The sequence below is a fragment of the Solanum lycopersicum genome, chromosome 2 (assembly GCF_036512215.1).
Source record: "Solanum lycopersicum chromosome 2, SLM_r2.1".
NCBI lineage: Eukaryota > Viridiplantae > Streptophyta > Magnoliopsida > Solanales > Solanaceae > Solanum > Solanum lycopersicum.
The window spans coordinates 50,972,978-51,117,156 of record NC_090801.1 but is presented as its reverse complement, the minus strand read 5'-3'; the positions used below and the strand labels follow the sequence as shown (position 1 = coordinate 51,117,156).

Here is a 144,179-nt window from a genome sequence, read left to right as displayed (position 1 = left end):
AGATGGAAATATACTTACCTCTTCTCAAACTTGAAACTCAAGGAATACTCAAGAATAAGATACTCAACTAAGATATTAAATACTGAATTCAAAGGTATGATACTAGACTATGAATACTCAACTCTATATACTTAATTTTGGTACTTAACTGAACTCATTTTGATATAAAGAAATTTAAAACAAGTGCAATACAAAGAAAAGTTTTAAAACATGATATTAACTCAACATAATAATATAATAAAATATATCATGCTCCCTATCAAAGTCTAATTATGCAATGCATGAATGAAGTCTCATACCCCCATTCATACTAAGCAGAACCCCTTGAAAAACCATGTAACTAATACTGTGGGAGTTTCTCTAACCGACAACCATCAGTATGAGCCTAAGTGATGGTACAACGTCTTACCTCACGTAGCAAGAGGACCATCATACACCTTTCTATTGGTATATCAACTTAGTGAATCCACTAGATTTTCTTACGTTATCATCTAAAAAGTATGATCCGTTAATTCCCATGGTGGCTACATGGTTTACATGGAGACTTGAGTTAATATGAACTCTCATCCCCACATCGGTGCTCAATAATACTCCCAAAATGTACTTTAGTTCATTCTTTAATTGAAACTTTCTTTTCTTTGGGTTGAGATAATTTGATGAACCCTTTAGCTTTAAGAAGCTCCTATTAGAATCAATGTTCCCCTCTTCAGTTCAAAACTCTTTTGGAACTTCTTAGTTCCCTTTTAACTTAAATGTGAAAACATTTATAAACTCTTAGGGAATACTTAGTTCTCTTATAGCTTTTGAGAAACGAACTCAACTCTTGCTTTTTACTTAATTTGAAACTTTAAACTCTTAGGGAGTACTTAGTTCCCGTATAGCTTTTGAGAATTTAACTCAACTCTTTACTCTTTCTTGACTTTAACTTTAAGTCTTTAAAACAAAGTGGAAACGTTTGTGAAAGACTTTATAAAACTTTAGAAACTTTACCTGTACTTGCTCTTATCCTCTAAATTGGACTCTTAACTTCCTTAAATTGAAGTATGGATTCAAGGTTCATGATTTCATGATTTTTCAATTTGGAAGGTTCATGCGGAATTATGAGCATGAACTACTCAACTCGAGAACTCAAAGATACTTCTCAACTCAAGATTGTTCGACTTATAGGATTCATGCAAAATTATAGGGTTCATGCAGAATTAGAAATATAATCTCAAAAAGAATAAAGAACTCAATACTCAAGACTTAGAACTTGGAGATACTACTCATCTTAATGATACTCAATTTATGGAATTCATGCGGAAATTATGGGCATGAACAACTCGACTCGAAGGTCTAAGTAAATAGATGGATACACAAATCTTCTCATTCTACTGCTTACTTCCTCAAAACTTAGTTCAAATCAATGATGGATCTCAAAGAATTCAGAATTGAACTTAAAGGATTTCTTGAACTCTACTTTTTACTCTCTCTTGAATGTGAATTATGAATTCAAGAGTTATGATTCATGATATCAATGATCTAGGTGATATTGTAAACTCGTGAATACATACTCTTCACTCTTATACACACTTGATGAAGTCTTGAAACAAGTTACTAAAAATTATGGAAGACTCCTCAAAAGGACTTATGATCATTTTAGGACTGATTTTAGGTATTTAGAAGTAGCTTAGATTAGTTAGAATTGAAAAGGAGTGAAGGTGCACTTTAAACGAACTCAAATGGAGCTACCGGAGGCAAGCTGGGAAGACAACCCATGGGGAGATGGATGGTGTGGAGCCCCAACCCTTGACGTACTGAGATGGGTTCGGGTCTCTTTGGTAGGCACACCACTGCAAGCCCCAACCCAAAAATTCTGCCGAGCACTTTTGCTCGTCTTCTCACCCTAAATCGCCTAAATTCGAACGGTTTCTTTTCCAATCACTTGGATTCAATTATTTAACTTAATTAGACTCTAATCTACTGTAAAAAAATACTAAAATTACTCAATTTGATCTCAAGAAATCATCAAAACTCTAACACAACAAGATTTAGAATGAACTTCAAGTATACCTTTCAAGAACTCTAATCTTTAAACTTTAGGCATGAAATTTCGCTGAAACAAATACATGATTGGTGTGTGGGTGGACTAACCCAACACTATGGAATCTTACAGACCTCTTAGGGATTATACCCATGGAGAAAATCCGCAACGAGACTCAAGAACGTCGATGAACGCCTTCATCCTTGCCTCTTTTATCCTCTTTTCTTTCTTGCCTCTTCTGAGCTCTCAAATAAAACCCTAGGTGTATATTATGATTATGAAACTTAAACTAAAAGGATTATAAACTTAAAATATGACTAAAAACGAATTAAATCTAATTGAATAAGAAAAGGACAAAAATACCCCTCACTATTTTCAGCTAACTTTCCTTAACTGGACAGCCTAACTTCAAAAGGCCATATCTAACTCATCCAAACTCAAAATTTAGCAAACTTTGTGGCTTTGGAAATATAATTCAAAGATATTTTTAATGATATCTTGTAGCACACCTGACTCCTCCTATACTGGGATTATGGTCGTTTGAAGTTGACCTAAAACTCATACTTTGCTTAACTCTCCAATTCTCAAATTTTTTGTTATTTACAATTTAATTATTTTTGGAACTCAAGGTATTAAACCTAATGAACTGACCTTAATACTTTAAGAAAATTCTAATCCCTTGGTAAAACTCACTAACTACAATAAACGGTTCGAGTCTTAGCTCAAAATTATTTTGGAGTGTTACAAGTTCCCTATAGTTATGTAGACCATCGAGTCGAGTTGTTTCATGCCCATAATTTCACATGAACTTTGTAAGTTGAGCATCTTTGAAAGAAGTATATCTTAAAGTTTGAAGCCTTTAAGTGTTGAGTTCCTAATCCCTTTTTAGAATTATCTCTGAGCCCTTGAGTTGAATATTTCATGTCCACAATTCTGTACGAACCCTATAAGTCGAACAGTCTTGAGATGAGAAGTAGATTTGAGTCTTTGAGTTGAATAGTTCATGCTCATAATTTTGCATGAACCCTCTGAGTTGAGAACTCTTGAAATAAGTAGTATCATTGAATTTCTTGAGTTCTAAGTATTTCGTTCTATCGATGATTATTGTAAACCTTGCATTGAGTCGTTCATGTCCATGATTCGGCATGAACCATATTTTATGAAGCTTTTTACAAATATTTTAACTTTGTTTAAGACTTATATTGAGTTGAGTAAAGAGTAAAGATTGAAGTCATTTTTTCAAAAGAGTATATCATTGTACTATGTATTCTCAAAGACTAAATGTTTTCACATTTTAACAAGAAAAGAAACCAATATTGCAAAAAGAGCCTTTTTGCTAGATTTCATTAAAGAGGAAATTTTGATTTTCAAAAGAGCCTATGAGTTAGCTTTTAAGTAAAGAGGAAGTTGAGATTTCCAAGAGAGCTTGTAAGCTAAGTTTTGAGTAATTATTTCAAACCAAAGAAAGAGTTTGTTTACAAAGTAATGAGCTAAAGTATATTTTAAAAGTAGTATTGAACATCGACATGAGAGCAACTTTGAGTTCAAATTACTCACATCTTCATAAACCATGTAGTCATTATGGGTAGTAAAGGATCATACTTTTTAGATGATTTATTAATTCTTTTTAGCATAGACTACTGGATCCACTTAGTAGTTCAGGTTCTATACCGATGTCAAGGTATAAGACGATCCTTGGCAACGTGAGGTAAAACGTTATACCATCACTTAGGCTTATATTGACGATTGTCGGTTAGAGAATCTTCTACAGAAGTTATATTACTTTATTATATGAGTAAAGTTAACGAACTAAGTAGTTTACTGTTATTTTAAAAGCGTTCATATATTGCATGTGTATTGTTGCTTTATATTGAGTTTAGTATGCAGAGTTGAGTACCCAAAATTAAATATCATATCTTTGAGTTGAGTTATCTTATTTTGAGTTGAGTTGAGTTGAGTGAGCTGAGAAGAGGCAAGTATGTTTTGTTTTTACTAGTTCAAGATTATGTTTATGCTTTAGAATTCCTTTTACATGCTCGTACATTTCACATGTTGAGCCATTTGGCTTGCATCTTTTGATGATGGAGACACAGATGTTCAGGATCATCAACAGGAGCTTCGTTGATACATTCGAGAGTTTTAGTTAGCTATGGTGAGCCTTCTTACTTCCGGAGGGTTTCATTTACCTTTCAACTATATCAGTTGTTAGGATGTCATGGGTTGTATCCCGACTTCCATCTTTATCAGTTTTAGGCTTCATATATAGTCAGTATTGTTGAGAAGTTTGTTCATTTATTTTATTAAATGTTTTAAAGACTTAAGTTGCCTATTTTATGGCGAGTTGAATAACTTATTTTTATTCAAAGTTTTCATTTGAGTTAAAGTTTTGTATTTTATTTCATGAATTTTTATTCAGGTTTTAAGTTTTTGCCTGCTTAAGTTAGTCTTCTGCTTGTAGTCAGCCAGGATGAGAGTTTGTTGGAGGACCAATAATGGTTCTTGAGTGCTGGCCAGGTCCAGGAGATGATCATTTTCATAAAATGCACAATTAACAATAACACAATTGTGATACAACATCAACAATAAATCAATAATCTTTCAAATCATTCTCAACACATGCATCACTCACCAATTATTAATCAAATTGTCTTTTATTACCCGTTATTCATCATTAAAATTATTCAATATGGACATGTCAACCTATCACCAAGTCTCATTACTCCACCCTCAGAGGCGTATCCAGGATTTCAGAAGGATGGGTGCACTATTATGAAAAAATACATGTAAGATATAAATTTGATTGATTTGACCTTTACATTCTTAACACTGGACAGTTAAATTTTAAATATTACAGTTCAACATATATAATACTACTACAAGTTTTAAATTTTAATGTACACATTTGATTTAATTATATAAAATTTTATAGTGCTGTTCTTTTTTAAAAGAAATTTCAAATGCAACACATTTGAAATTTTGAAAAATTGAAGCAAAAAAAAAAAAAAGATTGAAACGTTAAAGAGTTACCGATAATCACTTGGAGGAGTATTACTAAAAAAAGAGATAGACATTAAATTTAAATTTCTACCTTTGCTTAGAGGGATGCACCCAATCATCATCATATTATTTTATGTTATTTTTAGCGTGCCCCCCCCCCCCCCCCCCCCACACACACACACACAAAGGAAATACATGATTCTATACATTTAACAAGGATCGAGAAGTTCCTTTGCCTCAAACAATCGATCGTTCACTCCGGGTCTTTTGTCTTCGCCTTTCCTTTGGCTTCCAAATTAATACAATCTATTCAAATAAATAATCACAATAAGATTTTAAAACTAACCACACCCATATTACTATATGTTTAGTCTTGATGCAAAAATCACCCAAGTCTATAATCAAGCTCCTAATTTTAATGTCAATTAATATGTCAACTCTCATATTTTTTTCAAATTTCGAACCTACGGTTAACTTTCAGTCCCTCCAATATCACAACGATATAAATAGCGGAATAAATGATCCCAAACATAACAACCCAACAACATAAAAATATTTTACCCCATTACTATTTTTTTATTCTATCATTATTATTTTTAATTTCTCATATCAACAATCCTTAATAGTAATTATATAATACGATACAACTAATAATTAATTAGATATATTAATATATCAAAACTGTAATAATTGTATAATGATATGATTATATGACTTATTTGAAAAGAAAAAGTAGAAACTGTACGTTAACATCTAATAATAATAATATATAATTTTGTTGCAAATATAATAACATCTACCAATTATTACATGATGAATGTCGGCCGCCTCTCAGCACAGATTATTTTCGGTTTCTCTTTCTATGGCCTTCATTTATTATTTTTGTTTTTTTTCTTGACATTTTTTTTTTATATCTTTCAATTATTTTTTCTTGTAAAGTTATCTTTTTAACTTATATCTCTCTGGTTATATAATTTTTAAATTAGTATTAATGATATTTATAACTTTCAAACCTTTTATATTTATAAACTTAAGTCTTTCATATTCATAACTTCTAATTATTTAATATGAAAAATTGTATTAACACTATAAAATCACACTAAAATTGTGTGTTATTTTGTAGCCAGTTTTGGTTAGAAAATTAGTAACAGACATGTTACAATATTTTTAAGCTTTGCAGTGCATTACTTTTTCATATATAGATTTCATATATTACTTTTAATTAGCAAGAAAGGCTAATATATCAACATACTTTTATTTCTTTTAAATAAATTATTTGGTTTTGTTGTCTTTGAGATTCATTTTAGGATTAACAATCAATTTGTTATTATTTTTCTTGACTCTTGTATACGGATGAAAAGAAAACACCTAGAAATGGAGATTAATGGATTTTTAACTATATTGATTATTCTTTATTTTCTTTATTAAAGTAATATTAATATGTAAAAAAAAATTAATTCTTTTCATAACCATGCGAAGTGCGGCCAAGTATACTAGTTAATTATATATTAAAGTGAAAAAAATCTTATTAATTTTTTATAATATTATTACAACCCGCTAGGTCGTTTTAAAAACTAGAACTACATTGACTTTTTCAAAAAAAATTAAAAAATATTTTAAACCATCCTATAACTATGAGTGCCTAGTTGATGAATCTTTATTAAATGAGTATTGCAATTAAATAGTTTGTGATCACATCCTAATTAATATTTTCGTTTATGTATGCATTGAATAATTAGATATTATATTTGATTTATGGAAGGAATCACCGATAGGTTAATAATTAACCGTTAATGACTATTGAGCAATGATGTAGTTTTCGGTTGGAAAAAATAGGTAGATGAAATAAATTTTTGGAGTTTAGTTTTAATGTACACGTGATGGTTGCTAATGTGGGGGTAATTAATTGTTAGCTATAGAAAATTAAATTAATTCTTGGCAAAATAAAGATAGTGTTATTTGGATTATGGGTACTTTTATAATGGAATAATTTTAATATTATTATAATGGGGTTGTGAAAGAAAATAAAAGAAATTGAATTGAAAAAAAAAATGGGAACTTCCTGTAACGTTTTGAACATGGGAATTATAGATGGTTATGGCTATTTCTAGTGATCATTAGACTAGGGATAAACTTATGGTAATAGGTATTAGGAGTTTGTGATAGATCACTAATGGATTTGGAAGTTCATTTTTTCGAGTTTTGTATTGAAATTTAATTTTTAATAATATTGGTATATATATAATTATATTAAGTAAGAGTTGTATTATATTGTATAGTTGTTATTAGATTGAAGTTAGTGGGTCACAATTAATAGTTACCACTTGATTCATGTATCGAAGTTAAGTTGGCGGGAATTTTCACTTTAATATCTAATTATATTTTTGGAAAAAGAGAAAACAAGAGGAATATTGGAAAAACTCTTCGGCAGCAACAGATAAAGAAAAAAAATAGTTACTTAGACCATCTCTAACCGTCTCTATTTTACTCTCCATTCTCTATATTTGGAGAGTAAAATAGGGAATGAGTTCTCGAATCACTCTCTATTTAACTCTCTATTCTTCAATTATAGAGAGGTGAATAGTAGTTCTCTAAATTGGAGAACTATTATTCACCTCTCTATTTTACTTTTTGGTTATTATAATATTATTTCTATTATGTTACTAATTTAATCTTTATCATTTATAATTATTTTTTAATGCAATATAACAATTAACAAGTTACTACTTACGTCAAATTAATACTACTTCAGCTAAATTAATCATTTTTAGTTTTAATTTTTAAAAGAAATTGTCACTTTAAATATGTAACTTGAAGTTATTGAAAAATATTTATATTATATAAGATTATTAATTAAGACTTTAATATTTGTAATTATATTCTAAATAATATAACATCTATAATATATTATCGATTTTTTATTTTTTTGGTCATTTTAAATATATAATTTAGATTATAATTTTTTTCATTATGAAGTATGCACAAAATTTACATGATAATTCAAATAATCTACTTTTTATGTTATAGCGATATACTACATTTTTAAATAGCATGAAAATATTTGATTCAATAGTTCAAAATTAAATATGTGAAGTAAATTATTACAAAAAATAATTGGATACAAGATGAAATTGTTGATTTATACAATTTTTAGCTACACATAGAAAATAAGGACAAAAATGCTCTTTCTGAACTCTGTCATACATTAATAGAACATTCATGAGAGTAACATGATAGTCTTGAAAGTTGCGTATTTATGTAAGATTTGAAAGAAATTTCATGATAATACACTATTTATGATGCAATTATATTACTTCAATGATTTCACTTTTATTTGAATTGTTCGTTAATATGTATTATATATAATATTTAGGGAAAATGCACAAGTACCCCCTCAACCTATGCCCGAAATCCCAGAGACACACTTATACTATACTAAGTCCTATTACCCCCCTGAACTTATTTTATATGTAATTTTCTACCCCTTTTTAGCTTACGTGGCACTAGTTTGAAAAAAAAAGTCAACCATCGTTGGGCCCACAAGATAGTGCCACGTAGGCTAAAAAGGGGTAAAAAATTATTAATAAAATAAGTTCAGGGGGGTAATAGGACCTTAGTATAGTATAAGTGTGTCTCTGAGATTTCGGGCATAGGTTGAGGTGGTACTTAGGCATTATCATAAAAAAATAACTTAAATACACAACTATAAGTTTTATATTCTCTAATTTTCCCTTCTTTTTTTAAATATTACATAATTCTCTTTTTTTTTAATTTTAGTGTAAGTTTATAGATACATTACATTCTCTCTCCTATAATACACAATTGTCTATTTTAATACTTATTTTTTCTCCATTAAAACACTCAACCTTTTAAATCAGTTTTTGGATTTTGAATTTTCTCCATTTAAACACTCAACCTTTTAAATCAGTTTTTTGATTTTGAATTATTAATTTTAATTAATTTTAAATAAAAGACCCAATTTTGAAATTTTGAATTTCAAAATTCAAAAATTTGAAATTTCAAAAATCAGGACAACTTCTCTTAACTTCTCCCGTTTTGTTCTTACTCCATCAAGTTTTAGTTCTTTTTTTCCCATAATCATCTTCCTTCTCTTAAAGATTACTTACTCCGCCATTGCAACTTCAACGTAAACCCACATGCTTAACAACTCCCAAAAATAAAAACCCTAAACCCCCAAGTTCAGTTACCGAAGAAATAAATTCCAATCAGAGGAAAGATTAAACGAACAACCAAAAAGCAGATGAATTTGGTAATCTTCTTGTTCTTGGAGGCAAGCAGATGAAAATGAACGGTCACCTTACAAAAGGTTCAAATGATGTGTGTGTGTGTGTGTGTGTGTGTGTGTGTATATATATATATATATATATATATATATATATTATTCACTTTCATAAATCAGTAAGGTATTAGTTGTTTAGTTGATGTACTGATACATGTTTTGAAAATTGTTATAATGTATCATTCACTAAGTTTAATAAATGTGTCATCCACTGTACTTGATGATACATGTAGAATCAGTGTGTATATTGTTTAGTCGATGTTTCTAATACATTGTAACGACCTGTTTAGTCGTTTTGAGCAGCAGATTTTATTTCTGGAAAAACAGGCTGAGACGACGGAACCCACGACGGACCGTCAAGGGGTCTCTTTCAAAACACTTAGAAATTCTGAAATTGGGTACTGAAAATCGACTCTCTGAACTTCGTTACGGAATGGTAGGACGGACCGTCACGGGCGTGACGGACCGTCACAGACTCTTTGGTGGAAATTGAGTCTCTGAACCTTGCGACGACCTGCAGGACGGACCGTCGCAGGCACGACGGGCCGTCACAGGTTGCGTAATCCCAATCTGGGTCGGATTTCTTTACACGTTTTAAGGGACGTTTTGGACTATTCCTACTTTAATTATAAAGTTAGTGAGTTTATGTTAATAAGTCTAATTACTTGGGGGTTAAAAGAGGTAACCTTGAGTAAATTAGTGGGTTATTATTGCCATCTTTTATTCTTAATTATATGCTAATTAGGGTAAAAGAAAGAGGGTTTGAATAAGAAAAAGAAAAGAACAGAAAGAGAGAGAAGGAGAATCGATAGAGAGAGACGAACGAAGAGGAAAAACACAAGGCTTTGGGAACTTGCTCGCTTGATTTCTAATCTTCGGTGGAGGTAGGTTATGGTTTCTCTTACGATATTCGTAGTAAACTCTTAATAGCGAATGATATGTATTGATAATATTGTAAACCCTGCTATGTGCTTAATTGTATGCTTGTATGAATATGATTACATAATTGTGATAAAGTAAGCATGATGAAGCTATTGAATCTTAATCTTGAAAGAAACTCTAATCTACCTTGATAATGAGATTGATGATGCCTTGGTATAAAAGAAGGCTTGATGAACTAAAGTGATGAGATTAGTGGATCGGGTGTCACGAACCGACACGTAGAATTAGTGGGACGGGTGTCACGAACCGACACATAGAATTAGTGGATCGGGTGTCACGAACCGACACATAGAATTAGTGGGACGGGTGTCACGAACCGACACATAGAATTAGTGGATCGGGTGTTACGAACCGACACGTAGAATTAGTGGGACGGGTGTCACGAACCGACACATAGAATTAGTGGATCGGGTGTCACGAACCGACACATAGAATTAGTAGATCAGGTGTCACGAACCGACACATAGAATTAGTGGATCGGGTGTCACGAACCGACACATAGAATTAGTGGGACGGGTGTCACGAATCGACACATAGAATTAGTGGATCGGGTGTCATGAACCGACACGTAGAATTAGTGGGACGGGTGTCACGAACCGACACATAGAATTAGTGGATCGGGTGTCACGAATCGACACATAGAATTAGTGGATTGGGTGTCACGAACCGACACATAGAATTAGTGGGACGGGTGTCACAAACCGACACATAGAATTAGTGGATCGGGTGTCACGAACCGACACATAGAATTAGTGGATCGGGTGTCACGAACCGACACATAGAATTAGTGGGACGGGTGTCACGAACCGACACATAGAATTAGTGGATCGGGTGTCACGAACCGACACGTAGATGTAGGGGATCGGAGTGTCACGTACCGACACAAGAGGACTAATGAATATGAGGGAGCGGAGTGTCACGTACCGACACAAGAGAAATAAAGATAATGAATCTTGAAAGATGTTAATATACTCAATCTAATGAACATAATTCCCAAATGAGTATGGTATTGAGGCTTGAGTCCTCATGTGTGAACTTGACGGTAATTGATTATGACATAGTACTTGTTGTTGCTACATGTTGAGTATCATAGTTGATTTTATGATATTACTTGGTATATATTGATTTCTATTTTGAGTTGGCCGATGATATCTACTCAGTACCCGTGTTTTGTACTGACCTCTACTTTTACGTTTTCTTCTTATTTAATTGTGGAGTGCAGCAAACGTGCCGTCATCTTCGACTCAACAGTAACTCTAGCCAGTCTTCATTACTCCGGATATCAGGGTGAGCTAATGCTTCTAGCTTGGACTGGATCTTCCTCTTCATGTCTTGATGCCTTGAAGTTCCGGCATGGACTAACTTTTATGTATTTTTAGCTTCTTAGAAACTCTTAGATTTAGTAATTTGAAGTAGATGTTCTTGTGATGATGACTTCCAGATTTTGGGGATAATAATAGTTATTGATTTTATTAATGAGTTTAAGTCTTCCGCATTACTTTCTGTTGATATTATATTGAAATGTTAAGGTTTAGATTGGTTGGTTCGCTCACACAGGAGGGTAAGTGTGGGTGCCAGTTGCGGCCCGATTTGGATCGTGACATACATGTATTAGATATGTATCACGTGTTATAATGTTTTAGTTAATTCACTGATACATGTAGTAGACATGTATCACATGTTTTTCATGTAGTATGAATTTCTGAAAACTGAAACCATGTATCAGTAAGTTATTAGTTGTTTTATTTAGTATTTATATTTCAATATCATTATAATTTGCTGTTTTATTTTCAAATTGCAGCCACTGAAGTACAAGATTAAAAAGATACCAACACATCCCATAAGGTTTGCTGTCAATTTTAACAACAATTTCCTAAAGGACTTTGAAAAATATATAGGGGAGAATGTTATCCAAATGTTTAATGATCTGTTACCTTATACATAGGGGAGAATGTTATCCAATTACGTGCTGATTTTATGGTGATTAATGATCTGTTACCTTAAATTATGTTGTTTTAGTAACAACATTAATTGTACCGTTTTTTCCCCATTTTTTTCTCAACAGTTTAAACTTACCATGTATCATTTACCATGTATCACTAGAGTCTAAAGTATCACGGAACAACAAATTTAAGGGATTTTTTGTAAATACTAATTTTGTCGCGACAAAATGTAATTATTGAATTACACTATGGGATTCCTTAAATTTTTACAATATTTATCGCAATTTATGTTATTTAGAATAAAATATAATTTTATATTAAATGAAAATTTGAACAAAATAAAATTTTTATATTACGCGAAGATTATAGAGGAATTATTCTAAAAAAAATTATATTATGAAATAAGAAAATAATAATATAATACTGAGGAGAAAAAAAAAGATTCTTTTTTAGAGAGTAAAATAAATAATTGAGTTAGAATTGATTGTCTGAAAAAAATAAAAAACTCTATATTTAGAGAATAAAATAGAAGATAGAGTTAGAGATACCGTTAATATTATCGTTTATATATATTGAATAATTAAATATTATATTTGATTTATGTGGTAAAAAAAATTGTTGTCAAGGAATCACCGATATGTTAATAATTAACCATTCTAATGGTATAGTTTTCGGTTGGAAAAAATAGGTAGATAAAATAAAATTTTAGAGTTTAGTGTTATTGTACGCGTGATGGTTGCTGATGTTGGGGTAATTAATTGTTAGATATAGGAAATTAAATTAACTCTTGGCAAAACATAGTGTTATTTGAATTATGGGTACTTCTATAATGGAATTATTTCAATATTATTATAATGGGGTTGTTAAAGAAAATAAAAGAAATTGAATTTTTAAAAAAAATGAAAAATGGGACCATCCTGTAACGTTTTGGACATGGGAAATTAGAGGTGGTTATGGCTATTTCTAGTGATAATTAGAGCTTGTGATGGATGACTAATGATTTGGAAGTTCGTTTTCTCGAGTTTTGTATAGAAATTTAACTTTTAATAATATTGGTATTTATATATCATTATATTAAGTATTGTATTATATTGTATAAGTATAATTAGATTAATGACACTTTGAAAAATGGTGACCTAACCTATGCTTAAAATTTATGAATATGTGACTTGACATGTATAGTTAACACTAAGTTTCATGAACTTGATTGTAAATTTTGGTGAGTTTTGAATCAGGATAAATATATAGCATATGGGTGTCTACTGATTTGTTTACTTATAAATATTACATAATTGGTAGATTGGGAATGTAGTGAAGCTTTACGAAATGAAAAGGCTAAATATTGAGGATTTGTAACACGTATTCAGCATTCAAGGTATGTTAAGACTTCAGACTTGTTAGAGGACGTTTTCCTAATTAAAGATTAAAAATGAAAGAGACAATAGGTAAGAGTGAAAGATGAAGGTCTCGTACGAGTGATGTGACGGGCATTGGTACGAGTACTAGTGTTAAGAGAAAGTTGATTACTATAGTAGGTGGATTGTAATTCGAGAATGCCAAAGCATATGGGCATTACCTGTTGTATATTAAACCCGTTTGTTTGGTTTCACAATTTTGTTATAGTTAGCAAATACATTTCAAATTTGGTATATTGAGATAGGTGTATTATATTAACTGAATATTATTAGATTTATGAAATTTGTGGAATTGAAACTTAACCCTAGACTTGAAATTTGAAAACTATGAGAATGAGTATGTAAATTGGTATCAAGATTAGGAGTATAATTATGAATTCAAGGTGAGCTTTTGGGTCTAGGCTAGACATATAATAATATGGATGTTGTTAGTTTTGAAAGTTTATTGTGATTATGTATGTGAATAGATTGCTTTGTGTTGGAAGTTTGACAAATAAGAAAGGCTCAAGTCCCGGAGTAAATTCTTATTGGATTCAGGCAAGTGGATTTCTAAACTCTTGCTAAGTGTATGGAATGCGTGTATTTTCTTGTGGTATATGTTTGGGAGTAATGGAACTTGGTGATGGATTGACTTATCCACATTGATTAATTATAATGATAAAAAGGGATTGTAAAAGACGATGTGATTATTTGTTTGTATGTGATGTGTTGAGAATGGTACAAGTACAGTGTTAAAATGGGAAGGTTTATTACTATAGAATGAGGATTGTAATCCGAGAATGCCAAAGAATATGTGCATTAACTGATATACTATTGATTTGATTTATTATGTGTGATTATGTTCTTTACGAAACCTGTATAATTGTGACAGTTGAGGTGATTATATGTCATAGAGACACTTGAATATTGAGATGTTGCATTATCTCCTTTATTTGATATCACATTGTGCACATGCATTGACATGAGATTGGGTATGAGTAAAGGTCTAACACATGGAGATCATCCTTGTTGAGATCGAGTTATGATTAATTAGGCACGTAGAGATCGTCCGTGCGATAAAAAAGTTATGATTGTGAATTGGGCACGTGTAGATCGTCCGTGCGGAATTTGTTTGATTTATGATAGTGTGTCGAGATCGTTCGCTAGACACGTAGAGATCGTCCGTGTCGGTATATGGACCTCGCGAGTCCCCATGGGTCATGAACTCTCAATGTATTTACGAGGAGTATCGTGTATATACGGTTGAGAGAGAAATTAGTATTCTGAGACATATCACTTCATAGTGTCATATTGCATAGCATCCCATGACACTCTTCATTCTTGATGATTATGTGTTTTATTGGTAGTTGAGAAGTAATTGATATTTAATTACCTTTATTTGACGAACTTGATCTTGTGTATTGCTGATATTGTGAGTGTCTTTTTGTGAAAGTTTGTGATTTTTGAATTTTGAGTTGTAGTTAAGGATGTGTAATTTGTACAATGATTTTGAAGAGTTGAATGCTATGAAATTGTGAATTGTTAGGTTGGGCTAATTTTTATGCAGGTTGTAGTGTGAGGAGTTCCCGAATTTATCTCCTTAGCTTGTGTTTAGAAGTTTACTTGCTAGGTACCGTGTGGTTTAGTACTCATCCCTTGCTACTACAATTTTTTTTTTGTAGGTTACTAGTCCAGACTTTATGATATTTCTCTTCTCCTTGTCTGAGGCTTCTTGTGAAGAATTGTGAGGTAGCTGCTTGTTATCTCACAGACCTTCTACTCTTATTTATGATCTTGTTCTATTCAAAAAACAATGTTATTGAGATTTTTTTTTTCTTTGAATTATAATACTTTAGATGTTTGTACATGTGACAACCAGATTTTAGAGATATTTGAATAAATTATGAAATTTTCGCATTTTATTTTGATGAGTTTTAAGCTAACTTATCTTAGTGAGATAAGGCAAGTATCATCACGTCCTCTTTTGGATCATGAAAAATTCTTAATATTTTTTTTATGAACTTTAACTTTTCAACTTTGTGCACTCTTTTTTTTTTTTTTAACTAATGCATGTAAATTTTAACTTTTGTTTTTATAGCACGTGAACATTTCACTTTATTTTTGTTTCAATTATAAGTTTGCTTCACGTGAATGCTGCTTGTGCAGTGAATTTTAATTAAAAATAATAATAACAAAATCGTCGGCAAACACAGGGATTTTTCAAAAAATTAACAAACTCGCTGCACAACCGACGATTAAAACAAAATTATCAATTTCGTTGTACAAACAGAATTATTTTTTTAAAAATCTTTGAACAAAATATAAATTTTTAAAAATAATTTTCACTTATCGAACAGCAATATTTTCAATGTCTTTTAACCTTAAATATGCCTTGTGAGATTTTGAGATTAAAAAATTATCAATTAGTAAAGAAACATTTCTTTTAAAATAAATTAAAAAGAAAAATAAGACAAGTTAATTAAAACAAAAGGGAAACCATTTTTCATATGCTTTCTTTTCTTTCTAGGCATTTATAATCATCAGATTCGACTCCTTTTTATTTTTTAGTTTTTCATTTTTATAAGTTTTTGCTTAAATTAAAGATATATGTCATAGATTAATATTATATGTGTTCTATCGAAGCAAGAATTCAAAAAATACGAAAAAAAGAGAAATGGAGAGGAGTCCCTAACCACCAAATAAACACACTATTTGTAGTACCCAACACTGTTTTTACTAGGAAGCTTTGATGTTTCCTACTTACCCTACAGTCCTTGCTGGAATTTAAATTATTAGGGAAAATTATTTGATTAGATATATATCCGTAGCATGTATATATTTTAAATAATTATGTATTTTATCACTAATTAAGAATCTTCTACTATATATCAATGAAGATATATCTAAATACAAATATATTTGCTATCAGACACATTAAAATAGAGAGAGAGTTAATAGGGTGGAGACTAATGACATTTATCTATGTATCTCAGATACATTTGAATTCACTTGATATACATACTAGAATGTATCTAAGACATATTATATATAATTTTGACTCATGTATCCTGACATATATATATATATATATATATATATATATATATATGACCGCAAAGTGAAGTATATTTAATTAACTTCTAATCTATTTGGATTTCCCTAAGTTTCTCAATTATTTATGATTTTCTAAACTTTGTGATTCCAATAAAGCCCATACCTAAACACTTTCACTTTGTAAAATTCATTTACATTTTTAATTTTCTCTTTTCCAACTCTAGTGTTACAAAATTCTCTTTTTTTTCCATGGATAGCACACTTCATGTTGCTATAGTGTCAAGTCCTGGCATGGGACATTTAATCCCAGTACCAGTTTTAGGCAATCGATTAGCTACTCATCATAATATCAAAATTACAATTTTTACTATCACAACCAACTCTTCATCGCCCGAAATCAAATTCCTCAAGAAATTCAACGAGAAAAAAACTATCGAAATTATTCATGTTCCATCAGTCAATATTTCCCACCTGATAGACTCCCATACTAAACTTTTCACTCAATTACGCTATATTAGTTCGCGAAGCTTTGCCTGAAATTCATTCAGGCATAGCTTCGATGAACCATCGTTTAGATGCTCTCATTGTTGACATTTTTGGCACACAAATATTACCTATAGCCGAAGAATTTAACATTCCTAAATACGTATTCCATCCTTCTAATGCATGGTCACTAGCGTTATTTAAGTACCAACAAGTTCTTGATCAAGAAATTGAGGGTGAATACGTTGATCTTAAACAACCTTTGGAAATTCCGGGTTGCAAAGCGTTACGACCCGATGATGTGATGGATCGGAGCGATCAACAATATCATGAGTATCTTAAACTAACAATGGAATATACGTGTTTTGATGGAATCTTGATCAATACTTGGGAAGATTTAGAGGGTGATACTATCAAAGTAATGAAAAATTGCAATCAGTTTCATATTGTCCAATTTACCCGATTGGTCCCTTGAGGAGAACAGTTGACATAAATGAACATGATGAGGTAATTAATATTACACTTTATTTATATAATATACACATAGTTTTTTAAGTCGTGTCTTCAAATGAATTGCTACACTGGTTGTTTTTTAGTTACTTTAATTATTTTTCTTCATCTATTTCGAAAATATTTAGGCTCGCTTGGTGTGAGGGATAAGCATAAATAGTTTTAGAATAAAATTTAGATGTCTTGTTTGGTTGACATGTTTGGGATAACTTATCCTATCATTTGTAGCATAGTGATGACATAAGTTATGGTGGAATGAGTTATCCCAGGATAACTAACCCCAAGATAATTAATCTTGGCTAGTTCACAACCAAACGACTTGTAGCTTTCAAAATTTGTACTTAAAATCATTAGTTGCTCAAATATGATAAAATGGTTAATATCTCAAAAGGTTACTCAACTTTGAGAATTTATCTAACAAAACATTGAACTTTGTTTTGTTTCATTAAAATCTCTAAACATGGACCTTTTTCTATGAATACAATCACTCAATCAAATTTATCATTAGAAAAAGTATTGGCATGACAAAATAAATTATTGTTTGGCTTAAGTAATCGACGGCCCCTTAAAGTTGTCCGCAATAATTCATTTAAACACCTCAACTAAAGTTTGTACCTATTGAACACCTATGCCCCTTAAAATTAATACCTATTTGATATTTTTTTGTTAATCAGCAAAAAAATTGAAATGTGTATAATACACTCGCTATGATATGGTGATGATATGACAGAATGATAAATTAAATGATGACACGTGGTATTTGAGTCCAAAAAATAATTTAAAAATGAAACTTTAAAAGACAACTATTTTCAACGATCAATCTATTTTCAACGGTAACATTCTTCTCCGTTTAATTTTGATACAAGGAAGATAATTAGAGTTTTATCGAAAATTTATGAATTCTTATCCACCATGGCCGAAAAAGTGGAGTTAATGAAATTTATTAAATAAGATTCAATTTTCTGCAATGCCCATTGAGTCCTAAAAATCAAGTGTGATTTAACTTGTTTTGGATCTTTTTAGTTGTTTCCTTTTGTGGGTCTTGTGTTATTGCTGGTAAAAATTTGTAATTTAGTTGGGATTGTTCCGATGAGGTGATCGATTCAAAATGGCAGATCTAATTGATAAAAGTGTTTAATAGATATTTATTTTGAACAATATAAGTATTTAATAGGTACAAACCTTGTTTGAGGTGTCTAACTGAAATATATGGACAATTTTAAGTGTTTGTGTATGACTTAAGCCTTATTATTTTTTATATTATGTAAATATAAATTCCACAATTAAATAAATTTAAAATAATCTCATTAAGGACTTTTCAGTGTCACTCACAAAACATTTTTCAAAGAATCAATTAAAATGTATATCCAAACATAATTTAAATTACAAAAACTTATTGATCAACAATTTTAAAAAATATAATTTTCAAACTTGAACAAATCTATGCCAACAATTTTAAAAAATATAATTTTCAAACTTGTTCTATTTTTGGCATTTGTTTATTGCTTTTTCTTCCTGTTTTGAATTTAATTTGTTGTTTTGCTTAAATATTCATACTCATTTATTTATTAAATCACGACATAAATTATACAATATTATCATAAAAAGATATTTGTTTCCGTGATGAAGTTTGTCCGAACTTTTTTTATTAAGTTTTTTTTTTTAATTTTATTTATTTGTGGGTCTGTGTTTATATACAAAAAAAAATAACAATTTAATTAAATGTTATGTCAATAATTTTTTAATAATAAATATGATTGAGTGATTTTATTGTCAGAAAGGTCTAAGTTTAGTGATTTTATTAATACAAAACAAAATTTAATGATTTTGCTAGATGAATTCATAAAGTTGAGTGAGCTTTTGAGATATTAAATTTTTATTAAACTAATAGTTACTCCCTCCGTTTAAAAAAGAATATTAGTTTGTTTTAAAAGAATGATTCTTTTTTTTTTTTGCAACACTTTAACTTTAACTTTCCATGCGGCCTGATTAAGACCATAAGATTAAAGGGCATTTTGGTACATTTGATATAACTTCACAAGATTAAAAAGTGTTCTTTCTTTTTTTAAATTCCGTTCCAAGTCAAACTAAGCTATTCTTTTTTAAACGGAGAAAGTACTAGTAAAAAAAAACTAATTAAGTGATTATACGAAAAATCAACATCAAAACGTTTTTTTTTAAATCGTAAGGCGCATGTCAGGCTTTACCTTACAACTTATCATTTCACACATTTGTCTCTCGTTCAAATGTTTGAACATTATTTTTTGTTGCTCTTTTGAAAATTTTGCTGAATTTTTTTATTTTTTTTATCATTTTGGCTCCGAACAAGTCCATATTATTGTCTTTCTTATTTATATTTTCAAACAGGTAATTCAATGGCTAAACAAGCAAAATCAAAAATCAGTTTTATATGTATCATTTGGAAGTGGTGGAACCCTTTCATCTGAACAAATAATTGAACTTGCATGAGGTTTGGAGTTTAAGTCAACAAAAATTTATTTGGGTAGTACGTCCACCATCCCACGGTGGTACAGATACTGCATATTTAAACTCCAATGGAAATGATACACGTGGCACGTTCGAATACTTACCGGAGGATCTTTTAACTAGGACTAAAGATATGGATGGGCCTAGTAGTTCCTATGTGGGCTCAACAAGTTGAAATTTTGAGTCGTTGGTGGATTTATTTCACACTGCGGATGGAATTCGACAATTGAAAGCCGAGTGGGATTCCTAGCCATTGCATGCCGAACAAAAAATGAACTCGACCATGCTGACGGAGGAGCTAGGGGTGGCGATTCGACCGAGGGTTTTGCCGACGAAGAAATTGGAAGAGAGAGGAGATTCAAGAAATGGTAAGGATTTTAATGAAGCGAAGAGTATAAGGGAAAATGTTAAGAAATTAAAGATAAGTGCGGAAAATGCACCAAGTGAAGGAGGCTCATCTTACAATACAATGTGTGAGTTTGTGAAGAATATTTGTACAAGTTAATTGGGGGTTTATTTTATTTTATTTTTAATTAAGAGTAAATTGCTTGTTGCCTTTTCATGCGTGTAGCTTACAATATAATGTGTGAGTTTGTAAACGTATAAAATCGCTGACTCAGTGCAGCGATTTTTTTTTATAAAAAAATGGATATCTTTTTTAAGTATTTTTAAATTTGAATAGTTTGCGGTCTTTAATTTGCTTGGGTGTAAACAAATTGCTTTGAAATGTACGCTGTCAGCACACAAATATATAGCAGGTTTTTTTTTTTATGTTACTATGATAAAATAAACAGGTAAGTAAAAACTGCCTACGTCCCTTAATTTCATGACAAAGATAATATTAAAGTTAAAATTAATGCGCATGCGATTGGGAAAGATAAACACAAATAAAAATATATAATAGGAGGTTAGCAAGAGGATATTCAAGCCTAAATTTTTCAGAATCAAGACGAAACAAACAAATTTCAGTTTGAGACAGCAAGCATATCAACTAAACGAATAAAACAAAGCAAAATAGATCAATCAAAACGAGACATCAAACATACATGAAGAACAACAGGATCAAAACTTCACTGTAATCAACAAGAGTTACAAATGTGTTCTCCAAAAAGAAGTGTCAAACAATGAGCGACAACAACTATAAAATAACACAATAAACTATAGAAGTAAAAAGGAGTAAAATCATCAAAATGCAGTTAAACTATAGAAGTAAAAGGAGTAAAATCATCAAAATGCAGTTGTTGTTCACGAGCTGAAATATGGAGCTACATGTTTCAGTATTCACCTCTGTCAAGATTAAGCTAAAAGGAATAAGTTGTCTATTAATCAGCTCAATCGAATAAGATATAAAACGGAAATCACGATTTAAAAATGGAGGTTTGGACTGATGATCTCTCTGGTAAATAATTAAAGGAAAAACTAAGTGTCTCTTAATAATTAAAATAAGACTTAAAAGATGGTTGCATCATAATTATTGAGTTTTAAGGCAAAAGTGGACTGATCCAAATTTGTTATATCCACTTGTGAAATGACAATGTATATGTCATTGTTGCACAAGCAATTACTTATCAGTAAGATAGAAACAAGATTATCCTCTGAACAATCGCTTCAATTAAAGTAAAATTTCACTTAAGGAACTAATCCTTCCTGCTTCCACTTTCTAAGGGACTCGATTTCGCAGAGTGACCAACCAAACACACCCTTGAAAAATCGCACTAAAGTAGTACAAATATAGCCAGGAAAACCAAAATAAAACCCTTTCTTTTTTTCCCAGGACCACCATCTCCAAATGCAGTAATGCGTATATATATAATAATGACAAGTATAGGTTTTTTATTGTATGAGTGCTGAATTTTACAAACTTTATTCAATAAAGGGTAAGAGCACTGAACATCTCAAGCTGCAATGGGTGCAGTAGCATTCTTCAACCATTCCATCTCAGATTGATTCAAATAAGGAGCGAGGATTTCCGAGCATTTACAGTGGTACTCGTTCAACCATTGGATCTCTTCGGGCACCAGAAGGCTAACATCAATCAACTTCCTCTGATATGGTGCCTACACCCAATAACAACAATAAAACATAAAGAGTAAAATTATTACCATCTTCACCATGAAAGACAGACAACGGAGAACAAAACGTCAACATCCTTCCTTCTTCGTAGACCATCACAGCAAAGTATATACACATGCAAAAATGCTAACGTGTGAGAAAATACACATATACAACAATAGAATGCTGAAAAACTTTACCCAAGTTATATGCTCAAATGTCAAGTAACCCTTGTCGCCAAAGTTGAACTTAGTATTGCCCTCTTTGACAATAAGCACATTCTCCAATCTTATACCAAACTTTCCATCCTCGTAGTAACCAGGTTCTGGAAAAAAACATCCCACAGTTAAGATCTTTCAAATGTTGAAGTCAGAAAATCATGACTTTTAGACTAAAAATTAGGAGAAGAGAATTAAATTTATATATGAAGTTGGCAAAATAAAATATATGCATGGATATAAATAAAAAGTTTCAAGGACATTCACAAATGGTTGGCACTAATTTCAACTACCAACAAATGATAAGAAGCAATTTGTTAGATAAGTAATACATGCAATTCTGCACATACAAAAGCCTATACAGCCTTGCTCAAACAGTAAGATACGATTAGCGATGACATCCACGTTCTCCATTGAAGTAATTTTCTAGTAAGAAAAGCAACTTGGGGATTGATTAAGACAACAATAGGGACATCTATCAGCTACATCATTTCATTCTGTAAAAATTCAAGAACAGCTTACTAAAAATTGGAGCAAAGCTCCATTTATTTATGTGATGGATCAGAAAAAATTATAAAGCAACCAGAAAAACGTAAAGCAATCAGAAAAAAATATAAAGCAAACAGAAAAAAAAAAGGAATTATAAAAAGTTAATAAAGCAAAACTTTGATTTCAGTTCGGTCAAAAACTAAATAAAATCAGACTGACCATCTGTGACTGTCATTGAAACTTGTAGTGGCACATTCTGCGCTGATGGTCTGAAACTGATCTGATGAGGTCCTGATAAAAAGTAGAAGGAAGCGAGTGAAACTAGTAACTTTAAACTAGTACCTTCCCAGAAACTAAAGCACAAGTTACCTTCATGGACATTTAAGTAAGACCCGATCCCATGACCTGTACCATGCCTATAGTCAAGCCCATACTTCCATAAAGGAGTTCGAGCAAGAACATCAAGAGCATAACCTATAATGACAGTAAGGGATAAGTAAGAAAAGTGTCCCTCTTATGTTCTGCAATTAACTTGAGTATCACGTCAGTTAAACAACATTAAACTAGAAAGCACTTAGTTCCAACAGCGTTTGTGGACGTGCACAATTGTACATCCAATCTCCCACAAACATTTGTAGACTAAGAAATCATCCCATAGACTCGTACCATTTGTTCCATTGGGAAACCGTGCATTACCCAATGAAATATGTCCTTTGAGAACCTACATAATTCAAGCAAGTTTGAGCATTAGAGCAATATGCAACAAAGCAAAGGATTAAAGATTTCTCGTCCCCCCAGAAAAGGTTCTGAATAACTCTATCAACTAGATACATAAAATTAGTATGAAAAATATTTTCTTATAAATAGAGACAAAAATGTTAACTAGATACAAAACATAGTCCACATTACAAGCATCTACACACCAGGCCACGCCCAAAAAAAATGCAGGAATAAAGCCTCTTCTACGGCATAACCTAGTCTTTCAGAAAATGATGTGGGTGGATGGGTTTGGGGAGGTAGAGGAGTAACGGTAAATTCCCTACCCAGTAGTGGCTTTTCCCACTTGATGTCTCAAACCCGACCTCATCATTTTGAAGTAAGGGCTCTTACCACTAAGTTATCTCTTCCTTTGTCTTCTAAGATTATTGTTTATTCTTCCTTAGTAAGACCACAGTTTTGAACAATCCAAACAGAAAGAAGATGTTATAAAGTTATTTCACTCAGAAGGATTACTGAAAAAAATATATATATATTTAAAAAATAGAATAAATTTTTTTAAATTTTATAACTTGCTGCAAAGATAGAAACTAACAAGTAGATGGATGATAATGCTTCCAATAGTTTTATCTTACTGAAGGATCTGTTGATGCTTTTCAGTAAACAGATAAACTTGAATTTGACATTTGACTTTCCCAATGCATAACACAATGACTTGATCAATGGTCAGGAATCACATCTATAAGACAACAGGATTTACATACCGCAGTGTAACATGTTTTCTCATGTGCAGTAGGTTTTCCAAAATGAACAGTCCGTGTAATATCAGTTGTTCCATCCAGATACTTCCGCAACAACAACATCAAACCATTAATTTTAAGGGAACACAAGTTAGGATAACAAATACAATCCCCAAAATATCTGTATCATGAACCAACTGATATTCACAAACCTGTGCTCCTGAATCACATAAGTACATTTGATCTGGGTCAAGTTCAGCACATGTTTCTGCCTCAGGGGAATAATGGATAATGGCTCCATTTGAACCAACAGATGAAATAGTTGGAAAACTCAGCCCTCTGAAATGCTGCAGATATACAAGGACAGTAAGTTAATCAGAATGTCGAGTAAAGAAGAAATAATGCTGAAAAGCTACCAACATTATTTTCAAACTAGATCAGACCCACCACAAAACAAAATCGTACATGTTAGAAAAAGACGGCAGAAAACAGCCTCCTCAGGGTGAAGCAATGGACATTTGTCACTCCATCATTATCTTAAGGCCTAGTTATTACATGCTATTAGCGCCTTAACAATACGTATGTATACTTCCTAACTGACTTTGTCCACAGACTTTTATTCCTTCACCTGTTTAGTTTCTTATTTTCAGCCACCCTCTTAAGTTCGTCCCTTGTTCTTTATCCTCCCTAGAACACAGAGCCTATAAAATATACCTTTTTGCCCCTCTAGCATAGAGAAAATTGACTATTGCAACGTAAATAGAGTTTGAGTAAAAAGTAGCATATCAAGTACATCAAAATAAACCAAGGGTATCAGCTTAAGGACCTAAGTGTTGAAAACATCAAATGCAAGATACATTAGCAACTGGATAGCTGGCTAGCTTTATATTAGATTTCTCACAGGTCTAGAGCCACTACCTCTTTAGATGCCCGGAACTCCTCTAGCTTATCACTTGCAGAAACTTCTGTAAGCCGTTTCAAATCCCTGACATAAGAAACCAATGGTGAAGTAGGTGCTACATAGGGAAAAAGTAAGACTCCACAATATGATTCAAAAAATTCCTAATTGAAACACTTGACATACTGGAAAGGAACTGCAAAAAGCAGAAGCAACAATGCCCTTCAATTAATGATGGCCAAAGTTCCTACTTTCATCAGCTGAGGAACTGAATACATTTCAGAAGCTTTCAAAGTTCAAAAACAAAGAGAAGGCTGCCACTTCCTTGAACCACAAAATCAAAAAATCACTTTCTTGATCTAATATAGCAAGAACTAAGGTAGCTAGCCCAAATAAATTCATTCTCAGAAAACACCTTGAAATTATATTCATAAAAACATCAAAGAAATGCTTTATCTCCAAATTATCATCTAAATTTAGAAACGCCACGAGAAGCCAATTCGACCAGAATATTTCTCAGTTAACTAAGTCAAATGTTATAAACGAAAGGGAGGCTTAATTTCCTACAGAAACTAACCTCAAATCAATTATGGAACATCTAGGTCAGCATGCACTACAACGCCAACTATAATAAAATCAATTTGAACTTGAACATACACAAACCAGAAAAACCCTTGAATTTATAAATGAAGTCGAACTTACTTTAGTTTGTTCGTGCTCATACTCTCAGCCTCTGAGAAGTAACCGGATGCCCCATAGATTTCCTGCATCTGTGATAAACAAAAACATTCACTACATCAGTCTTCTAATGGAACCTCATCTACAATGCTATAGCTTCTATGACAACTGAGAAGAAGTATTGACGAACAAGTCCCGACACTTGACAAGTCTTTATGCTCCTAAAACATATGAAGTCCAGAATCAATTTACCAAGTCCCAATTATTTGCAAAGGGCATGTTAAGCAGACAAGTCGAACCACATAATAGTGGCTTAAAGATTTACTATATCTATACATTACATATATAAAAACAAGAAACTAACAGGATTTGCTGAGCCAAATCCAATGCATCAGCGAAGAGCATCATCCTTTAAGTAAATTTAGAGGTTCAAATAGCTGAACCCGTGACCTTTCTTTTTTCTTAAATGAGATTTTGGGTCATTCCTAGTGATGACTGAGCTTTATGTCAGTGTGTTCATTCAAAGCAGAAACCTTCACATCTAAGAGGGTTGGTGCTGCATAGGAATCAAAATGTTATGTGCACTAATTATACATGACTTTGTTCATCACAAGAACTACTATTACGCCTAAATCCCAAAGTTGAGATCAGTTATATGAATCCTCTCAATATCCATTTCACTTCATTTGGACCTGTTTAAGTGTAATACTCGATCGTTTGGGGTTATCTAGTATAATAGCACTAGAGATTGTCCATATTTTTTCTCCTGACATAGAAGTCTAAACAAAAGTAATTTGTTCATCACAAGAACTACTATTACGCCTAAATCCCAAAGTTGAGATCAGTTATATGAATTCTCTCAATATCCATTTCACTTCATTTGGACCTGTTTAAGTGTAATACTCGATTGTTTGGGGTTATCTAGCATCATAGCACTAGAGATTGTCCATATTTTTTCTCCTGACATAGAAGTCTAAACAAAAGTTAATTTTTTTCATCACAAGAACTACTATTACGCCTAAATCCCAAAGTTGAGATCAGTTATTTGAATTCTCTCAATATCCATTTCACTTCATTTGGACCTGTTTAAGAAAAAATACTCGATTGTTTGGGGTTATCTAGCATAATAGCACTAGAGATTGTCCATATTTTTTCTCCTGACATAATGTCTGAACAAAAGTTAAAGACTCCTAACAAACGCTAGAAATAATGTATGTACACCAACATGGTAGATACTAGTTAGTATCACCTGTATGGATCTTTTACTTCCATTGCTGTACTTTCTGCTAGATCTGCATTCATTCCAGAAAATATAGATCTCTTTAGTCAGCCTCCTTCCATATGAGTTCAATTAGGTCTACCTTGTCCCTTTTTGAGAAAATAAAGTTAGGTCTATCTTATCCCTTTCTAATACTATCAATCATCGGCAATACACATGCTATTTCATGTCTATTTCAGTAATGAAAAAACAATTCAAGATGGAAAGCAAGAAACTATGGTTGTGAATTACATTGTTCACGGCCAAAACCAGTTAACCTCTTTTTTATTTCCAGTCATTACTTGCTCTGCTTCTCTTCCGGGGGGGGGGGATGTTTTTAATGGTTAATTTGTTAAATGTTGTTTTCTTTTGGTGATTATTTGTTAACTTTTTTTATCTTACATTATTTTGTTATTGTTTGTCATATTGTAATTCTTGAAGTCCTCTCAACTCCCACTAAAGAAAGACTCTACCTGTTTGTCCAGGGCCACCAAACCCACTTAACTAAAATCCTGGGTCCACTGCTATAGGTAGATCTCTTATTTTATCCACCTGGAGATGGATGGTGTCATATTCTGGAGACCGATGGTGATAAGAAAGACAAACAACACACATGTAGAAACAACACAAGAACACAATCTCATATAATATGGAGGATGATATCAAGTGCAATTGGCAGTAATTAACCATAAGGTTATTTTACCTCTGAGAAGCTTTTCAGTGAACTGTCAATGACAGCACACGCAAAGAAAACCTCAAAGGCTCTAAGAAGCTATCATTTACCTGCCTATCCAGCCAGGCGAGATATTGCACGACTGCTGCCCCATCCCGAATGTGGGCGTTCTTCAATCCTTTCATCTCAACAGGGTTCTAGAAATACAAGCCAGTCATAGAATGAACAGTAAGAATTAAGATTTAGAGAAATAACTAAATCACAAAACACACACTAATTTTCCAAAATCCTAATATATTTGGCAACATCTAAGAGACAACTACCAAATGATCTTGGTGGTCTGTTCCTCTGCACTGGATCATAAATTAAAAGAGGAGAAAGAAGACTGAGAAATTAGGGGGTGAGGAATGGGGCATTAAAACAAACAGAAACGAAGAAAAATAACACCATTATTCCCAAAAAAGAGCAGCGCAAGGAGATCACTGTTACTCCCTAAATCCATAAGGATTTGATTTTGTAATCATAAGAATCATAATCCAAGCTGGTGTAATAATCCTTAACAGAGAAATATTAAGCTGCTAAGACAAAGTAGCGATGGCCAACAAATCTAACTACAAGAAGGAAAATACGACCCAATCGAACTAAGCTTTGGTTAGTCACAATATCCAAAAGAAGAGCTTAATACATCCGAAAAGAAATATTACAAGTAGATGCATTTGTCCACATCTCTTATAGGAGGGAAATAGGGAAAAACAATCGCCATGATTGTTGTACTTCCAAAAAGAAAAAACTTGAAATTTAATTTAGATGTTTTTAACCAAATTATAACTGGAAATAAAAATGAAAATCATTTTCTCATGATAGAAGTGTCCGCGCCAACTTGCGTGTACCTTGGCTATCCCACCAGCTACCCGCACGGGAACCGGGTTAGGAAGATGGAAGGAAATAACCCTAGGCCTTTTTTGCCTGTGCTGGGATTTGAACCTGATCTCATGGTTCTCCTCCACCTCATTACCACTGATCACGCCCTTGGGTATGCCAAACAAGGAAAATCAAAAAGGTCCATGATGTGCGCAATGCTTCCATTCAAGCATCCTTAACTCAACTTCAGTATGAAATGTTGTGGCATATTGAGGTTGTACAAGAGCAAGGAATAAAGATGTTGTTTTAGCTGGAAATATAAAATAAACCAACATCTGGCAGCCTTCAACTTAATCTTAGCCTATTTACTTTTAGCTGATGTACTAAAGTTGTATTTGTTTGCCGATACATTAACAAGAGACACACTTTCCCTCTTCTTGTTTCATATTTTTTTCTCAGTGGAGTACTGACCCATTACCCAATAAGCAAGGCACTGACCTACTACCCGGTTAGCAACCAACAAAGTCTGGGGAAACACCAACCAGACTTACAATCACCAAAAAACTCGAGCCTACTTTCTTGGGGATAAGATTATTCATGGTTAGTATGAATCACCTTTAGGGCTTTCGCAAGAGCCAATGGTGACTGCTTAAGGAGGACTTTATCAGCATTCAATTTCAAGTACAAAGCAAAGCAGCATGCACCAGTGTCAACCCAAATGAGGTCATTCACAAGCTCTGCTGTCTGAATTTCACCATTTTCTGTATCCTTGCCACAATTAGTCTCCGTATTCAATCCGGACGGAGTTTTGTCAGCTGAAGAAGGAGTGAGTTGATCAGATGCAAGTAAGACTGCATCTGAGCTAACATCACCATATTCCCGTACAAAAATTCCATTTTCCTTCATGTAAGAGTTTGCCTGGGACAGTAACATGCTTACTTAAGAGCAGAAAATAGAAAGACGCAAATGAATTGAACTTAAATCAAATGATTATGCAATGCACACGCACCTCAGATGACAACTTTCTTTTATCCACATACAAGAAGGCCGAGGTCAATGTCACAATAGCAAATGCATGAACAACCGGGCTATATGATACATCTGTTCCACGGACATTATACAACCAGGCAACCTGCAAAATGCAATCATATCGGAGTAAGACAGAGAATATAAGACCAAATTCACCGAAACAGTAAAATTAATACATTTGGATTCAGGGTTTACAGATTTACTTCATCAAGTGCTGTTATTATTATGGCACGAGCTTTTTCCTTTACAAGCTTTGCTCTCAAATCTTTCAACTTATCTGCAACAGAGCGACCAGCAAATTCTAAAGGATGCACGATCAAGGGATTTGTTTCGGCAGGTGGCTGATTTTTCCAGACTTCATCTACCAAGTTTCTAGCTGTTGGAACCAACTTTTGCTGTTTCTTAGCAAAAGCACGCTCCCATTTCTGTGCAGTATCTACTGATATACACCATGGATCAACACCAATAGCTGCATCCTTTGGCAGATTCTAGTATATAGCACATAAATTACATATGTCAACGGAAATTGAATCTCAAGAAGTTCCTACTTACTAACCTGAAATTCAGAAGAAGATTCATAGCAAACACATTCATTATGTCAGCAGAGAGAGCATAACTAGAGAAAATCTGGATAGGGGAACAAAAGTTCTTGAAATGTAAGAACTGTTCCTGATTGCTAATGGTGTGAGAGAGAGCTTCCACCTTCCAGTCGTCAGGACTTAAAAGATTTCATTCATTTCTCTTATATGATCAAAGACATACCAGTTGTTTTGTTTCTTCTTGTTTTCAACAAAATTTTTCTATCTGTTTGTAAACTCGTTTAACCAGGACAAACTAACTAGGCAACTATAATCACCAGAATTAGCTCAATTGGCAAAGGTGAGAGACTTGTCCTAGATCATAAGTTCAAGCCCTTCTCCTAGCAAACTAAGTCCAGTATTTGAGTGGAGAAGGGTAGTGGACCCTCATCCCTGAGTTCTGATGTTGCAGTTGGTCCAAGGGGTTGGCTCTAGGCGGATTTCCCTGTCATCCAGAAAAAAAAAAACAAGGCAACTATACATTTGTTCATGTTTAGACCTTAGGACTTAGGAGTCACTCCCTCTGTCTCAATTGATGTGGCATACTTCCCTTTTAATCTGTCTCAAAAAGAATGCCATACTTCTTATTTGAACGTACTTGAAAGCTTTCTACTTTACCCTCATTGAGATGATTAAAAGCCCCACAAATTGTTTCAGATCACAAATTCAAAAAGTTTCTATTTCTCACCTAAACTCCGTGCCTAATCAACACAAAAGTTGGGACAACATAAATTGGGACGAGGAATAGCATTTTTCTCATCAACTCCAAAATAGGCTAATTATTTGCTAGATCTACAGTCTTCACAAAATGCAAGAAATCAAGAAGGATTACTCACATCTGCCATCCAAATATCAAGTGCAGGGTCTTCTCCCATACGCATGAGCTTCCATTGCTCACTAAGCTGCTGAGCTGCCTGCAAAAAGTAGCGACCATCGGTCCACAGAAGTGCTTCGTTCATTGATATAAGCGCTATACCTATCACAGTAAACACAATACTTTAATTAAGTTCAATCCAAATTATACAATGCAGATCAGCACTGAAAAAAAGATATATCACGGGAATCACAATTCATGAACAGAATTTGCAAAATGAATGCAGAAACACATAAAATTTTAACTAAATCAGAAAGAAAAAAGAGCGGGACAAACCAGCACTTCCGGTGAATCCAGAGACGAAATCGCGCCTCTTATCTCGTGCAGAAACATATTCGCTCTGTAAAATCACGGAAGAAGCAATAGAAATTAGACCTAGAAGACAACAGTTGAATAGATGATAGTGATAAAAGCAGAAACCTGATGATAATCTTCGGAAGGAACGATTAAAGCATTGAGAGGAGGAGAGTGAGAAGCCATCAAAGACCTCAGAGCTGCGAGAGTGTCCGCCATCGTCTGTCTCTTTCGTTAGTTCTGGGAATGGAGCAGAGAGGGGAGAATTGACTTGTTATGTGTATTTATTATCAGGAGATTGATTTGTATTTGTAACCAAAGCAAAATAGGCAAATAATTTGTTCTTCTATTTTTATTTTCTATTTATTTAAAATTGTAGAAATATAACTGTGTTCCTCTTGTTACTAATGTTACTATATCTTTTTTATTTCATTTCACAAAAAATAAAATTTTGACTTCATATTCTTATGTTTGAAATAATAATCAAAACAATAATATCATTGAAATAAGAAAGAAGAGAAATATTCGAACTTGAATCTTTGGTTTTTGAATTTAAATAATGTAAAAATGGAATGTAAGTAGGCGAGGGGGCGAATGTAGTGGATCAAGGCAGTGGGTTGTGAATCCACCATGCGCGGCTAGTCAAGGAATATCAAACCAAGATTGCACTTGCATATTTTTTAGAATAAAATGTGTTTAAAAACAATATTTAGGGACATTTTTTGACAAATTTATTAGCCATAAAAGTATTTTTATTCATTTTTGTGCATAATTGAAGGTCGTGGTGTCTGTTTGCAACAAATTGTAAAGTGACAGAAAATAAATTGCAATCATAAAAAAATATGAAGAAACATGATTTCATTGATCAAGATAGATTGAGTGTACAATTCTGTTAATCTCTTGATTCTACTCTCCTAGGATAAATGTCGTATTTCTCGAACTAGGATGATTTAGATTTGACCTCTCTATATGAATAATCCATCAATTTGCGGAGTAATCGAGATCTTGATCTCTTTATCAAATTTCTGACATGTTTTTAGAGGGAATTTTGTACCCTTTATATAAGCATAAATTAGGATTTAGGGTTAAATAGCCTCCACGAATTCTAATATGAATTGAACACAATTTGTAGAGTTCTTATTCGAATTGAATGTCTCTTCTAAAGTCCCACAAAATTTCAATGTCTACAGTGTCATTGCATGCTTTTTTGGTAAAGCCTTCACCTCTCACGGCTAACGGCAATACCATGAACCTAGAAAGGTACATACACTTATTTATTCCGTCAATGAAATTGCAATCGATTTTGATGATTATGTCAATGGAACCAATAAGGTAAAGGGTATGGGCCATTATGTCACTCCCTAGTGCACCAACGTTGATAATAATGCAGGTAAATTGATTAAGTGGAGGTCAAAAAAGCTAGAAAAAGACCAGTCCGGAAACCAAATTGAAAGATGCACCAAGGGGAGCCAAATTACAATGCTTTCATCGGTAAAACAATGGTGTTTAAAGTTTACATATAGGATTAACAGCCTAATAAGCAAAAGGTAACAAAAACTATCCTTGAGAATGGTAATATCAAGTCTATAAGTTTCTAAATCGATGAAATATTATAAATTTATAACCATATACAAACTTCAAAACAAGTAGAATAGTTAAAATGGAAATGTAGAATACCAAAAACTGATACCAGGGAATCGGGGAAAGGATAATCAACAATGTAGTATATGTAGAGAAGATAATAAGCATCTTCATATCCAAAGAAAATATATGAAGCGCAAAAATCAATGAAATGAAGATGAAATCAATTTACAAGAGGGAAATAACGATATTTGTGATTGAATATAAAGATAAACTTTTGAGACAACGTCATCAATTCTGAACCTACTTTTTGACTGTTGCAGCCATATATTTGCCTTGATATTCAACAAACGCTAGCTCCGTGTCACTAGCCTCTCTTGTTACATCACCAACAAAGACACCAGCACCATAGGGAGTACCCCATCAGATGTAGTCCATTCTGAACATACCAGCGCCAAATGTGTATCCAATGGGAACAAAAGATCATACCATGGAAGGCTAGTTGGGTGATAGCTATCCGACTACATACAAAAAAACACGTTAATTAAGTAATGAGATCAAAAAAAAAAACAAAAAGGTAAATGGTGACAAACAAGTCTTACTTATAGAAATGAGTGACTTTTATGCTACTTAAAGCAATTAAGTTTGTACCTACTTGAAACTCTTAATACAACAATTCTAATCAAGCTAAGTGATTTGACTGTACTTTTGTAGACCTAGTAGAGAGTAGAAGTGAATAAATTGCATAGTTGCACCTATTTAGGATTTTTAATTTTAACCAATCGCATAATTTAGAACTATATATGAATTCCTAAAAAAAAAATGAGAAGCCTATATTCAGGTTTTGGTGAAGATAACAGTAGAAACCAAAGAAGTTACAGTTCAATTCCCAAACGGTGGTAGGCTATATGAATCCTATATAACCCATTTGCTTGTATTAGTCTCTCTTTCTGAAGTAGATGACATTGACTAAAATTGAATTCCAACTAATTCGCCTATAAAGATCTTTTTTCTATGACTGTGCCCAATTTTGAAAAGATAACAGTATTAACAATTACACATCAATCCCAAAACTAAGGTCAACTTTAAATTCTCACCATACTGCTTCAGGTCAATCCTCCCAAATCATTATAAGAGATAAATTAATTCTTAAAAAGTTAAAACTTTGCATAGAAAATTTGATTGGTCAATAGACTCAGCACTACGAAATAAAACCTAGGAACTCAAATTATTATCTTAAAAATATAAAAAGTATGACCCATAAAAAGCAAGATATCCACAGACAGACTCAAGATTAGAAGTAGCATCCAGAAAACTTTTAACTGATCCAAAACCTGAATATCTTAAACACAAACATTCATTATGAAGCAAAATTTTATCTTTACATGATATACACCAAAACAATAAAAATGCAAGGACTCGAGGTGTTATAATATCTTTCTTGTGATTTTTCAAAAGAATAAAGGGAAAAGAAAGTGGTATCCCTCTGTTATTGTTTCATATCAAATTGCTCCCCCTATTTCCCTTGAAAGAATACCAAGCTTCTGAACTACTTAAATCTACCATTTGGTGTAATGACTGAAGCAATGCAATAACCTAACCATGACTTAGTAATTTCAAAATGACTATAAATTTAGTCTCAAACAGAAAGGTATGAAGTATGCTTTTCCATTGTCATTGGTGTTAGCATGATTGGACAGATTCTAAATATATGTACATATCTATGTTGTAACTCTAAATATTTGTGTAATGATGATATGATATAGCATATATAATATAGCTAGAGAGATATTACAATTAGGAATAACATATATTTGTTGAATGAGTTCTCTCAAATGAGAGTTTTTCCATTAAATAGAAATAATTATGTTTTACATGAATAAATATATGTTATTCCTAATTGTAATGTCTCTGAAAATATGCTACATTAACCTATACTATCTCCTATCATCATTATACAAATATTTAGAGTTATAACATAGATATGTGCAAATATTTAGAATTTGTCCAATCATACTAACAATTGGCACCAATGACACTGAACCATTCCTAGTGAACAACAACACACTGACATTCCTCGACTAATTGGGGGTGTTACTCACATCTTTCTACCATTAACTTACACGTCAATGGATGATCTATTTATGTTATTTTTAGAGTGATTCTGAGATATCTTAAGTTTTTCATCTAACCTACATCAGCAACTTCATATCTAGGATGATGACCGATTAATTTGCAATTTTGAATCTCTAAAAAAATTTTAAATGCATAAACATTGATCAAAGTATTAGGAGAAAACTTATGAAAAAATCACACAGCCCTTTCAAAATTTTATGCATAGAAACACCCACCTTACGATAGGGCTTTAAGATATTCTTTGTAACAACATACAAACTTTCAGACATAATTCAATGTTGAACAGTGTTAAGCTTCATTATATGTTTAGATGGACAATACGATTTTCTAGTAAAGGAAGAGCGTGTCATTTCTCAACAATAAAATCTCAGTTGCAATAGCAAGTTGTTATTTCTGTAACCACTAATAAGCTTCTTGGATCCCAGATGTAATCCAATAAGATGGTTTGAATTTTAGAGACTTGGAAAGACGTTTGGTATGTTGGACAAGCATAGATAGTTCTAGCATAAAAATTTAGTACTACCTTATCCACCAAACTAATATGTGGATGCCAGAATTAGTAATTAGTATATGTATAAATAATGTCTGTCATGTAGTATAATAACAGTACGAAAATTAGTTAGCCTGAAATAAAAGAATAAGAATTACAAATAGAATCCTCCTGAGCCTCTCAAGCCTTTTTTTTTCTACTAAATGAGGTGGAGCGTCTTTTTGTGATCAAACAATAACTTCTTAGAAATTATTTAATGCATGTTATTTTTTACATAACAAACCAAACAGTCAATATTCTTCCTCTTGCATAACACTATTCTCCCTCTTGTACATATTTTTAACAGAGAAACTTCCTTCTGTAGTGTGTCTCCACCTTAGCTTGTCCGGTTCTATTGTGGTTCCAACAAAAATTTCCACTTCATTTAGCAAACTAGACACCCTTTCCATTTTCCAATCATTTACATTTCTTCTGAATTTGAAATTCCAACCACGGTTAGACCAACATTCAACAACTTTTATCTTTGGATTCCTACATACCTTCATAAGATTTGGGAATCTATCCTGCAATGTAGCTTCACCTAGCCAATTATCGTTTCAAAACCTGGTTTTGTGTCCATTGTCCACCCTAATCATAGAGTTCTTCTGCAACTTTGGCCATACTACTCTGGTTGCCCTTCAAACACCTACACCATATGTAGTATTTACCTCATTTGAGCACCATGGTTGGTTTGCCCAAACTTATGGATAATTGCTTGCTTCCAAAGAGAGGACTCTTCTTCACAAAATCTCCAAAGCCACTACATCAAAAGGTTATTATCTTGTGTCTTCAGATTTCTTACTCCTAGTTCTCCTTGGCTTATGCTAGATTGAGTCTCTTCCTATTTTACTAGATTATAACCCTTTCCTTCTTTACTCTACTTCTATAAAAATCTCTACTTGATCTATTGAGTTTTTCCACCACATTGTTCGAGATGACGAACAAAGACATGACATAGATGGGTAAGGAATCCAAGACTGAATTAATCGGTGTGATCCTTTCCCTAAAGATAAGTATTGTGACTTCCATATTTTTGCTAATCTCCTTTCAAACTTTTCTATAATTCTATCCCATATCTCGGCCTCTTTAAACTTCCTGACTAAAGGCATGCCTAAGTACTCACAAGGCAGAGTATCGACACCACATCCAAGCACACTTGCAAGAGACTGAATGTTTGTGACCTCTTTGATAGGGAATATTGCTTTTTCTCCAGTTCACCTTTAGACCAGAAATGGCTTCAAAAACCACCAGCATGACTATTATATAGCTAACCTGCTCCACTACATTTTCACAAAAAATTATAGTGTCATCTGCATATAACAGATGACATATCTCTAGATCACATTCTCCAATTTCAAAGTCTCTTAACCAGTTGTTATGAATTGATACTGTAATCATGTTTCTGAATCCGTCCATTACAAATATGAACAAGAAAGGAGATAACGGATCCCCTTGTCTAAGTCCTCTTCCTGAGGGAAAGGAACCAACAGGTTCTCTATTCACTAAAATAGAGAACCTGATAGTTTTAATACAAAAATTGATCCACTTCAATAATCTTTCCCAAATCCCATATGTTTCAAGACACTTAGTAGTAGCCCCAATTCACATGGTCATAGGCCTTTTCAATATCTAATTTGCACATCAAACCAGCTACCTCACCCCTGATCCTAGTATATATACATTCATCAGCTATTAAGGCAGCATTCATAATATGTATTCCTTCCATGAAAGTCATTGATGTTTGTTGACCATTCTATCCACTACATTCTTTAGTCTTTCAATTATTACTTTTGCAATTATTTTGTACACTCTTGAAATCAGTCTAATGGGCCTAAAGTCCCTTAAGTTCACCGCTCCTGCTCTTTTAGAGATAAGGGCTATGTAAGTAGCATTCAAACTTATTTCAAAAGCTTGATGCTCATGGAAATAATGCATTGTACCCATGACGTCACCCTTAACTATGTTCGAAAGAAGTTTATATTGAAACCATCTAGGCCAGGTGCCTTATCGATTGCACATGACTTGATGTTCTCCCATATTTCTTCCTCATCAAAGATCTCTATAGCCACATCTAGTCTTCTAATGAAATGGTTGTTGCACCCTGTATGTTGAAATCGGATCTCCACTCTTTAGTTTCTTTATACAATTTTTGATAGTAGCTTTAAATGACACTCTATATTGCTTCTGTCTTAGTGATGACTTGTCCTTCTACCTCTAATGCGTCAATGAAATTGTATTTTTTGTGGAATTAGCCATCTGATGGAAAAACTTTGTGTTCTTGTCTCCACTTTTCAATCATTACACTCTCGACCTCTATCTTCAAGATATTTCTTCGTTTTTTGCCACCTCCTCAAACTCCATGGCTAAGTGTGTCTTCTGAACTAAATCATATTCACAAAGCATTTTTTGTTCCTGTATGGTTTCCAGAACACCCAACCGATACAGTATTTCTTCTTTCCTCTGCTTCCAAACACCCCTGTTGCTTCTGCTCCATTGTATTAACTCCTTTTTAAGAAGCTTAAAATTTTTAGCGAAAATGTATAAGGGTCTGCCATTGTTGAGAAAAGAGCTCCACCAATCTTTCACTTTGTGTTTAAAGCCCTCTACTTCTAGCCACCAATTTACAAATTTAAAATATGATTTCTTGAAGTTACAGTTCCCACAACTGAGGAGGATTGGATTGTAATCAGATCTCATCCTTGGGAGTGAAGTCTGACAGACTAAAAGATAAACATTTTCCAAGTCTGCTGAATACAATCAATCTTAGAAGCACTGTTATGACTTTCTCCCCCTCCTCCCAGTGAAAGATCCTCCAAATAAAGGAGGATCTACCATCGCCCCAAAGATTCTGTAACAATTTGTTCTCTATGTCACAAACCTTGTGACACTGAAATCCCCACACGCCACTCATAATCCCTCATAAATGTTTATGCTAACTTTTAAAGCACTCCAAAGTTCTCTTCTATTCACTGTGTTACAATTAGCATATACTGACTAAGATACCAAGTTAGATCCTGGTTTATCCCAGTGAATTTACATGTGCTCAGTTGGCTCGCAACTTTTATCAACCCCCCCCCCCCCCCCCCCAAATTCCCTTTTATCCCACATAAACAAGATCCCTCCACTGCTACCCCTTGCCTCCAGATGCTCTTTCCCTACCCATTTATTAGCCCATAATTCTTTTAGTAGATTCTTCATATCTCCCTCCAACTAAGTCTCTATGAGGACATAGATATTTGTTCCCCATTGATGCACAAGTTGCTTCAATAACTGCACGGGAAGATTCATTTTTTCTTAATAGCACGAGGAATATCAAGTGGAAGAAAAGATTATTGTGAAACTGAAGACTATGATTTGGAAAGCTCATAGAGAATTATGTTTATTTTATGCAATACGGTGATTTATGAATATGTTGAAAGCACTTTCGGGGACAGAGAGTTGTGCTTTGCTTTTCTATACTCATTAGTTTGTTCATTTCTAAGGCATTGGTGCATTAAGTTGCTCTCGATGCACTCATCCCACCTAGCTGCACCGGAATGGAAGGTTACATCTAATTAATGTCTTATATTTAAGCAAACAAATTAACATAACAGGATTGATGATTTCTCTCCTTTCATAAATTTGATTAGTTCCATCTATGGAATGTTTTTATAATTTTGTCTCAGATATGATCATTATATTATGAGGAAAATCAGTAGTGCTTCTCGTGTTTCAAGTTGGGCATTGCTTAAGTGTCATTAGAAATGAAAAATGCAGTTAATTACATAGTTGAAGAGCAATGGTTCTTAGGCTTTCACATGTATAAGCAACAGTGCAGGTGCACCCGTTACCTCAGTCTAAGACTCTATATGAACAACACACACATATAGTCTATCGCATACCGACCTTACTACTCCTAAAATGTTCACAAAAACTTATCATAAATATATAACTAACTCACTCCACAAGATAGAACAATTATGAAGATCAAAATATCTATTTAATTTAGCAATCTAAAATGTTTAAGGCTTACGTTTTAGTCTCTTATCCACCTCCTTGAGTCTAGAACTGATGAAAAACCCAGTGGGCTTTCCCGCAAGCTTCTGCTCATTCTATAATTGTCTAGTCGAATAAAAAAACAACTTCATTTGAGCCGTCATGCACCCATACCTCATTGGAAACCCGAACAAAAAACCATCAGCATCAGCAAGCTCATCCAGTTAGGGTATTTCCGAAACTAAATTATCCTTCACCGGGGCCTGCATTTGAACAAGAACCTCTTCAGATAGAGTTTCGGGTACCCAATAAAGAACTGCATCAATGCCTTCCACAACTTTAACTCATTTCTTCATTCTCCTCGCTAAGCTCTCCACGTGTCCATACATGGAGTAAAATATGATGAATAATTTCAGGTTCTGGGTGTATGCCGATAGTAGTGAGTCTATGGAGCATTAGGATACAAAAACAACATCGTTAGAGACGGAATCAGACTCGCCTTTGGGACGGTGATGGGTTTAAGGAAGTAGATTTGAAAATCTTCTTCTTGCTGGGAATACAACATCCTTTTTCCATTATTATATCAACTCAATTTGTTTTTTTTTTTGGGTTTTAGCAGTGAGAGATTTTTTATCGGAAAAGATGGAGTGTTGCCGGCGGGAATGGAGATGGTGATACTGATTATTTGTAGCTAGGTATACATAGATCGATTTGGTTTGGTTTTTCATTTAAAAAATTTAAATAATTTATGATTTATTAAATTCAAAATCAAATTAAACCATACAAAGTTGGATTTTTCAAAAAGAAAATTATTTTTTAGTTTATTCTATTTTTTACAACTATATGATGTTTGAAAAAGAGATGAAAAATATTTTCACTTACATGTGTGATAGAAATCTTTGAAAAGACGATAAAATTCACAGCAGTACTAATTTTTTTGTAAAATTCAGTATGTTAAATTAATAAGATCAAAGGCTACAATAAAATTGAACACAAAATGAAATATTTACAAAGTAATTAATTGTTAACTTCAAATTTGAAAAATTATAACAATATTATTGTAACTTCTGATCTTAGGATAAAATCAAATATTTACAAAATTTTACAAGCACAAATTTGAAATAATATATATAAACATTAAAAACTATAAACTAACTAAAAATATATTAACAAAGTAGATTATAAATAATATTTTTTATCTATAAATAAAATAATATTATATATTTATATTATGTTGGTTTAGTTTGGATTTGATTTGACTTTTTTTCTTTAAATATCAAATCAAACCATATTAAGAGTGGTCAGTTTTTTTTTCAACGCCAAATCAATCAAACCAAATCTCAAATCGATTTTTTTGTCGATTTGATTTGGTTCACCGGTTCGATTTGACTTTACGTTTTTACTTGTACATCCCTGGAAGGGTATGTTACATCGTCGTATTGAGTCGATTTTTGTTTTATATATAATAATAATAATAATAATAATAATAATAATAATAATAATAATAATAATATTTTTCCTAATAATGACAATATTTAATTTTATGACTGACCTAATTAATTTCGATTAGTGTTGGATTAGGCCCATTAAAAAGGCAAAGAGTTTCCTTGTGCCTACTAAAAAGTTATCAAATTTTGGGACTTAAATTCAAGAAATCCAATTATGGGTAGAGATGTCCTTATTCATGCTTCTTTAGCTCAATATTTTAAAATTGATTATAACTTAAAATACATAAATTGTGAAACTACGAGGATTTAAAGTAAAAAAAAAATACTTATGTTGAATAGCAAAATTATAGTTAACCTTGCTAACTAAAACGATGGCATTAAGGTAATGAGGACAAATTAAAAAATAAAATAAAAAGAAGATATCGCTTGATACACTAAAATAGGTATTTGTGTAAGATAAAATGTATAATAAATATCAGATTAATAGGGCAACTGAAATATGATATCTCACGACATTGTTACCGTTATACTATATAGGGAAAATGCACAAGTGCCTCCTCAACTTATGCCCGAAATTACAGAGTCACATGTATACTATATTAAGGTCCTATTACCCACCTGAACTTATTTAATGAGTAATTTTCTATCCCTTTTTGGCCTACTTGGCACTAACTTTAAAAAAAAAAGTTAACCAGCGTTGGACCCACAAAATAATGCCACGTAGGCCGAAAAGGGGTAGAAAATTATTAATAAAATAAGCTCAGGGGGTAATAGGACTTTAATATATTATAAGTGTATCTCTGAAATTTCGAACATAGGTTGAGGGGTGCTTGTGCATTATCCCTATTATATATTATATACTTTTATGATATTTTACCATTTTACTATAACACAATCAAGGATATACTTATCTATATGTATCAAACAAACATTTTACAATGAACATAGCCCACTAATTTTTCTATATCTTAAAGAGCAAAGATATGTTAACATTAAATGATTTTAATTCTTTTACCTACTTCCCGGGCTACCATAGTGGCTTCTTAATTTTTTTACTTTTTTACATCTAAAATAAAATCTATATAACATGATGTATATTAGTGTGCATACAATATACATATATATATATATATATATATATATATATATATATATATATATATATATATATATATATATATATATATATATATATATATTCTTGTACACTATTCTACATTACATATAGATCATACATATAATTTTAATAAATAATGCATCTTTGTTGTATATTCATGTATAAATCTTGTATATTTATGTATATATAATGTATTTATTTGTATAACTATATATAAATAATGTGTTTATATTTTGGAGCAGTGAATAACAAGTCATTATACATTGTTATACAATTGAATTTTTCATTTAACAGCAACAACAATATATATATATATATATATATATATATATATATATATATATATATATATATATATATATATATAGACACACACATATATATATATCAGTGATATACCTATATGATTATGAAATGTAGATTTCAGAAAATAGTAATACGAATGATTAAAAACAAATTGATATTTTTTGGATAATAATAAACCTAAAATATTATTTTAAAACAGGAATGACTTGAGATTTCAGAGATTATATATATTAGAATCGATCCAACTCACAAGAAAAAAACAAAGTCAAACATTTTTTACATGACTTTGCAATACATAAAAACAGATTTGAAAAATGAAAAGAGAACAATGTGAAAAGAAATAAGAAATTGTGTGCTTAGAAAGAGGACAAAGACGCAATTGGCCATTCGATGAAAAATATTAACAATCGAATAACCAAAGAAAATTAGTTTACGATGTTGTATCCATTTTTGACCTTTTCTTTTCTCTTCATTTTTTACTGGCCCCTTTTTTGACGGAAAATTACATTGTTAAGTAAATTTATATTACTTAATTACTTATCATATCTATAGTTTGTTATAATTATCACTCACGGCTAACATTATACGTAATTACATGGGCTGACTTCGTGTTTGTATAATTAGTCATGCTTGTATATGTATAATTCGTCATAATATACAAATACATATGTATAATATACAATTATCTAATCGATATACATATGCAATTCACCTCTCTCCCACTCTCTGCTCTCTCTCACTCGCCTCTCTCCTCTCTCTCCCAATCTCGTTGTTGAAATATATATGTATAATATACAATTATCTAACCGATATACATATACAATTCACATCTCTCTCACTCTTTGTCCTCTTGCTCGCTCTATAACATGTAACTACGAATGGTAATTATCAAACTATAACTATGGAGAATAATTAAATTATTTTTGAGTGGTTATATGTAGAGTTGTCAGTATGCGCTAGCCCACCCCATCCGGGCTAACCCATACAAGTTTTGACATTTTACAGGTCATGCCGTGTTAACCCATTTTTTGTGTGGGCCAGAAAATGGTCGGCCCAACCCACAAGTACGTGAGCTACAGTCTTGTCAGGTCAGCCCACTTTTTTAAAAAGTATACTTTTTTATAATTATTAAATTAAATTATAAATTACAATTTAAAACTATTATCATAAATATTGACAATACAATATTATTGATGTTAATTTTACTACTTGCTAATGAAATCTACAAATAAAATTATCTTTATAATATTTACTAAGTTTTTTTCAAATAAAAGTATAAATATTAGCCTAATTGTTTTGAATTTGGGGCTCTCTTTAATTTTAAATTTCAATTATATATTATATTGTTTAATTAATTTGTATTAGCCCATGTGTCGGCGACACCGATATTTCTTAAGCCGCACAAATCAGCGGGCTTATTCAGGCCGAGCTAAAAAGTACTTTTCTTAAATAGGCTCCAAAAAAATTAGCCCAACCTTATTAAATTCCGGATAAGACCAGACCGACTCAACCGGCCTAGTTCATATTAACGGCTCTAGTTATATGTGAAAGTTTTTTTTTTTTAAAAAAATACATTATATAATCACATTATATACATTCTTATCAATAGTATCATCATATACACTTTTTATTCGCCTTTTATGTGTTATATATACATATTATATCATTTTTTGAGTATATTTTCATATACACATCATATCACCCTTTCATACAATATATACACACATTATATATATATATACTTTTATCAACTACTTGTATATGCTTTTTTTATACAATTTATATTTCCCTCTGTTCACATTTCATATAAGCACTTCATGTTCACAAGGACAAAAGGGTAAGATGAAGTTAAATTCCAAACCTTCGAGTTTCATTTTCATTGAAAAAATAATTTTTGACTTCCAAATTCTTGTGAAATACACCACAGCTATGGTAGAAATTAACAGTGCTAATTAGAAAAATAGAGTTGGACAAATTAAATTTCTAATAACCACACCATGCCATTTTTCCCTTAGCAAAATCACGTAGAAAAAAATGGCACAATGTTTTTTTTAAAAATGACTTAATATATTAAAATCATTTGCATCGGACTTTAAAAGGAGAATCGTACTTAATATCAAACTTCAATTCAAATTAAATGTTATGATAATACTTTGATTTAATTGAAAATTGTATAAATGACAAACTATTAATTCAAATTAAATGTTATAGCCACACTTTAATTTAGTTGTAACCCGTAGCAAATAGTTGTTATTCGTCTCTCTCCCCAGATTTCTTGCTCGCCATTCTCCTGATCTCGCTCGACTGTTTCTTTCTCGCCTCTCTCACTTTATACAAACACAAATGTATAGATTATATTTGTATTTGTATAAAGCGGGAGAAAATTACATATATACATATCTTTTCGTTTGTCTCTCTCCCCAGAGAATCTCGCTCTCTACCCTCCTTGATCTCGCTCGCCCCTCTCCCTCACCCCTCTCACTTTATACAAATACATACCGTTTTTATACAAACGAGAGGCCTACCAGCGATTTATGTGCAATTATACAAACTACAAATATAACATACAAATATAATTTTTATGTTTTGCCCAATCTAAAATTTACTCGACTTTAAAAATCTATAAACCAAATCAAATCAATAAAAATCAAGATTTTCAACTGGATTTTTTTCGAAGTTTAGAGTTTTTTTTCTTTTTTAATAAAGCCTTCCCACAAATATACAAGTATGACCAACATAACATGTATATATCTATATATATAGACTTTGAGAAATGCTATCATTTCAGTGTGAGCTAGCTAGAGTCATTCTAATTAATTTGCATACATACTTTATATTCTAAGAAACTTCTCTCAAGATTTAATTAATTTATAAAAATATATATATTATTATTTAATCTATCAAATATTCTAACAAACACATGAGTACGTGGATTTGCATAAAACTACCACACCTTTAATTTTATTTTTTCTTTGATTTTTTTGGTGTGTGTCCAGAATTGTTAATATAAGATCGACACGTACGGTAATATATTATAAGTTTGGACCACAATTATTTAATTACAACAAGAAGAAGATGCACTGCAGCTACGTACCTAATAAAGCTTACATCCTACACCATACAACCTTTGGATCCACCTGACCAACTAAAACATACAACCTTTTTATCTTAGAAAAAAATTAATTGAAGTTACGAGAATAATAATAATATATTCAGTAGAATTTTATAAATGAGATTTGAGAAAATAAAATGTGCTATTACGATTGTCAAGGTGGAGAGAATGTCTGAAATACCTTTAATTCAAGTGCAACAAATATTCTAGGTATAAAGAAGAAGACGACAATATTGAAGAGTAATGAGAGAAGCACTTCAAAGCCTATAAGAAAAGAATATTTACAACAATCATATATTGCGGTAGTCAAAACACAATAATCGATATCAAAAGTTACAACGAAGAATACGGCTAGTACAACGACAGACACCAACAAACCTGACTACCTATTAGCATTTTACCTTAAGTGCGATCTCCACAACAAGCCTGACTACCTACTAGCATTTCAGAATTTGACCAGAATTATATTTTACTTATGTTATTTATTTTATTTTATTTTATTTTGAATATTTTACCCTTTTAACTTGAATAATTTTTAATTAAAAAATGAAAAAAAAATCAATTTATTATAAAATCTAAAATATATATATAATTTTTTAAAATTTGTGGTCAAATTCTGACCAAATTTTCTGGCTATTTAGCGAGATTCTACATTAGGTGTTTATAATGAACATCTCTACGTTAAGGTATCTAAATGATATATTGTGCCAACTTTAAGGGATCACCGATAGATTAGGTATTATAATAAAGAACAATTATGACATACATGGTGATGGCAACACATAAGGACTTATCGATCGAAACTTCCTCTAAGGAAAAAAGGCAAATTAATTGATCATGTGATTTACATACTGTATGAATCTTAATTTGATTTGTATACAACACTAAAATAACACTGAACCCACTAATTTTAAATCATAACTTTGCCTTTAATTAATTTGTAACCTTAGTTGTGGGAAAAAAAGTTTTAGGAAGGCTCCAAGGATCCTGTGGAAAAACCAAAAAGATACAAGTTTAGTGGGTGGCCATGTGCATAGTTAAAGTTAATTATCTTACTTTATGTTGTATAAGTTATTCATTGGTTTAAGACTTGCTTGTTTTTCCACCTTTAAACAATTAATTTAAGTGCCAAGGGTCTGGTTTCCCATAAAATATATACAGTAAAATCGATCATAAGTTGGTTTGAACTTTTCTTACTCTTTTAACCAGACGTTTCAGGTTGAAGTCCAAATCAGCCCAATGTCTCAATGGACGATTGATGTATTCATTGTTACATTTAATTTCAAAAGATGGTTGATTAAAAAAATCATCATAGAGACTGTGATGACTGATAAGTATATTTTTATCATGATAAAAAGTTTTGGATTTGAGTTTGTACAATAAAGTCGTCTTTGATAGCTATAGAGTTTACTTTTAAGAGAGATTTTCTGATATGATTCAAAGGTAGGTGTCAAATAATAAATATAATATATAAATACATCGGTTATATAATTCGTTCAAGTTCGAGTTGTTTAAGTAACGAAGGGGAGGAGCCAAAATGTTACTTACTAGTTTGGCTGAACTCAATAGATTTAGTTCAAACTTTTATATTTGTATTGAGAAATTCACTAACTATACATAAAAAAAAAGAAGTTAAACTTAAGAGTTAGTTATTACTCCCTCTCTCCCTATTTAGTTGTCCACTTTAGAAGTAACCCACATATTAAGACATCAATTATTATCAAAGGTTAGTTACAATTTTGCCCTTTAACTTAAAAAATTATGCAACTCCCCAAGTATAATAAATGTATTTTCTGATTCGAAAAAGCATGTATTACAACATGGTAGTACTAAAAAATTTGTAGAATTAAATAAGAGCATATTAGAAAAAACTTATTATTCTTTCTTGATTTGTTAAAATAGACAAGTAAATAAAAACAGATATAAAAAAAATATAAACAAATAGATAGAAACAGAGAATAACATCTAATATATCATCATCCTAGAATTTTTAACTCATAAAATTTAGTCCATAATCAAAATTAAGAGATAGTTTGTGGAATATGGATTATATGACATTAGCATTTGGTTAATGGATTCCTAGGGCATTATTTTTATAGTCATAATATACCAATATTATATTTTGGCACAAATTACGGCGTAAATTATGGATAGTTGAATTCCTAGGTATAGATGGTTAATAAAAGATGTATAGAAATTCGTAAAACGAAGCAAAGTTGGCTCAAACTCAAAAGACAAAATAAATATATTATATTATATTTAATGAAAATAATAAAATATAAATATTTATAATTAAAACATTTGACACCAAATGTCTCGTTTGTGTGACAATATTGATCATCCATCACAAATCTAAGGATACAATCACTGAATCACAAAAAAATCTCATATTAAAAATTAAAACTCCATAATAAAAATATTTCATATCAGATAGGACTCGAATCTGAAATCTCAAAATTCACGTGCTACTGTCATCAGAATATACATGACTCATGAGCCAGGGTATTTACTATCATCGTGTGTGTTAAATGAATGTACAGGCAAATTAGATGGAACTAAAAGCTGATTAAGGTGTGGTTAATTAGTATAACATATTAACTAATTAGGACCACTAGAGCAAATCAAAGCTTTATCTTTTAAAGGGAGAATAAAAAGGTGGACATACAGTTAAGAACATGATAAAGATAGCTTAATGACATTACACACTGTATTAAACTAATTAATTAAAATGTACATCTATCAAGAGGATGATTCTGATTAGCCAAAATTTTGGCTTTTGATCCAATGTTCTACCTATTATAAATCAATACGAATCTTTGTTATATACAGTGACAATGAAAAAATATTTATATTGATTGTGACATGATTTATAATACGATCTTTCAAGTTATCATAGTAAACTTGTAAATAAATATCACAGTATCTAAGGTCAATTTAAGATGGTATGAAATTTAATTTTATCAACCAAAAAAAAAGTTAGTAATGAATTAAATTAAGAGAAGTGCTAAAAGGTCATGAAATTTGATCAGAATTTTCTCAGCAAGTTAAAAAAAATTATAATATATTTTTTTAATTTTAAAATAAACAGATCTTTTTTTTCATATTTTGATTAAAAGGTATTAAAGTTAAAAAGATAAAAATATTTAAAATGATAATATAATATTTTTCTTACTAAAAAGTTTTTTCCTTAAATTAATGTATGTATAATATAATATTCCAAGTTGGAGGATTGGAAACATGAGCTTGACTTGTCGGGATAAACATGACACCAATTAGCTTAAGCAAAATGAAACAAAATACATTATTTTAAGAGATAATTAAAAAGTGTTTATGACAAGGAATCCTCTCCACATCATGTGCATCTTCTCTTAATTAATTAATTAAGGCTTAATTAATAAAGTTTCCTTAAAACAAGGGGCATAATTAATCAACATTTAGCAGCTGCCAGCCTAGAAGTAGGAGCTAGGAATCTCTTTTTTAAGTCTCTTTCACACATTTAATTTCATCCTTATCCACCATAATTAAATTTACTTTAATCCAATTTGTTACTAAACATAGATTAGCTAGGAGTAGTACATTACTACTAGTAAATTATCTTAACCCTTTTGTTACTCATCTTATCCTTCTTTCTTAAGATCAAATTAAATCAAGTTCCATGTAAATATAGGTAGCCTAGCTCTTTTTTATAGCTTCACTTTATATATGTGATTAGAACACTAATCTTCCAAGCATGCTTATGACTTTTATTTAAAAATAATAATATGCTATTAATTACACTTTGATAAGATTTCAAGAATAACTCAATTTAAAGTCAATTAGTGTATGCCATGACCTCTTAAAGTATAATTTGACACCACACATAATTTTAATAGCTCCTAGCTAGTTTCCTTCTCCCTCTTACTACAATACTATTAAGAATAGTTTGGCATGAGCTTTGGAGGTGATTTATATGTTGCGCCATTCATGGTGTTATCGTAGAAAATACTTTATTTGAAGACGGTAATGGTGCAAATACATTTTAATATTAAATTATGTATAATTAAAATTATGTTTGATAGTTAATTATGAGGTAAATTATTCATATATAAAATCAGAACTATATATGATTTGTTATATTTAAATTTGCATAACCAATACATGTATAAGTTATGAGAAAATCTATATATTTTTTAATACATGAATTACTAATCGTTGCATATAATTACATGCACAAAATAATACATATATTCTCTACAGTCAAATATTTTTTAATTTGATGTCCCTTTTTTACTTGTTATTCTTGAAAAATAAAAAAAAGACAATTTATTTTTCATCATATGATACTCTCAATAACTATTAACATCGTGTTAATGTATTTGAAAAATATAGTGTGTAAATATATTTGGGATCCTATCAATTAATAGGGGTAAAATAGTAAACTCACTACACTTACCAATATTTTTTCTTAATAGGTGCATCAAGTCAAAATTTGATAAGTAAAAAGAGACGGAGGGTATACCAAACGACCCGTTATCGAATGATACATAGATTCACTTGTAACTAATCCCTCCATATAATTACATAGACAAAATGACATATATATTCTCTAGTAACTAATTCTTACATTAATAATATTTGTATAACTCTTACTAGCTACTAAACAACCCCTTTTAGAACATACATAGACTCCCTTATAACTAATCTCTACATTAATAATACCAGCATAACTCTACCAGTGACCTAACGAACCCTTATCGAATAACACATAACTTCTCTCGTGATACGAGAAAAAATGCTAACATATAATTTTCGAGTATTTGATTCAAGAACCTTAAATTGATCATTTGATCTAATCAAACTTGATTTAAAATTTTTTTTAGTCAAATACTTGACTAGCTAGCCAGGTATCACATAAATTAAAACGAAGAAGCTGCTTCTGCCACTCATCAAACACATGAAGTTCCGAATTGGGTGTGAAAGTAACGTGTTGTTTTGTGACCAAATTTAATGTTTCACTTGAAAGGAAAATACGTAAATATGTTTGTGAAAATTTCATAGTGTAGGACCTTTATGTATAACTTAAAATGAAATAAAATGTGTATAGATGAATTGAATGGTGATCAAGTACAAGGCAAACATGCAGACAGGTAAGCAAACGTACAATATTATTCATGTAAAATTATATTCCATGTCTAACTGGAATTTCCACAAACAAATAAAGGTGACATTCATAATAAGATCATAGTTTGGCTAAAATATGTGGTTCAAAATTAACTGAATTTGGACTTTCTAAATCAACATTCATTACTTCTACGAGAGGTTTAATTTCTATCGATCGTAACATTATTTTTACGGTAAAAAAAACCAAAATCAAAACAAAAACCAAAAGATGAAGATTCCTCTTAAGGGGAAAATTATGTAAAGGGTTAGCGGCGTTAAAATGATTCTTTAATTTATATGACATATTTCGATCGTTCTTTTAAGAGTTAAAAAGTTAATGTTAGATTGAAATTTATTTATGAGATCTTTAAATTTTCTAAAATGGAAGTTATATATTGGTAAACTACGTGAAAAATACTATAAATTACGATAAATGATCATTCAAATATTATATATATATATATATATATATACATATATATATATATAATATTTGAAAACTTTACGATCAAAGATAGACTTGTTTGAATCTCGAAATTTAAAATGTGTCACATAAATTGAAACACAAGGAGTAATATAAAACTTATCAGTTTGAATGTATCGTATGTAAATTCTTATTTAAAATGTGTGTGACTGCTTATTTAATTTCATGTAAATTTACGTGTCTATTTGTATATATTCAAAATTGAAGTATATAGATATTAATAAAATCGAACTAAAGAAAATATTTATGTATTCTATTTTTTATATTTAAAAATAATTACTGAACGTATAACTTACAATAACCCTATACTATGAGTTTCAAGAATGTTGTAACCGCCATGATACTGTTTACAACGAAATTTTTTAAAAGACCTTCCACTGTGATATGCTAAATTAAAAAAAAAATTCTACAAAAAGGTAATTTATTTTGGACCTATTTGATCAGGATAGTTTTTCACTCTTTTTTTATATATAAAATAATTATTTGCAATTATTTTTTTATTATGAAAGTTTCAAATATAACTTCATCCAACTCCAAATATGGAGTTGTATTTCATACTTGAAGTTTTATATGGAATTCGAAATTGTATTTCATATTATTCTTTTTGAAGGAAAAGTATGTATAAGGAACCAAATATTATTTGAAAAATAAATAAATAACACACCTTCATTTTCTACTTCAAAAAGTTTTAAATTAAAAAAAAAAGATATATTTTGTGATAACATGTAATATAACAGATATACGAAATCTACAAAATAGTGTTACGTAGGCCGGAAAGAGATAGAAAATTATTTATAAAATAAGTTCAAGAGTAATAGAACCTTAGTATATTATACTAAGTATATCTCTGAAAAATTTCATGCATAGATTGAGGGGATACTTATGCATTATCCCTAAAAAAAATTCAAACATTCTTAATTTTCTTTTACCATATACAACTTCAATTATAGTTCAACTTTAAAATTTGTAAATAAACAAATAATATTTGATTTTCACAATCAAGTACCTAATTATTAGAATTTCATATCAAATCATCATATGTCAAATAATTTGAGAGTAAGTGAGAGATCTTTTTAATTATATTTTTTTTTAAAAATAGTAATAATATTTATATTATTTGAATTGAGATTGAAATATGTATAGCAGGGCAACTTTTTATTTATTTTAGTGTGAGATAAGAAAATTATGGAAGTGGCAGACCTTGTGACTTGTAAATTGGGGCGTGGTCCTGATCTCCTACTATTGGGGAGAAGACACGTGTAAAACTTTCAACCTGTCTTTTTACACTTGATAAATATTTATTTTTATTTGTCACTTATTTTTTGAAGTATAAATATTTTTTATTTATAACGCTTGTCAAATCAAACAAAAACGTTAAATACTATTCTTCATATCATTGTTCAAGACTTAAAGCTAACGTTAATTAATAAGAATAATAATCGTTCTCCTAATAGGTGAACAAGTCATATTGTGATGAGTAAAATTGAATAGAGGAAATACTTATGCATTTATTTTTAATGTTAGTTTGGTCTTCAAGCTTGTAAAAGAAAAGTTAAATCTAACATATAATTTCTCTAGTTCCATAGTGGTGACAAACTATTAATAAAAAAAATGATATAGTTAAATTTATGTGAAGTTACACTATAATAAAAATAATTATTAGTGGCATAAATTTTAAATATGTACTTTTAACAGCAATTGTCACTCTTTGTATATGTCCATAAAGCATTTAGTGACATTGGTTCTAATGGTACTTAATTAATGCCGATAAAGACTTTAACACTTTTTATTAGTGTCAATATTTAATGCCGTTAAAACTTATTTTTATTGTAGTATTAAAATATGTATCTTAATCTATATAAATTTGTCTACTAGACGTTTGAATATCAATTAACTAACGGAAAATGTGAATAATATGAAATCAAGCGCAACAAATATAAGATCACACCATAAGATGTAGAAAAATATACTTATTTTGAGATAGATCAAAAAGAAAAATAATTCACTTAGTGTTTCAATATAGATTTTGAGAAACTTTTTTAAAAAATTATCACCAAATATTTATTTAATCATTTTGGTTTTATTTTCAAATTTAGATAATCATATTTTTCAAGTTCCTATAACATGATTTGTTTCTGAAATTTCTATTTTCATTTAAATTTTAGTTATCACAATTTTAAAGACTCAAAATTTCAATTATTTATAAAAAATGAAAGCTTAAATTATGGGGAAAAAAAATAGTTATATAATATTCGCATCAAATGTTAATTTTTACATGTCATATATATATGGAAAGCATCATATTCTGAATAAAGTAATTGAATTAGTCAAAGTCATGGTGATATTATATTTTTTGTGAACATAAAAGCTTTATCCAATGACAGAAAAAAGATAGAATGAAAGACAGATAAAAAGGTGAAAATAGAAGGACAGACAAAGAGTTGGTGAATAAGCAAATTGTCCACATAATACCACCTTCAATAAGGAAAACCAATCTATGTTGTCTCTTTATAGAGATGCAATTAATATTCTCTCTTACTTCCTTTTAGCTATCACAACTTAACTAATTAAGGGGGGTGGGGGTCCAAAAATTTGGTGTTCTTCTCTATTGCAGACAAAATGAGAACATTCGAGACCTGTACGTGTCTTTCGGTGTAAGAGATAAAAATATATAATTTTGAGTAGAAAAATTAATTTTGGGATAAAAGTTTGGTGTTTTGTTTTGGTTGGCATGTTTGGAATAACTTATTCCACCATTTATATCATAGTGATGAGATAAGTTATCTCATATACAGGGTGAAATAAGTTATCACACGATGACTAATTCCAAGATAATTAATCATGATATAACTAGTTCCCAACTAAACGATCCTGTAAAGTTTTACTTCCAACTCCATAAAAATTAATTTAAGATCGAGTATTTGTTTAAATTCATATAAGCAGATCAAATCTTTTGATCGGGGCGAAGCTACCCTTGGACAATGGATGTCAAGCGATATATTTTTATCGAAAAATTACTTTATATATATATAGGTCAAACTTTAATTTAATGAATATATATAAACGTGTTGAGTCAACTTGACATAAGTTGAAGGTTTAATATAGTGATTTAGTGGTTGCATAAATTGGTTGAGGTTGTGCATTTTATCCTTCATCGTTTCAAACGCTTTTTTCGCTGTATACTCCCTTCATTCTTCGGAGATGGAAGAAAGGAAATGCTGTTAGGACAGAGAAATTGAAAAAATAGTACGAAATAACTTCTTCTACCTATATCGGAGTTGAAGAACCTAAAGAAGAATTTGATGTCATTCCCACTGTAGTAAAATAAGAGTACCTGAAACATTTAATTTTTTTACTTTGTATATATTTTGATACTTGTTAATAAAAGTTTTGACTTCGCCACTATGACTCATATGCTTGATTGATGTGGAATGCTCAACAAAAAAAAAACTCTATTTTCTTACCATATTTAACAAGAGTGACTTTAAATTATTCATGTTTATTGAACTATATTCAAATTTATTTATGTACTATCTGAAATTGTTTAGCTTGATCATTCATATTATAGTTTGGCAAGATTAATTTGAAACCCTTTGTGGTAGCGAAAATATTTTATATTTGTCTTTGTCATTAAATAATTTCAACATGAAATTCACGTATTAAAATATTTTCGCAAAAGAAAAATGTATTAGATTTATTTAACCATTATTTAAAACTACCTCAAATTAAATCTATATTAGGGAGACACTGATGAAAATGAGATCTTCCTCTCCAATCATCTATAATAATATATGTTTGATTTAATACGATTCTTACAAAATACAAGGACAATTTAGTATATCACATTTATAATTATAAATTATTTTGAATATTAAAAATAAAAAATATTTAATAGCAAGAATACGAAATAATAAATTATGGTCTAACAAAAATTAAATAACAACTTTTTATCTTTGTTACTTTGTACGACTTCTATAATAGAGAAGCAAATTAGATAACTTTCTATAGACATACGTATGGTGTTCGAGCCCCTATTGGTGTATATATTTAAGTTTGGTGAAAATATATTTATATTTATATATTTACATACAAAAGATTTTTTATCACTATAATTTCACTATCATATGATGTAATAGCTTAGGTAAGACCCCCTGGGTTCAATGAACCAATTGCAACTTGAGAAATTTCCACTGATATATTTGTTTATTTACTCATATTTAAGGGCGATAAATGAACGAATTGAGTTAAATTTAAACAGATCAAAATAAATTAATTTCTTTTTTCATTCTTATTTAAATATTTTGTATTTTACTTTTTGGTTTATCTAAAAATTAGTGTGTTTTTAAAGTTTTTTCCCACTGATAAAAAATTCAATGGCTTGTATGAAAAATTTAAGTCCACATTGTTTTAAAAGATTAGATAGATTTATAATTTAAGGTTACAAGATTTAATTGTTTTCTTTTATTTTTATTACTCAAATTAAGACACTTAAATTTGAGATAGAAAAGGCAGTAAATAAATTGATTATTGACAACTCTAAAATTATTTGCACTGAATAAACTAAAATATGGATAAAAACTTAACCCGCTTAATTCTTACTAATTTAGTTTTTATTGCTTTGGTTGTTCTTATATAAATTCTTACTTCATGCTCTCCTCGTTTATGTGGTAGAGTTGATTAATTTAATGTATTTTAAATATTTTTAATTGTTAATTATTATGATTATAATACTTTTTTCGCAATTTTTAAATAACTATTATTTTAATTTTTTTAAAAGTTTTCATGTTTGAATTTCAATAAACATTTAAAAATATAAATCTCAAAATTCTAACAACGACACATACATTAAGGTAGAGCGAATATTTTCTTTTATATATATAAGCGAATCAATAATTCAATTAAATTTAAACGAATTATAATTTCACAAACTAATTTTATTGTAAATTTATATCGACCAGCGCACGTCACCCCCCCAGGTATTACTGTAGCTAAACTAATCTTAGCTAATGGGTGGCGGCTTGACCAGTAATTAGCCATAAATAGTGGGGAAAATCTACCTAATTAGATAACAACTATAACTATAACTTCCTCCTCCAATTCCAAAGCTTTTTTTTATTATTATTTTCAACCGTTGATAATTACTCCCTCGATCTATAATTATTGTCTATTTTAAAATTATTATATGTATTAATAAATTAATAATTAACGAATTTATTGTTTTACCTCTGATGAGTATGAAGTGGATGAATTAAAAGTTTATATTTTCAAGAAGTTTTATCTTTTTCAAAATAATTAATTGAGAGTATCCTTTCTTGATTAGTCAAAATAAACAAGTAATTAGGGACAATTAATAAAGGAAATTTGAACAAATAATTAGAAACAAAAGGAGTAGACTTTATCAATTAATAAAGATAAAATAGTAAAATTATTAAATTAATTATTATTTATTTAATAAATAAACACAACTAAGAAGGAAAGCTGGAAAATGACAATTACACGATCACTCCAAATAAATCGTCAAATAAAATAAGAATTGATAAAATTGTTTGTATTTTCGACTTAAAAAAGAACCTATACTATTCCATTACATCTTTGAATACATCATTATTAATTTTCTTCTATTTCTTTCATTTACAAGAACTTTTATTTATTTTGTTTTTTTCTGTTCACCAAAATTGACCCCCCCCCCCCCCCCCCCCCCTTTGTTTCATATTTAGCCTCTGCCCTCTATCCATAGCTATTAATATATTTAAAAATACGTGTGTCCCGTGGCTATATTAATGCCACATTACCCTTCCATACACTCTAGCTCGTTACTATGTAGCTTTTCGCTTTTGTTTCGAGTAACAGATTTAAGATTTTTGTTAACGGGGTTCAAAAAAAGAATAGTATCGTCTAAGATTCAAATTTGAGACCTTTCATTCTCTAATCTTACATTTTGAAGTTTCAAAATCATTATGTAAGCATAAATTTTTTTTAAAAATATTTTAAATATACGACATAATTTTCTTATCAAGAGAGTTCGGGTAATCTCATCGGCACCCTCTAAGGTCCGCCCCTGTTGTTCCCAAATATAATTTTGTACATTGTAATTACTATATATTATAAAGTCAGTTACTCACGAGGTGACTATGTTATATTATTTACATGATAATTTCATTCATATATGGCAACGGGCCTGCTTGTGTTATCTAGGACCATATTTAGTATTTACGTGCTGCATTTTTTTTTATGATATAGCATAATATAGCATAATTGAAATATTTTTCAATACATGAACAAAATAATTACCTATATGTTTGATGCAATAAACTGAAAGTTTCATTGAAATTTCCTTACTGAAAATGTTCAGTGATTATTCTCACATATATTTTGATTGAACCACTAAAAAAAAAGTTACAATCATATTTTCATATGGAAAATCAGAAAGTTTCTCACCATGCATTTTTCAAACGAGTTGAGACTTAAGTCTGACAGAAAATAAGTGAATTATAACACAAAATTTTCACTAATTCATGATAGGAAAACAACTTTAATTTGTTTTTTTCATAGTGACATCTATCCTCTCGATGCTTGAAATTGACCTGACTTTAATCATCTTAATATGATTGTGTTGACTTTAATTTCATAAATAAAATTTTTCGATACAAATCTAAACTGATAGGTCCGATAAAATAAAAATTGTTACCCTCTCTAATTTGATGGAGTAGTACTCTTTTTTTTTGACCAACTTTATCCAGCTTACTAGGTATAATATGGTTAATGCAAGTCCTTGTCAACAAAAGCAAAAAGCCATGTAAATTTAAGCAGCAGTGGATAAAGAGATTAGATGATAGTCAGAAATTCACGTGCTTACATATACTTTCAAGATTAATTAAGGAGCAAGATATTTATATGACATTTCATCGCAATAAAAAAGAGATTTACTGATAATAAATTCTTTTTAACAGTAATATTTATTGTTACTAAAATAATTAACGACATTTATATGAAATATTGATTAGAAATATACATATTTATTATCGTCCCTATATATCTTATTGTGGCTAATATTTATTTATCCTAGTTTTCATAATCACTTGATTCTTATCCTCTCATTGACATCTTAACGGTTCCCTAGCTAATAATTGTCTGTTTAAAGATTGTTTACATGATTGATTAGTACTAAAACTTAACTTATTATTCTAAATGGAGTATTATTTTTATCAGATAATATATCACGTTATCACTATATATATATATATATATGTATTGGATACAAGTGTCTCCATTGTCTTGAATTCATCTCAAACATTGTTTTAATAAAATATTATAATATATGACGCTAAAAAAATGTTCGTTTTAAAGCAAAACTCTAAATAAATATCCTTTAATTTTTAATGTACACTTTGGGTATGTTGATTCAAGCAAAACAAGATAAGAATTAAACCTCTATACATAACTAACATAAATTAAAGCCAAAGCTAGCAAAATCTTGCTACTATAAATTAACAAGTCACATAATTAAATTTTATGAGTCTAACATTTAAATTCATGATACTTTGATGTTATATTAAATTAAAGATTGTATCTATTTCTTTTTACAATTTTTATAATTTTCGTATAGAAAATATATTTCATATTAAAAATACTGAATTTAAATAAATTATCGGTACACTGCCTCCATGTCCGAACGTATCACCAAATCAGCCAAAAAAGTCATTAATTCTTGAAAGTTCTCATATCAAATTCCCCAATTTAACAAATTTTATCTCATCGTTGGTGTTTGGATAAGTAGGATATATAGATGTTATAAGATTAGTCTATAAAAATATTATTGGTTCAGTTTATTTAAATTTGGGTTGATTATTAATTACTAATAACAAAGAAAATTGAGTATATAATTTGTCCAATTCATTTAAGTCTGGATAGATTATTGATTCTTAATTTTTAAAAAATTGAATTGATACCTAGTTTAAATTATCCACAAACTAAGCCATTACATAAAGTAATTCATCAAATAATATATATATATATATATTTAAAATTTTATAAAATTAGTATAAACGTATTTCACAGTAACATTTTAGAATATATTTTATTTTTTAAAAGTTGACGGCGTTAGATTGATATACGTTACTCACAGTAACGTTTTACTCGTGAAACGTTATTGTGAGTAACGTCTTACTCTTAAAACGTTACTCAGAGTAACGTATATCAACCTAACGCTGTTAGTTTTTAAAAATTAAAATATATCCTAAAACGTTAATGTAAAATACGTTTATACTAGTTTTATAAAATTTTATAAAAATATATTATTTTGATAAATTATTTTATATAATGACTTAATTTGATAAAAAAAATTCAGTTATATGTAATGACCCGTTTTAGCCTATTTCAATCCAAGTAATTTTTGAGTAATTTGCACTTCTTCCCCTATTTTGTGTTTATTTTTAATTTTTGTTCAAAAAATAATTTTTTTGTGAGATATAAATTTATATTTTAATATGATACATCCCACAAGTTATGCCCAAATATTACTTCCGTTTCTACTAACACTTATGCCTCACTAGGCCGCATACTATATCAAAAATGATCTTTAGCAATAATAATTTAATTATCATTAAGTATATATTTATAAAAGCAATTAATATTTTTTGTAAATATCACTAAATTATGTAGCATTATTGAATCTAATAACAATTAACCAATATCGATACAAACTTCAACATTCTTTATTAATGTGCATTAGTGCACCTATAAGTTTTATTGGAATGATAAGTTCGATTACTGGAGGAATTTTTTTTTAAATATAAGTCCATTTGAGAGAAAAGAAAATTAACAACCAATTCATTAAAAGAGCAAAACTTGTAATTTCATGTAAGTTTTGAGCAAATGATCAGTAATCTATTTATTCATTAACTCAACTTATTTTAACTCGTTTAAATTTAATCCAATTCGACCATTTAACACCTGAGATACACTTAGAAACCATTGGAAGAGATGGCAATATGGATATTTGTTAGAAGAAGTGAGGTTTATTTGAGAGAGGGTACCTTTATAAATAATGTCACATGAGGTCTATACTCTTCCAAAGTCTTAATTAGACAACAAACACCTTATTCTCTTCATCACTCCACAACTAGCTTTTATAATAACTATAATAAAAGTCCTCACCATTGTACTCTCTCTCACACATTTATCCACTTTCATTTCTTCAACATAAAGCAAAAAAGTTAACATGAATAATGATAATCAAATGTTACACATTTCTCAGTACTATTCTGGTATCTACACTCAACAAGGTTAGTACCATAACTACTTTCTCTTTAGGATTTAACTTTATAGACACTAATCTGTCTTATTTTTCATGCTATTAATTCCCTTTTGTAACGAATAGTTATATGAAAATATAATTTAGATGGTCTGATAGTATCGTCAGTACAAATTACTTATAACTCATAAAAATATTGTCATGACTTGATTTTAATTAATTTTTGTATTCTTGACAATATCTCCTAAAAGGTAACTATAGATGAAACGATAGATAAAAGTGAAATTCTTAGTTGTATACTAATATGTAGTTGAAGAGATTTTTTTTTACAGTATCAGTGTATATAAATTACAGGAGAGGGAAAAGCAAGGAGGAGAAGAAAGAAGAATAAAGGAGATGATGTAAACGGGGCGATGATGATGATGATGAGGAAGAGGAAATTAAGTGACGAACAAGTGAATTTACTTGAACAGAGTTTTGAACACGAACACAAATTGGAGTCTGAGAGGAAAGACAGACTTGCCTCGGAGCTAGGACTAGACCCGAGGCAAGTAGCCGTGTGGTTCCAGAATAGAAGGGCTCGATGGAAGAGCAAGAAACTAGAGGAAGAATACTCTAAGTTGAAGAATGAACATGAAACTAACATTGTTGACAAATGTCGTCTTGAAAATGAGGTCCGTGGATATTTCTCTCTCTTTCTTTTTCTATTTCGAGTTTAATAGCTATATATAGACAAAAAAAAAGTCATATTACTCAAAAGATAATTATTCATATTTTACCAAAAATCGAAAACCTAAGTACCAAAAGATTAATAACAAACGTTTATGTGGTCCTAAAAGTATATTCCATCTATTCTATTTTAAATATGGTATTATTTCATTGAACCCAAAATTTAAAATAGTAATTTAATTTTGATTTTATGTCATATTAGAAACGGTGAAATTAGAATATAAAAAAATAATTTTGATTAAGAAAAGAACATCACCTTTTAAAATTAAATTTCAATTTTAACAGTTTAATATATTAGTTCAAAATCGATAAATATTAAACAATGTCTAATAAATTATAACGTTCAAAAATACGAATATATTTTTTTTCTTTTTAGTGGTTAGTATTTATTTTACGATCTCACTAGTTTGATCATCCGTACACTATTCTTAGATTAGCACATGCCAATATGCTCTTTCTACACACGTGGACGTGCCATATTTTGAAATCCAATCTAATCGAATAATGTACTTTTTGTGATGAGAAATAATTTTTAAAAAAAGTTTAATTTAGCGGACGCAAATATTTTAACTACATATTCATGCTTATTAACAAAAAAATCGTTATTTTCTTAAATTATATGTCCAGTTAGATCAAAATACACTTTCATTCTTTTATCGTGATCGATCGTCACAGTATATATGTTAAATCCTAAATGAGACGATCTTTTGGTACAGGTATTGAAGCTAAAAGAACGAATGTGTGAAGCGGAGAAGGAGATACAACGGCTGTTGACGGAGCGATCCGACGGCGTTTCGATCAATAGCCCTACAACTTCATCACTCTCAATGGAAGCAGCCATGGATCCTCCTTTTCTTGGAGATTTTGGGTTTGATAATAGTTTTTATGGGCCTGGTCATGATGGAATGGAATGGGTTAATAACTTGTACAATATGCCATATCATATGTGACCTAATAATCACTAGCTAGTAGTAATATTTTATGTTTGTACATTATTTTATCCTTTGTATTATTATTAGTGTGCAATATTAATGTTAGTAAAATGACTAGCGAGATATGAAATATATATTAACTTTGCTTTTGAGTAATATTTAGTGTATATGTATGTTGCAATAATATTTAATTTCGTCATCTTCATGATTTGAGTCGATTATATGAATTCTCATTATGACTATTGTATATTTTATGTATATCACATATATTACACAATATATAATTAAGGATGTCGATGAATGGATACGACTCCCTTGGGACTTATAATTATATGAATTCTTATCAAACTGTGAAGTGCATGCACTCATAAATAATTCTTATGCTCCAGTGAACAAAATAAAAATTCTATTGAGGCTTTTTAAAAGATTAAAAATTCAATTTTCATTGAATTTTGTGATTTGTTGAATTTTTTTTACAATTTAAAGATTGAGGTTTGTTAAGGATATCATTTCGAAATTATTCAGAATTTTGAAGCTATTTAATGAAAATTTAACTCATTTTGGATGAATTCTCGATGCTGATAGTTTGTAGAAGATGAAACTCAATTTTTGTGTATGTACTAATTTTGTATGATAATGTGAAAGTGTATATAATCACATGTTATATTTTATTCTATACTTACACATATATACATACTACATAAATATGTTATTTAACTTGACCGCATTTCACATTTATGCACTTCAAATTTGAACGTGTAACTTGGTATAAAGTCGAACAAGTAGGCACATGAATCACATATGAGACATAATACACGTAAGACGCAAATTGTCACGTAGAATGTCACATAGGACGTGTGTGTTTATTTATTCAACCATATATAAGTTTATGTGTCTACTTGTACACATTAAAAGTTGAAGGATATAAATGTAAAGTGAGGCCAACTTAAAGGACATGTTAATCCATCTGTCCCTATTTAGTTGTCCATTTTATAAAAGACACACATATTAAGATAACAATAATTAACATAGCGAAGTTACAATCTTACCCTTATTAAATATGGTTTCAAAAAGTATGAGTTAAAACTATGAAATTTTCAAAAAGTTTTAAATGAGGGTATAATAGAATCTTTTTTTTTGTTCTTTCTTGATTTGTCAAAATAAACAAGTAAATAGGGACATTAAAAAAAGAAATATGGACAAGTAAATAGGGACAGAGGAAGTATTTATGTATTATACCCTTTTATATATAACTGTTACATTATCTACAAATAAACACATAGTAATATTTTGTTTAGTGTGTATATTAATACATAAATATTGTTGCGGGAAAAAGAAGAAAGAAAAATATTGTAAAACTTCACTAAATCAATATAGGTCAAATCATGAAATATATTTATTTTATAGAGTTATTTTTTAATTGATAAATTTATATTTATTAATTTCAAGAGTATTTTGAGATTCAATGAAGGTTAATTTTGATTAAATAAAAGGTATTGTATTTATTAATTTATATATAATATTTATTGAATTCACATAACAAAATAAATTTATTATAAAGTTAAAGATGATACAATATCTTTGAAATGAGTTACCTGTAAGGAAGTATCTATTGCATTTTGAGCTCATCATGCAGTTCGAAAAGACAATGTTAGAACTTTTTGATACAATAAGAAAAATTAGAGATGAACTTCAACTAAATTTAAATTTTAACTAAAAAAATGACAAAATAGAATTATATTTCACTAAATTGTCTTAGATATATTTGTACTTTTAATGAAATTAATTTATGATAATAATGGGACCATACACTTATATAGGGATTTTCGAAAAATATATTATCTTACCAAAATGAGTGATTTTTTCATTGGCCCAAGTTAGAACCGAAGAAAAATATTATCTTAGAGGGATTATTAGTTTACGAGTATTAATTAGTGAGGTTATAATGTATAACTAAGTGGAGTAATATTTTGTGTTGATTTATATATATATATATATATATATATATATTCTTTTAAAAGAAAATCCCTAATCCAAGATGTCGTTGCATTTTATTAGTCAGAGCCTGGAACCAAAAGGGCAAAAAAAATTATCAAAAATTTCAAAAGAGCATATCAATTTTTTTTAACCAAAAGAGTAAAATCGCTCCTGATGAATCAATTTTGTTCTGACAATTTTCTTTTAATATCACTGCGAATGCAACGTTTTTTTTTTAAAAAATTGAAATTGAAATCACTGCAAAGTTAATAGAGGCAGGCAACATTTTGGTCTGCCCCTACAACATTTGTTAAATTTTTTTTTTTTGACAAATTATTGCTATGGCAACAATTTAAGGAAAAAAGAATTTTTTTTGGATGACAGCGATTTCTGTGTATTTTTTAAAAAAATTAACACATTAATTTTGTCAGAAGAGTCAAGAGCGATTTTGCCCTTTTCTTTAATAAAAAAAAATTAATATATCTTATTGAAATTTTTGACAATTTTTTTTACCCTTTTAACTTCGGACTCTTATTAGTCATCTATAATTTATATGTTAGTTTAAAATTTATATGGAGGCTTTCTGAAAGATTACAAATTTCCCTAGATTTTGTGATTTGTTGAGCTTTTTTTTTTTACAAATTAATGACTGTGGTTCATTGGAGATGTCATTTTGAAGTTGTAATTAAAATTAGAAGATATTCCATGAAAATACATTTTGATGGTACTTCGTGTTCAAAGTTTGTAGATAAAATCGTTTAAACGCATGTATACATATTTCTTATACATTTTTATAAAACGATCATAGATTATCTATAACAAGTATTTAGTGTTGTATAATATATTGTATTTGATGTGCATAAACACTATTACAATTTTTTTTGTTTTTAAATTACAGGTTTAAGGTAGACATATAGCTACGTGAATGTATATGTTTGAGAGTATTTTTTTAAAGAAAATCTTATTCATAATCTCCCTTGCATCTTATGAGTTATATATAAATCTGAAGTTTCAGTAAAATATATAAATAAAAAAATAATTACTGAGCTTTTTGAAAAGCTTGACAATTTATTAAATTTCATGATTTGTTGAAATTTTGACAATTGATTTTTCAGGTATGTTGGGATGTTATTTTAAAATTATGGTTAGAAATTAAACTCAATTTTCCCATAATTTTGTATACTTGTGTTAAAGGGTGTATAAACACATTATCTTGTATACACTTTTATATATGTTTATACAAGACCGATACATTATCTATATAAGTACAATGTACTATTGTATAATATTGTATTACCATGTGTATAAACATAGTTGCATAAAACAATTAGCTACGCAGGTATAAGCTAAAAATGTTGCTACCATGAATTTTATATTTTATGAATTGTATTTTTTTTTATATATATAAAGAATAATAATATTAAATCATTTTTATTAGGCTATCTCCAATCCATCTCTATTTTACTTTTTATTCTCTATATTTGGAGAGTAAAATAGAGAATGGACACTCCAATCCACCTCCATATCACTCTCTATTCTTCAAATTTAGAGAGTTGAATAGTCGTTCTCCAAATTTGGAGAACTACTATTAATTTTTTTTAATTATTTCCATTACTTTCCAATTAACATATTAATTTACATATAGTTTCATTAATTAAATATCTAATATTCATACATCATTTTAAATGTAATATAATATTTTAAAAAGTATATTATTTAATATATACTACTTTGATTTCAAATTAATATATTTTATTATTAATTTTCATGATAAAGAATACACAAAATTAAAATGGTAAGATGAAAATTTTAATGTAAATATAAGATAACAATACGATAGATAACATAATAATTTAAATACAACATAAAATACAATAATAACATAATAATTAATTCGCGATGAAATAAGAATCATGTCAAAAAGATGTTGAACAAGAATTTGGAGTTTTGCAATTATTGCAAGTTCGTCACATTTTCGGAGAAAGAAAGTGCTACATGATATAATGACTATATATATTATACTACACAACGTGATAATTGAGGATGAACCTGATCCTAATGCAACAAGTTGTTGTAGAGGCTACAACGACAAAAATGGTGTTAGATGAAAATCTCCGATTTGAACAATTTTTAGCTAGATATAATAAAATTAAGGACAAAAATGATTATTTAGAACTCCGTAATGCAATAATAGAGTACGTATGTGAGCAACGTAATAATTTCAAAAATTGAGTGATTATGTAATGTTTATGTAATCATATTTCAATTTTATTTGAATTTGTTCATTAATTTATATTATATAATATTTTCGTGGAATTTATGGTATTTCATTTTTTGAATAAAATATAATAATTAAATATAGAAATTGAAAAAAATAAATTTTTGTATCATATGAGAATTATATGAAGTAATTATTGGGAGAATAATAAATAATTTATTTCATGAAATAAGAAAATAAGAATGAAATAGAAATAATAATATAATATTAATGAAAGAGAAAAGATTCTTTTTAGAGAGTAACATAAAGAATTGGGTTAGAGTTGGTTGTCTGAAAAAATAGAAAACTCTATATCTGGAGAGTAAAATAGAGTGTAGGGTTGGAGATGCCCTCAAAGAGAATCTCTACCGTAAACAATTTTATTTCTTGAGCTCAGTGTTTTTTATACACTATATTACTCTCTCTGTTTTAAAAGAATGATCTAGTTTGACTTGAAATAGAGTTTAAGAAAAGACAAAAGACTTTTTAATCATGTGGTTCTACATTAAAGTTATGTCAAATGTACCAAAATGCCCTTTAATCTTGTGGTCTTAAACATGCCACGTGGAAAGTCAAAGTTAAAGTGTTGCCAAAAAAAAGAAAGATGTCATTCTTTTTTAAATAGACTAAAAAGGAAATAGGGTCATTCTTTTTTAAACGGAGAAAATGATTTTTTTTTTTAAATGTGATAAACTCCTCAATTAAGCAAATATTATTATCATATTTTCTAATAATTTTATACTAGATTCCAAGTTAGATATAACTATATATACATTTTTTTTCTATCAGATTCGCTGAATAGAGAGGGAAACGAGTGCGAACAAGAGAGAGGTGATCTAGTGAGATTTGTCAATGTATTTCAAATACATACCAATCACATTAGATATATGTATTTGATGCGATTTACATGTATCGGGGATACCGTATGCACGAGTGAGATAGAAGAGTACGAGCAAAAAGGAGGGAGGCGAACAAAATTTATTAATGTAATCCAGATACATTTTTATCCACTTGAATACAATGTATTGTAATAAATTACACTTAATTTTGACCACATGTATCTCGACGCATCAAAATCTGATAAAATTATTGCAAACTAGCATATATCTAAGTAATTAAATTTTAAACTAGTGAGATTTATACAAGTTGCCCTAGAAAAAACTGTCTTGGACTGTTACAGTAAAGTTGTGGTTAAAATATTGTAATATATGAAAGAGATTATATAGCTCAAAATTGTATATACCGACATAGCTCACATTAGTGATCTGTTATATTGTGATATATTTGATGGACACCACAGAAGAGATCTTTTAGTGCATAACTAATGAATATGACATCAACTATTGGTGTAATATGGTCATTGTCCAAGTGGAAGAATGTTAAACTTTTTATTATTTTTATGTGTGACCCAATTAGTATAAAATTCATAACTAATATTCAATGAAAAACAAATCTGATCTATTGGACTAGTTACTTGATGGGCGCAACAAATTAATTCACGATTAGAGTTGTCAAAAAAGGATGGCCCGGCCCAGCCCAAGCCTTATGATCGAAGGAATTCAAAGAGCTAGGGCGGGCCTTTCCTTCATTTGGAAAAGCCTGAAAATGTTTAACCCAACCCAACCTTAAAATGATCAAGGGCTGAGGCGGTTCAGCCCTCCTTTTTTTTCATTTTTTTCTTTTCAAACTTATAGTTCTGTAACATCAAGAAAGTGATAATATTTTCAAATTAAATATGGCAAACAATGATTTTGTTTCAATAAACTGACGAAAAAATCTAGTGTAATTAGCATCTACCCGCATACCAAATATGCGAGCGAGACAAAGAGTTACAAGCAAGATGGGAGGGAGGCGAGGATGCAAGATTTGTCTATGTATCCTTGATACATGCAAATTTACTTGGATAGAGTGTATCTAGAAGAAATTAACCTAATTTGAATCCATATATTTCAAGAAATATGTAACTGGACGTATCAAAATTTAATAAGATTCATAATATTATAACATAACGTGTATTTAAGTAATTAAATCATATATAGCTGAGATTATTGTAACTTATACTTAAATAAAAAGTTTTGGGTTATGGGCCAACCCCGGCCCGACCTCGATCAAGCCTCAATGGCCAAGGGCTTATATGGGCCAGTCTTATAAGCCCTAGTTTTAAATGGTTTGAATAATTATATCCCATCCCTACCCCAATAATGGGTTGAGTTGGGCCGGTCCTACCAGCTAAGTCCGTTTTGATGGCTTTGATCATTACCTCTATAAATTGATTTTTCCTCTATCTATTAGGGTTACATCAAAATTCTCTACACTTTTTCTTCACCAACAGTCGTGGTAAGCTAAGGCAGGATTATGACAGAATTAAACAGTTCGCTCCTCTATGTGATAATTTCTTTCACAGCAGGTGTGTTTTCTATAACATTTTCTCTGTAAGATTATTATATTTAAAGTTCTAGATACACGCTAAACTTAGATTTGCAGGAATAAAATAAACATTCAATAAAAAATAATTTAACTAATTTTGTTGAAATTATGATAAATAAATGACTATAATTTGTTCTACAATTTATTGAACCAGATTTAAGTTATGAGTTTTTTTTACCGTAAAAAAAGCATGGATGATAATGATACATCAATTAAGATTATTGTCAAGTTAAGGAATTTCTTAAATATGAATAGGTATTTAGTAAGTCGAAAAATTTATAGCACCAAATTATTAATAAAAAAAATTTAATCACTCAATTAATTTTTTTTCTTCATATTTCACTAATTATAAAAATTACAAATGAAGTAATTATTTTTTCTTTTATACATAACTCTTTTCTTAAATATTGTACTATTTACTTTTAGGATGAATCTTATTTTGTCAAGACTTTCCTAAATGGAGAATTTTAAACATAATAACTAATCAACTCGTTCAAATTTTTATTTTCACTTTTTCTTTAAATTTATTGATGTCACAATTCAAATCATCATGTTTAATGTCTACACTAATTGTTCAATGGAAAAATCAAATCTTAAAAGATCAAGCATACTAAGACTATGCTCGAATAATCAAGTACTAAGACAAAATAAATAATAAATAAATAAAAAATGTAAAAACCTAAATTATTAAGAAGGCTAATATTGTTGAATGGGAGAAACAACTTCATGAACATAATCAACCAACAGAAGACAATGATAACAATATCGGAGAGAAGAATGATAGCGATCCAAAAATTTAATTTTGATTAAATATTTATTGTTGAGACAATAGTAATTTTATATTTATTATCAACAATATTTTATATTTCATATCGTTTATCTATCCTTATTATTATGTTATTTGTTTTATTGATATGTTGAAGTTATTGTGATTTCTTGAAAAAATTGTCTTATTGTTGTTCATTCAATATTGTTATGTTAGACAATTTATAAAGTTCATCTTTTTTTTTTTTGGTCATATATATCCTCCCTTCCATTTTCTCTTTAACTTGAATAACTTTAAATTAATTTTATTCTATAAAAGTATTAATGGAGACATTCTGATTATTTATAGAGTTAATGAAATTTTTTGTTGGTTAAGAACTCGCTACCATAAAAAATATCTATCATAAGTGTGCATGTCAAGTTCCGGATAGTAGAATAACTATAATTTTTTTGATTTTTAAAGTCCATATAAAAAAACTATGTCTTATTATAGTTATTCTACTATCCATGAAAAATTATGAAAAAAGAACTAGGCATACACACTTATAATATATATTTTTATTTTTTATAATGACGAGTTTTCAATCAATAAAAAAATTTCAGTAATTCTATAAATAATCAGTATGTCCCAATTAGTATTTTTATAGAATAAAATTAATTTAAAGTTATTCAAGCTAAAGAGAAAGAGGAAGGTATGATATATACGATAGAAAAAAATAAATTCAAACAACATTCTAAATTGTACACATAGCAACATTGAATGAACAACAATAAGACAATTTTTTCAAGAAACCAAAATAACTTCAACATAACAATAAAACAAACAACATGATAATAACGATAGATAAACGATATGAAATATAAAATAACGTTGAAAATAAATATAAAATTACTATTGTCTCAGCAATAAATGCTTAATCAAAATTAAATTTTGGGACTGCTATCATTCTTCTCTCTAACATTGTTATCATTGCCTTCTATTAGTTGATCACGTTCATGAAGTTTCTTCTGCCATTCAGTAACTTTAGTCTTTTTAAAAAACTTGATAATTTATTAAATTTTATGATTTGTTGAAATTTTGAAAATTTATTTTTCAGGTTTGTGGGAATGTTATTTTAAAATTATAGTCAAAATTTAAAGTTATTCAATGAAGATTTAACCCATCGGGAATTAAATTTCGTAGGAAAGTAAACTCAATTTTCCCACAATTTTGTATACTTGTGTTAAAGGGTGTATACACAATTATATATGTTTATACAAGATCGATACATTATTCCATATAAGCAAAATATACTATTGTATAGTATTGTAATACCACGTGTATAAACATAGTTGCATAAAACAATTAGCTACGCGGGTATAAGCTAAAAATCTAACTACCATGGATTTTATATTTTATGAACTGTATGTTTTTTTTTTTAAATAATAAAAAACCATGTTTATAAAAAAGAATCTCTATCATAATCATTTTTATTTCTTAAGCTCATTGTTTTTCATGCACAACATATTAAATTAAAACAAAACAACAGAAACTTCTCTATGCAAACATTCTTATCATATTTATTAATAATGTTATACTAGATTGCAAGTTAAATGTAACTAGATACATATCTTTTTCCTATCAGATACACTGAATAGAGAGGGAGACAAGTGGGAACATGAGAGAGGCGAGCTAGTGAGATTTGTTTATGTATTTCAAATACATGTGAATCACATAAGATGTATGTATTTGGTTCGATTCACATGTATATGGGATACCGAATACACAAGTGAGATAGGAGAGTGACGAGCAAAAGGGAGGGAGGCAAGCGAAATTTAATTAATGTATTCCAGATACATTTTTACCCACTTGGATGCAATGTATAGATAACAAATTACACTTAATTTTGACCATATATATCCTGACATACATGTATCTGGACGCATCAAATTTTGATAAAATTTGAAATATTGCAAACTGTAAAAGAACTAACTAAATGTGTACAAGTTCCCTAATAATACTAGCTGTAATTGTACACTATTAAAGGTGTAAATATGTTTAGGTGGTTAGTTAGTTAGTTAGAATGTGTCAGTAAATTAGTTAGAGGATATTAGTCATAGCATGTGATTATATAAAGCAATGTATGTAGCATTGGAGTATTATCAACAAAAATTTTCTCTTCTTCCTCATTACTTCTCTGTTTCTCTCAAACACTCTTCAATGGTATCAGAGCAATACGAGCTTGGATTTGAACTATTCTTACACAATCGGTAAAGAATTTCATTGTTTATTAGCCAATTGTACTTCCTCTTTGTTCGATTTCATGGATGTTCAAGGAGTTGTTTCAGGACCTTCCATATCTGCTCTTACTTTTGATCATCTTCATCCTCTGTATCTGTATCCATCAAATTCACATGATCATTGAATGTTGGGATCTTACTTACTGGAAGTGATAACTATACCTTATGGAGTAAGGCTATGGAGTTAGCTTTGCTGGGGAAGAATAATGTTGGATTTATCAATGGAACAGTGAAGAATACGCAATTCACAGGGGATTTGACTCGACTTTGGGATCGATTTAATGCAATAGTTATTTCGTGGATATTGTGCAATGTAAGTAAGATCTTCACAGTGGAGTTTTTTATTGTTCAGATTCACACTTGATTCGGGAAGATCTTAAGGAGAGGTTTAATAAGGTAATAGCTCTTGTATTTTTCAGTTACATAAGGAAATTTTTACTCTTGTTCAAGGTGTTTCATCTGTATCACTGTATTACTCTAGACTGAAGGATTCGTGGGATGAGTATGATTGTATAATGCCTCCTCCAGCTTGTACATATTCTAGATCTAAGGAATTTTTCGAGCAATCACAGCATAAGAGAATGTTGCAATTTCTTATGGGGCGTAACGACAATTATAGTCAGGCTAGAAGACAAATCTTGTTAATGCCACAACTTTCTAGCATCAATCAAGCTTATGCTATGGTTAATCAAGATGAAAGTCAAAGAATGGTAGCCGGATCAAGTAGAATAATGTCTGATATGGTTCCTACTGCAATGTTTACTTCTAAGTCTGGCCCTAGCAGTCATAAACATAGAAGACCTTATAATCCTAATGCTTTTTGTGATTTCTGCAATATAAAAGGTCACATGAGGACTAATTGTAACAAACTACTGAATGTGATTTCTGTCACAAAACTGGTCATTTAAGGGTAACTGTTATAAACAGATTGGATATCCAACTGATTACAAAGGTAAAAGAGATACAATTGTTGCTAAAAATTCTACTTATCATGCAGGGCATGTATCTCAACAGTATCAATATGATAAATCAGAGCCAATTTAATCATCTCATAATCAGATGCAATTTACATATCCTCAGATGCAGTCATTATATCATGATCAGATGCAAATGCAATTTCCATATATTCCTCCTTCACAACATAATGAATCTCAGCAGCATGTGCCTATGCCTTTATTCACACCATTGCAACATCAGAAACTACTCAAAATGCTTAATCAAACTAAACTTGATGGCATAAGTGGCACTGCTAATATGAAAGGTAATCATTTGCCTTCAGGTGCTTCTTTGAAGTGGATTATAGACACTGGTGCATCCCATCATATATTAAGAGACCATACATGTTTATATAATTCAGTTTTGATAGAGAATACAGGTCAAGTTCAGTTGCCAACTGGTACTTCTGCTAATGTTTCACATAGTGGAGATTGTCACATAGGAGGAGGTGATGTTCTTAGAAGAGTGTTATGTGTACCAGCTTTCAAATTCAATCTTATGTCAGTATCTCAAGTGACAAAAGATTTGAATTGATGTGTCACATTTTTTCAAAATTGTTGTGTTTTTCAGGACCTAGGATCTAGGAAGGTGAGAGTGATTGGTGAAGAGAAAGATGGACTTTACACTTTTTACTCTCAGCATGGTCAGTATAGTCACAAGGTATCACAATCACACCAATGCGTGACAACCATTCAGGGTATTAAGGTCAATGCAAATATTTAGGATCAAAGGCTGGGACATTTTCTCATGGGTGTCATCAGAAAAATTTCAACATTTCACAAGTTTGGTAACAAGTTTACTTTACATAAGTGTGCTATTAGTCCTTTTTCTAGGCAGACAAGATTATCTTTTCCACACAGTACTAGTAGTTCTACTTGTATTTTTCAGCTTCTACATATGGATGTTTGGGGTCCCTGTAGAGTTGAAACATATGATGGTTTGAGACATTTTTTGACTATTGTTGACGACTATTCTAGATGGACTTGGACTTTCTCAATGAGACTTAAATCTGATCTTGTTAGTTTTTTGAAATAATTTATTGTTGAAATAGAAACTCAATTTGATAAAAGGATCAAAAGGATAAGATCTAATAATGGTATTGAATTTTTCAATTCTAACTGTCATGATTTATTCAAACTTCATGGCATCATTCATGAGAGTTCTTATCCATATACACTTCAACAAAACGGGATGGTGGAAAGGAGACATACACACATTCTAGAAACTGCAAGGGCTATCAAATTTCAAGCTGGTTTTCCTGATAAATTTTGGGGTTTATGTATTCATGCTGCTACTCATGTATTAAACAGAATTTCTTGTACAACATTGGGAAATGTATCATCTTTTGAGAAACTATATTGAACATCTCCTTCTTTAGATCACATAAGAGTTATTGGATGCTTGTGTTTTGCCACCAATCTTACCACACATGATAAGTTTAGTCCAAGGGCAATAAGAGTTGTTTTGATGGGATATTGTACAACTCAAAAAGGGTACAAACTATATGATTTGGAAAACAAAAAATTCTTCATCAGCAGAGATGTGATATTTTTGGAAAAAGTTTTTCCTTTCCATGACAACACTCCTCAACAAACACAACAACTAAACTCACCTGACATGTTTGCTTATGATGCCATAGTTGCAGATTCTACATCTTCAGTTACTTGTCAAGACAATGAGTGTATATCTTCTTCTCAGAATTGTGAGAATTGTGAAATTGATTCACCTGATAATTCAATTTCATATGACACTCCTTCATCACCTGTGAGGAAATCAAGCAGAAGTTCTAGACCTCGTGTTTGGCACAAAAATTATGCAATCAAAGTTGGTTCCAAGAAGTGTAACTATTCTATTGCCTCAGTTTTAGACTATACAGGATTATCACCTACATATCAGAGTTTTGTCTCAAAATTTTTTGTTGAAACTGAACCATCAAACTATTCAGAGGCAGTACAAGATCCTAGATGGGTAGCTACTATGAAGAATGAGATCAAGGCACTAGAAGATAATGGGACATGGGAATTGGTGACATTGGCCAAGAATAAAAAGGTCATAGAGTGTAAATGAGTGTACAAGATCAAATATAATGCAGATGGAAGTGTGGAGAGGTTCAAGGCTAGACTAGTTGCTAAGGGGTACAATTAAAAGGAAGGTTTTGATTATCAAAAGACTTTTTCTCCAGTGGTGAAAATGGCAACTATGAGGTCTGTTGTTTCTATTGCAGCTGCAAATCATTGGACATTACATCAGATGGATATATATAATGCTTTTTTACAAGAAGATTTGTATGAAGAAGTATATATGACACCCCCTGATGGTCTTAATAGAAAAGTTGGCAGTGATCAAGCATGTAGATTGTTGAAATCTCTCTATGGTCTTAAACAGAATTCGAGACAGTGGAACATTTAACTAACCACTACCTTGATTGATTCAGGCTTCATATAGAGCAATAGAGACTATTCTTTGTTTACTAAGAGGAAGGAAAACAAATTGATAGCTGATTAGTTTGTGTAGATGATTTACTGATAACAGGAAGTGATTCCAATATGATTCATGAAACTAAGACAACATTGCATCATGCATTCAAGATTAAATATTTAGGAGAACTAAGGTACTTCCTTGGGTTGGAGTTTGCTTGAAGTGAAACTAAGATACTCATACATCAAAGGAAGTACACTTTGGAGTTATTAGCTGATATGGGGCTATCAGGTGCTAAGCCAGTGTCAACACCTATGGAACTGAATCTAAAACTCACCTCTACAGAGTATGATGATCACATAAATTCTACATATGTTGATACACTTCTTGAGGATCCTACAAGTTATCAATGATTGATTGGAAGGCTATTGTATCTCACAACCACTAGATCAGACATATCATATGCAGTTCAGTGTCTAAGTCAATTTATGCATGCACCAAAAGCTTCACATATGAATTAAGCACTCAGATTGGTCAGATATTTGAAGACAGAACCAAGTTTGGGAATTCTAATGTCATCAACTGAAGGAAATAATTTACAGGTGTTTTGCAATACTGATTGGTGTTCATGTATCAACAGTAAGAAGTCAATCACTGATACTTAATCAAAAATGGAGAATCTCTTATTTCATGGAAGTCGAAAAAACAGGTTATAGTCTCCAGAAGTTCAGCTAAGGCTGAGTACAGAGCCATAGCCTCAATTGTTGCAGAGGTTGTTTGGACTGTTGGTTTGTTTCAGGAATTAGGGGTTGCTATTTCTCCACCAGTACCTATTTATTCAGACAGTACTTCATCATTACAAATTGCAACCAATCCTGTGTTTCATGAAAGAACGAAATACATAAATATTGATTGCACTTTATCAGCGAAAAGATTCAAGATGGACTGCTTATCACTGCCTATCCACCATCCTCAGAACAGCCTGAGGATATCCTTACTAAAGCACTTGGGGAAGGCCTCACACGTATCTAATGTCCAAGCTAAGGATGAAGAACATCTTCATAGCTCCTAGCTTGATGGGGGCTGTAAAAGAACTAACTAAATGTGTACAAGTACCCTAATAATACTAGCTGTAATTGTACACTATTAAAGGTGTAAATATATTTACTTAGTTAGTTAGTTAGAATGTTTCAGTAAATTAGTTAGAGGATATTAGTCATAACATGTAATTATATAAAGCAATGTATGTAGCATTGGAGTACTATTCAACAAAAATTTTCTCTTCTTCCTCATTACTTCTTTGTTCCTCTCAAACACTCTTCAATGGAGTTTTTACTCTTTTAATTCATATTCTTAACACAAACTAGCGAGTAGCGTATATCCAAGTAATTAAATATTAAACTAGTGAGATTTCTGTAAGTTGTCCTAGAAAAAACTGTCTTAGACTGTCAGAGTAAAGTTATGGTTAAAATATTGTAGTGCATGAAAGAGATTATTTAGCTCAAAATTATGTATACCAACATAGATCACATTAGTGATCTGTTATATTGTGCTATATTTGATGGACACCATAGAAGAAATTTTTTAGTGCATATTTAATGAATATGTCATCAACTATTAGTGTAAATATGATCATTGGTCCAAGTTTCAGAATGTTAAATTTTTTATTCTTTTTATGTGTGACCCAATTAGTATAAAATCTATAACTAAGATTCAATGAAAAACAAATCCCATCTATTGGACTAGTTATTTGATGAGCGCATTAGACTAAATCACGATTAGAGCTGTCAAAAAGAATCGGTCTGGTCCAACCCAACTCTAGCCTCACGAGTCAAGGAATTCAAAGGGCTAGAGCGGGCCGACCCTTCATTTGAAATGTCGTGAAAAAGTTCAACCCAACCAACCTTAGAAAAAACGAGGGCTGAGGCGGTCCAATCCTTCATTTTTCATTTTTTTTTCTTTTCAAATTTTTAGTACTATAACATCAAGAAAGTGAGAATATTTTCAAATCAATTATGACAAACAATGACGTTGTTTCAATATAATAACAAAAAAATCTAGTGTAATTAATGTGTATCTCGCATACCAGATACGCGAGCCAGACAAAAGAGTGACACACAACATGGAAGGGAGGCGAGGATGCGAGATTTGTCTATGTATCCTTGATACATGCGAATCTACTTGGATAGAGTAAATATACAACAAATTAAATTAACCTAATTTGAGTCCATATATTCCTAGATACATGTATTTGGACGTATCAAAATTTAATAAGATCAATAATATTACAATGTAACGTGTATTTAAGTAATTAGATTACATACTACTGAGATTATTGTATGTTATACTTAAATAAAAGGTTTTGGACTATGGGTCGACCTCGATCAAGCCTCAAGGGCCAAGGGTTTATATGGGTTAAGCTTATAAAGCCTAGTTTAAATGGGTTGAAAAATTCTATCCCAACCCTACTTCAATAATGGGTTGAGTTGGGCTGGTCCCACGAGTTAAGCCCGTTTTGACGACTCTGATCACGACCTCTATAAATTGGTCATCCTCTACCTATTAGGGTTACATCACAATACTCTACACTTTTTCTTCACTGGCGGTCGTGGTAAGCTAAGGCAAGATTACGACAAAGAATTAAAAATCAATACGCTGCTCTATGTGATAATTTCTTTCACTTCAGGTATGTTTTCTAAACAGCTTCTCTGCAAGATTGTCATGTTCAAAGTTCTAGATATACACTAAACTTAGATTTGCAGGAATAAAATAACCATTCAATAAGAAATAATTTAACTAATTTTGTTGAAATTATGATAAATAAATAACTCTAATTTGTTTTTATAATTTATTGAACCAAGTTTAAATTATGAGTTTTTTTACTGTAAAAAAAACATGGATGATAATAATATATCAATAAAGATTATTGTCAAGTTAAGGAATTTCTTAAAGACGAATAAGTATTTAGTAAGTCGAAAAGTTTATAGCACCAAATTGTAAATTAAAAAGTTAAATCACTCAATTATTATTTTTCTTCACATTTCACTGATTATAGAAATTATTAATGATTTTTTTCTTTTATATATAAGTCTTTTCTAAATATTGTACTGTTCACTTCTAGAATGAATCTTATTTTGTCTAAGACTTTCCTAAATGGAGAATTTTAAACATAATAACTAATCAATATCAAATCGTTCAAATTTGTATTTTTACTTTTTGTTTATTAATGTCACCATTCAAATCATGTTTGATGTCTACACTAATTGTTTGATGGAAAAATCAAATCTTAGAAACTTATTGTTTAATAGAAAAATCAAATCTTAGAATAAGACTATGCTCGAATCATCAAGTACTAAGACAAAATACATAATAAATTTTAAAAATGTAAAAATCTAATTTATTAGAAAGACATTTGCATTATATATATTGATTATTAACATAGACATTTATATTTGTATATACATGTTAAAGAATCGTTAATTTTGTCTATCTAGTCATAACCCCACAAGGACCGTGGGCTTCTATGTACTATATTGACGTGGTACTCGATTCAACACAAATAACCACTCATTCGTAAGTTCAATCATATTCGAATCACTCTTCATCATATTCTCTATGTATTCTTATCAGATTATCTTAGTATGCTCTTTGCTTAGTTATATACTAGGAAACACAACAAATTCAATATAAATTATAAATGCACATCATAAAACATAAGTGATAAAGAACAGTATCAACAATTCACAACTTATTCATTCAAATATAATCATTTTCACAAATAGCAATTACATAATATGTCTAAAGACTAACCAACATGTTTTTTTAGGCTCACATCATATACAAGGAACTAATTAAAGTCTTAACTCCAAGTAAATTAATATTTACTTCAATTGAAGGACTTGAATCACACAAGCTAATATGTAAGAACTTTTTTTTTTCTTTCAAAACTCAAAATGTTCAAAGTCTAAAACAACAAATATATGAGCATTTAATCACCTACTCTTCAAATAAATGTCTAGACATTTAATCCCACTTAATTCTACCATTTATCAAGATCTATTCATTATATAAAGTTATTTCATAATTCGTGAATTTTCTACTCCATTAACTTTTTCAAAGTAATTTCTATGTCGAAGAAACTATTTTTATGAAATTATTAAATTAAAATAAACATTTAAAATCAATTTTATCCCAAGGAACATAAATAATCAATTTATAACTAAAAATACATGCTAATTACACCAACCCACGTGAATTCCACAAGAATTCACTAAATTCCAATTTATAATTTTACCATTAAGATCACCTCATTCGATTCTAGAATGAAATCGAATTACTCAATCGAAGGATCAACGGAGAAAACTAACCTCAAGGAAGAAAATAGCCCTAGTCCTTCAAAATTTGCCTACTAGGGTTTCTAGTCCAAATATTCTTTAGTTATTAGAAAATTTTTTAGAAAACTGACTTACATTTTATCTGCGCCATCCTTTACAACAATTTCATTATTTGGTCTATTTTCGCTATAACGATCTGACTGTAGGAAAGTCCTATCGCCTATAACTCGATCCCACTATAATTGTAGATCGAAACAAAAATAAAGCACATAGATATTAAAAATTTAAGGATGTAACAAATAACAAAAATAAAAGTTTAAGGACTAAAGTTTTACCTAACTCAAAACATGAAGGACCATTAGGGTAATTATGGGAGTATAAAGTTGGATGGGCGGTGGGGTAATTAAATTAAATTATCCACCTTGTTGTTTAAATTGTTGCCTTGTCATTTCTATCCACTTCCTCTTTGCCAGCTGGATTCCCCTTTCAACCTCACGTGTCAACTTCTATGGGCCCGCCCGGCCCGGCCCGGTCAAAAAATATATTATTTTTAGAATTGATGAAATTATCACATGGATTTTTATTTTTTTGGAATAGTTATTAATATGATTGAAGATAAGACAATGATTTGTACATTTTTACCGTGAGTACGTTTGTTAAATAATTGCTCATTCATATGCATACACATCCTCAAAATTTAGATTTTTTACTAAGATTTATAATTATAATCGTTTGATTAGAAATAAGTTATTTCATTATATAAATGAAATAATTAACTCCATCACTAAGATATGATAATTTAGGTCTGCTTAAGAGCCTTGTTTCGCTCAGCTTAAAAGCTGGTCAAACTGACTTAAAAGCTGTTGTTTGACTTATTTAGTTGTTTAACAATACTCAAAATAACTTATTTTAAGTTAAAAAAAATTTATTTTAAGCCAAAAGTTAAAAGCTGGGGTAGGGGTGCTTTTTTTTTTTTTAGCTTATAAGCTGTTTTAAGTTGACCACATTTTTATCTTTTTGCCCTTAATATTTTTATACAATCTCCAAATAACCCTAGCATCTCTTTCTTCCATTTTTCCCTTTTCACGTTTGGCATAGCAACTTCAGCACTTTTATCCAAACACATAACTGCTTATTTTAAAAATAAGTTTCAACATTTTTAAAAGTACTTTTCTAAAGCTGCTTTTATTAAGTCCATCCAGACGGACCCTAACAATAAAACTATCCTGCATTTTATTCATGAGATTATCATATTTTATAGTTCATGTTAAAAGACTCATTATATTATCACCAGCTTAAATAGAACTAAAAGAAATTATAATTAAAGGTCAATAAATTAATAAAAACATGAGATGATTGAGTCAATTCAGGGTCCGATAACCATTGTGGAGAAATAAATGGTGAAATTGTCCTAACCGTTGGATCTTTGGTGATAAAAGATGGGGAAAGTTGGGTTTTTTTTTTTGGCTAGTTAGATTTAAGGAGAGGCAAAGAAAGAAGAAGAAACCAAAAGAAAAATAAAAGAATTGTTTGTGTGTCTATCCGAGTTGGACTCTCGTTGTTCCACCTCACACACACAGGTTTTCCTCTTTTCTTTTTTAGCTTCTTTATTTCTAATATCAGTTTACCCACATATAAACTACTGAAAATCTATAGTTTATACTATTTTTTTTAAGATTTGCACAATTTGATTCTCTTTAATTTTACTCAACGTCCGTCTCTCTGTATTTCTGTTCTAATTTAAGCTTCATGATTGAAATTCATGTGTAATTGAACTATTTGGGGTTGGGGTGGAGGGTTTAAGGGAACTTTTCGTAACTTTCTTTCAGTTTAGATTCAAACAAGTTTATATTTGATCGTGATTTTTTTTAAAAATATTTTATTGATATTCACTTAGTTTTCAAATATATAAAAAGGATTTCATGTCCAACTTATATTGTTTTGGTATGGAAAAGCGAAAAGTATCGTATAAATTGAGACATAGATGGTAATTATTAAAGAGTGAACATTCAATAATAATAGTGATATTAAGGAAGAACAAATAATTAGTTTAGAGTAAATATTCAATTATCATATCATGTCTTGAATTTCAAGTTACTTGTGATGTTTACCAATTGTAATCATTTAGGTAACCTAGTATAGTTATTTTGACGGTGTCATTATTATTTATGCAAGATGAACTCCTTTGTTTGTGCTTTGACTTTGAGGTATTATTCATTTGTTGACAAAAGAAACTTAAAATTTTCTGAGTGAAATTATTCAATCTCAAACTGTTGTAATTCGAGTTTGCCGTGTGAGGTATTTCCTCTCTTTGTTAGGGAGTAGTCAAGAGAAGACTAGATTGGAATTAGTTTTATAGGTGAAGAGAGTGTCTTTAGTTGGAAATGGAAATTAAGAAGGATTTTTAAGCATTTAACACATCATATGATGGATCATAACCAAGTTTATGATTCCCACTGGAAGCAATATTGTTTACTGGGAAATGACACAGTTGAATTTGTAATGAGGTCAAGGACACGCATCTTGAATTAACTCGTTAAGTTTGGCTATTACCAGTTAAATATGTTCGCTAAGAATTAATTGGAAGTTGTTAGGGAAGTAATAGAGTCGTATGAAGCAATAGAGCCTCGATGAGATGGGTTTGCGCTGGATCCTGGTGAGGTTAGAGTGTTCATGATATTGGATTCAGGGACCTTTATGTATAGTAATGCTTGAGAGCTTGGACTTAGGAGAATTTGAAAGCTTGGAGCATACAATTACGTTAAAACTGATATTTATAGGTAAAAAAGGTAAGACATCATCCAATAGAAAAGCTCCACTTGAGCACTAAAGTACTATGCCCAATAGCCGATTCCACGTGGAAATACCGTTGGCTGTGCCAACTATTATCCCTCTGCAGCTGGATAATGTACAAACATATCTGGTGTATCTGTCCTTTTTCCAAGTCATCATGACACGAGTTCCCATTTTCTTTTCCAATGGTGCTCATTTTATGGTCTCGGTAACAAGTCGAGGTTTGAGCTTCACCAAACACATCTCTAGACCAACCATTCCATTAAAAAGCCTTCGTGAACATCATTTTTACATCAAATGTGTTCACTCCTCGTCCTGCGACGTGCACAAGCTATTCTTTTACCCAATACAAATATGTGTCGTGGTTAAATTATCAGGCATTAGGATCAGTTCAGAGTACCAAACTGGAAAATTTTGGTGACATATGGAGCCAAAGGCGGATTTACCTATATGGTTACAGGTTCGGCATGGCCCAGTAACTTTAACCCAGACCTTGTATTTGTGCTAAAAAGAATATAATTGATATGTTATCTGTCCATAATTCACAAGCAAAAAAGGGTGTGTTAAAAAGTGAGAATCTAAGAAAGTGTACAAGACGCATTAATCATGAGATCTTCTTCTCATATGCTTATTGTTAAGTTGCATCAATAATTAAAATGCTAATGAGCTATCAGTAGCTTTCGACAGCAGACTCCATTACAAAGCATTTACGGCTCAAAATTTCATGGGTGCACTCTATACTCCCCCTTTAAAGTTGCGGTCTGTGATTTGGACGTAATATTCATTCTCGTTATCTAGTTTTGATTATTATTATTATCATCATTATTAAACTTATTTCAACATTGAATCATGTTATTTAGCAGATAATTCTTTCAATCTTCTTTCATAATACTGAACGCGTGTATGGTAACTGATATTGTCCTGCCATTTTACTTTGTCATGTTCAGTTATGCATATTTTCATATATTAGACTAGAATAAACATCTTTTTTTTTTGAGTAAGAAGTTAACTGTTCTACTTTTTTAAGTGGACAGTGTGTTGCAGATGCTTGTGGGTTAGTAATTTTAAATTCTCCCTGAGCTGAAAACGTGTTGTTATTGCCTTGATTTGAAATCTAATATTTACTTGCAAGAACAAGAAAATAATTGATGAATTGTTGGTTGTAAGAAACGAAATACTATGGTTAGAGTGGCTTTTTATTAATATAAATAAATGGGAGAGAGTTCAAAATCCCAATCTGAAATTTGTTTTTGACTCGAGCAGTTAGCAGAAATGTTCTTTCTACTTTTGTTTCTTGATGTAGAGGATACTTGGAAATGCTGCAAATATGCGCTGTCAATATTATGTGCTGGATCAACTTTTATTTTTTGCTGTGGTTAGTGAGCCTGTGTTGCTAGACTATAATTGCCTCCTTGATATATATATAGACACACACATTCACACGCGCATCTGGTATTGTCCTTTTTCAGTCTCCTTGAAGGTTCTATTTTACGTTTTTGTGGTTTATAATCTTTGGTATATACAACAGAGAGGAATATATGACCAGCTTCTTTCATAGGTAGCAAGAAAAAGTCCTCGCCGCAACTTTATATTGAATATAATTTGTACAACGTTAATTTCCATTCATGTCATAACGATGGTTCTGTAGTCTTAAAACTGTTCAGTCATTCCGTATGACAATATCTGAAGTTCTTCTATTCCCATAATTTCTCCTACTTCAGGTACATCTTGCTTTTAAATGAGCACTTGATCTTCTGAAGTAATCAAACAAACGCTGACACTTGACTATTGATTCGACACCTAATGGGAGCTGGGGAAGAGAGCACCCCTGCAAAGCCTTCGAAAGTTACTTCGACTCAGGTCATTTTCCATTTATTTTTTTTCCATACGTCTACCCGCAATAAGTGCTTATATAAGTTTTTAGTGTTGCTCTCTTTTAAACTCTCTGTATTGTGGCTCGCTATTCACGAGTTCTCTATTTGTTTGATTTTCAGGAAACACAAGCAACACCTTCATATCCTGATTGGTCTTCTATGCAGGTTGGTGATGAATTTTATTGTGATTAATCATTGTCAGGTTCTACGTATCAATATTCTTCATAATATAAGATGATGAATGTTTTAATCTTAAGCACTAACTTTCCTGTTTAGGCTTATTATGGTGCTGGAGCTACACCTCCCTTCTTTCCCTCAACTGTTGCTTCTCCCACTCCCCACCCGTACATGTGGGGAGCCCAGGTGGTTATTTTTGCATTCACTAATTAACGTACTCCTTTTTTGCGGCACATTGCAACTTTTTTACCATATGAAGTATAAAGCTGAGAACATTTTAATGTACTAACTCTTTATTGCTTGATGTTTCAGCATCCGCTTATGCCTCCTTATGGAGCCCCAGTCCCATATCCTGCTTTATATCCTCCTGCTGGAGTTTATGCTCATCCTAATATGCCTATGGTAATTAATCCTTTTGGTTACTATCAATTTGGAAGCTGATGAAAGAGAGTCACCTGCGTATAGTTTTTCTGTAAATAAATTTCTTTAAAAGCCTCTATTTACTAATTTTTTATGCCCTTTCGGCAGACTCCAAACACACTGCAGGCAAATCCAGAATCAGATAGTAAGGCACCAGATGGTAAGGACCAGAATACAAGCAAAAAATTGAAGGGATGTTCAGGTGGCAAGGCAGGAGAAAGTGGGAAAGCGGCCTCAGGTTCTGGAAATGATGGTGGTGCCACAAGAAGGTATTTTGATGTGGATTTGGTGTTCAAATTTGTATCTAGACTCCTATTTTAATCTTACTTTCCATCAATTGATCAATTTTTGGATGTGGTCTTTTGTGCATCTGACTTACTATATTCTCTTGAATAGTGCTGAAAGCGGAAGTGAAGGTTCATCAGACGAAAATGATGAAAATGATAACCATGTATGCTTTCTGATTAACTCAAGAATGTCATAGCTTACTTGAGTATACTGCTGTTGTGTCGGTTCCCTATCAATTGCTAGCTAAGACTAACATTTCTTGTTTTATCATTATAGGAATTTTCTGCTGACAAAAATAGAAGCTTTGATCTAATGCTTGCTAATGGTAACTTGTTTCACTTGTCTGCTTCTTGATTATGCCTTATTCGTTTTATTTAATTGGTCTGTAATTTTCAATTAGGAGCCAATGCTCAGACCAATCCTGCAACAGGGAATCCAGTCGCTATGCCCGCACCTAATCTGAATATTGGGATGGATTTGTGGAACGCACCTTCTGGCGGTCCCGGAATGATCAAAATGCGATCAAATCAATCTGGTGTCTCGCCAGCTCCTGGGATGGGACGTGAATGGATTCAGGTAGTTTTGTTTTCTGCTGTTTATTGAATTTTATGAAACAAATGAATGCAGAGTTGATCATGCTACTTTGTGTGCTTTGGTGATACTGCCAATTTCTTGTCATAATTATTCCTCTAACCACCTGTGGAGTAAAAAGCACAAAATGTACTTACTCTTCTTCTTGCCAGATGGTCATTAGGGATATTTGAAGATTGTGTTCAATAAGACTCATTGTTTCTGGTGTATCTTGACATTCAGAATTCATTTTCATTGAACAAAATGTTAAATTGTGAGAAAATGTGACATGTGTTGATAATAAGGAAATACATGACAAACCTATTTATAGGCATCTTACATGTAACCACGGAGACTATTTAACAAAACTGATGGTTCAGGAAACTAAGATATTGCAACTGAGATAGAGAAAGAACCAAACCGTGAACGAGATATGAAGAGGAGCTTAGGTTTGGGTTTTTATTCTTCTGGTGTTTTGGTTGGTCCTGAAATAGTTGATGGCTAGTTAACTGATCAAAAGTGCTTTCAGCAGTTATACTAGTGAAACATATACTAATATTCTTCAGAACTTCAATGAAACAATCAGTTCGTTCTTTATGTGGAAAATTTCCAGTTTGTAGGATCAAATTTGCCAAAATATATGCTCTTAAATTGAAAAAAAGGGCAGCCCATTGCACTAAAGCTCATGCTATGCGTGGGTCCAGAAAAGGGCCAAACCACAAGGGTATATTGTACAGTGCCTTACCCCACATTTCAACTAGAGATCGTTTCCACGGCTTAAACCCGTAACATCCTGGTCGACAACAACTTTACCATTTACTCTAAGGCTCCCCTTCATGCTCTTAAATTAAATTAAAAAAAAAAAAAACTATAACCTGAATAAGGTTTAAGGCTTGAAATTTGGTCGCATGAAAACTGAACTTGGTTTCAAATTCCTTACGTCAATAATTCTTTAGTATGGTTCCATATTTTCGAAGCTATATATCTTTGTGTCTTTACCCTTTAGGGTGGCCCAGTGGTTTGGGCTTGGGACCCCCAGGTTGGAAGTCTCAAGTTGGAAATCCGTTGCCAACAAAAGTAAGGGATTTGCCTTTTGGGTTGAGCTCGTCGCACAGGACTTGCTTAGTGTGGGTTACTCTCTTGTGTGGTTTGTGAGCTATTGCATAGGAGCGGGGTTTTTACCCTATGTGCATCCAAAGGATAGCGGTTGCGACCTTGTCATAAAAAAATAAAAATATCTTCGTGTCTTTACGTTATGCTAGATTGAGATTCAGAGCTATTTGATGTATCTAAAGTAAACTTTTTGGGAATCTAAAGGAATTTCTACACATTTTAAAATGTGATCATTGTTGTTGTTATTGTTCTTTGTTTCTCAATATGTATATTGTATACTGTCAATAATGAGATTGTACCCTTACAAAAATCATCACTGTATTTCTTTTTGTTGATAAGTACTTTACAACCCTTCTTAATAGGATGAACGTGAACTTAAAAGGCAAAAGAGAAAGCAGTCTAATAGAGAATCAGCTCGGAGGTCGAGATTACGCAAGCAGGTATGAGTTACTTCTTACAGATACTCTGTTTCTCTTCCATGTATAGAAACTGATGGGTCTAACTTACAGAGAAAATAATTGATGGTTGTGCATCTAAGTTAAACCTTAGAAGATCACTCTGTTATACACTATCATAGAACATTACATTATGCTCTATAAAATTGTAGCATCATTGTTTTTTAACTTACCATAACCTCGCGCATGAAGTTCTCCCCAGCTAATGTCAATGTAGCTGAAGGGAGTTGGTGTATAACATTATATATGTACCCATCTCTTTGCATGTCTGTAATTTCTTCTTTGAACTCGGGACTTACGACTCACCAAAGGAGCAACTGTACAACTTCTGAAAGATTATCCAAAATAATGTTACCAATGAAATTACACATGTAGAATATTTTTCAACTAATTTGATAATTACATTAAGAGTCGTAGTAATACCAAAAGTGAACCATTACAAAGTCAACTAGGTGATGACTACCTATTTTCAGAAAATAAAAACAAACAGTGTCATGACTTTATAACTAGCCAAGAGACTGTTTACACTTTCTATAGCAGCTATCAGTACTTAATCAATACACGAAAAAACCAGTAATGGAAACTGTAATACTCCAGCAGTTTTGCATGAACTGGCCTCAAGACATGGCATTAATCGCGAGCAATGTAATGTGCCACCTTTTGAACTCTCTCCCTGAATATGAATGTGGACTGCAATTTCTCTGAATACCCTCTCTGCTTGGAACATGGCCTTCTGGAATTGAATCCCATTTCAGCGGCGGGCTTACTTTTTTTTTCTTTTTAATTAATATTGAATTCATGTCATTGTCCTCATCATCCTTGTTAGAACAAGAAACTCACTTTATGGGAGGGGAAGGTCATATTTAGGAAAACTTGACCAGAATTCCTCCACCACGTATAGACTGATCTAAAGAATCGAGACTTGATTCGATATTTATAGTTGCTTTGAATCATCATATCATTTCATGTATCATATTCATTCATTACGAAAATAACAGTATAAAGCTGAGTTACTATAATATCGCGGAACTTGATTTACTTCAAATATATTTTGTACAAAAATGTAAATGCACATTCTAATTTTTTTTTAAAAAAAATCAGTTAGAAGAAGGCAGATGTAAAAATTGGCATCCTAATAAATGTTAATAATAACTCCCATGAATGTGATTAATTGTAAAGATTTTTCCTTGATATATGAATCGAAATACCTGCATATGAGAAAGCCTTTGATCATATGTGATGTTGCATTTCCCTTTTTATGCTTAGCAATAATTACTTTACAATCATCGCTCTTTTTATTTTTTACTTTTTTAATGTTTATGTATTTGAGTCGAAGAAAGTTTCATATGATTGTTGTGCATTTGGGTTGGTCATGTTGTTATTCATTAGATGCTTTAAAATTAGTTTTTATTTTTGTGCATTTATTAATTTCCAGGGTAAATATTTTATTGTATGCATATATCTGTATATGTTCGAATATGTATCTATCTTTAAATTAAAGTATTGTATATATTACTAAAATAACATCAAGTTTGCATGATTTATTAACCTCAACAGGTAACCCTTCATGCAAAATGAGATTTGTAATTTTGAAATAAGATAGTTTTTAACAGGTAAAAGTGACTTGATAATGTAAAATGATTTTGCACCATGTGTTAAACTCATTTGTACTTATCAAGTAAAAACACACACATAGGTTGAATACATAGAACAACCCCTTAAACTCGCCAAACTTAGTTCCAAATTGAAGAAAAGATAACACAAATGCATATAACTAAACATAGCAATTTGAGGGAGAAACTCACCTATTGCTGCTGAGTCTAGAAATTAGAAGTTCCCAAAAATGAAAAAACGAAACAAAGGAGAAGAATTTGGTAGCACCAATGAATGATGGTAATAGCATATACATATAATATATGAGTTTCACTGTGCTGCATCATTTTTTGGTATCAGATCTTGATTTTCTGCTTCATAGCTCTTGTAAGTTCTCTTGGCCTCAAGTTACATATAAATCACCCAGCCTAATTAAGTAGGCATTTGGACAAATATTTTGGTGGTTGAAGTTGAAACATAAGAGTATTTGAAGCTGAAGTTGAAAAAGTGTATTTTGAAGTAGAGTTTTAAGTATTCTTACCCAACTTTCCAAATAAAAAATAAATAAATATTGTGTCAAATACCATTAACACCCCGAATCATTAGTTTTGGCGGGCGTAATTGCAGCAAATATGTGATTGGTGTTAATACACTGTGAGTAACTAGCCTTCCAGCTAAAAGGAGAAAAACGGTTCTCTGAAGTGTGATAGTTGGATACTATTTTCTTCATGCCAATCTCATCCGGATTCAATCATATAGGGATGGAAGGTGCACTCAAAATGAAGGACTTGTTTAATTTTTGCGAACATTTTTTGGAAAGAACAGCTGACCATTGTCATTGTGGACTGTAGTTTGTCCAACAGATTGTTTACTAAACTGAGAAGCAAGATTTTTCATAGAATCAACTGATGGTGGATGACTCGCCTTATCGGTTGACTAAATTTTAAGCCATTGGAAGTCTGTTCTTTCCCTCTGATGTGCAATCTAATACCTGGACAGGAGAGAGAGAATGGGATCTGAACTGTAAATCTGATTAAAAATTGGTCCGATAAAATACTGTGAACAGACAACATTGATAGGTCCATCTTGAGATTACCTGGAATGTGAGTTTTTTGATAGTCGTGTTGTTTTATGATTATCTTCTGCAGGCTGAGTGTGAAGAGCTACAACATAAGGTAGAGACATTGAGCAATGAGAATCATGGACTCAAAGAGGAGTTGCGAAAGGTCTCTGAGGAATGTGAGAAGCTTACCTCGGAGAATAATTCAATAAAGGTAAAAACTACTTGAGCATCTCTTCCCTTCTCCCGACTGTATTCGTGTATGGTTATCTCATTTGCCCTCACTTCTAAGTAAATTCTACAGTATCTATCCTTTATCCTCTTTACCCCGGGCTTTTAGTTTTTTATCTTGTACTTGCACGCGATTGTTGATACAATATCAAAAAAAACTGGTACTGCTGGTGTTTCTTTTTCTCTTTATGTTGTTCTTTTTATCCGTCTAAGCAATACGAGAAAGATGGAAATACTGACTCCTACTGGGACCTGATTCTGAAACAGGATGAGTTGACGAGGTTGTATGGGCCAGAGGCTGTGTCCAAGCTAGAGAGTAATGCCAACGCCATGCGTCTTCAGTCCAATGTTGAGGAAGCTAAGAGTTGAGGACAAGCCATGACAGAGTAACTTATTTTGGTTAAAATGCTCAAAAATCTCTTACTGCCCGTGGGAAATCTATAGCTTTTACCGTGCGTTAGAAGTAGAAATCTCTGCTTTTCTACTAATTTATGTCCTTTTTAACCCTTTTGAGTGAAATTTATAACATTAATTCTTGGATTTTTAACCCAGGTTTGAATCTTAATCTATGACAACAACTGAATAGCTTGATCTTAGACCATTTAGTTTTCTGGTGACTTAGATTGTATTCTATCTTTGCTTAGTTTGTTATGTTTTCAAAAGTTGGGAAATATTTTGCATCCAAAATATCTCCTTGTTGGCCAATTGTACTGAGGACTTTATGGATTTCTTTTTTGGAAGACAAGGAATGAGTGGAAACTATTGTTGATATTGTCTGTCATAGTTTGAGTTCTTTCAACGAGATTTTCTTAGCTTGTCAAATTCTTTCCCCTTCACCAGTAAAGTATCTTATAAGTAATATCTTCCGAGTATTGTTCTATTTTTCCGAACCCTTGAAGATGAAGATTGACTATAGTCCCTTATAGTACACCATCCTTGAAGCTCCCTCGGAGTGAGTTTTTTTTCGAGATTTAGAGATTTCTGTCTTTTACTTTTCTCAATTAAATATCATTGCGATGGAGTTTGATTGAAATATCTACCAATATTTTGAGGGGAAGATCACCGCTTTTTACAAAATTAAGTAGCCAACAACATCGCTTGGTTAGACTATGGATGTTATATATTGTTAAACAATGAAAAAGAAGCAAGTCGACTCACACATGATGAACATGTTGAAGACATAATTAAGTAAATAAAAGTGTATTATACCTCTAACAACTCTAAGTTTTCCGATAAAATGATCAAAAACACTTCAACATAAATACAATTTAAATCTCATTACAATACAATTATTTATTTGTGAAAACCCTATTAACTGAAGTTAATGTTGGAATTTTTCTCCTAAAATGTAACATATATTGACCAAGCATAAGCTTGATCCTCATCAAAATTCAAAATAATGAATCTGTTTTTCCATAATTTAGTTATAATCAGATAACAGTAGTTTTGATTGGAGTTTTAGACAGCCGGTAAGCAAATATAAATTTAAAAAAAGGTCAGGAGTAGAAACCCGAGTATTCTAAAATTCGAACTCACGATCTATACATCAAACGAAAATAACTTTACTGTTGCTTCAAAACTCGAGACAAAACCGAATAACTAGTTTCTAAGGCGAAAGGGGGGATGATTTTAACACTTAGAATGCACAAAAAAGAATCCCAACTTTATTAAGCCATGTGATTGCTACCAAAACAAGAATATAAACCACAAGAATACACATCATAAACTTAGATGAAAATTAAGATATTAATTCAAATAAAAAAAAATTCAGAAAATAGTATAGAAACATTGCATCAGATACTTTCCTTTTTTAATATCAAAGCTAAAAAATGGCCCAGGAAACCACATTCTCTTCATCCTTTCTATCTTATGTCCATCTACTTTCTTTACTCATTCATATTCCCAATTCACTCAACCGACTATTAGATTCTTTTTACTAACATTTTTAGTCTCGTGTTAAATAGGTCCACTAAAAAAAAGGAATAAAAAACTTAAGAATGTTGGCTAAATTTATTGGTGTTTAATGATTCACTCATATCTTTGCATTCTTAATGCCATGAAGCACTCTTCTAGTTCTAGGTACTTAATTTAATATTCCTTCTGTTCTAATTTGTTCCTTCCATTTTGATTAGGCATGAAATTCAATAAAGCAACTAAATTTTAGTTAATCTTATGATCTTAAACATACTTCGTAAAAAATTAGAAAGCATAAATGCGTCATCGAACTTGATCTCATTTGACATCTATACCCTTGAACTTTGAGTATGCATAAATATTTAAATTTATATAGATAGAATTGAATGAATTGACACATACATCCTACTCAGTATCCTAGTTGCAATTCACATTTTAGTGACATCCTACATATCTATTTATTCTAACTTTATATAAATTTAAATGACTAATTGTACACCCGCAAAATCAATAAACATAAATATTAACTAAGACACAAATTGTGTTACATTCTAGGGAGAAGGGTTAAAAATGCCCTCAACGTATTCCAAATGGTTCAAAAATGTCCTCCTTCCACCTTTTGGTTTAAAAATGCCCTTAACGTTTTTTTAAGGTTTAAAATTGCCCCTTTTTAACGGTCTGCTGACATGGCAAATGATGAATCATTAAATTAGACAAATGCCTTCATCTTATTGGTCCACCTAAATTTTCATAATCCAGCCCAACGACCTGACCCATCTATGTTATAAAACTCAAACCCACCCACTAACCCGTTTACGTTTTAACCTAATATATTCTTGAACTCCATTTTAGCACACGGTTCTCAGCCTTTCTTTTTGTAGCAGTCGCCGAAGATGGAGGAATAAGGTTGAAAATCACAACACCTTCTAGTTATGTTGTTTTGTTACTTCAAGTTTTCACTCAGTTGATTTCATTACCCTGCAACTAAGGTAATGTTTTATTTTTTTAGAATACAGAGTATTTGAGTATCTATTAAAAAATCATGTATTTTGAATTTTCTTATGCTTTCTTTGTATTGTGTTAGTTGTAGTGGTCCATGTCCCTTCTCTTTTATTTGTCTTTGTCTTCATTATTGTAGAATTTTTTTTTACTGCTAGTGGAGTCCAAACACCTTGTGTTTTTGCTGATTTTTGTATTATTAATGGTTGTTAGACAACATGGTTGATTTGTTTAGCTATGTGTATTGTTGATTTGTTTTACTTGTCAAAAGTTTATTTTAGTATTATTATGTTTTATGGTTGGAAGTTGCAGAAGAAAGAAACAGAATACCACTCCAAACTAATGAGAGAGACATGAATAAATTGATAAGAAATGTGCAGCAATTTTATTGAGTTAGATTTCTATAATGAAAACCAGAAGCAGATGGAACGTATGAATTGAAGGAAAAGAAGAAAGAAAGAGAACTAAAGCAATGGAAATAAAGGACCCAATAACGATTGTCGGGTCAATTTTTTAGAAATTGATTTTTAGACCAAATGGGTCATAAATTTTGAAATGTTTCAAAAAAAATTCATGTCACGTTTGCCATGTCAGCAGACCATTAAAAAGGAGCAATTTTAAACCTTAAAAAAACGTTAAAAGCATTTTTAAACCAAAAGGTGGAAGGAGGGCATTTTTGAACCATTTGGAATACGTTGAGGGCATTTTTAACCCTTCTCCCTACATTCTAGTTAGAACCAAAAAAAATATTACTACTAAAAAAGGGTAAAAAGGCATTTTAACAAAAACTAATTTTAGAAAATAAACACATATGTTTCAGATGGAGGGAATAAAACATATTTTAACCTTAAGGAAACTATAACTTTTTACACTTGAATTAAATAAATATAGTTGCTTCCTTTAGAATAAAGAGCAGAAAAGTTTATACATAGAGTAGGAGTTTCTTCTATATTACAACAACAAAGACAGTTTTCTCCCTACCTAATGGGCTTTGCCAAATTGTCAACTAAAGCTTCATGGTCATTCACATTTGGTATCATGAACTTCTTCCAAACTCCTTCCCACAAAATTCTCCACTGTCAAACGGTCTTGCTGCCGCAGCCACATCTAGATTACCGCCCATTGATGTTATTAGAGCGGATAATCCAGGTGTTGAGCCTCCACCAGCTGCCATTCCCAATCCAAGAAGGTCAAGAGTAGGATGTTTGGGACCGAAAACAGAGGGAGTTCCCAGCATTAGTTCCTTTAGACCAGAGCCATCGTCACATGGCAATCCAAGGCCAAGGCCTGCAGCCAACGTTGCACCATCAGTGTCAATTTGTCTCCCATTCCATTCGTGTTGCCCACTAGACGATGAAGAAGAAGATAAAATCCCAAGACCCCTCAACAATGATGAGTTTGTCGCTGTTGCACCCATCTGAGCAGCCTTCTGCAGTAATGCTGTTGCAGACATGGATGGTTGTGGTGCTGCAGCATACTGCATTCTTTCTTGCCCGGTTGATCCAAAGACTGATGAACCATGATTCATTGCAAGGCAGAGAGATATTGGTTCCATAGATGATGGTGGTTCTATATCAGGTGGTGGTGAAGGAGCCACGGACTGAAACCAATCAGTAAATTGAGGTGCTTGAGACGGCAAACTTCCTGAAGCTGTTGATGAAGCAAACAAGCTTGCAAAAGTGCTGTTGCTGCTTGAGTTACTACTGCTGCTACAGATTCCAGTCAAGCTTGTAAAAATGCTGCTGCCGCTGGTACTTCTGTTACTGCTCAAGCTACTGCTGTTGCTATATATTCCAGTTGAACTTGCAAAAATGCTGCTGCCGCTACAGATTCCAGTTGAACTTGGAAATATGCTGCTGCTACAGATCCCAGTTGAACTTGAAAATATGCTGCTGCTCTGGGTACTTCCATTACTGCTTGAGCTCCTACTATTGCTACATATTCCAGACAAGCTTGGGAAAACGCTGATGCTGCCAGTGCTTCCATTACTGCTCGAGCTCCTAGTGCTGCTACAGATTCCAGTCAAGCTTGAAAAAATGCTGCTGTTACTGGTACTTCCATTACTGCTTGAGCTCCAACTGCTGCTGCAGATTCCAGTCAAGCTTGTAAAACAGTTGCTGTTGGTACATCCGGTGCATGAGCTACTACTGCAGATTCCAGACAACCTTGATTTTGCTGTTGTTTCTTCTATATCATGTTTAGTAATAGTTCCATTGGAATTTGTGTGTGGACTCTCTGCCAAATTGTAACAATTATAGTAAGACAGAAAGAAGCAACTCATATAAAAAAGCAGGGAAAGTTAAGCTTTTGATATAAAAAATTAGTAGAGAAATAGAGAATCAAGATATGGTATCCTTTGTGATGACACATGTTAGACTTCTTTAAGTTGTGCTACGTTTCCTTTACTTAACCCAAAGTTTTTCAAATTGGAAATGTTACTTTTCTATTTTTTTTTTTGTTTGACCTCTTTATGCCTATATTACATACTTATGTTTCTACAATTTGAACTTTGTTCAGATAAAGGATCAGTTAGACATTTGGACATGAGTAGGTCGAGATATGAAAAAGAGTAGTATTTGAAGTTGAGGTTGAAAAGAGGATATGGAAATTGAAGTGTTTGGACAAGAAAACAAGTTGATTTTAGTGAGTGAAAACTTGAAAAAGAATCCAAAAACTGTTTTTCAAGTTAGAAAATGAAATAGTGGCCCAGACTGATAAGCAAACACTTATTTAAAATAGTCTAATGAGGAATATAGATGACAAGAATCAATTGATGACAAAAGTTCTTGATAAAATATCATGAAAGAACAAAGTCTCTTGTCTGTTCTCAACAAACACAGATATCAGATAAACTACAAATCCAGATTATCAAACTAGTTAAAAATTGAACTTCAAAATGTACCTGGATGCTGGATAGGAGAATCAGAAGACACTACAGCAGTTGACGGAGAACCAGGAGGTGGTAGAGGCTCCGGGGCAGCTGGTGAAGGAACGGCTGGCGGCTCTGAGGATGGTGGGGGCGTACGAGGTGTTTGTGGTGTCGATGAAACATCAACTTGAACTTTAAGGTCCTCCTCAGCAATAGGAGTTGTAACTGCATTCTGTGCTTTCTCAGTATCTTTTGCTAAAACATCACAAAATGCCCTGTGTGTGATAAAGCTATCCCTCCTATATATTATTAAAACAAAGATATCAGCTTTAGAAGAAAGAGTTATTAGCAATTAACAGGGCATCAAGAATGGACCTTGAAAACATAGTCCCACAATCACATTTGTACTCTTTAGTTCCACAAATCTTCAAATGAGCCTTCAAATCAGACTGAACTGCATACTTTTTCGAGCACTTATCACATTTCCACTTCTTCTCACCGTGTTTCCTACAGAAATGCTTCTTGATCCCAGTCAAATCGCCTAATGCCCGTGAAGGATCATGGTGAACACACGTAGTTTCGGGGCAAACATACACTCTCTTCCTCACCTCATTGCTTGATCTCTGCCTTAGCTTCCAAGGTAGATTGTGACCCCTTCTATGAAGCTGCAAATTCTGGTCTCTCTGAAACCCTTTATTGCAAATTTCACACACAAATCTGTTCGTTGCCAATAGAGTTTTTGGTGACAAAGCTACCACTTCCGCATTAGGATCTAAATCAAAGGATAACATAAAAGCCCCAAAATTCAATTTTCAGCTGAAATAGAAATCTAGGTTCTTCAACAAAATGGATTTAAATAACTAAACCCTAGCTGATTTAAAATTGCAAATTAAAATTAATTTACCTGGCATTCCAGGTAGATTCCGTTTTTTCTTTGCTGCTTCTTTACAAGGAGCTGTCTGATCACCAGAAGACAATACACTCACTTCACCAGAGCCCACGCAATCATTCATGGCGTATGAAATAGAATTCTTCTAGGGTTTATGTAGTGCCTAAAATGTAAAAAATCTACACCATTTCTACTTAACAAACTTCCTACTCGCTTCTTTTAGCAAATCTACCATTCAATATTGCTTCTTCTTCTTTCTGTACCCAACTAGTGTATCTGAACACAAGCTCAGACTAGCTAATTAGCAAACACCCATAATACAAAACCAGCTCAAAGCCAAGTAGATAAGAAAAACCCAGATACAAAAATTGGCAAGAAATCACTCACCGGCGAAAAAAAACTCAAATTAATGCAAATGGGATTTGCTATACCACTCAAAACAGTGAGTTCCCCAGTAAGATTTCGGCTACAATACTCAAATCTTCACATGTATTACAACAATAAGAGAAATAGGGTCGAAACTCCAGATCGGAAAAAAGGTGAAAATGGGGGGATTTTGAGTGGTCGGCGGCAAGGAAACTAGAGAGAGAAAGTAGAAAAATTGAGTGAGAAAAGTCTTGTATGATACTAGTGTTTTCACTCTTTTTAACTTTTCAGAACATGTGGACATTTTAAGAAATAATAATATTTTTTTTTGCAAAGTGTTTTCGTGTCCTATTTTATGCCATGATATTTGGCTAAGGACTCTTTAAAAATACTGCTACTATTATCTTATTCATAAAAAAATAATTAAATATATATATGTAAGATAATAAATAATTATTAATTAAATTCTGTTAATTATTTGTGTTGAAACGTTATAGAAATAATGAAAACGTTATCTCTGGATTGTGATTTACTTTACAATATCAATCATATCTTATACTTTATTAGTTATTAAGATAATAAGGGGTTAGAAATTCTGTGAAAAGTATTTGAATATAAATAGTTGTAGAAAATTTATAATTTAATGTGTGTCAATGATATTGTCTTTAAAAATATATGATATGATCGATATATTCTTATGATTCAACAAATTCTTTTGGAGTAAAAATTAATAAAAAAATATAATATAATATATATGTATATCAAATTAAAGTTATCTTAAATTCACATTATGAAAATAATATTGATATAGTAATTATTTTATCATAATGTATATTAATTGATTGTTTAAAATAATATACAAGTAAAATGAAAGAATTGTACCAACTTATATCAGTTACTTCCATTTCTAGTCAATTTCCGAAAAAATGACACCTTTGTTAAGTAATAATTTAATTTTTAAATTGTCTATTTTATCTTTAATAAAATGATTTACAGCTACACAAATATCTGTCTATCATTTTTAAAATTAAAAATTTACTTTTAACTAAAAATTACTCTCTGTCTGAAATTGTTTGTCATGTTACACTTTTTGAAAGTTAAATTAGATCACATTAATTTGATGTTTTAAATAAAAAATTAGATATTCTGAAACTATATGAAAAGTATTATAAATTATATTTTTTTACATATTAATATAATAGAAAAATAAATTTTAAAAATATTAATTAAAATTTTTATAATTTAATTTTAAAAATAAAAATTATGATAAATAATATCAAACTGTGAGTAAGCTACTAAACTACTTTTGGTAAAGTGATGAAAGTGGGGCTAGAAACAGGAGTGGTCAATTTGCTAAATTAGGAGAAAGTTACTGAGAGTGAAAAATACAATAAAGGGAGGAAGGTAATTATATATTACTAATAGAAGTGAAAAGTGAAGTTACTTTTGACTATTTGAAGGCTTTTAGGGTAGTTGTATAATTGCCACGTGTTGTGCATTATGTGAATGTTTTTATACTAAACTTATATTAATGATCTTTAGATCATTATTAGCTAACTATGGTGTAAGCAAGTGGGAATTAAAGGATAAATTTATATTGTTAATGGTTAAATGTAATATAAATTTTATTTATATTTTAAAATAAATTTATATCGTTAATTAATTGCAATATAAATATTTATGGCTTAATTTTGAGATATTCATTCGATTAGAGATAATAATAAATGTCAAATTTATTAATTCCATGAATAATTCTTAAAAATTATGAATAACACTTTGTTGTTAGTTTTCTGAAAAAGTTTATAAGTAATGTGGGAGCAACTTGATAAAATAGCTTATAGAGTAGTTTGCAAATAGTTTTGCAAAATGTAATTTCAGTTCTTTTATAAAAAAAAATAGAACGGGTTTATCTTGATATCGATTTAAAGTGAAATAATATATTAATTTCTTTGTATATATATACATATATTGTTTACTTTACTTAGTTTGTACACATTGTTGACATGAAATTATGTCATTTTTGAATAAATACTTTAAAAGAATCGAAAATAATAATTTTCTTTTCTGAATGTAATGAAGTTTTTTTATATTTGGATTTGTAACTTTGAATATTGATAGCAAAAGCTATGTATCTTGGATGAATAAGGTTGAAATTCATCTAGTTGTGATTTCATGTCAGTGGTACTAATTTTTTTTACAAAAATAAAGACTTTAATCTAAAGGAACGTCATTAAATTAACAAACAAATAAAAGTATTTGGTTCGCTAAAACGACAATAAAAGTTAGGGTTCTAGCTTTTGAAAAAAATTAGTTAAACTTTTTGAATATGAGTAGAAATCAATAGTCATATATTGTAGTTTCAGAGTATGATATAAATACTATTTTTTTTAATTTTTTTTTTAATTTCTTTTTATATATAAACATGCCTCTACAAACGTATCAATGTTATTATGAATTTACATGAAATATATATATATATATATATATATATATATATATATATATATATTCTACTTTATAATTTAATACAAGTATAAGGTCTACGAAAAAATCAATAAATTCATATTGAATCCTCTTTGACTACCATACTCCTCCGCCGAATCTAATCGACATTAAGAAAAATAAATATCAGACAAAAAATTAAAATCAAATCAAATTAATGATATTTCTACATCATCATTTTATTCTTTAATATTATAAAATAATTGAAATTTGTCCGTTCTTCACTAACTTCATCTATTTTATTTTATTTTAAAAATCAACTCATCGTATTAATCTTTTTTTTTAATCAGTCCAGAATCACCAACATCATATTCGTCAACAGATTTTAATCCCATCTTAACATTCTAAATTTATTGCTTCAATTCATGAAATTTCTTATCCTTTTCAGAACACATGGAAATCTTAAGAAATAATAATATATGTTGCTAAGTGTTTTCGTGTCACATTTCATATCAGGACCAAGTGCATGTTGATTTTATAACTATTATGTGACAAATAATTTAATTATATTAAATTAAAATTTTAAAATATGATGTAATTTATTAATAGAATTGTGTTTAATATTTTGAAATGTTATAGAACTAACAAAAGCACAATATCTAAATTGTGATTTATCTTAATTTATATTTGGACATTCCCTATAAAGTATAATTTTAAATTATCATTAGTCTTGATCTTTAAAAAAAAAAAACATAAATACAAATTTCAAATCATGGTTTTAATTTTTTTTTTAAATTTGTAAAGGAAATTATATTTTGTAAAGAAAGAATCATCTTCTCAATCTTGTGAAGAATGTGTGTTCAATATTAAGAAATTATTCAATTCATTTTGAAAGGATTACATTAAACAATAATTAGTTACTATTGTTGTTGACTAGTGTATCTTTATAAAATTATATATATACATGAAAGTTTATAATCACAAATATTTATTTATTAAAGAAATATAAAGATACGTGATTTATCAATGATATTCTAATTTCATATTTATGAATTATGATTTTGCTTATTTGATAAGAATAGAGAAAATTTAATAATTTTTACAAATTATAAAACTTCAGCTTCATATCAATCTGACTTCACATTCATGCCCAAATGACCCTATCGTAATCAACTATTTTGTACTTTATTATTTAGACAATAAGATGATTTATCTTATAAATAAAAAGCACAAGAAAAGGAACACATTGAAATGAATGAAAGACTATAGATATGAGATGTGTTTGGAATGGAGTAAAATAAATATTTTGATCGTCTAAAATTTTACTGAAAGTCTATTGAACAAACTTTAGTGGAGGGGATCTCAACCCTCTAAGAACATTCAACATAAAAAAAATCTTGGAGATTAAGTACTTAAGTAGATATCTTTAAAATAATATAATTAAAAAATATTTATATTATGTGTTTCATAAAAATATAATTGGTAAATTTAATAAAATATTATGTTACAAAACTTAATTAGTGTGGAAACTTGTTGTAAGATCTAAATTAACAAGTTGTTGAAATTCGTTAAATTTAGTTAAAACATAAGACGAAAAATAACAGTCAGTTACTTTAAAGGTTCTAAAGATGGTTGTAATTTAGATTTACAAGATAAGAATGTTAACAAAAGAGATGATATTCAGATAGTTAGTGCTAATGAAGTGGAGATAAAGAGTGATATTCAATTTCTCAAACCTTAATTTTTCTAGTAATTTTTTAATCTAAAATATAAGTATCATGTAATCTAACATGAATAAATCATAAAAAAACCAATATAAAGTTTCTAATTGCATTTGAGTATAGAGTAATCAAATATTCTGATTTTGATTTTTTTAGAAGAAAATATAAGATAAAATTTAAATAATTTTATTGTTTGAAAATTTTAGAATATGATCGTGCTACAAACGATGGAACGATGAAAAATTTAAGATTAATTTTGTCAATTTGAGGCCCAACAAAAGCAAAGAAAATTCCACTGAATTAAATCCACAACTCATTTAAAAATAGGGAAATTTTTCAAATTGTCATTATTTTAGCATTTAAGAGGGCTCATTAGCAACACTTTTAATATTTAGTAAAAATATCAAATTTTAGTTTGTTATGTATCTTATTTATGTTTTTATTATTTGTTTTTATTTAAATAGTATAATTATTTAATAACAAAAGGGAGAGAATATTTCAAAAAAAAAGTAAGGATTCTTAATTTTCTCCTCAGTTACATTTTCAAATAAAATTCAAATTATTCTTTTTTTTTCTCCAGAATTTTTACGTTTTTAAAATTATATTCATTTCACAATATATTCTATTTATATTTATTATAGTTTTTTATTAGTTTGTATTCATTCCAATAGGTATGCCGAATTTATCTATATAGTCATTTAAGAAATATATTTGTATTTTCATATATTTTTTTCTCTATATAGTTAATTTTTCATCAAAAATCTTGTATGTATTCATTTCAATATGTATTTTATTTTTATTTCTATTTCTTCTAGTTTTTATTTAGAATTTTGTATAATAATATATAAAAAACAAAAAATTAGTATGATGAAAAAGTGAATGAAATATAAAATTGAAAAGAAATAATTGAATATTTGGTGTACTCATTCTTAAATAAAATACATAACTAGTTGACATACCTTTAGAATAAATACAAATTAGAAAAAAATGTCAAATTCAGAAACAATGCAACATAATTTTTGAATGAATACAACTGTTAATTGTAAAAATACATATGGACTAAAATAGTATCAAAATTCAATATATACTTTCAAATTTATGAATACAAAACACAATAAAACTATGAAATACAAAAATAAATACTAACTGTGGTACATTGACATAACTAACTATAAAAAAACATAATACAAAATGAATTAAATATATGAAATACGATTCCAAATCTATGGATATAAAATACAATAAAATAATGAAATACAAAAATACATACGTCATGTAAAACAACAACAAAATTCAATATACACTTCCAAATCTATGAATACAAAAAACATCAAAACTATGAAATATACACAATCAAACTCATATAATGTGTTATATTGACATAACTAACACACAAAAAAAAAAATAGAACACAAAATACAATAAATATATGAAATATAAAAATAAATACTAACTATAACACAAAAAAAATTCCATATACACTTCCAAACGCATTGTAACATGAATTTTTTTAATCTTAAAAATTACTAAACAAATTAAACTAACATGCAAGACAAAGAACATGTAAAAAAAAACCTCTTCTCCAACAAATTGGTCTTCTTCAACTTCATGGTTATGAATTTGTGTGGGATTTTGCACATCGACGGATTCAGGGCATTTTTCTCCGTCGTATATCCTCCTTAGAAGCGGAACCTACATTATTGTTTAATTCTTGAGTGAAAAAAAAAATTAAATGATGGAAAATCGGAAGAACTTTGATTATTTTGTCTAAAACTCTAGTAACTCTCTTGAAAACGTCAATTGAAAAGAAAATTATGTAGTCTCAAACCCTAAAAAATATTTTAAGGACAACAACAAAATTTAAAAAAAAACACTAAAATCAGTAAGTAAATAAATAAGAAATCTGAAAAACATAATATCCAAATCAATGTTAATCTTCAAATCAAATCTTGCAACGAAATTAAATGAGAATAGTAGAAAATATTAATATATTGAATCGAAAATCTGTGGAATTGATTAGGAAGAATGTTAGAGAGAAAAATTAAAAGAAGAATAAGAAAAGAGAGAAAAATCTAGAAATTTGATTCAGAAGAAAGTAAGAAAGAGAAATTGATAAACTTAAGAAAAGAGAAAAAAATTCAAATGACATTAATATTTATCCAATTACATAAATATAGGAAAATGTGTAATCTATGAGAGAGAAAGAAAAACTGTAAATAATGAAAGAGAAAATATTAATAATATCATAATAATTATTTATTTTTAAAAATAATGACATTTTTGGCATGTTTACTAATATTATTAAAGTATTGATATTATCACTAAATAAGTTGGTTTTTTTGACTAGTTAGCTAAATTTTATAATAATAACTAAAGTGAGCCAAATTCATATTCATCTTGAAGATTAAAAGAAATGGAACAACAATAATTTCTTCATCTATTGTGTTCAGACATTGACAGCGCTATCAACTCAACACACACCAAAAGAGAGGGAAAAAAGAACTTCACAAATTAATAAAGCTAATTTCGAAGCATTGCTTACAACAATCAAGAAATTCAACTTGAATTTATGATTGATTGTTCGAACTATTACAATAAATATCATCTATTGGTAAAGAATAAGAAAAGAACGACGTATTTTTCTAGTAATATGAATTCATACAAAGCCAACTATATCCATGGCACAGCAAACAATTTCACAACTTTAAAAGTTAAATGCCAAAACAGGCATATAGGACACAGATGATGAACTTTCACCACATTTGCCTGAGACAAGAAAAATATCAAAGATACAAGTGAGAATTTAAGTAAGAACTCGCTTATAATAACTGGTGCAAAATAGGATATATATTTCCAGAACTAATAAGGTACACGAAACCATAAAATGGTGTTTCAACAGAGTCACATTAGTATTCCCTATTAGCAGGAAGTGAAAGAGGATATTAGTGTTGCACATAAGTTCATTTGATCATAAGAAAGAGATACATCAAATTCCTTTTTATGGCAAACAATTAAGATTCATCTCAATAACATAGGTCACATGTCCAAGCAAACAAGACTAAAAACCAACGTTATTTTTCAAACTAGTGATCACTGACCGCCAAATATTGTTTAACAATTCGACTGCTTCAGTTATATTTATTCAACCATATTTCCAGGCTCAACTGTGTTACACCACCTTAGCTTCTTTCTTCAAAAATCACTTACTTAATACAATCAAAAGGTTCGAACTTTGCCACTGGAATAACAAAAACAATCAAAAGATTCTTATCCCCAGGTACAGTGTGTTAAAGAAAGTTAGGCCCCTTACTGATGCTTTCATTTAAGGCAGGTAAATTGCTGATACAGCTTTAATTGCTATGAAGTTCTTCATCGGAAACTAAAAGTGGGAGGCATGTATTTTTCACAAACTGGATATAGAGAAAGCTTTTCATCAACTAAATTAGTCACATCTTATCTCTATGCTAAGGGAAATCAGGTATGGTGATAGGTGTGTTAGATGGATCAAGTTCAGCATCTCCATAGTCAAGTTCTCAGTGTAAATTACCAGTTCTCCAGCAGGATTTCAAGGATCTTAGACAGAGGGACCCTTCTCACTTTCCTCTTCATCTTGGCTATCGAGGGATATAAAAATAATGTAGGATAAATTTGTTCAAATGAGTTAGTTAAAAGGTTTGAGATTGGGCTTCTAAGAACTCAATCAGTGCTACTTACTCTAGGCTGATGTACTTCGATTTTTTTTCAAGTAGAGTTAACCCAAGTTCGTAAACTTGATCTCACGCTCTTAATATTTGAAGCTTCATCAGACCTTCACCTCAACATGTTGAAGAGTGTGAGGTATCCGCTAATTCAAAGTCAAACTTGACTTAACTGATAGATCTTTTGTACTACAGTAATTGTATTTTCCCAACTACCTATAGCTGGGGCTTCCATTACTAAATTCAGAGCTGTTGGAATTTGGATACAGTATGAAACTTGGAGAAAAGGCTTGCACCGTGGAAAATGCAGTATCTCTGCGGAAGGTAGAGTTACACTAGTCAACAGTGTTCTGTGGAAAGCATCCCTACTTACTACATGTCTCATTCCTATACCAGGTAAGGTTCTCAAGCAACTAGACAAGATTAGGAGGAATTTTCTCGGGGTTGGTAATAATAGTTTTCATAAAGTTCACTTCAGTGAAATGGACCAAAGTCACTGAACCAATATCTCAAGAGGGTCTGGGAATAAGAGACCCAGCCATTCATGACAAATGCATGACAATGACATGCTATGGAGGTAAAGCCAGGATGTCTCTGGAAGAAAGTGGTTAAAGCAACATTACCCGGCTTGTTGCTACCTTTTTGGAGCTCTCCAGCATACCTTAATGCTGAGGAATATAACATTACCAGTTTAAAAAAAAGAAGATAGTTGTTAAAGCAAAGCATGGAAATTGGTGCACCAAAGTTTAAAGAACACCTCCAGGGGTATGTCTACGGAAAACTATTAGCAAACTATGGGAGGAATTTTTACAGAATAATCTTTCTCAGTTGGAAATTCTAATATATAAGTTGCTAAGCAACTCTGTTCTAATGAAAGAATTCCTCCGACTATTCCATTTTTTTTTTGGGATACTAACTTATCCATTTATCATTAGCGATGGGAAAGCTGGAATATTATATATAGAACGAATATCAATGACGGAGAAGATCTCCTAGGTCTCCTAACAAGATTGGACGACTCAGTGATTAGTGATGCATCAGAATCCAGATAGTCTAAAATGGGATCATACAAAAGAAGGAATAGTCACAGCTAGAAAAGGTTACAGTCATTAACTTCCCACAATGGTATTTGGAAGCTGATTTGGAGGACAAAGTTACCAATGAAGATAATTTGCTACAACTGGCTAGGAATAACATGGAGCATGCTAGATCCAGGACAACCTCGTCATAAGAAACTTTCAAATTACAACTAGATGCAATATGCCCAAAAAACAGTAGAGTCAATCACTCACTGCTCCACTGTACAGTTGCAAATGACATTTGAAATATGTTTTATTCTATTTTTGGACTTAAATGAGTGGTGCCACAAAATCTGAAGTAAGCAGGTGAATGTTGGAGCTCATGAAAAGTTGATAAAGCCATCAGGAAAGTCAGGACTATAATACCAGAAAGCATTTTTTGGATAGCATAGATAAAGGAATCACAGATGTTTTAATGGTGTGATATCAACTCCAAATCACTCTCTCAAGGCTAAATGTATCCTACTTCTCTTTAGTTAAAGTAAACTTTCCCCTGTAGATTTCCCTGAATAGTTTTTGGACTTTGTTAGCTCCCTACACATAGATTAGTTTTTTTGGTATATAGAGCTAACAGCTTAATTGCATTTTAGCATAGTCTCATTTTTTTTTGTCCAGACACTGTCCCTTCTTGTTTGTTTTTTGTTAGTTCCCAGTCCTAGCATAGACAAATGTATTGGAGCTAACATTACTTCTTTTGTAACCATTGCATCTTCTTGACGCCAGAAATGCAACAACTTACTTCATCAAAGAAGAAAGTTAGGCCCCTCATGAAAGGTTACTACAAAATAATCTGCATCTATTAACAAGGTACTACTAATTAAAATTACTATAAAATAACTTAAATCTATCTTAAATCATATCAACTAAATCAGGAAACAAGAGAAATATCAGAACTTGGTGTAGCTTTATAGACAATGGTGGTCAATGGAGAATTGACATAAATTTGAAGAACAACAGATTGCCAAATGGAGTATTCATGAATTGGGTTCATTCAGATGTCATGATTTTGCAACTTTAGCTTGACTATTTTTTCCAGCTAAATTCCTTTGGATTCAGTAGGATTTCACTTGGGATTTGAAACTAAGACCATATAATTCTCCTCACACCAGTGTTGTGGACGGCGAGAGGCGACAAAAGGCGACAAGGGCTTGCCTCGCCACGCGGCGAGGCGAGCGGCGAGGCGCTTGCCTTTTTGAATAAAGGCGCCAATTAATACCAAAAATTAAAAATATTTAATTGCATATTTTATCCAAAATCTTAATAGCAATAACACATATTAACAAATATTCAATTCAAAAACCAATAGTAGATACTAAAATGTCTAAAACTTTAAAGACCAAACAATTCAAAATACAATAAACCAAAACTTTAAAATTCTATTCTTCTTCAAAATTATTCAATCCTTGAGTGCCATAATTCCATCCAATGTCCCTCTTTTTGCTAGCATCCGCCATTGGTTATTAAATTCTATTAATTCGCTGTTTAGGAATATTGAAATAGATAATTAGGAAAAGAGAGATTTTTTTAATTAACTGCCTATAATTTTTTTAAAAAAAGTTTACACAAAGCAGTAAGCAACTAAGCACTGCTTAGTGCTTACAGCCTTACACCAAAAAAACACAACTGAAAAAAAAAACTGAAGAAGAAGAATAGAAAAGAATTGTTGAAGAAGAAGAGAGAAAACGATCCCTGCAGAATAGAGAGTCGCGAGGGTCGGAGGGAACACAATCGTGAGCCCCGGTGGCCGGCGAGGGAGAAGGAGAACAGAATCCGACAGCGAGGGAGAACTGGAGAGAGGATCGCGATGGAGAAGCTGACAGCGATGGAGAGCGAGGGAGAAGAGACAGCGATGGAGGAGAAGAGAAGAGAGTCAATCGAGAGAGAGAGAGTCACGATGGAGTTTCAGAATTTTCAAAAGTAAAAAAAAAAAAACCCTAATTTTGACTATTATTAAGTCAAATATTTTTAATTAAAAAAGGCGGCGCCTTTTCTGTCGCCATTGCAGCGCCACACCTCGACTTTTTACTATCGCCTCGCCTCGGCAGAGAATGGCGAGGACCCATCGCCTCGCCTCTCGCCAAAGGCGAGGAGGCGCTCGCCTTTTGTAACACTGCCTCACACTTTATTGACCACTACACCACACCGTTGGGTGCATTCAATGCTTCTTTGAAGGTTTTTACTTTTTCATTTCTGCTGTCGGGAATGGTAAATCACTGGGAGTCACAACTTTCGTGAGAACAATCATCCATCTGTCTGAACCAAAATCACTACTAGAACCTGGTGTTACCTACCTCTTAAGATTCATAGTTAGGTGATCAGAACATAAAAAATGCATCTTTTTACAATACACAGAATCCTCTAAACTATCAAATAAGAATGCATCTTTTTACAATCCTTCCACTACATTCATTGAGATTCGACCATATAGACTACAAAATGGCATACATTAATATCACTATACAAGTTCACTATAATCTATTTTCAAAACAACGAATTAAACTTCAAAACGACCATCAGTTAACTTTAATAATTTACTAATCCCAGTTGCACTCCTTTTCTACATCCAATCTCCACCATCAAACTTATGAACAAAATATACATGAATTTGTGATAGCTGCTGAAAAATCAAACAAATTGCAACTTATAACAACAAAACTAAACTTCCCTCAAGAGAAAACGAATCACATACCTATTGAAGAGCTCAGAAGCAAATCGAAACCCGTTGTAACACATAAACCATAGCAACACAAGCACCAAAATATCTAAAAAGCGTTAAGAACTCCAGATCCAATAAAAATCTGATAGATAAATCACAGATCAGCAGAATAAATTGAAAATCGATAAACTAAAAGGAGATCTAACAAAATTGAAGAACATGAGAAACAAAAAAGGATACTGAAGAGACAACGTTCCCACCAGTCGAGCATGTACAAACCAAAAGTGACATTGTAGAGATAAATTTTCCGTTGAACCCAATTCATTTTTCTCCGTTTAAACAGAAAAAAAATGTGAAATATGAAGAACAAATGATGAATGAATTTGCTTGATCGTGCCGCCTTTTAAACACGCTTACGCCTATTAGAATTTTCCTCTTCCAGTCTCGTCGTCAATTTTTCTTTGTCGTTTTCCGGTGATCAAATTACAAATTACCCTCTTAGAACAACAATATTACACATCAATCCTTTTGGAGTCGTTTGGTAACTCAACTTATTCATATACTAATAATTTATACGACATCATTCATAAAAACAAATTATTTACTTAAATGTTTGGTCGATAATTTAAAAATTCATATAACTAAGTCACATATTATTTTACGTAACTACTACAAATATTACATAAATTATACCATAACTAATTCATATATTAATAAAACATACGCATAAATCTAACTCGTTACTAAACTAATATTGGATATTAGATAATGGTTATATTGATTATTTCTTATACGTCGTCTAATTTATGTATTAAAATAATATACATTGCATTATTTTTAAAATAAATATTTATTTAAATTTCCTCTAGAAATTTGGCAGATAAAATATGAAAAAATGATTTTGAGGAGACAGTTGTTTCTTTATTATGCTATAAAGCATGTACTAAAAACCTTTGTATTATAAATACATAAATCATGAATTTTTCATATATTAGTTATATATATCTTAAAAAGATGCAATAAACAAGATATTAGTAATATATAAAGGTAATACATGCATTATTTTTTTAATATGTTTTATCAAAACGACTTCTTAATTTTTCATTCTTAAGAATTTATTAAATATATCAAAATATCTTTTAAGCTTATTTTTAATATATTAAGTGAAAAGTTAAAATTAAAAAATTATTTTTTAAAAATAATATATATATACATATATAAACATCTTTTTAACTTAGTTTGAGCAATATATATTTCTCCTAGGGTGAGACGCAAGACGCAAGACGTTGGTATGGAAAAGAAATGAAAAAGATTGAATTAGAATGTGTCGATGTTATTAGGATTCATAGTCCATGTACTTGTAGGACTCATAATCTGTAATTTGTGTTGTACTAGGTAATCTATTCCCCTTTGAATTCGTTATATATATTTAATTAATTTTTATTTAATATTTATCCTAACTTTTATTTTTTTTAAAAAAAAAATTAGAACTCTCAACTTTCTCTTTATTCTGTATTTGTCGTTCTTCTATTATTTTTAATATATGAATTACTTTTTTGCAAAAAATAAAATAAAAATAAATTAATCATTCCAATATAAGAACAATTAGTCAGCCTTTTTTTTTTATATCGAATATATCAAATGCTTATTAATAGTTTCAATAATATAAAAACTCATACAATTCGTATACATCAAGTACTTAATGATAGTTTCAATAATATAAAAACTCACATGATAACTGATTGAGTTTGTGGATGTTGAAGAACTTAAATATGAAGTAAATTGAGCTTCTTAGGCCCGTTTGGGTGGACTTAATAAAAGCAGCTTTAAAAAAGTACTTTTAAAAGTGCTGAAACTTATTTTTAAAATAAGCAGTTATGCGTTTGGATAAAAATGCTGAAATTGTTATGTCAAACGTGAAAAAGGGAAAAATGGAAGAAAGAAATGTTAGGGTTATATGGGTAATTTGGAGATTGTATAAAAATATTAAGCACAAAAAGATAAAAATGTGGTCAACTTAAAACAACTTATAAGCTAAAAAAAAAAAAGCATTCCTACCCCAGCTTTTAACTTTTGACTTAAAATAAAAAATTTTTAACTTAAAATAAGTTGTTTTGAGTATTGCCAAACAGCTAAATAAGTCAAAAACCAACTTTTAAGTCACTTTGACCAGCTTTTAAGCTGAGCCAAACAGGCTCTTACTCAAAAGATATGTGGCACAAAGAAGCAACAATCTGTCTCCAGGGACGTGAAGCACAATCAATGTCTAATTATTTAAATATTTAGTATTTAATAATTTTGATCTTTTACGTTTTTAAAAGTCATCACTTTAACCTCCTAGTATAATTTTTTTAAAATAAGAGCAACTCTCATCTTGAGATGAAATTTTTGTAGTTTTTTCTTCTCTAGAACTGGGTACAATATCTCTTGTTTTTTTGAGTGTTTGATATAAACTTTTTCATTGCAACGTTGTTTTTTTTACCCGAAAATTTTTAAAACTAAAGAAGATGAAAATAAACAAGTGAAAAGCAAGAACATTCAGGATTTTCAGAAGTAGAAATAAAATAGTATGAAGACTTGGGTCTGTATTTGCATCAATTGTCACACTGTTGACAAGCACCCCAAAGTCTTCATATTTAAGGCTATCAAAAAAAATATCTACCACCAGCAACACAAAAATCAAACCTAAATAGGTGGATATAATTCAGAATAAAACAAACAATGCTCCGAAAAGGAAAGCAGAAACGAGTTTTACATCTAGCACTAGTCCAACGCGGTGATTCCTATAAACCATAAAAGAACACAAGACTTGCTGAGCACTTCTGACAACTCAAAGAGGATACGATACAACTAACCATCATAGTCCCCTTCATAGAACTTGTTTTCTGGATAGAAGACAGCTATAACTTGGTTGCCACCAAATTTTCTTCCATTCAAACTTTGCCGAGCTTTGCTGGCACTCTCCACATCTCCATACTCCAAAAATACCTGAAAGGTACACAAATGATTTAGCAGTTCCACATTTTACAAGTGAAAACCAAGCCATCGACAAAGAACCAATCCAACAGATTGGACCCTTTCTTTCAACGTCATTTGAGATAGTTATAACTAATCGTACTGAAAAGCTTCTTCATAAAAGTTGCTAGCAGTTTTTAGGAGGCCATTGCAAAGAACTTCAGATCCAAGTTGTGTCGCTTCCCTTGTAAAATATACAAGATCACTGCTAACAACTTATAAACTTTAAATGGCCCAGACTAGAAAACTGAAGACGTATTTTTACCTTTCCAACCCCTGGTGCATGCTCACCATCAGGACTTGGACGTGGAATTACTACATTCACCAGTGGACCTGAAGAATATATATCAAAGTGGATGATCTTTTAAGTAAACAAGCCATATGCTTAGCACAACAAGGGGAAAAAAGATCTTATCTAACCACCCACCAAATTTTCCACATTCAGTTCTCATGTCTTCTAAAATATCTTGATAGTCCTCGTCATTACTGAGCTCATCTACCTCAACAACTTGTGTTAAACACAAAACCTTTGTGGCTAATGCACCAGGTTGTAACATAAGTCTCTGCAAAAAATAAAAAAAAGACACGCATTAAGGGGTGAGCAGCCAAATAGTTGCTAGGAGATCAATTCCTAAGGAATTGAAAGTTATATAAGTGTGCACATAAATGTCTCACCTGCAAAGCTATCTGCTGTTGTGCATGCAACAATACACTCTCTTGCTCAGGCTTAGGTTGTGTTGTACCCTGGTTAGCACGCCTAACAGTAAGGGTTTTATCACCCATCTTAATCCCATTGAGAGCTGCACAAGCAATATCAGTAACGGAAACATCCTGATAGACACAAAAGGCATAGCCTTTTGAGTTCCCTGTTTCTCTATCTTTGACCAAATCGAATCCTCTAAGTGCACCAAAAGACTCTAACAGCTCCCTAATCTGTGCTTCTGTGAAATAGTAGGGCAAACCACCAACAAAAATACGATCAGGGCCTTCAAGCCCTCCTGCAGAACCTGGTGACAATCCAACAGCTGCCAGGTTGAGGTTTGGGTTTGGTTGGCTAGGACCAAGAGTAGCAGCCAGAGAAGGGTTGTAATCACTGGGTCTTCTGACCTTACAAGGTGCACCCTGCACAAAAAACACCACGGACAGAGAAGCACAGAGCAGTCAGTTGAAAGTAGGGACAAATACTTGATATTGATGCAACAGGAAAAAAATGATACTTCGATAATCAATTGTCCAATAACATCCGATAAGTTACAGTAATAATAATAATGAAAAACAAAAATACAAAAGAGAAGAAACATGTCTGAGGATATTCAGTTATTATAATGGGAAGGGGATAGAAGGTGTGCACCCAAAATGTTCTGGGACTAAACAAGGCCCAAGGGACAAGAATAGTTGCATACACCTAAAACTAAAATTTTCTACATCCTCGCTTTCTCCCAAGTGGATAAACCACCTACGACTATAAGAGGTAAAAAGTAAAGCTTCTTTACGACTTCAAAATTACTTGATCAGCTATAACACATTCAGGTACCTCAAATATGATGCCATCCAATGCCATGGCATTACTAGCTTCCTCTACAGATCTCATTTCAACAAAAGCAAACTTCTTCTCATAGTTTATATAGACATTGACAACAGCATCACCTGAAAATTCCAACAATACTCTAGAGCATCTGAAAGGTAAATTAAGTTGTAATTGTATGAAAAAGGTGATCAAATTTTAAACTAACCTGGACCAGCTGTATTTCCTCCAATTGCAGACATAACATGACTAAAGAAGGTCGCAACAGACTGTAGAGAATCAATGTGTCAAGACATATGTATAAGAGCAATTTCAGAGATGGGTCATAGAAAATCAACTCTGACAGGGAAGATAACATGTTAGTATAGTAATATTTTTGATAACATGCGATCACACAAAAGTTATAACTATCAGAATTATCACGAGTAATGACCAACATATTATCATCTTCAGACCACAGGAAGATGAGCTTCATTTGAGAAACTTATATGTATTTCTATTAAGCAAAACTTTGGCCTCTATATACATAACTGAAGCTAGAGTCAAAAAAGGGATAGAAAGTTGAAACCTGTTGACAAAAAAATGCTAAAAATATCACACAAGAAAAGAAATAACACTAGAAATAATACCGATGGGATATGAAATGAGGTTGGTTCTATGACATTTTGCTAGGACATTATTAAAATTCAAAATAGTAACTCTTTAGATGTAGAAATCAAAGTGTTTAAGCACCATTCATAAAATCACCACTTACTATTTTTACATAGAGAATATCTATATTTTAATAAAGGCATGAATATAAAAGTTGGTTGACCAAATTATCCTTCAAATATTGAATAACTTTTATACCCTTAATGAACTCTAATCTTATATTTTACCTAATTTTTAGAATGCAAGTGTCGGTTGACTTAAATATCCATCAAATATTAAACGAATGTTATACCCTTAATAGATGCTAATCCTATTTCCTTTTAAAAAGTACTTTTAAAACCTAACACTATGTTTGGATCATTGTTATCCATTGTATTGTATTGTATCGTTATTATACCTACAATTGTTTGTTTTGATTGTTACTTAAAATATATTGTACTGTATTGTTAAATTTCGTTTTTACATACCAATGAAAACCCCTATTTTATGGAACAACCAATTTGGTGTGTTTCCATTGTTACTTAATTTCTTTTTCCAATTATATCTTTACATAATATTTTAAAATACTATTATACCATTTACCTTAATTATTTAAATCTAGTCAAACCTCCCACCCTAGAATAATTAAGGATATTCAAGTAAATTTATAAATTACAATACAATACGATACAATCAAACCAAACAATTAAAATGTTACTAAACAACAACAAACAATACAATCTAACGAATCGTTGTATCTTCCAAACAATACAGTACAATAGAGTACAATACAATACAATACATTATGAAACAATGGGTAACAATGATCCAAACAAAGTGTAAAAGAACGCTATTACTTCTAAGTTCAATCTTTTAGCTATTTGATTCTTGTGTCCAGTGGGGGATCCAGGATATTTCACTCAAGGAGTTCGAAAAAAAAAATATGTCAACAAGAGTGAATTAAATTTTAAAAAAAATTACGCAGCTTGCGCACACAGTAGGAATCGAATCTGCAAACTGGGGATAGTATTCGCGGCCAAGTTGCGCAGTCCTGTGTCACTGAGCTTTCTTCTTTGATTTAGGTGGTTAAAAATTAGTATATGAATAGAAATATAGAAAATCCACCCTATATACAACGTAATTTTCTGTCGAGGGGGTTTAGGTCCTGGAAACCATGTAGGTCCGCCTGATTGTGTCTCACCTATCCTTGAATTCTTTACCAGTCATTCTATGAATTTGAAATGAAAAAGAACTCCTTGAACCACCCACTTATATAGAATTTCGTTGGCATATTTATCGATTACCATTGCCGCTAGATCATGTTAAAGTTCATATCTTTTCTACATCATATGATATGCATAGAGGTCTAATTATGTTTATCCATCTAACCTCTAGGTTACAAGTTAATTACATAGATGGATTCTAAACAAAACCATCTAATCATTTGCATATCACGTGTAGCTGTTTACATCTTGGGTTCAAAATTAGCTTTGTTTGCTTCTAATTTGGTGATGTTCTTTATTGATATTTAATATGTGATTGTTGACTTACGGCTTCTTTCTTAGTGCTTTATCTCATGATGATAAATTTATTTTTCAGATGCCTTTATTAATGAATTTTGTGGTCAATTCACAATGTATAAAAGCACCAATAACAGAGGGTGTTTGGATTAATATAATTTGTAGGTGTTTTTGACTTTTAAGCACTTTAAATTATTGGAAGTGTTTGGGATATTGAGAAGTGCTATTAAGCAGGAAGCACACACCTTTAGGTTAAAAAAACTTCTAAAATAAGTCCAAAGCCAAAAGTATGGTATGACTTTTGACTTTTAAGTTTATCCAAATGGGCACTTAGAACGCTTACGGAGCAATCATCAATGTTGACAGACTTTTATACCCTTAAAAATTAAATTTTTTTGATTTTTTTTTATAGATAAGTAATATTATTTAAGATTTACTTGATATCCACAAAGATTAATATACTTCTAATAACGTAAACTTCTATTATACTTCATACTATTCATATGATTAGAAGTCCTATAAAATATCATAGTTACAGAAAACTGGAGTACTGTGTCGGCCGAATTTCAACACACCAAATTGCATAACTTTTTTTTTGACGGAGTGTATGCAGAAAAAGAAATAGTACCTCTCATATTTGAAGGGGAAGAAAGATGAAAATATCAGAAACAGATGAAATTACTATGCAAAAAATTACAGGAGAGGTTCCTTGTTCAAAAAATAAACATTATATGGAAATGTCAAAGAGACCAACTACTTCATGAGATTGGTGGGGCGTGGTTTAATACCTGTTCATTTGAAGTAGCAGGAAGTCCACCGACATAAACTCGCCGGGCATGCCTTGTAGCCTGATAACACAAGTTAGGGAATACTTTAGGTAAGAAGAGGAACTCATATGCCCCATTAGCTTACTAACAGATTACAAACCTGTTGTGTCATTGCCTGGATCGGCATAACAGGAAGAGCTCCAAACTGCCAAAACCCCATCAGAAGAGAACAAATATATAAGAATCTTGGAAATAGCATTGAATCCTTGCAACTAAAAAGGGAGTGTTGACAATACCGGGCCCGATGTTAAAGGAAACATGTTGGGCAACATTCCAGGAATTCCTGGGCTGGTCCCGGGCACTTGACCTGCAGAGATGACCAAGATACAGTTGAAAATGACATCATGACATATTTTAAGCAGTATGGAGTGAGAATTTACATGAACAGTTCCCTTTTTAAAATGATTTTGAAAGAATGAATGAATCTTGTACTCAGAGATCTAGTTAAAACAGTACGAGGAGAGGAAATTTTACAGTGTATTCAGAAAATATTTGTAACTACCAAACAGGCAATTCCTGGATGAAGATGAACAAGACCTGTATTGGTTCTTCCTTGTACATAAAAGCTACAGAAGTCGGTTCACACCCATTGTCAGCACAGTGGGGCAAGTAGCCCAACATTGCCTTCTTAGAACATAAGATAAGACATACAAAACAAACAAACAAACACCAAACAAAACAAGAAACCAAAAACCCTCAGTTTCGGAATTACTTCACCAAGTAAATGATAAAGAAAACAAAACAGCCGATCTATTCCATGACTCAATACCAATATAGGTTGAAGTTAAAGAAACAATAGCTTACCAAAACGTAACCATGTATTTTGATATGAACTTTCTACACCAAGTCAAAGAAAAATGTGGCAGTTATCAATAAAATTTCAGCTGTAATCTTAACAATGAAACAAGTACCTGCAGCAGCTGTAGCACCAGGTAACATTGCAGTGGTAGGAGGTGCCATATCAAAACCACTAATCCTTTTGCTGAAAAAATACAAATTAGTAACAGTAATGAAGTGACTAAAACTCGGCTATTAATTTAACAATTAATGATCCATATAACATTAGCCACTCAATTTGTTCTTGGGGCATACATAAAAGAATATATATTTTTTAAGTAAACAGTACAACAGAAGGTTAAATTTTCCAGTTCTTTAACAGGGCCAATGAGACAACAAGGAAAATGTATGACTAGGTTTCTTGTGTTTCAGTAGATAAATACCACAAAATCCCACCATTTTAATGTGGACCGTAGGCATGACAAGACAAGAACAAGGGAAAGTACTTCGCTCCACGGAAAGGAAAAAGAATCACTGTTTTCAAGATGACCATTTACAATAAAATTTGACCCGTTGTGTTCTATTGAAGTTTCAGAAATAGCAGTCCGAATAACAAGACACAGAGAAGTTGCAAATATGTTCCAGAAGCAAAGCATGTCATTTGACCTAAAGAAAAATTCAAGAGATCAATCAATGCAGGCTGTGAGAATAAGAATCTAACTATTTTACAAGAGAACTGATCGGGCAATTTTTCTCATGCAAGTCCCCCTGATATATGCTATAACCATCACCAGCTTAACCAAATATTGTTACCTGAATGTGCAACTCTTTCAAACATTACAAGTCCTCAGTGAGATGTATGACAGTTGACAGTAATATCCAATATTCTAAGAAACAAAAATCAGCAAAAACAGACTATTTATACAATGAATAAAGCAAGCCAAGGCCACATAAATTGTCCAGTGTGATCTCAAAAACACTAAACATAAGAATCGTTCAACCAAGTGTAACTAAAAACCAAAGGACAAAAAGAAACCTCTGGGCCAATTCATCTCCAGTAATAGTGGAAGAATCTCAGATCAATTTAAGTTTTTGTAATTAACAAATCTAATGCTTAATCAAATATTAAGTCACATAAGAAAATCTCCATGTAACATTTTAGTGCACTTCTATGTAAAGATTGGATATTGGTCATTCCGTTCCAGCCTGACAGATCAAAGAGTCTTTAAATAAGTTCAACATATTTACAGTAAATGAGTATTTACAAGGTAAAGCCAACTATAAACTGAAGTTCAAACAGAAAAATCCTGTCTTAAGTGAACATTAGGAATCAAAAAGAGAATATAACATGGAAAAGCTCCAGTGAGAATATATATGATCAGAAAACTAACCTCTTGGATCGAGAACGAGATCGAGACCTTGATTTATGCTCAGATCTACCCCTTGAACGAGACCTGTGTCTATGCCGACTCTCTCTATCTTTGTCATGATCTCTTTGCCTTTAGCAAAATAATTAAATATATCACAAACTCAAAATGAAGCATGCTTCCACCACCACTCAACAACAACTTGAAATTTAAAGATCATAAAAACATGATCCCCAAGTCTGAATCCGACTCACAACAGTAACATAGAGCCAAAGTGAAATCACAAAAGCAATATAAATACTAACATCAAAAAGTGTTATAGCTCTTACTTGTCATAATCTCGAGTTCGATGACGTTCATCATCATCTCTATCTCTGGTCCTCTCCCTCTCCCTTCTGTCACTCCGATCCCTATGACGATCTCTGTGATGACGATCACGGTCCTTGTCCCTCTCTCTGTCCCTGTCTTTGTCTCTTTCCCTGCCCCTGTCACGGTCCCTATCACGCCCTTTCTCCCTATCCTTTTCCCTGCTTCTTGACGAGCTCTTATCTTTTTCATATTCACGAGAACTATGCTGGAAGAGACACACAAGTAAGAAAAAAAATAAGCAAGTGAAGGAAACTAGAAGACATGAATACAAAACTAAGGATGGAAAAGGAATTTATATTTTTTTGGAGATAGATGGAAAGGAATTATATTAATAAGCGGATGACGGAACCCTTTGGGGTGGCCCAGTGGTTTGAGCTTGGGACTTCCATGTTGGAGGTCTCAAGTTCGAAACCCCTTGCCAGCGAAAGCAAGGGGTTTGCCTTCTGGGTCGAGCTCGGGTTACCTCTCCTATGTGGTTTGCGAGCTATTGCTTAGGAGCAGGATTTTACATTGTGCGCACCCAAAAAGGGTAGCGGCTGTGGGTTTCCCTTGTATCACAAAAAAAAAAACAGAGGAAGGAAACTAGAAGACATATGAATACAAAACTAAGGACCCAAAAAGGGTAGCGGCTGCGGGTTTCCCTTGTATCACAAAAAAAAAACAGATGAAGGAAACTAGAAGACATATGAATACAAAACTAAGGATGGAAAAAGGATTTTTTTTTTTTGGAGATAGATGGGAAAGGAATTATATTGAGGGTCAAATCATTACAGTTGAGATTGAAACTGAACAGATGAAAGGTGGCAAAAGACTATAGCACTAGAATTAATACTACTAAGAAAAGCAACCTACTATAGGCAAATGTTCAAAACCCAAGAGGTGCTCAGTTTTCACATATCAGAACTACATATGCAGGTCATCCTGAAATTTTACCCCTGCAGGGATAGAGAAGTTTTCTGAGAGTTTAAGAGATGTGCAAGCAGATAGCACCTACACAGTAATAGCCTAGAATATTTGAATGCTCACCATTAGAATGATTCACACAGTTCAAGGAGCAATACTCACAACTGACCTTAAATGGAATACCTAAACAAAATCATTTGTTCCATTCCATCATAACACCTTCCTCCACAAATCCGACCTTTCAGATACAATCTCTTGTTCTCCCCTTTTTGTATAAACAGCTTGCCTCAACTAATCTACTAGCAACCTGCTTCCATCCACAAGCACAACTATAGGAAACTTGCCCCAATCAAGCTTGCCTCCACTAACCTACTTGCTACTGCCCATAAACACATGAATTGGGAAAACTTTCCCTTGATTCTGTCTTACTAGAAATAGACTAAAGCTTTCTATCGTTCTCAAAAGAGTTAGGTTATGTAGGTACACTAGGCACTACTGAGTGTTCGAAGTGGAGATTAAAGCCTGATATCTACAGGTTTTGCCTACACCTCAAGCACTTCGTCATCGGAAAAAACCTGCTGCAGATAGGCTCATTTCGACTGTTTCAGTGAATCCTGAAATCTCCAGGTTGCTTTTCCTAAGCCTCAGACAATTTATCTCTTACATTACTCGATTCAAAAAATAAAGGCGAAAACCCACATGTTAGGTATGAATGAAAAAAGGATGGTCAAAGAGCGAGCGAGAGAGAGAATTTTAGAACCTGAGGCTTGGAGTCGGTGAAATTATCGGGATTAGTGCCGCCATGGCTACTTCTGGATTTGGGAAGGGGAGAAGAGCCGGAATTGTCTATGTCTTCTCCATTGGCTTCATAGTCCGGCATGGCTAGGGCTTCTGTAACTCTCAGTGAAGATAGCTTTCTACTGAATTGTGCTTTGCTTCGCCTTGTTCGATCCTCTGCGTTGTTGATGGAGTTCGGAGTTCAGAACACATAAACTAGGGCTCCAAGTTGGGTGAGAGAGATTGTTTAGTACAAACGTAACTAAATTTTATTTTTTTAATTATTCCGACCACAAATTCCGATTAAATTCATATTTGCGATTAAAAAATTAAATATTAAAAATAAATTAGTCATAAATAAAAATGCCTTCGTACTAAGACCATAAATCCAAAATATCTAATTATTGATAAAAGATAGTAATACAAAAGCTCACCTACATTATCTTAATATATTTTATAAATACAAGTCTTTGATATATAATAACAACTAGAAAGAACACTACAAACTTATTTATGAAATATAATTAAGTACCGAACATAATGGCTATGAAAGGGACTAGATATGGAGAACTCATGCGAGTTCACTATTTTTGAAATTCTGATGTGTGCACCTTATGAATATATAACAGGAATATATAGAAATTTTGTTAAAAAAATATTACTTATAATGTAACGAAAATATTAATAGTCATACCACGTCAATTATTAATTTTAATTGCCTTATTTTTATAGTTACTTTTTAAAAAAAAAACATGATAAATAAAATAATTCGAAAAGAATATTAAAGAGTGTTGTAAAACGAGAGGAAAATATGAGAATACACATATAATAGTGATAGATAAATGTTGATGGAGATATAGAGTGGAAAATACTATTTCAATTCTTCAAGTGTGTCACAAGGGTGAAGCATGCCTTTTATAGGATGTAAAATCATCGGTTTACAATGCTAAACAAATTATGTTAGAAGACATTAATTAAGTGATACATTAATAGGACATTACGTTAGGAGTAGATGAATAGAAATGCCCACACAATTAAGTGGATTTGTAACACTCCCCTTGGATTATTATAGTAATGTGTCTCGTTAAAACCTTACTATGAAAAATCCTGTGGGAAAAAATCTAGTGAATGAAAAAAAGTACATACATCTTGTAATACACCTTGAGTGCTGCCTCATTAAAAATCTTATCAGGAAAACCCAATTGGACAAAACCTTGGCTAAAAAGTACTACAATGTTACTAATATTCCCTTATTAGATCCTTCTTCGTTAATTACAATATTAAAATATTAATTATTGAGTTTCTTATTTGCTAATGCCTACACCTTCAGGGTGGGAACTAAGCAAGGAAATTGAAGTTCCGTAATGAGTAGTTAATAACCAATCAAATGATGACTCAGCGAACCATAATTTACTGTGAGATTCAATCCACAAAAAGCAGTCATAGCCCCTCTCATGGAATGCTTTGTCACGATAATGAGAATGTATTGTCAATTAGTATTTTGTAACGTGAATGAAAGTTCTTGTACTATGCTATGTTTTCTTCACTTTTTATTAGAATGTTTACTATTTTTTCTATCTATAGTGTAGTGTATACATGTATCTTGTATTGTTGCCACTAGCCTCAATTTTGTAGCTTCTGCTTAGTGCCTCCAATATGATATATTTTAAAAAAAATAAAGTTTACAACATGTTGCTTGCTTGCTTTCGCATATGAGAAAAGTATTATAGCACCTCGAGTATTGTCGACTTAAGTTGTTGCTAACACATGTTGACTAGTTGCTACTTTAGCTACTTTTTACTGATATCAGATGATGAAGTACTATTTAGGTCCTTAATGTTTTTAGATGCTGCTCTATAATAATGTTAAGTATTACATAATCTTCTTTTCTTAATTATTATATATTTAAGAGGAAATTTAGTAGATTGCATAAAGTTTGAAATATATTAAATAGTGACATGTGTTAAAAGAAGAGCTATAGTCTTTTCTCGTTACTACTCATGTCTTATATCTGATCAAGATTGCTCATTTCTTAGACTACATAGTCTTAGATTGTTCTTCTCATCAAGGTAAGTTTTTTCTTGTCACCGAATTTCTTTATTTTCAGAAGAAATCCTCTTAAATATGTGATGATATCGTATGTACACCTGTCTATTGAGAATTTGATTATGGACAACCTGCAAGAAGAGTCATCTGATCAAGAACTGAAATTGAGAACTATAGGAAGATCTTTATATGTGTTATACTCATCGATTTGTTTAAGAATCTTCAATTATCTGAGTACATCAAAAGCAGATACCAGTAGTAAAATATAAAATACAAAAAGAGCTTAACTGTGGCCTAAAGCTAACTGAATTCCTTTACTAGAGTTATTTTTTCAATTCTTTGTGCTGAACCTACCTAAAAAAGAGTTTTTTTTTTGGAAGATATATTCTTTTTTTGTTTACTTATGGATTGGAGAAAATTTCAGTACCGAACAGAGTAGTTGGGTCGTTGAGAGTGGTAGATTTGATTTCTCTCCATAGGTTACACCATGTCTTAGTAATTCATTAGTTTATATCATCCTCTTGAACAAGTGTATGGGTGTAGGCAGATTATTAGAAGCAAACCTTGTTTTATATTTGACAATTTCTTCAAGATTAATTTCCACTGATCATGTGCACTATGCATTTCAGTAGTCTCACGAATTGTTGGGGCATTCTCTTAGTACCTTGTCAAATTTGAGGAGTCTATTGCAACTTAAGTTTCAAATTCGAATAATAGCCTTCATAGCTCTACTAGCCTATTTTTTAGAACTTGCTCGAGGCAAATTATTCTGGAAAATCTGTGTATTAAGCATTCCAAATATGTTGAGTGTATAGAACTTTGGAGTAGTGACCCTTCAAAAAATATATATGAAGCTTTTTCACTTTTCAAAAATATGAAGAGAAAAAGACACAATTGCATGAAATACATGATTGTAGCATAAGCATGTCATGGTTCGATTAAAAAAACCTCAATCTTTTTTCTCTTATGATTCAAGATGGATATGTAACAGGTCATGCAATATTTTTTTGGTGTCCTAACTGCTTGTGCTCATTCTGGATTAGTGGACGAGGCTAGGAGCTTCTTTGTATCAATGGAGAAAAAGTGGAGTATAATTTCAAAGGCTGAACACTATAGTGTGGTTAATCTCCTTGGGAGATCAGGGATGTTAGTTGAAGCCTTCGAACTTGTTAAACAAATATCTTTTGATCTCCCTTCTAATGCTTGGGAGATATTACTTTAGTTTTTGTAGAGTTCACAAGAATTTTTATTTAACGGATCTTGTATTTTGATTTAAGCCATCTTGTAGAGAGGAAAATTCTTATCTTTTATTGTTGGTAAATAACAGATATTATTACCAAAAGAGCAATGTAAGAACAAGGAAAATCAAGGTCTTGACAGCCCCTGGCCTTGCTAATTAGAGCATCTAAACAATCATACTAACTATGGGTATCTCGACAACTTAATGCAGTAGCTAATTTTTCCTTCTTACTTGTTGTAATATTGATCTACTGGACAATATTCTGTATAAGAACACCCAGCTAGCCTTGAATTTTATCAAATATGCATTGTGCAAGAGGAATGTAGAAAGATACAGCTGCTAAAGTTTCTACTGAAGTTTGTAGCAATGATAAATTATAAGAACTCATGTTCTAAATTTAATGAATTAGAAGAATCCACGTGCTTTTATTAGAAACTCCAATATTTTGCATCCTTTTTATTAAATATCTTGAGGTTTTATGTTTTTTTGGTTACGAGTTTATTTTCTTGTTCTAAACTGTTAAATTTCTTTTTTAACAAGTCAAAATTTGAATATGAAGAATCTGTCATTCAAGAATATACCATGTAAGATAAAGTTGAAGAGTTCTTTTACTTTGATAAGAGACTTGGTTTAAACACAATATCTTATTATTTATTAATAACAGATAGTATTAAATAAATAGTATTAAATAATATTAGTATTTACTGTGTACTAATCCTAGTCCTATTAGGATTAGTACTCCTTAATCCTAGTCCTATTAGGATTAGTATTCCTTCCTATATCTCCTATATATATCTCTCATGTATTCCCTTATTAGGTTAACACTTCAATACAATCAATATTCCTTCATTGTATCAAGAGCCAGAAAACCTAGATCTTCTTTTCTCTAGGTTTTTTTTTTCTCTCTTTAGGGCACCGATCGTTCCCTCTCTTCTCTTGGGCGGCGGCAGCCATGACAACCGAGGTGGATCCTCTCGATTCACTTCCTTCTGGCGTTAAACTCCTTCTCAGGCATCTTCATGCCCTGATTCCCGAAAAATTATCAGACATAAATTACCCTACATGGAAAATCACCGTTCTTACAGCCCTAGAGGCCAACTACCTTCTCAAATACGTCGATGGAAGCACAGAACCGCCGCCGGCAGTCATCACCGCCACGGACAAATCAGAAAAAACCAATCCGGCCCATACCGCCTGGAAAGCCGTGGATGGCCAGATCCGATCATGTTTGATTGCGGTCATCTCTCTCACGGTTCAGAAACACGTCCGATCCTACACAACTGCTTCAGCCCTGTGGACGGCCCTCGCAACACGCTATGCATCAATTTCCCACTTTCATATTTTTCAATTGCGTGATCATCTCCACACAATTACCAAAGGCACGAAAACTATGGCGGAATATTTAGACGAGGTCTCCACCATCATCACAGCCCTCGACACAGTGAACGAAATCATTCCCAAAAAAGATTTCATCATGTGCGTCATTCGGGGGCTCCCATCAGCTTACTCCTCCATTAAACAGGCGGTTCACATCAGTCCAACGCCCGTTGACCTGGCTACTCTCTCCTCGTGGATAAAAAGTGAAGAAATCAACGTGGATCTGGAGAGCAAACTTCTTCTCCGAGAAGCCGCTGTTATGGAGCCGACCACCGCCCTCATCGCAAGCCAGAACTATCGCGGGGGGCATGGTGGCGGCCGGCAGGGGAGTCGCGGCGGCTACGGCAGAAACAGCGGAGGCCGCGAGCGCGGCGGTTGGCAGGGCAGTCGTCTGTCATACGACGGTCAGCAGCACGACAGCAACAACAGCCTGCACTCCTTCGGCAGCGGTGGGCAGTCATCTTTCAGCGGAGGGCAGGGCACTTACGAGCGGGATCGTCCAACTTGTCAAATCTGTCAGAAAACAGGACACACCGCTGTTCGTTGCTGGTTTTGGTATGAGGAGAGCCGAAATAGTGATAACCGTGCCAATTATGTATCTCAAGCCGGCCCCTCCTCTGAATGGCTGTTGGATACTGGGGCCAACATGCACGTTACTTCTGATCTATCCAAGCTTAACGCTCCAAATCCATATCATGGCTCCAATGGTATTACTGTTGGCAACGGTGAGTCCCTTAATATTTCTCACACTGGCACGGGTACCATTAAAACCCCCACCGCTATCTTTCACCTGGGTAACCTTACCCACGTCCCTTCTATTAAAATCAATCTCCTTTCAGTTCACCAATTCACAAAAGACAATAATTGCTCACTCTTGTTCACCTCTAATGATTTTCAGATCCTAGACAATACTACCAAGAGGGTGATTTTTCAAGGCCCCTGTGAGCATGGTCTGTATGTTCTTCCTGGCACAAGTTCGTCTGCCCACCCAGTTTCAGAAAGCGTTCTTGTGGCTCCGGTGGCTCTTTCGGCTGATAGCCACAGTCTGTTGTGGCACAGTCGTCTGGGTCACCCGTCTACTCAAAAAATAAATTCTTTAATGTCTCAATTAGGTTTTTCTTCCATTCATGTAAACAATTGTGACTCCTGTTCAATTGCTAAATCTCATAAATTACCTTTTACTTTATCTGAGAAGCGTACAACTGCACCTTTTCAACTTATTCATTCTGACCTATGGGTCCTACTGTTGTTCCTTCATTTGCTGATTTTCGCTATTATATTTATTTTGTGGATGATTTTACAAAATACACTTGGTTGTACCCACTAAAACACAAATCACAGGCATACACCACCTTTGTCACTTTTGAAAAAATGGTCAAAACACAATTTAATTCTCATGTTAAACTTTTTCGAAGTGACAATGAAAAGGAATATGTAAATAACATCTTTGGCCAGTTTCTGTAATCCCTGGGAATTATATATCAAATCTCCTGTCCATACACTCCCGAACAGAATGGGGTGGCTGAGCGTAAGCATCGCCATCTCATTGAAATGGTGGTTACTCTTCTACATCAATCTCATCTCCCTGTCTCCTTTTGGGTAGAAGCTCTAGCCACCGCAAACTACCTCATTAACAGAATGCCCAGTCACACCCTCTCCAACAAATCACCCTATCAACTCCTTTACCAAGAACTTCCCAATTATACCCACCTCCGCGTCTTTGGGTGTCTTGCCTACCCTTGTCTACCCTTGGCTACGCCCTCATATTACTCACAAATTACAACCCCGATCCCGTCCTTGTATTTTTTTGGGCTATCATCCTACCTCCAAGGTTATCGCTGTCTTGACCCACAAACTCATAAAGTCTACATATCTCGTCATGTCAAATTTGTCGAAAATGAGTTTCCCTACGAGTCTATTTCCTCCTCCACAAATACATCATTCATTGGCGTCCTTCCTCTTTTTCCAACATACTCACAGGGTCCCTCACCACCTTCCCCCACACCTCCACCCACTACCCAACCACCCCTCATCACCCCTTCGACCGTCACCCACAATACACCCGCAACCACCACCCACACTCACAACCAACCCGAACCACCCCATACACACAACATCTCTAGCCCGATCCGTTTTGGGTCCTTCCCGGCCACCCCCGAATCACCACCGCCCGTGCCACCCCCCAATACTCATCCCATGTTAACCCGTGGCAAAGCCGATATCTTTAAACCCAAAACCTTTCAGGCTACCATACTACCAAATACACCCTTTCCCGATAGTGAACCAACAACCTACTCCGTTGCCTCAAAAAATGCTTATTGGCGTCATGCTATGGATGACGAGTTTAAGGCTTTGACTGATCAGAAAACTTGGGTTCTTGTACCTAAGCCCCATGGGCGGCACCCAGTGGGCTGTAAATGGGTGTACAAAATTAAACACAATGCAGATGGCAGTATTTCCAGGTACAAGGCTCGTTTGGTTGCTAAAGGCTACAATCAGGAGTATGAGCTTGATTACTCCGAGACATTCAGTCCTGTTATTCGGCAGGAAACCATTCGCCTAGTACTATCACTCGCCGTGCGCAACAATTGGCTCATTAATCAGTTGGATGTTTCCAATGCTTTTCTTCATGGCATGCTTGATGAAACTATCTACATGACGCAACCACCGGGCTATGTTGATATCCGCTTCCCTCAACATGTTTGCAAACTCCAGAAGTCTCTGTATGGGCTCAAGCAAGCCCCCCGTGCTTGGTACACACATCTGAAAATGTTCCTCCAGAGACTCGACTTCACCTGTTGCGTACACGACACGAGTCTGTTTACTCGACATTCAGCACACGGTACAGTCATTCTTTTTGTCTATGTAGATGATATCATTATTACAGGCTCTACTGTAGCTCTCATTCAGGATGTCACTCGAGCTATGCATACTACCTTCAAAATGAAGGACCTTGGCCCATTACATTATTTTCTGGGAATGGAGGTTTCTCGGACTGGCAGCGGCTTGTTTCTTCATCAGTCAAAATATGCTCGAGATCTGTTGCAGAAAGCTGGACTGGAAAAATGCACCAGTCAACCAACACCGATGGCAGTCTCTTCGTCTACGAATGGAGTCGACACCCCCTTTGCCGATATCACGCATTTCCGCAGCCTCATTGGGGCTCTACAGTATCTGGCCATTACCCGTCCTGACATCCAGTTTGCTGTCAACCGAGTTGCTCAGCGCATGCATCAACCAAGTGAACATGATTACCATTGTCTAAAACGCATTCTCAGGTACAATTTTGGCACTCTTGGTCGTGGTTTACTCATTCGACCCGGGGACTTGGAGCTTCGGGGGTTCTCAGATTCAGATTGGGCGAATGATAAACATGACAGAAAATCTACATCGGGGTTTCTCATTTTTTTGAGGCTGAACCTGATCTCCTGGTGTACAAAAAAATAACCCAAGGTCTCTTGGTCTTCGACTGAAGCTGAATACCGCGCCCTTGCTCTTCTCGCTGCTGAGACCATGTGGGTCACATATATTCTTCGCGAACTCCGCGCCACTCACACTGTTCCTGCTCTCTATTGTGACAACAAATCAACCATCTGTGTGGCCAAGAATTCCGTCCTACACACCAAAATGAAGCATGTTGATATCGATTGTCTATTTGTTCGCGATGAAGTTCAGGCCGGCACCATGACTGTGCAATATGTACCCACTGAAGAACAACCGGCTGATATTCTCACCAAGCCTCTCCCGAGCCGACAACACGATTACCTCAGTTCCAAGCTTCCGTTCGCTTCTGCTCAGCTCAGCTTGAGGGGGGATAATAACAGATAGTATTAAATAAATAATATTAAATAATATTAGTATTTACTGTGTACTAATCCTAGTCCTATTAGGATTAGTACTCTTTAATCCTAGTCCTATTAAGATTAGTATTCCTTCCTATATCTCCTATATATCTCTCTCATGTATTCCCTTATTAGGTTAACACTTCAATACAATCAATATTCCTTCATTTATACATGTTACAATTTATCTCTATTGAGGAGTTGATAAAGATCTTTCATACAACTTGAATATAATGTCTATTTTAAAATTAGTTTTTTATATATAAGTAAAATTTTATATGAATTTAATTGTTAAGTATATTTTCTTTTGTTCGAATGTATGAAACAATTGACATTATTCACTAGTATAAATTTTTGTATAATAGCAAATTCAAATGGAGTTTTCAAAGCTTATTTACAAATGGATATCAAATAATGAAATGACCATTAACGATAGAAAATTTGGTCGTTAAGAACACATGAACTAAGGGAAAACCCGAGAGCAAAAAAGGGTATATAACAACAGGAACTTGTATGGTCGTCAAATGTACTGTTAATGATCGAAAAGAAACCCCGATGTTAAACTTTTAACAACAGATCTTTTAACAACGGGCGAAGACCGAATTCGCTACTGTCGTTATTGACATTTAGCGATAGAATTTGAACTGTTAACGACCAAATTTTTTCTCGTTAGTGACATTTTTTGTTGTAGTGGTACTACCGGATATTGTATTAACATATGCCCTTTTCATTATTAAATGAGAGAAATATTATTTTTCTCTTAGTATCGTATGAGTTGTGGCACTGTCTAGAAGACACATATCTCCAGTACTCATCTTAGATCCAACTGAAGACTGAGAAATTTTATTTATCTTAATAAGAATAAAAATACATAATAAGAAGTTCACAATTTAACAAAGAAATTTTAAGTACATAAATTTTAATTAAGACATTAAAAATACATAAAAACATTATTCATTTCCTAGCTCAATTATCAATCTTAGTTGTGATCCACAAAAAATTTTCAGCTTCCAGATGAGTAATATACTGAGCCCATTAAAAGCATCATTTTTCAATGCTAAGTTTGCCTTAATATTCTTATTATATTTTTGAGAAGATCCTGCCTGAATATCATCTTTGAGAGTCAAATGTGACTCTACCCAGGCATTAGAAGAGAAGGCATCAGCCTGATAAAATGCTCATGTGCCCGACATTCATTTTTCTAGTGACCTTTAAGGCCACAACGATGACAGTGATCGATCTTTCCTTTAGAAGGATTATTTTGAAAATCTATATTGTTCTCCCTTTTCTAATAACCAGCACCTCAACGAATATCATATCATCTTTTGCCTTTGTCACGCCCGCACACATTGTCATGGCCTCAATTATTTTGTCTTATTTCAGACTGTTTATGTGCTTCAATCGCATGTGCCTCCGGTATTGGAGCACTTCCAGCAGGACGAGCTTCATGATTTTTCATTTGAAGGTCATTATGATGCTCAGCCACCAGAAGACATGAGATCAGTTCAGAGTATTTTTGAAAACTTTTTTTACGATATTGCTGCTGTAATATCATATTAGAGGCATGGAAAAATAGTAAGTGTCTTTTCCAACATGTCCTCGTCTTTTATTTTTCCCCATATAATTTCAATTGGGAAGTTATTCTAAATACATCAGAATTATACTCAATTACGATTTTAAAATCTTGAAATCGTAAGTGCATCCACTCATAACGAGCCCTTAGTAATACAATTGCCTTGAGGTGGTCATACCTCCCTTCTGAACCTATCCACAATTCAGGTGGATGTTTCACTGTTAGGTATTCAACCTTCAAGCTTTCATCAAGATGATGACGAAGGGAAATCATAGCTTTCGCTTTATCCTGACTTGATGTCGTATTTTCTTTGATTATACTATCGCCAAGACCCTTAGCGGTAAGGTGAATTTCAACATTAAATACCCATGACAAATAATTCTTTTCAGAAATGTCAAGTGTCACAAATTCAAGTTTTGACAAATTTGACATGATGAAAACTATCATAAAATAATTTTGAGTTAATATTATGATGTTGGTTTGTTTATTATAAATGACAAATTAATACTTTAAATAGTAAAGTAATGGATGAGTATAAAATACATCATATGCATGAACATAAATGTTAGAAAAAAAAAACTTATGAAGCATTGGAACGTAAGAGTTAAATATATTTTCTACTTGTTTAAAGTATTTATTACTAGTTTCAATTAATATCAAAGTTTAGTAATAATTTCAAGTTAAATTTAATACAATATTATATATTTTTTTATGACAAATAAAATGTATGACAAGAAAATACTTACGAGTATTCTAACTATCATTTATATTGCTTAGTATTAAATTTAGAGTTATAAATTAGTAGCAAAACAACATAACAATATATATTTGAAACTTATTGATTATTATGCCCAATGATTATTATGCCCAATGATTATTATGCTCAGTAAAGTATCATAATGATACCTAAAGCAAGTTATATATGCCGTAATAAAAATTCGGATAAAAAATTTATGCAAGTCCTATTAGAGATGTTATATACACATAAATGTATACCTGACTCTAAAAGAAAGTTGATTAACTATTAGGAACTAATTTCGAATTAAGTAGGTCTCAGTTGGTTAGAGATTCGTGCTAATAATGTGCTATAAAACGAGAGAAAGTATAAAAATACACAAACAATAATGATAGACAAATGTTGATGGAAGTATAGAGTGGAGAATACTATTTTAATTTTTCAAGTGTGTAAAATCATCCGTTTACAATACTAAACAAATTACGTTAAAAGACATTAATTAAGTGATATATTAATAAAATATTACGTTAGGAAAATAGAAACATCCACCCAATTAAGTGGATTTGTAACAAAGAGAAAAATTTGAAAAAAGATATTACTTATTTTTTAACTCACTCTAAATGCTTCAAGATTCTCATTTTCTCATAATAAACCCCAGCAACCTTCCGCCGTCCTAAAACCTTTCACTGTTTACCCAAAACCGGCTAAAACCCTAATGTCTTCTTCCATTTCCCTGCGCCTGGCGCGCCACCTCTCAACCTCGGCCGCCGCCGCCGCCACCACCGCCACCGCCGCTGCTTCTTCAATAGCCGGCGCGACCATCTCTATCTCCAAAGCAAAATCCAAGCTAAAGTCTGAGCACGATCCAGACAAAGCACTAAAGATTTACTCCTCTGTTTCTAACCATTACACTTCCCCTTTATCCTCCCGTTATGCACAAGAATACACAGTCAAACGCCTCGCTAAATCCCATCGTTTCTCCGACATCGAAGCTTTTCTCGAGTCTCACAAGGATGACAAAAAAATTACCCAGGAACCCTTCCTTTCCTCTATTATTCGTTCGTACGGATTAGCTGGAATGTTTGATCAGGCGCTTAAAACTTATCTTCAAATGGACGATTTAGGTACCCCTAGATCAGCAGTTTCGTTCAACGTGCTTCTTTCAGCTTGTGTGAACTCCAAATTTTATGATCGCGTTCCCCAGCTGTTTGATGAAATGCCAAAGAAGCATGGATTCTTACCTGACAAAGTTTCATATGGTGTATTGATCAGGTCTTACTGTGAAATGGGGAAGCCTGAATTGGCAATGGAGAAACTTAAGGAAATGGAAGAGAAAGGTGTTGAAATTACAGCTGTTACTTTCACAACCATATTGAACTCATTGTACAAGGGAGGAAGGTGTGATGAGGCTGAGAAGGTTTGGAATGAGATGGCGAAGAGAGGTTGCGGTCCGGATGTTGGTGCTTACAATGTAAAGATTATGAACTTTCAGGGTGGTGATCCTGAAGGAGTGAAGGTTTTGATTGAGGAAATGAGCAATGTAGGCTTAAAACCCGACACGATCAGTTACAATTACTTGATGTCTTGTTACTGTAGGAATGGGATGATGGATGAAGCTGAGAAAGTTTATGAGGATTTGGAGACAAAGGGGTGCAATCCAAATGCTTCAACTTTTAGAACTTTGATATTCTATTTGTGTAAGAATGAACAGTTCGAGACGGGGTATAAAGTGTTCAGAGAAAGTGTGAGAGCAAACAAGATTCCGGATGTCAATACACTCAAGTACTTGGTTCATGGTTTGGCGAAGAGTTCAAAGGTGAAAGAAGCAAAAGAAATGATCAGGACAATGAAGAAGAAGTTCCCTGCTAATGTGGTGAAAGTTTGGACCAAGATAGAGGAGGAGCTTGGTTTGGCTAAAGTCGAACTCGGTGATATCAAGTCTAATGAGAGTAATGTTGCGCAGTAATGATTTTGTTCGAGATATAGCTGCTGTAAGCAATCTAGCCAGCTTTATAACTGTTGAGGAAGATTGAATTTTTTTGTTTGTCATAAAGATGTGAGTTAGCACTTGGCGCTAACATTTGTTGTGCCATTTATTTTTGAAAGCTAATATAGATCGTTTACTTGGAAGTTTTGTAGTGCTTTTGAAGATCTGCAAATGTTCAATTCTACGGGATAAATATTTTGTTGCTTCATTGCTTTTTTCCTTCATTTCTGTCGATATTTCTAGCAGTCTGGTAAGGTTACTTCCCTCTAATGCTGCTGGTCTAACGAGTTCAAAGGTTTTTGCTGACATTTTGTTTAACTCATTTATGTTATACTTCTGGACAAGTTACACTGACTTAGCTTTTGGAGAAAAATTGATTCTGGTAAATCATATTTATGGTTAGAAACCAAAGATTCTACAGTTCCTGTGATTGTTGAATGTATTTACCTTACGTTTATCTGCTTTAGTAGACACAAATCAAAGGTATGCGTTTTGTCTTTGTAACTGCAAAATGGTGTATGTGAAAGAAGTACACAATGTATATGATAATTGTTGATATGAGACTGGTAAGCCATGGATATTCCATACTCATTCAAGGTGGAAGAGGCAAGGAAATATAAAAGAACTGGAGGATTGAGCAGCTTCTTGCAAGGTAATGGAGGTAATCTGTGAGACAATTTCTAATAGTTACTAGAAGTTATATGTTCTTATTATAAATGTTGTTAAGTACTTACTTATAGGTCATCCTATAGTATGATAAATAATGTATCTTACTAATGTAGTCATATGTCATCCTATTATATGATAAATAATGCATCTTAGTAATATAGAGGGTAGTTGTGAACTTGTAATCATGTTTGTATGGAGACAGATTGTTCTAAGAGATCTGAGATACGTGTGTCTCTCTGTTATTAAAATATATATCAGTATAACTTCAATTTATTCATCCATTCTGATTATGTGTTTGTATTAAACACTTTTAGTAGTATGTTGTTTTAAGTCCAACGAATCTCTGGACTCATTTCTCTTATGCCCACATATGATTTTTGATATTCTTGCATCCTTGAAACAGGCATTTTTGCACTTGACATTTTTGTGGTCCCCTACCTGGTGTCATGATTAATTTGATCAAGTATCGATAAATGTAGCACTGCCCGTTTCCTTCGACTTTGTTTTAGTACCATTTCTTTACTTCTCATTGAAGTTTATGAGGTGGTCATTCATCATTGTGTGGTTAGATTCTGATGGATTTTATTCCTTCAGCTAACAAGAAAGACCTCGAAACATGAAATTCCTCTGGTTTTGATTCCACCAGCTATGATGGTTTTTGAGGTACCTGATGCAGCAAAGCCATCCTTTAATATGGTAACTCCTTTTTAAATTGGGACAGACACAATATTAAAACATAAAATTCATATGTTCGGAATTCTTTTATATGTATGGATTAGCTATTTCTTGTTTTTCTATGGTTCATGATGACTTTGAATTGAACATTCGTACAGTGAAGTTACTGCTTGGACGTGGAATATTTCCGAATTAATCTATGTTTGGTTGGATAATCATTAATTTTCAGAATATTTTGCATTAGCAATCGATATGCTTGTTTGTCGACACTTTTAGATGGCTTATGTAATTGGTTGTCCATTTAGATGTGGAAGTGATTTCTTTTGAAGATGGAGTTCTGGGGAAACAGGGGATGAATGGTTTCTGCAAGACCATTTGCATGGATCACGGGTGCAACTGTTGCATCCTAACATGGCAGATGTTTCCAAGAAAGTATTTTAGGATGTATCTGTGAGAGTAGTTGTGGAACTACTGGGCGGGGAGAGGACAACCTCTTGTATCTCTGTTTTGTGTATACACAACAATCTGAGGACAAACTATACACATCTATCTAAGCCTCGATAGGTTTCTGCTGTTGGCGTAGCAGGTACTCGGTTAAATAGTCAATGGAGCGCAAACTGTTCCAGACAGCATTGTTATATTTTAAGAACATCCATCTTAATATGAGTTCCACACATATTTATGCTTTGACATGAAGAGGTTTAATGCAATGACATCCAGAGGGCTATATACAACACGAAAGCTGGGTTTAGACGTCCACGGAAGAGTATTTGACCTCTTTGGTTCGCACTCCCTTCCCTAGCTTGTAAAAATACATAATCAAACATGATTACAGATCTGTAGTTACTTGTAGGACATTTCACTTGGTACATGAAAAGAAAAATTTGTACTACTTTAACGCTTTCCTCAATTTTCATAACCTCTCTTCCCTTTGCATTTATCCTTTTAAGAAGTATTTTGGTTTTGCATCTTAGTTGTAAAAAGTGAATGACAAGTGGTTTAAGTTCACAAATGACCCTAAAAAAGAGCTGTTTTTGATTTTTGTGGTGCTCTTAGCAATTTTATTTAAAAATAATTTTCACTTGAGAAAATTCTCTAGGCAAATTATTCATAAGATTTCAGACATAATCACAAAATTAGATGATGAAGTATAATTGTTTACTAAAATTTAACGGAAGATAAAAGTGATTTAATAATTTTTTTGACCCTTTTCGGGAGAATTTAGGGGTATGCCAATATCTCTTTGGAGTATTTTTTTTTTTATTACTAATGCGTAGACGGTATAAATAAATATTTAGAATGGATACCTTCATGCGTGTAGTTCATGGCAAAACGATAGTTATTGATTAAGATTTACTTGTTAAATTATTTGATTATGTTTCTTTAATTAATGTTTAACATCTAATACTTCATATGCATTTCTGATTTTTTTTTTTCTTGGTGATCCTGATCGATCCAAATAATTATGTATTTGATTACGATTTTTTCGTTTAAATATTATTAATAATTTTAACAAGATTGTGACTATTTTGTGTTGTTTCTAGGTATAAAATAATAATTAAAGAACCAATTGCGATGTGTCAACGTTATATATATATATATATATATATATAGTTATTTATTTATTTACTTCCTTCGTTCTATTTTATGTTACACTTTTCGGATTTCGAGATTCAAAGAAGTCGATCTTTGATCGTAAATTTTTCATGGATTTTAAAAACATTTTGAATTATCAATTATTGTGACTTATAACACTTTTTACGTAGTTTTCAAATATATAAATTTCATTTCAAAAAAATTAAAGATTTCATGCGCAAATTTTCGATCAAATTTAAAATGTTTGACTTTTGAAAATAAAAAAATGTTACATAAATTGAAATAGAGGAAATAATTTTTTTAATACAAAGACAAATTCTACTAAAATGCTAGTTAATTCATTCGAACCCACCCCACTTAGCTCCACCCTGGTTAGGATGCTATTAAACTTTATTTTATTGATAGAGAGGTAATAATTTATGACATTTCTTAAAGATCCATATGATTATATTGCAAAACAATTCTTTAGTTACGAGTACGGCTTACGAAATTTGAAGGATCATTCTATTTTCTAACCTCTAAACTAGTACGGATCGATTTTTCGTCATTTTAATATATTCATACTTTACTGTTAATTTTGTTAGAAAAATATTGTTATTTCAAAAGGTTATTTATTTGATTGTTAGCAAAATATTTTATTTTAAAAAATTTATAAAGCCAAATAATTAAAGTGTGTTGAAAATATTAAATGATAAAGTTGACGGTATATGTCGTTCTCTTTTAACTTTCTTGACACATGCCCTTATATTTGTCACTTTGCATGTCATCTTACATCTCTTTTTGATGTATATATACTTCTCCTCTGTTTGTTGGGAAGTATACATTGAAATTAATATTCTGCTATATTTCCATTCTCTTGTTATCCTCTTTGGTTTATTTCAAATTAATGGTTATTTTATTTTAATTCCCTTTAATAACATGTTGATGATAATTAATTTATTGATTTTTGCTGTTTTTATTTATTTAAAATAGGGAAGTGTTTATTTAATTTTGGAAAAATATTTTATATTATTGAAATAGTTTCTTAGGACAGTGCCCAACACGACTCAAGTATTTATCTAATTTTCTGCACTATTTTTACATATTTTAAATTAATAATATTTATCTTATTTTTAGGACTAATTTTTTATAAATAATAAAGTTATTTATTATTATTATTATTATTATTATTGTGAAATTTCTAATATTTTTCCAACAAATTTAAGGTTCCTTCTCTAATAATTAATTAATGAGATTACTAAATTACGACCTCTAATATTAATTATATTAATAAACTGTTCTCAAGAGAGGGAATTTTAAGTTTCGTAAGTTCATGATTCCGAGAACTGAGAACTATCAATAATGATATCACACATCGTATTGATGTGGCGTGCGAGTGAAGTGGAAACTTCCATTCAGAGTCTTGTGTGATAAAAAAATATCATCAAAATTTAAAGGTAAGTTTTATAGAGTGGTGTCTACACCGATTTTTGTTGCACGGAACATAGTATTGACTAGTCAAGAACTTCCATGTTGAAAAAATGCATTGTAGCGGAAATGAGAATGTTAACATGGATATATCGGCATACAAGATAAGATTAGGAATGAAAATATTTAGGATTAGGTGAGATTGACCTCTATCTGTGGACAAGATGAGGATAGAGAGATTGAAATGATTTGGACATTTGAAGAGTAGATATGCAAATGCGTCAATGACGAGGTGCGAGATTCGTCGTAGTAGGTACGAGGAGAGGTAGAGGTAGCTAAAGAAGTGTTGCGAATAGGTGATTACAGAGGACATGACTCAACTTCAAGTTAATTACCAAAAACATAATCACAGATAAAAAAATATGAAGGGTACATACTAGGGTGAAAGGTTAGTAGGTCGTGGATCGGAGTTTTACTTTTTGAGGGTTTGCGCTTGTTGGTGTTCATCGTTGTATTAGCCGTATTATTATAGTTTTTGTTTTTGATATCTATCATCATCTTTTGTTTACTTTGCTTTGATTATCTTACAATTTTTTTTTTGTAGGCTTTGCATTAGTTTTCTTGTTAGTTGTTATATCTCTTACATTGTTTTCTTTATTTTTTTTATACTTGCATTTGCTGTATTTGAGTCGGGAATCTTTCGAAAATAACATTTCTATCTCCATAGTAAGAAAGTTTACGAATACTCTACCTTCCCCGACATCACTTGTTGAATTTCAAAGAATATCTTGCTATTATTAATTGTTGGACATTTTGTAATATAAATTGGTCTTAATTAATTAAACAAACACATTTATTTATGAAAAAATATGACTATTACGAAAAATTATTTGTTCATGAAATAACATAACTATTATAAAAAATCACTTATTCATAAAAGAACACTATCGTTATAAAAATCATCTTTTAAATTTTATAAATATAAAAATTCTCTAAAAATTATTTGAGAAAAATCTGCAAATATATACAAGTGCTTTGTTATATCCAGAGGGAATTGCTTGCATCTTTCCTAATATATATATATATATATATAAACAAAGCCTTCTTCTTCTTCTTCTTCGATTTTTAATCCATATTATTTTTCTAACAATTGTAGTACTAAATTCATAATTTACTTAATTACAAGTAAGAAGTCTTGCACTTTTCTCTCTTAATCTATTAAAAAGTAATTAGCTAATGCTCCATCGATACTTATATCCTATATTTCTTGATATCACCAAATCCCACAAAGACATTAACATTATTATATTTACAACTACACCTTCTCATATGTATCCTGTAATTTCCTCGAAATTTTTGCTGGTTCCAACTTGGGGATATTAAATAATTACATTAATTAGTGGAGAACAAATGAATGGATAATTATTCATTACCATTCGATGTTTACACCAGACTAATCAATTGCTAAAACTTGTCGATTTTCTAAATGTAAAAAAATGACAATTTACATGGAATATAAAATAAATGGATTAAGTATATTAACAAATATCGTAGCATTGACTTCTTAGGATATATTGTGCGCATGTTAGTTTTTCTGGCTGTCTTGTGGAAATATGTACACACATAGTATTTGAAAAAGAAAAAAGAAAAAAAAAACTTTGATTTTCCACGAAAATAGTAATTACGCATAATATCTCCAACAAAATTCTATCTTTTGGTTGGTCAAAGGTCGAAATATCTATGCAACTTGGCCAATATGTTTATAATATGATTACCCTACAATTTAATTCGTATAGTAACAAATGTGACAAATAAACCATATCAATGCTCATCCTATCGACTTTGACTATTATAGAGCATAATTATGACAATATAATATATAATTACTCATATGGTTAGGTATCGATCGATTTTGTTCGATTATGAAGTTTTGTCGATTTATCTATTATCAGTTCATAGACATGTTAAATTGTTATGAAATCATTATGATATTGGATTATTGGCTATTAAACTTTATTAATTTGGCTATCGGTTTTAATGGTTAAAAATTTGACACACGTATAAAAAAGAATCATTGGAAATCACTAAGAAACAAAGTAACAAACCAAATGAATCATGTACATAAATTAATAAATTGTATTTTGCTCAAAAGCAAATACGAAATAACTGAGAGTTTGAGACAACACGAAAAAAAAAGAAGATAATGAAATTTAACCCTAAGTCAAGCATTTTATTTACCGAATTGTATAAAAATAATTTTTATTAATCTATTATTGGATCATCAGTTAAGAAAAAAATTTAAATTTCGATAACCCGAAAATAAAAGAATTTAAAGTTGTTACTGAAACCACTTAATTTATATGCATTATCCGTAGACCTATAATTTTTATTCAATTTAGAATATTACTTTAATTTCGATTTTTAAACGACTTTAGTATAATATAAATCTCAATATAGATAAAATATTAAATAATTTCATTTTTAGTTATCTAAACTTTAGTAACAAAGCATATATCGTCAGTGAAAAATTAATGGCATTACAATGATTATTTCCCATCACTCTATCAAGCACCTATTCATAGTCATATAGTTGACTAAAACCTTTATCTTTTTTTTTTATAGATTAGTTTCTCATAATGCTGAAAAGGATGCCCCTAACTTATTCAAAATTTCAATGCCATTACCAATACGTCATGAGTTATTATCCTATTTACACTACTATAGAGTGAGGACATACATACTTCCTCCGTTCAAATAGTAGTCGGTAATTGTTGATTTGACATTCCTTTTAAGAAATTATAAATATAAAAATAATATTATTATATTATTTTTTAAATATAATAAATATAATGTCTTGAAATTATAATCGAAAAATTATTATAATTAATGATAACGATAAATTAAAAATTAAGTGTAAAATTATTCATGAATTTTATAATATGGATAAATATTGTAGCCATCTATTTTTTATTTTGTGATATTATTGAACGGGGAGAACATTATATAGTGTAGGTAGTCGCAAATTGTATATAATTCTTGTTAAAAAATGCACAAGAGACAAACTAACGTTAACTATTGCATTTATGACTAATTCAAAGTTGACATCTCAAAATAAGGTTGGCAAAATCGTTTTTTTTTTCTTTTTGGGAAATTATATATAATAGCAAACTAATAACCTAAATTAAATGGAATAGCTAGGGTTTGATTTAATTGTGCTTCATAGCAAACATTAGCTAAAATTTGCCAGCGTCTCTCTCCCGAAAATCTCTCTCGCCACTCTCCATTCTCGCTCGCCTCTCTCGCTTTATACACAGAAGTGTATAATTCTATTTCTGCTTTGTATAAAGCGAGATAAAATTGTATATACACATGCAAAAATGTATATCTTCGTGTTATACACTTAATTATACAATTTACAAACATTTTACTTCAAATATTGCAGAGAAAAAGGCCAACGAATTATACAATTGCGAATTATACAATTGCAGTGAAATACAATTTTCTCTAACTTTATACAATAGAAGTGTATATATTGTGTTTCTGTTTTTGTATAAAGCGAGAAAAACATATATCTTCTTGCTATACACTTATAATTATGCAATATACATACATTTTAATTCGATTCAACTGTATGCAAAACAAATTATACAATTGCAGGGAAATAGGCCAGCGAATTATACAATTGTATATGTATAGCAAATTATACAATTTTATGTTTATTATGGAGTGCAATTATACAAAATTTGCTATAGCATACAAATATGAATTTTTTGTTTGCTATATGTGAAAGTTATTTTTTTTTTCTTTCTTTCTAATTATGGCACAAAAATAGGTAGGTTATTTACTTTGTTTAGATAGAGTTGAGTGATGATCCTTATTTATAGGTAAGGTTAATTTAGGATATATTATGGTCAAAAGTTTGAATACACCGTATCCATATATATCCAAAAGGTAATATAGTATTTTTATCAAGTTAATGTAGATAATTATTACTCATCCTGTCTCTATTTATTTATTCATATTTTTTTAAAAAAATATTTTTATTACTTTTTTATTTTTATAAATTATGAAAGGATAATTTTTTTTTCTATTATATTCTTATTTAAATTTTTTAAAAATTTTATAGTTTGACTTCATCCTTTTTTAAACCATATTTAATAAGGATAAAATTATAATTTCACTATGTTAATTATTGTTATCTTAATATGTAAGCTCTTTATAAAATAAATAACTAAATAGAAACAGAGTAAATATCAAATAAACTATTTTGTGAAAAGGTGTGCATGGTTTGTTTGGCTAAATTTCTAAAAAATCAAATTTCTTTTTTTCTTCTGAAAGTGATCTTTCTTTTAAAAAAAACATAAAATAAATTGAATTGATTGATCAAACTTTTAAGAAAGAAATAAGAAAGTGTTTTTGAGGAGCTGCAAAAGCTGATTTGTTAGAAGCTAATTTTTTTAAATATTTTTTCCAAAAATACTTATGGAACTTTGACAAAGCAAAAGCTATTGTCCTATCATGGACGATAAATATTATTCAAATTGATTAGTCAACTATTACTCTCAAAAATATTTTTCATGAAAACTTTCTGATGATTAAAAAAATACTTTTTCAATGTATATTTTGAAGATTTGGTTAAGTGAGCTCGTTTAGTGACTTAAAAAATAGTTTTTAAATAAAAAATAAAAAATTAAATTAAAATAATCTTAAGTTAAAAAATAAGTAGAGAGAAACCTATTTTTGATTTTTAATTTATTTCAAATTATTTTTGATCATGTCAAGAACTTTCTAACTTTTGAAAAGTCATTTAAATATATTCTAAATTATTTTTTTATATTTGTCAAATATTTTCAAAAATCAAAAACTAACTTAATATAAATTTGATCAACTTTTAAGACACCTGTAACAAACAGGACAAGTAAAAAAATAAAGCGAAAGGAGATATTAGGCTCGTTTTAATTAAAAACTAAATTAGCAACGTTTAATTAGATTTAAAAATACAATTTGGTTTCAATCAAACTAATTCTTTTTTTAAATATAGAAAAGGTAAAACTATTCATAAACGCGAAGACAAATGTTTCCTAATAAACTTCTTTTGCAAGGTGTGAAGACAACTTTTACTAATTCCCTAATAAATACTAAAAAATCCAACCCTTTTTAGGACTAACCCAAATTTAAATTTCCCAATGTAAAATGTGTGCAAAATCTGAGGTCGGCAGAATCAAGACCATAATTACTCAGATAAGTATTACTAATGCTCTCTTCGTCCATTTTTATTTGTCATATTACGCTTTTAAAAGTCAATTTAAATAATTTTTAAAGTTAAATTATATTACATTAATTTGATATTTTAAATTAAAAATTTTAGATATTCAAAAACTATACAAAAGTACTACAAATTTGCAATTTTTTTCATATCAATATGATAAAAAAAATACATCATAAAATGTTAGGCAAAGTTCATATAGTTTAATTCTAAAAATAAAATTCATAACAAACAATAGTGAACGAAGGGAGTAATTATTATCACAACATGTTTGCATTCATCCAAAAATAATTTATTTTTAAAAATTATAAACACGATTGATTTTAATTTAATTTTTCTTGTTACGTTTAAGCTCCAAATTCTAAATAAATATCAAGTGGGAACAAATTTTATTCCTGAAATCTAATTAAAGTCAAATGTGACCTCTAAAAAATGACGTTAAGTGAATGCTTGTATCCGAAACCCGAATTGGATGGGAGTTCAGTGGTCAGTCCTATGAGGACTTGTAATTCTTATCCACAAATACATCAACTAATCAATTAAGAAAATATAATTAATATAGGATTTATGATTAAATTTTCCATTAAGGATATACAGTTAATATAGGATTTAAGATTATATTTTCTATTTTCCCCTATATATAGACCCAAATATAAGTAAAGTTCATAGATCCAATTTATCTGATTCGTAAGTGTAGTGCATGCTCTAAACTAGAAATTATCACAAATTAATTTAGTTTACTACTAAAAATATACATACATTGTTCATACAATTGAATTATGGAGAAGGGTACTGCTGGAAAAAATCGAACAAGGATTAATAAATATGCCTGTGCTTGTGCTATTGTTGCTTCCATGATATCTATCATCTTCGGTTATGGTAAGTTTTTTACTTCTAAAATTCTTCTGTTTCTTTTCCTTTTATTATCGCATTTGCTTTTCTTAAATAGACTAATGAGAAGTTTATGTTTGAATATAGATATTGAAGTCATCATGTAGCCCTATTAATCTATCATCGCATTTGCTTTTCTTAAATAGACTAATGAGAAGTTTATGTTTGAATATAGATATTGAAGTCATCATGTAGCCCGATTAATCTATCATCGCATTTGCTTTTCTTAAATAGACTGATTAATCTATCATCGCATTTGCTTTTCTTAAA

At 31.4% G+C, this 144,179-nt stretch overlaps 9 protein-coding genes and 2 pseudogenes across 28 annotated transcripts in view; 6 read left to right on the top strand and 5 right to left on the bottom strand.

Moving 5' to 3' along the window:
* The first annotated feature begins 16,756 nt into the window (after window positions 1–16,756).
* Window positions 16,757–20,812, top strand: LOC138341733 (anthocyanidin 3-O-glucosyltransferase 5-like; annotated as a pseudogene).
* Window positions 20,813–21,644: 832 nt separating this feature from the next.
* app2 (Xaa-Pro aminopeptidase 2) lies at window positions 21,645–31,784 on the bottom strand. Its single transcript, NM_001247003.2, is given in 16 exon segments — window positions 21,645–22,190; window positions 22,386–22,510; window positions 23,112–23,183; window positions 23,262–23,366; window positions 23,559–23,613; window positions 24,374–24,454; window positions 24,562–24,696; window positions 25,268–25,334; window positions 25,950–26,017; window positions 27,967–28,053; window positions 29,333–29,635; window positions 29,727–29,849; window positions 29,950–30,234; window positions 31,161–31,300; window positions 31,475–31,538; window positions 31,619–31,784. Coding segments are annotated over 16 exon segments (1,965 nt in total). The 5' UTR covers window positions 31,712–31,784; the 3' UTR covers window positions 21,645–22,028.
* A 1,464-nt stretch (window positions 31,785–33,248) lies between these two features.
* On the bottom strand, window positions 33,249–40,289 carry LOC101247188 (probable NAD(P)H dehydrogenase (quinone) FQR1-like 2; annotated as a pseudogene).
* A 20,053-nt stretch (window positions 40,290–60,342) lies between these two features.
* On the top strand, window positions 60,343–62,389 carry LOC101261778 (homeobox-leucine zipper protein ATHB-40-like). The gene is made up of 3 exons (XM_004233460.5): window positions 60,343–60,603; window positions 60,927–61,246; window positions 62,018–62,389. The coding sequence occupies exons 1-3, from the start codon at window positions 60,540–60,542 to the stop codon at window positions 62,249–62,251; spliced, it is 618 nt and encodes a 205-aa protein (XP_004233508.2). The 5' UTR covers window positions 60,343–60,539; the 3' UTR covers window positions 62,252–62,389.
* A 9,728-nt stretch (window positions 62,390–72,117) lies between these two features.
* LOC138342154 (uncharacterized) lies at window positions 72,118–76,425 on the top strand. Its single transcript, XM_069294349.1, has 6 exons — window positions 72,118–72,252; window positions 72,359–72,838; window positions 73,020–73,409; window positions 73,506–73,578; window positions 74,314–74,984; window positions 76,063–76,425. The coding sequence occupies exons 1-6, from the start codon at window positions 72,118–72,120 to the stop codon at window positions 76,423–76,425; spliced, it is 2,112 nt and encodes a 703-aa protein (XP_069150450.1).
* Window positions 76,426–80,988: 4,563 nt separating this feature from the next.
* Window positions 80,989–91,042, top strand: GBF12 (G-box binding protein). 9 transcript variants are annotated; one of them, NM_001329546.1, is given in 13 exon segments: window positions 81,116–81,263; window positions 81,602–81,674; window positions 84,202–84,340; window positions 84,475–84,519; window positions 84,631–84,717; window positions 84,844–84,933; window positions 85,060–85,220; window positions 85,348–85,402; window positions 85,516–85,564; window positions 85,640–85,815; window positions 87,285–87,362; window positions 90,119–90,244; window positions 90,529–91,042. In NM_001329546.1, coding segments are annotated over 11 exon segments (1,026 nt in total). In that variant the 5' UTR covers window positions 81,116–81,263; window positions 81,602–81,674; window positions 84,202–84,283; the 3' UTR covers window positions 90,631–91,042.
* A 3,009-nt stretch (window positions 91,043–94,051) lies between these two features.
* Window positions 94,052–97,620, bottom strand: LOC101262076 (zinc finger protein ENHYDROUS-like). Its single transcript, XM_004233461.5, has 4 exons — window positions 96,948–97,620; window positions 96,419–96,815; window positions 96,077–96,342; window positions 94,052–95,409 (listed from the first exon to the last, which is right to left on the bottom strand). The coding sequence occupies exons 1-4, from the start codon at window positions 97,054–97,056 to the stop codon at window positions 94,211–94,213; spliced, it is 1,971 nt and encodes a 656-aa protein (XP_004233509.1). The 5' UTR covers window positions 97,057–97,620; the 3' UTR covers window positions 94,052–94,210.
* Window positions 97,621–102,917: 5,297 nt separating this feature from the next.
* LOC104645968 (uncharacterized) lies at window positions 102,918–109,329 on the bottom strand. Of its 2 annotated transcripts, none has more exons than XM_010318901.4 (3): window positions 109,135–109,329; window positions 108,928–109,000; window positions 102,918–103,153 (listed from the first exon to the last, which is right to left on the bottom strand). In XM_010318901.4, the coding sequence occupies exons 1-3, from the start codon at window positions 109,217–109,219 to the stop codon at window positions 103,141–103,143; spliced, it is 171 nt and encodes a 56-aa protein (XP_010317203.1). In that variant the 5' UTR covers window positions 109,220–109,329; the 3' UTR covers window positions 102,918–103,140. The 2 variants fall into 2 exon arrangements, with proteins under 2 accessions (XP_010317203.1, XP_010317202.1); XM_010318900.4 differs by lacking the exon at window positions 102,918–103,153 and adding an exon at window positions 104,000–104,227.
* A 2,109-nt stretch (window positions 109,330–111,438) lies between these two features.
* On the bottom strand, window positions 111,439–121,209 carry LOC101263485 (splicing factor U2af large subunit B). Of its 9 annotated transcripts, none has more exons than XM_069293368.1 (15): window positions 120,588–120,858; window positions 118,885–119,129; window positions 118,580–118,687; window positions 117,323–117,393; window positions 117,216–117,248; window positions 116,949–117,035; window positions 116,648–116,718; window positions 116,512–116,556; window positions 116,373–116,432; window positions 113,643–113,703; window positions 113,444–113,556; window positions 112,585–113,031; window positions 112,337–112,472; window positions 112,175–112,242; window positions 111,439–111,882 (listed from the first exon to the last, which is right to left on the bottom strand). In XM_069293368.1, the coding sequence occupies exons 7-15, from the start codon at window positions 116,681–116,683 to the stop codon at window positions 111,745–111,747; spliced, it is 1,104 nt and encodes a 367-aa protein (XP_069149469.1). In that variant the 5' UTR covers window positions 116,684–116,718; window positions 116,949–117,035; window positions 117,216–117,248; window positions 117,323–117,393; window positions 118,580–118,687; window positions 118,885–119,129; window positions 120,588–120,858; the 3' UTR covers window positions 111,439–111,744. The 9 variants fall into 9 exon arrangements, with proteins under 9 accessions (XP_069149469.1, XP_069149468.1, XP_069149472.1 ...); XM_069293367.1 differs by having other exon boundaries at window positions 116,949–117,038; window positions 120,588–120,839; XM_069293371.1 differs by having other exon boundaries at window positions 116,949–117,038; window positions 117,323–117,387; window positions 120,588–120,822.
* A 10,743-nt stretch (window positions 121,210–131,952) lies between these two features.
* On the top strand, window positions 131,953–133,548 carry LOC101263784 (small ribosomal subunit protein mL103 (rPPR7)). Its single transcript, XM_004233464.4, has one exon. It carries the CDS (start codon window positions 132,134–132,136, stop codon window positions 133,382–133,384), a length of 1,251 nt encoding a protein of 416 aa, XP_004233512.2. The 5' UTR covers window positions 131,953–132,133; the 3' UTR covers window positions 133,385–133,548.
* Window positions 133,549–143,556: 10,008 nt separating this feature from the next.
* The window catches only part of PMT6 (probable polyol transporter 6), a 2,301-nt gene continuing 1,678 nt past the window's right edge, over window positions 143,557–144,179 (top strand). Inside the window, exon 1 of one of the 3 annotated variants that reach the window (XM_004233465.5) lies at window positions 143,557–143,897. In XM_004233465.5, the coding sequence (XP_004233513.2) occupies window positions 143,798–143,897 (100 nt within the window). In that variant the 5' untranslated portion in view covers window positions 143,557–143,797. The remainder of the gene's footprint in view (window positions 143,898–144,179) is intronic. The other 2 variants (NM_001302920.1, XM_010318907.4) reach the window with 2 other exon arrangements.

Excerpts from the sequence above, each read along its gene's own strand:
- LOC101261778 (XM_004233460.5), top strand. The coding sequence starts at position 60,540 with ATGAATAATGATAATCAAATGTTACACATTTCTCAGTACTATTCTGGT. Across the intron at positions 60,604-60,926 it reads TGGTATCTACACTCAACAAG|GAGAGGGAAAAGCAAGGAGG; the intron begins GTTAGTACCATA and ends TATAAATTACAG. Across the intron at positions 61,247-62,017 it reads AATGTCGTCTTGAAAATGAG|GTATTGAAGCTAAAAGAACG; the intron begins GTCCGTGGATAT and ends CTTTTGGTACAG.
- LOC138342154 (XM_069294349.1), top strand. The coding sequence starts at position 72,118 with ATGGAGTTAGCTTTGCTGGGGAAGAATAATGTTGGATTTATCAATGGA. Across the intron at positions 73,579-74,313 it reads CACTTTTTACTCTCAGCATG|ATCACATAAGAGTTATTGGA; the intron begins GTCAGTATAGTC and ends CTCCTTCTTTAG. Across the intron at positions 74,985-76,062 it reads CATTGGCCAAGAATAAAAAG|GTTATAGTCTCCAGAAGTTC; the intron begins GTCATAGAGTGT and ends TCGAAAAAACAG.
- GBF12 (XM_069293145.1), top strand. The coding sequence starts at position 84,284 with ATGGGAGCTGGGGAAGAGAGCACCCCTGCAAAGCCTTCGAAAGTTACT. Across the intron at positions 84,341-84,474 it reads CGAAAGTTACTTCGACTCAG|GAAACACAAGCAACACCTTC; the intron begins GTCATTTTCCAT and ends TTTGATTTTCAG. Across the intron at positions 84,520-84,630 it reads CTGATTGGTCTTCTATGCAG|GCTTATTATGGTGCTGGAGC; the intron begins GTTGGTGATGAA and ends TTTCCTGTTTAG.
- LOC101262076 (XM_004233461.5), bottom strand. The coding sequence starts at position 97,056 with ATGAATGATTGCGTGGGCTCTGGTGAAGTGAGTGTATTGTCTTCTGGT. Across the intron at positions 96,816-96,947 it reads GAATCTACCTGGAATGCCAG|ATCCTAATGCGGAAGTGGTA; the intron begins GTAAATTAATTT and ends CCTTTGATTTAG. Across the intron at positions 95,410-96,076 it reads TTCTCCTATCCAGCATCCAG|AGAGTCCACACACAAATTCC; the intron begins GTACATTTTGAA and ends ACAATTTGGCAG.
- LOC104645968 (XM_010318901.4), bottom strand. The coding sequence starts at position 109,219 with ATGAATTGGGTTCAACGGAAAATTTATCTCTACAATGTCACTTTTGGT. Across the intron at positions 109,001-109,134 it reads GTGGGAACGTTGTCTCTTCA|ATATTTTGGTGCTTGTGTTG; the intron begins GTATCCTTTTTT and ends AACGCTTTTTAG.
- LOC101263485 (XM_004233463.4), bottom strand. The coding sequence starts at position 120,707 with ATGCCGGACTATGAAGCCAATGGAGAAGACATAGACAATTCCGGCTCT. Across the intron at positions 116,433-116,511 it reads TCCAGGCAATGACACAACAG|GCTACAAGGCATGCCCGGCG; the intron begins GTTTGTAATCTG and ends TTGTGTTATCAG. Across the intron at positions 112,243-112,336 it reads AACTGAATGTGGAAAATTTG|GTCCACTGGTGAATGTAGTA; the intron begins GTGGGTGGTTAG and ends TATATTCTTCAG.
- LOC101263784 (XM_004233464.4), top strand. The coding sequence starts at position 132,134 with ATGTCTTCTTCCATTTCCCTGCGCCTGGCGCGCCACCTCTCAACCTCG.